We start from the raw sequence: 116,293 nt of genomic DNA on the forward strand, positions 1-116,293 counted from the left end.
ACTTCTTCCAGATTTGAAAAACATATAACATCTTATACATCTAACTACGCGAAACGTTGAGCTGAATAGAATGAGCTATAGTTCATTTATATAGCTCGAAAGGGTCAGTAGTTAGAGCATGAAAACCCAATATCCTATAATAAATTTGACATTCTGTATCTTAAGAACCATTGACCTCAGGGTCACCTACAAAATTTCTGTAGGTAGACAATTGCAATAGCTCTTAAATGCATTCATGATTTTGAATATATAACCCCCAAGACCCCGAATATAGAGGATCCATATTTGAGACATTTCGTTGTTTTACGCCTATTAGAAGAGAGAGATTTATATTTCCAGCTGAAGCGAGCGTTGCCACTGGAAGCAGTAACATTAAAATATGGCAGCGAGCTCCTATCTCTTAAGGCTAGTTTTAGACGGAAGCATTTATCATAGCATTTCTTGTAGCAAAAATCGTATCATTGATATCCTACCGTGTAAAGTAGCAAATGCTATAGCATTTCCTATGCCATGGTACATCCTATGGCATTTCTTGTTGATAGAACCTGCTCTATTTCGTAACATTTTCCCCAGCATTTCTGGTCCGATTGAAGCGCCATGGTGTGTTAAAAGGAAGCGAAATATTTTGTGCCAAATATCCATGCTCTTTGTTTTGTGTGGAAAATTGAATTGTAGTAAAGAAAAAAATAGTTGGAGTAGGGATGTTATTATTATGTTGATTGAAAAATATGAGGAACGTCCTTGTTTGAACAAAGTTAAAAGTCTTTTGTATCATAATAAGCATATGCGACAAAGGGCTTTAGAAGAAATAGCGACTGAAATCTCTGTTTTTAGTTTCGGAGCCATAATTGCGCTCTTCTCCAGTGATTTGTTTACAACGTCACGACAAGACGCTTACCAAAATGCTACCATGAAAAAGCACCATATACTTTTGATGTCATAGAATATTATACCGGTACGAAATTTTTGGCAGCACATCTGTACAAGAAATGCTACGATAAATTCTTCCGTCTAAAACTAGCCTAACATGGGGAAGTGGATTTATTACTGCATCGCTGCTATTCTCCCGTATTGTCCGCTTCCAGTTGCACCTTGCTCCGCAAATAGTATGCAGTCACGTAGTGTTGCCAACACAACGAGAAAAAGTGGCTAAAATCAATAGCTAATAATGGCCAGAAATGCCTTAAAAAAAAAAAAAAAACTTTAACGTTGAGACAAAGATAAATAAATTCTATAACAACATAAAATTAAAGCAAAACTGCTCTCACAGAGATAAATATCATCACCTGCTTCAAGTTCAGGCCAAGATTCTTTTATCTCTGTTGTTTGTACTGAACTCCTTTTGTTTCAACTATGTAGGTGCAAAACTGTGAGTGAAATTCCGTATAGAGAATAACTCTTTTACACGCGGCACAACCCAAATCTCACCATTAAAATTAAAGAAAGTGTTTTCATTTTCAACCTGTTCCTGAGCCTGTTTTTGACTTTACTCACCTGATAGAATACACGTTTCATTTCCGCATTCGAATTCTGAATAGACATTTGAACGAAACTAATTCTGAATAGAGATTCTCCCCTCCAGCATCTGTGTAGCGATTTACTTCTTGCAAAAACTCAATTGAAAACTTATTTCATGAAAATTATGTTCGCCACTGATTTTCAATTTTCTCGATATTGTCTTGAAATTTCAGAGTGAAAGCTGAAGTTAAATCAGTAGAAGACTGTTTCACCGGTTTCAAATCCTTATTGACACTGAAACGAGACATTTTCTAAAGGATGTATAAATTATCAGGAAGTCATTTTGAATTTCTTTAAAGAGGCTTTTACTAAAACTCACATGTCTTCCCTGAAACTTTTACTCAACGTCTACTGGTAACCTACAGGTTTTGAGCTCATTCTCTGCTGTGTAATCAAGATATGAAAAAGAATCAATATAACCATCAATGTTATATCTTATGGGGGCAATTCTAGCAGTGGCGTTTAGAATGTTACCACTTAGAGAACGCATCAAATTTCAGAAAATAGCAGTAACACAGCGAATATATCAAAAAGTGTCTAAACTCAGAAAATGGTTAGAAATGGCTAAAAGCAAAGAGCATATGGCTAGAAAAGCCACTAGTGGTTTTTTTTTTTTTTTTAATGTGGCTAGCCAGGTTCTCAAAGTGCCCAGATCTAGCCAGAAAGTGGCTGAATTGGCAACCCTAGTAGTCAGGTTTTGTAATAGTTACGAATTCCTCCGCTTGGCAGCACTTGACTCAATTGATACAGTGAATGAGATACAGAAGCTTGGAAGAAAGAAGTTATTCACAAAACACAAACTCGCAAAAAAAAAAAAAAAAAAACGAGTCTGGTGGTACAAATACGCGTCCCTATAACCTGGCAAAGTAATCCCTACGTTATTTTGGGAAATCCCTCGCACACATCTTGCGGAAGTTTGAAACATACATTTTTCAATCCAGCAGGTATGATTTCGAGTGTCATGTTCTAAACCGCGCTCTCTACGTTGTGTTGTTTTTGAATTACAGTCTTCCGAAGTTCATTTCCCACGCTTTCGGCACCTTATAGCGCCGAAACTATCCCTCACTGACCAAAGTTCCACAGGACTTTTTTTGCTGTCTTCAGTATCGGGAATCGGAATCCCGAAGTTTGTTCAAATAGTTTCTTATCCTCCTGTATACAGTTAGATAGGATTATACTCTTTAGGCTAAAGTAGATGGTGAAAGTGAATAATTGTAAATGATTGTAATGAAAGTGACTGATTATAAAAAGAATCTGTGCAATAAGAATGTGGGAGGGGACAGGAGAACCCTAAAAAACTGCGGACAGGATGTTGTCCACCACAAACTTAAGTGACCTGAGATTGAACCAGTGACTATTTTCATCAGAAAGGAGCGCTCTACCACTAAGCCACAGCACCCCGGATACTTTTTGAGCTATATTTTGACTCTTTCTCGTAAGACTCTTTGTCTCCTTAGCAGATTGAGCTAGGGATAAGGATTGACACCTCCCGTTTAATCGGAACTTTAATTTTATTTATGAGTGTCATTTATGCAAGACCTTATGCGCATAATAAACATTCGGCTAACGCCTTTTATATCTGAGCTAAACTACGCATGCTACGAGAGAGACTCTTGTTGAAGGAGCCTAACATTGCTATCTTCGTCCATGCCTACACTGTTTGGGGGTCCTTTAGCTACATTCACTGTTTGCTTAGATTTTCCAAGCGGATTCCTCATGGTAATACCATGGTTGATGAGGCCCTGTCGAGTTGGAAGAGCTTGAAATATCCTCGTGCTACACTCTTATGCTATTAACATTTCTCCACTCCTTGTCCAGTGCTAGTGTCGGTGTCAGTATCACTGGAATTACGTTGCCTACAACGAAAGAAGGGCAATTACAACCTCATTACGATCGGTTTAGTTAGTTGGGTGGAACCCGAACCACCAAAATGTGTTCAAATTTCAATGTTCTCTCATAGTGAAACGAACCCAGGACCCTATGCATCAAAGGTATGTAGTCGACATTAGAGCAAAAATAAGTATAGCATTGAACCCATGACAAAATTTCCTATCGAAGTGAGATTCATAATCTGTGGTGAGATTTAAAAATTGACTTAAATTCCAGATGATGAAGTTCAAGACAACAACCCTGTTTCTTAATGTCTATGAGCCTATTACAAATACAGGGTGGTGCAGGGAAATAGAGAGTTTTGAATCTAAGATTATCAAGACTGTAGCGTCAATATTTGTTCGGAATAGATGAGGCATCTTTGAGAAGGCTTTGTCATTTAGTAATAACAGAACATTGAAGTTGTGTGCAAGGTATGTTCACTTTAAAAGAATTTGACAGGAACCATGATACTCCATGGGCTCTGAGATTCCCTGAGCTTAGTGAGCACAGCGTTTTCCTGTAAGGGTATCTCAAAGACAAAGTGGGAGGCACATGTCCTGTAACCATCGCTGAACTGAGACGGAGGATTGAAGAAGAAGAAATCACTTGCATTCCTCGAAACATAATAATATACCGTGCCTGTGACACAGAAGATATTGGGAGTTAAAAATGAAATATTCCTCATAACTTAGAGAGATTTGTATCAATACAACTGTAAAATTTCATTATTCTACAATAAGTACAAGTAGGTCAGGAGAAATCTTTGATGCATGTTCCATATACTGTCAGATTTGATCAATTGCGTTTCCTTATTATTATTATTTTAAATTTATATATCGCCACACTTTCGGACTACTCTTTTTATATTTAAAGATAATTTCTGAAATTAAGTTTTTCTCCATTCCGAAAGTGAGACCTTGAAAATATTTCATTCTATGCAGTTAAGAGTACTGTGAATTCTAGATAAATATGTTGGAGGAGCTTTAAATATTTTGAATAAGTCAGTGTCTTCTTCTGATTGGTGTTTCTGAGTTGATTTTTAATACTCTGCTTCTTTCAAAAATCAGGAGTAGATATTGGCATATTTCCCTTGTTCAGGACACTTCTCAGGAAATTCTGATTTTATCTCCTAACTTCCAAATTACTATATACTTCTACTTCAATATAAGTTTGTCGCCTTTAATTCTTGTAATGTCCGTAACTCATGATGTGGTTACAACGTCTCTAGACACCTTGTGCACCTGAAAAGAAAACTACAAATTATTATTTATTGTTCGAAATAAATTTAGAAGGTTGGTGCAGGCAGATGTTGGTTTAAAGCCCCACAACCTCGTCAAGGTCTCCGCCGTCTGTGAGGACCTACTTTTGACTGGAGAGGGACGTAAGATCATATGCACTATACGATCTTACGCCGGAGAACCAGATTCTAGCAAATTCCTTGATATTTCACTTAGCAAACTCTTTGGGATTCCTTTAATGCCAAAAATTTTGCTGCTAGTGGATGATGATGAGATGAAGGGTGAGGGAATTCTAACAAATTCCTTGGTATCACGACGCAAACCCTTTGATATTCTTTCAACTCCAAAGATTTTGCTGGGATACTCTACCAGAGAATTTATTTAAAAAATAAAAAGAGAAGGACAGAGAAGGTGAAATAGAGGATGTTAATGTATGTGTAGAGAAATGGTGATGATGAAGAAATAAGGAAATTTTGAAGAAAGTGATCTATGTGAACAATTAAGAAAATGGAAAGAAATGAATGAAATGTTGCTATGGTTATAAAGGAATATTGTTATAACAATTCTCTTTTTATCTTAACGTTAAATATTCTTTCCTCATAATTGTCGATATATTTTTTTTTTCCATAATCGTCATCAATCAACTCTATGATTTAATTAAAACATATTTGGGAGTTTGAACAATTGTTGGTTCCTGGTGTTAGTAGAAAAACCGAAACAAACATCACTCAAACGGGCAATCAAGACTGCCTCCGAAGAAATATCTTCCGAGCTAAACGAAACGTTCTTATCTCTAATAAAGGTGATCTCTATATGTCACACCCGGCCTCACAGGAATACCTGAACAAAAATATTACGAAGAACTAAACCAACAGAAACATGACAAAATTACAAGATATATTACTTTATATATATATATATATATATATATATATATATATATATATATATATATATATATATATAGTAAACTAGCCTTTGGCTAGCTGGGAACTCCGCCCCCACACCCTCACCTTTGCTCGCCCTTGCACCTTTTAAAACCACAATTCTACTGAATTTCAAGTTTCTTTTCCTATTTCAACTATCTAAAAGATAAGATTCTGTATCCCAAGAAAACGCTTATTTAAATAACATTGGAATTTCTTCATCCTCCTTTAAATTCCTTAAAATTAAAAATATTCACTTTTGGAAATTTTCCTGTAGGTTAGCCCCGAAAGGCTACAATCATGATAAATTTCATCATTCTAATAATGACGGAAGTGTCTCAACATTTTGGGGTGTAGAAGACGTCCCGTATGAATAACAAGGAAAAGATTTTTCAGTTCCCTATAAAACCACTCTAAAGTTGAAAATTTTTATTGTTGCTGATTTACCTAGGTAATGCTAACGAAAACGTACAATCATACCGAATTTCAGGTTTTAATTCTAATTCCAAGTACCTAAAACATTAGATTATATGTCCTAAAAAAAGACCCATTTAAATAACATAGGAAATTCTTCACCCCTCTTTAGACCTCTTAAAAATTAAAAATATTCACTTTTGGCAATTTTCCTGTCGGTTAGTTCCACAAAGCTACAATCATGCCAAATTTCAACTTTCCACATTAACCGGAAGTACCTATTTATTTTATGTCAGTTCATGTAGTTTTATATATCTATATCTATATATCTATCTATCTATATCTATCTATCTATCTATCTATCTATCTATCTATCTATCTATCTATCTATCTATCTATATATATATATATATATATATATATATATATATATATATATATATATATATATATATATATTATATATATATATATATATATATATATATATATATATATATATATATATATATATATATATATATATATATATATATATATATGTATGTATGTTTAAAATGACGAAAATTAGTTTGGAACCCATATTTCGGGGGTCGCTAAGCTGATTAGTGATAGTGTCGATAGCATTTAGGCTCAAGTTCCGTTAAATAGAACTCGGTAGATCCTTTTGATAACCGTAAGCATGCTCTGTTCAACGACGGACTTAGAACAGGAAAGGGAGAAGAAAGCACACGTAAATGGCTCGACAACGAGGGAAACATGTGGACATATTTATCGCTTCTGTTGAGCTGGGTTCTCATCATCCTACTTCTATTAAAATCAGGAGCGTCATTTAGGGCTCCAGGGGGCAAGCAATTGCTCCTGAGCATGAAATTTATATACATTTTAATGTATATGATGACAACATACCAATGCAAAAATGTTTACTCTCAACTTCAGAGATACCTTTGAAAACCTAATTCTCCCGTGCGAAGAAAGCACGTTCATCTAGTTAAGAAATAGAAAGAAAATATACAAATTCGGGGGAAGATGGATACGCCCATACTAAAGAAATAGAGTTCCTGTTGATGCCGTTAATGTAGATATACAATAACAATAGCTATTGTTACCAAGCAATAACATGCTTTCATTAAATATTATGCACTTTTATCTAGAGGTGCAAAATTATAAGTAAATTATGTGCATTGTTGAATGTTTAATCACAGTATATAGTAACTTTTCTATTTTTCATTCTTGCTTATTTTTCTGTTAAGATTAAAAGATGACTAACCGAGAGGTGGACATAGCTTTTGTTAGCACAGGAAAATCAAATACAAGAGATCAGTTTATAAGTAAGTAACTTCCAGCACTTTTCTCAGTTTTTAAAGTTAAAGTAAGGCAGTTTAAGAATTCGAGAAATATTTGAAGAATGTGTTTCTTGAAATTTATTACGAAAAGCTGAAATTTAATAAGAACCCAACTTATCTCAGATTTTATTCATAATATAATTAATAAATATGACATATCTTATAAATCTTACTTACTCACTAGATAGAAAGCAAGTTTCTAAAACCGTTCTGTACAGGGTGGTCTGGAAGTGGGCGTACCCTCCTTTAGTTTCAACAGTATAGTGTTAATTATGGTAGATTGTCTGTACACAGTAACCTTGAAGTCTTAAGAGTCATAAACATTGGTATGATCACCATCCATGTCGTAACACAGTTGAATTCTGCATCAAGTTCTCGCAGATGTTTTGCGGAGAAACTCCGGAGTCACGAGGTGAAGGTGTGTTTCATACCTGCTCGTAACAGCCCGGTAGCCAGCCCAAAAATGTAGGGGAGGCCCGGCTGAAGTTAGGGGGGCGATCATACCATATTATAGTTCATTTGCAAGCCTACCGTGAAAATTTTATGGGGGCCAGCAAAACTTTAACGGGGCCTGGCCCCCCTAGACCCCCCTGGATACGGGCCTGGTTCGTAATTCCTGCATTGTGTGATATCGAGTGTTTCTTACTTGTTGCTTTATGAAACCCCAGAGCATTGTCTAGTGTCGCAGATCGGGACTTCTTGGAGGCCAGGCAAAGGGAGCTGGTGAAGATGCACAACCTCTTCCAATCCTGCGGCCAGAAAAGGCTCCGGAGTATCTCCGCAAAACATCTGCGAGAATTTGGCGCCGAATTCAGCTGTGTTCCGACATGAATGGTGACCATGCCGATGTTTATGACTCTTAAGACTTCAAGGTACAGACATTCTACCATAACTAGCACTATACTGTTGAAACTAAAGGGGGGTACGCCCACTTTCAGACCACCCTGCATATTTCGGTTTTCTGTCAGAGCAGATCATGACTATATAAATCAGTAAATTGTATCACATATCCTTTATTTGAAGAAACAAAATTATTCTAGAGTACACCTACGAACTTTAATGGTCAGATGATTGGGAATTAGAAATTGATAAAATAACGTTGAAAAATGCGTTCATTTAAAGTGAATGTTGACCAACCAACAAGTTTGCCGTCATTTATCCAATAGTAGGCTACTGGTAGGTATGGATGGGAATAGATAACTATAAAAATACATTGGTCTAACAATTTAAATCGTATGTTGGCCAACCAACAATTTGCTATTATTTATCCAAACAATATGCTAATGGTTGGCATAATTGGGAATAGGTAACTAGAAAAATGCATTGGCCCAACGTAGTTTATGTTGGCCAACCAACAATTTGCCATCATTTATCCAACAGTAGGCTAAGGGTAGACATAGTTGTGTTTTGTCTCTTAAAAAAAATAAAAGTTATGTTATGTGTGAAATGAAAGGAAGGGATGGTCTGTTAACAGATTTATTAGACAGATATTATACAAAGTCACATTCTGCCTTTTCGCTATTATAGGCACAGTTATAGAGACTACTTAATTATTTATATATATGTGCCATTAGCATTAGCAGATATCTTTTAAACAAACACATTAATAAATGGGAGCCAACTTGAGATTTGCATTCTCAAAACAAATGTACTATTCAATCATGATAATTACACAAATTATAAATCTAAATGCTCAGTAGTATAAGTGAAGCCTGTTGTTGGAAGACCTACCAACAATCTGGCATAGCAAATGTCATCATAACAAATAAGCAGTTAGGAGAGAAAGGACAACTTACTGGCCAGGAGAGTGTGCTGCCATTCTTGAAAGACTTCGAAGAACCTTGGTAGTCTAATCAACTCGAATCTTCAAATCTTCCAAATCATAACTTGTTGTTAAAAGTGAGTCCTTTTATATGATTGTGGCAGAACACTTTCCCTTTCACCAGAAGTTGTTTACAATGATTTGCCCGTCTGATGAAATATCTTGTTTTCTAAAGAGTGTTGCTATTGCCTTTATATTTTAAAAAAGTGTTAATTATACTCAAATATAATTATCAAATTTATATTAAACAATACAGTTGGGAATAAGTTCAAAAATATATTGGCCCAATATAGTTTTATGTGAATGTTAGCCAACCAACAATTTGTCATTTATCCAACAATAGACTTATTGATAGGCATGATTGGGAATAGGCAACTATGAAAATACACTGTCCCAACTTAAAGTGTATGTTGGCCAACAACAAATTTACCATCCTTTATCCAACAATTTTGTCCCGTCATTTCCAACTTCAATTTTAATAACTGGCAATGGTCAGCAAATCATTCAATTGCAATGGAGGACCAGCATTGGCAGTTGTCTATTCTACCATTTCCCACTGTTAGGAATATTCTCTCTATTGTAGGTAGGGACGTAGAATCCATTAAGGCTATAAAGCTAAGAATATTCAAATATTTATGCGGTAAACTTAAAATAATGCCCTAATCCTTAATACACTGTGTGTTAATCTTCCCTTTCCAAGCGAAATGACTTTCTTTAATATGAAATACATATTTGTTATGGTCTTTCTTGTTATATGGTTAGAGTATATTTCAAGAGAGAAAATAAATGTAAAATGCTGTAGCCCACTTTTAAAAGGACTCGATTATTTACTGTTGTCATATCCCTTAGTTAACTATTTTGAGTTTCTTTTCCAATTTACTTCTTATTTCAGAGACAGTCAAAGCCCATGCTTTCACACCAATTTCACACTAGGGATGCGCACGAGACAAGATTTGTGGCTGTCTCGTCTCGAAAATGTGTTGTAAAAGTGATGTCTCGATTCGAAAACTGTATATTTCTCTATTAGAAGAGCCCTGTCTCGACTCGAATTTTGTCAGGAAAATCCTGTCTCGACTCGTCTCGTGCGCATCCCTATTTCACACCATGTAGCTTACACTCCAATTTCAATCTTATAACAATCTTAGTGGCAAAGTCGACCTGGCTATATAGCTGCGACTATAACCATAAACACCCATAAGATAGAATACAGTAGAATAGACAGTCGACTCATAGCGTTTAGAAGTGAAAATGTGAGGTTTCGCACTATTTTTGTGGTTCGCCGCAGATGTACGAAAAAAAAATTCGCATTCGGTAACTTTCAAATTCTGACGGAAAAACAACAGAATAATAATTTTAAAAATGTTATTATGGATATTATGATCACAAATTAACTAACATTTCTTCCTTTTATGCCAATATCAAGATAGCTATTTCCGTCAAAGCATATCTATACTATTACATAATGTTAGGAGTAAAAGCGATTCACTCATTATTGCCCAAGTCATAGACTGTACTATACACAGAAATGTGAAATTTTAACAGAAAAACTACTGTCTCGAAAGCAAAGGATTTAAGATTTAGATTTCTGGGCTTTCGGCATCTAAGGCCATTTAGCCCTTCACGATTTGAGGGATGACGTCCCTCGGCGAGCACACAATCCGGGGAAAGGGAAGGAAGAAAGAATTGGGGAAGGAAGGAAGCGGCCTGGTATAAGTTAGGTACCACCCCGGCATTTGCCTGGTGTGAATGAGGAAAACCCAGGAAAACCTCATTCAGGGTGGCTGGCCTGAAAAAGCGTGTTACACTTTTTCGACCAAGTGACCCCACCGGGAATCAAACCCGGGACCGCTCGCACCGAAGTCGAGAGCGTTAGCTACTATGTATCCTAAAGAAGAAGTGTGGAGGTTTTGGCAAGAATTGATTCTCTCACTAATCCGTCAACTTGTAGGGAGACGACAATTAGTACATAAACTCCTTGAAAATCCCGTTTTATAATATCTAAGTTTTCGATTCTGTTCAGAGAATGACCAATGTAAGAATTAAATTACAGGTGTGGTGTCTTCCCGTTTGGCCTATTCCCGTTTCGCCTACAGACCTTCCAGCAACTTCTATCATTATCTTAATCTCATCTGTAAGACGGATATTCCCGTTTTGCCTTTCCCGTTTCGCCTACGCTCACTCGACGAGGAATATTTAGTGTTTGAGAAAATTTTTGGGTGTTTGAGGTGGGAATGTAATATAAAGATAGTGAAAATATTAATATATCGACTAAATGCAGTCATGTCATTTTCAATCAAGTTAAATCTAAGGAAATTAATCAGTCTAGGGAATAATAAATTAAACCAGAAAAGAAAATTCCAGAATTAACATTGCATAGTAATCCTTTTATTGTCTAAAATTCTCATACTAATTAATAAATGTTGTAGTAAGTTTTGCTTCTCTATAGCGTTTCTAAGTTTCTATGCTTAAACTTCCCAACTTAATTTTTTAAATTTATTTTTTAAGGTTACGATTAAGGTAAATTGAATGCGTTAGGCCCCATAATATTTTTTAAATGTGAATAAGCAAGGCTCAAATCCCGTCGTTGTCTACTATTGTCATATCCACTTAAAACGTTATTTCTTGACTGAAGACTTATCCCAGCCCATCAACCCTATAAAACTAATTCTTTCATTATGAGAAATTTGCTATAAAAATTAATAATTTGGCTAAAATTAGTTTAAAGAAGTTCAGATTTTTAAGTTTATTAGCTCCCATTCGAGGTATTCCATCCTTTACTCCAGAGCCGCGTTAAATATTATCAAAGCAAAACAGCTTCTATATCTCTTCATTCAGAGAAACTCGTGCTCAATTTATAAAAACAGGAAGAACGAGTGAAAGAACTGACTCCATTCATTTCACTTCTGCTACCTTTGGTTCGATAGTCGTCCACCACTCTGGACATGGATGAAGCATTCAAAATTGAATTTAATAGCCAGCATTTATGCTATCTTAAGCGGTCTCTCTGGGCCTCTATTTTATTCTACTTGCAATAGTACAAGTATCTCTGCATTGGGGCATAAAAACTACAGTTACTTCTACCCACCACTAAGGCTGGAAAATTGTTAAGAAATTTTCCTAGCAGGGCAGTTGGAGGGCATAATAGTTCATCTATCAGAATCAAGGGAGTAGTGCTCTCAACGGGTCGGGTCGGGTCGGGTTGAAGACCGACCCGACCCGACCCGTGACCCGACCCGACCCGACTGACCCGAACCGTGATCCAACCTGATTGACCTGACCCGACAACCCGATCCGAGCTGACCCGATTGACCCGACCCAAAAACCCAACCCGAAAACACAACCCGACCCGAGCTGACCCGATTGACCCGACCCGAAAACACAACCCGAATAACTCGACCCGATTGACCCGACCCGAGTTGACCCGACCCGACCCGAGCTGACCCGATCCGAGTCGGGTCGGGTCGGGTCACGGGTCGGGTCGGGTCATCCCGATCCGTTTGAGAGCACTAGTCACGAAACTGGGTGAACGCCAAAATGTACTCCCATTGGGAATTAAACCCGGACCACGTGTACCGAAGTCTTACACGTTAACCACTAGCTAGATCAAGCGGGGGATTTGTATATGCATCTTAATGAATATTTGGCACTTTCGAGGTTTGGTTATTTCTTTTTATAACTGATACCAATATCCGACGTGAGAGAATTTTTTTCTTTCTTTATTTCTATGTGACGAAATTTTTATTCAAGGTCAGTGTTCTCACCTGCTTGGACGGCAGGGGGTCTTCTCGGAAGGCAGTAGCAAGAGTCTCTTGGCGGAGACAAAAGGAAATCGTTTAACTTCAATGATAAGGCCTGTTTCACATTATCCGGCGATTTGCCGGATCCGTTTCCGGCTGTTTGCCGGATCCGGTTTCGGCCCCTTTCATATTATCCGGCGTTTTGCCGTAGATGAAAAATATGCGAGCAGGGTTGCTGTGCAACTGAAGAAACAAAACTCTCTGACTCTTGTCGTGTTGTGGTCAGAGATGGAGTGGGTCAGTGGGTCGGTGGGTCAGTGGGTCAAGTTTTCTGAGTGGGTCAGTGGTTCGTGGGTCAACAGCATATGACCCACTGTGACCCACCACTCACCGTGACCCACTGCGACCCACCACCCACCATGACCCACTGTGACCCACCACCCACCATGACCCACTGCGACCCACCACCCACAATGACCCACTGACCCACCACCCACCGTGACCCACTGCGACCCACCACCCACCATGACCCACTGCGACCCACCGACTCAGTATGATCTACCGACCCTCTCTGCTCACTGCATTGTTGACAGTATCTTCTGAAGACTGGTAAATTTGTCTCAGTTTTACTTTCAAGACCTTCATTTCCCTTTCTTTTCCACTTGTTTCTGTCTACCTACCTGAGGTGAGTATATCTAACCAAGTGAAAAAAGAACTTCAGGCACTTTTGGATATTAATATTTTTAATAGTAATAATAGCAATAGGAGTTATACTACAACTTGGCTTTCGAGACCTGTGGGTTTTTAGAGCTAACTACTGGAAAAAATATATTTTTAAATCACTGTAATATATAAATTATTTATTAAAAAATTGAATGTAACTATGTGTGCCTTATCATCACGGTCAAATTGCAAAGTCAAATGAAATTACTTTTGGTATATAGTTAGACCTTAATCCAAATTGGGATGTTATATTGCTTTTATTATAATGCATAATATCCTAAGGAGGTAGTGAGGATCCGAATTATTGCGAAAAAAAATGAGTATCTCGCAAACCGTTAAACTTACGGAGCTGAAATTCAGTGTATTAACTCTTTATTGAAAATAAACAGAATGTGTCCTAGCATTTTTTAAAATTCTCTTTTATGTGTGTGTGTGGGGAGGGGGGCACTTTCTATATATGGAAAATTGGTAGTGAGTTGGTTTGTAAAAATGATCGAAAACGATCGATGTTATTTAAGAAAAAAAAATCAGAAACAAAAAAATACAGTGCTTGGCTTCATATATCCATTGGTTTCTGCTATAATAGTTGTTGAAGCTTATGTTTATTATATGGAGCGCTCACAGCACAGGGCAATCAACCCATAAAGTTGTGAGAAAAATAGGCATAAAATTTGTACTGTAAGTTTAATTACACGGATATTTGAAGTTTGGATTGTACGCATAATTGTATGGAAAATTTTACACTTTTTTTCCCCCTTTACGTTGGTCTACTTACTTTGATTTGGAACTTTGAAATTTCATCCTTTTTTCCACTGAAAAGTATTGATAATTCAACAAGGAAATAATTATACTATGATAATTTAAATGATTTTCACCGTAATTTGGCACATGGCAAACATCAGTGTGGTAATTGAAGGGGGAGAAGAAGGGAAATTTCCACTCACCTCTGAACACTTTCCAGGAACCTCGTTCCCTTTCGCTTTCTAGACGGGGGAGGGAACTTGGTAATGGTATCAAACCTTTATGTGTAATTACAAAAATTAAATTTATAAACAAATAAGAAATCATCAGTTTATCAGGCTTTAATTGATAATTTATTCATAAGATTCCCTATCGAAGGCGTGGTAGATGAAGTTTCTGTTCTTCATGAGTTGACGTTGCCAACTGATATGGTCAATATGGAGAAGATGTTGTATGGTGATAGAGAGATGATACTTCTTGCTGAGTATTTCAAACCTGACCAAGAAAAATCGTTATCAGACTTAAGTCTAACAAGTAGATTGTCGATGAGAAGTTGCAGAAATCGGGTAGAAGTATTATCAATTTCCATGACAAGAGTGCGAACGGGGATTTCCCCTTATGAATTTACAGATGACTGATATTAGAAATAGATTAAGTGCTCAAACATTGTCTAACTTGTTGCTCATCAATGTTAATGGCCCACCGCTAGACAAGCTCAAAGTAGACGAGCTAGTTAGAATATTTCTTGGCTGAAGGATGGACATCATTCCACTGCGGATGATTTACCGCCAAAAAGTTACCAACAGGAAATAAATCCGATTTCAGATTTGTTTTAAGGTGGAAAATTATGAGTTACGGTAAACGTATACTTGTATTACTAATGGCTTATTTGTGATATTCAACTTTGTACCTACTTTTTAGTAAGTCTCTTCTTTGCTTTAGGTAAACTACTTTTGAAGAAATATTCATAATAATTGCAATTATGCATATTTGTAACTTAAATTTAACGTGGTGTTTTAGTGGTTACACAAATTACAATTATGAGCATACTTTATGGAGATGCTCTCACATAGGGTACCCGAGCACCTTTATACACTATGAACAACTGATTTTTCAAGTCTTTTGTGAGAAAAATACTGTGAACTGAGAAACCATAACATTTTCCATATTGTACAGGGGTATTTTCGTGCGAATAGAAGTTTCTTGTTGAATGCGTTTAAAAATTAACACTTGCAAGAATACTCTCTTAGTATAAGTATATTTTAGGCACACTAATTTCCCCCCACCTCGAACTGTTTCAATTTTCTCACTGACAAACACTTTACCATTTTATATCGTAAAGGTCAGATCCACCGTTATTGTAACAGAGTGTTGCTTGAGCGATTGACTAGAAATTCAAACTCCGATTAGTGACAATTTCACAGTCTTGTTTTATTACAAGTGTAAACTCTTTAGTCAGTTCAGAAGAGGCTGTGGATCGTGTTCAGAGTTGATGACGATGGATTTTGGTGAGTTAGAGTAGGTCAAAGTGGATGAGTGTGGTTCATGGTGGGTGGTGGGTCACGGTGGGTCACCGTGGGTGGTAGGTCAGAGTGGGTTACCGTGGGTTACCGTGGGTGGTGGGTCGCAGTGGGTCATGGTGGGTGGTGGGTCAGAGTGGGTCCCGGTGGTTTTCATTGACCCACGCCAACTCTGGTTGTGGTGGTTGTAATGGAAAGACACAAAATGTGTTTTCTGCTCGCCTTGTGAAGACAGGCAGAAAACAAAAACGTCAGAGACATATATGAGTTCACCCTTTTTTAGAGAAGCGGTATCTTGAAGAAGTTTTTCTATACTGTTTCCACAATTAAGGGAAGACGAAGGAAATTTCTTTAATTACTTTCGTATGGGCTACAGCCTATTTCAGTTTTTTTTTAACATTATTCACTTGTACCCAAGTATATATATGAGAATGGTGTTTTGCAATTTTCGGAGTAGAAAAGGAGGGAAAAATCTGTTGATTCAAGTTGTCAACCTCAACTATTGTAATTCATTAGTTTTGTTAGCGTAGTTGCAGTGGACAAATGCAAAATAATATGCATTTTATTCGCTTTGTTACCAGGCCCGTAGCCAGCCCAAAAATTTAGAGGGGGCCCGGTAGAAGTTAGAAGGGGCCCGACCCAATCATAGTATACTTATTCACCATATTATATTTCATTTGCAAGCCTACCGTGAAACTTTTAGGGGGCCAGCCAAAGTTTAGGGGGACCGGCCCCCCGTGGATACGGGCCTGTTTGTTACCGAAATAAGAGAACATGCCACATACAGAAAAGATGTGCACTTTTTATTAGAGAAGCGGTATTTTGGAAGATATTTTTTCTATACTGTTTCCACAATTGATAAACTTGGGCAAAATAGCGGCCCGGTTCTGGATATTTAAAATACCGTTCCGGTATTCAACTGTTGTGACTGAGAAAACCAGGCTAAACTCCTCTCGGGATAGTCAACCGTTGAGGTCTATCCGAGAATCTCAAGCCAACATTCAGCCACTGACCCCAAGACTGGTCTGTATGCATTATTATTATTATTATTATTATTATTATTATTATTATTATTATTATTATTATTATTATTATTATTATTATTATTATTATTACTAGCTGTTATGCCCGTTCTTCGCACGGGTCAGATAAAATATCAATGTAAACAAACTGAACAATGAGAGAAGAATTAAGAAACATTTCTAAAATTAGATACATTTTGTGTGAATATATATCCAACAACGTACGTGTTTTCATTGGGAAGGCCGATGGGGGCTGAATTTGAACGCAAACACTATCGGGAGTATCAATATACATCTGAGCGACCTCGATAAATATGAATTCGACACAAATATTGGTCATTTTCTACTACTTTTACATGTCCCGGTAAACGCCCCCTGAGACCCCTCTCTGGTTCGAATTGTGAAAAAATCAACTCTGGTCTTCAGCCGATACCGCAAAAACTATGAATGTGACACTAACATCTGTCATTTTCTACTACTTTTACATAGAAAGAAAAAACACCTCTATGATCCTCTGGTTCCTATTTTGAAAAAACAACGCCTCTGGCTCCCAGTCGACGGGGCTGTATTTGGAAGTCAACGCCTTGGGTGTATCACCATTCATCTCAGCGACAGCGAAAACTATTGATTTGACACTAATATCGGTCATTTTCGATTATTTTTACATGTCTCGCAATTCTCCACTCCGGTGACTCCCGGCCCGCATACAATGGTGGCTGAAAATGAAATGAAATCTTTAAGTTTTACGTCCCACGGTTATGCCGGTTAGGCTAAAGGAGACGGTGATGATGAGAGATGAGTGAAATGGTGGAATGAAGAAAGTGGGAGGAAACGGGAGAACCCCGAGAAAACCCACGAGCACGGTGTTTGTCCACCACAAAGTCCACACGGCGCGAGCTGGGATCGAACCAGGGACCCCAAGCACCGGAGGTGAACGCTCTACCACTGAGCCACCGCACCCCCCACAATGGTGGCTGAATTTGAAAATCATCGCTAATGAAAGTATCACCATTTATTTAAGGGATCGCGAAAACTGTGAATTTCACACTAATATCGGTCATTGTGGATTATTTTTACATGTCTCGGTGATCTCCTGGCCCAAGTTCCTTAGCTGATGGGGACTAAATGTGAAAGTAAACGCTATTTGAGTTTCACCATTAAGCTCAGTGACCCCGAAAGCTATGGATTTGACATTAATATCGGTCATTTTCGATTATTTTTACATGTCTCGAAATTCCTCCCCCTCCCCTCTGGTGACCCCCGGCCCGCATACAAATGGTGGCTGAAGTCATCGCTAATGGTAGTGTTACCATTGATCTCAGCGACCGCGAAAACTGTGGATTTGACACTAATATCGGTCATTTTCTACTACTTTTACATGTCCTGGTAAACCCTGAGACCTCCTGGCTCGAATTTTGAAAAAAAACCCGCATCGGCTTGATCTGGAGCCTGGACCAAGGTACCCGTGACCAAATTTTGGTAACTTTCGGTCCACTCGTATGGTCCCCAGGCCGCACAAAGACAGACACATAAACTCCTTATTTTATTTATATTAGATTATTATTATTATTATTATTATTATTATTATTATTATTATTATTATTATTATTATTATACTATTTCGGGTTTATTCTTTTGTTTTAAGCGTTCCTACTATTGACTCGGTCTCTTTAAAGCACTGCTCTAGTTCCTAAATTCAGAGGACTATTCAAGAAATTACAGCCAGATAATTATAAAATATATAAAGTACGGTATATTTATCAAATATCACATCATGAATTATCTCTTGCTTTGCGTAGCAAAATAGTACATAAATGTATAGCAAAAGACTGTATTGCTGAAATATTTGATAGCGTATATTTCAATTTTAGGTCACCACAAATTTATAGTGCTACCCGGACATCTCCCAACCTTCTATTACATAGAAAAATAATTTATATTGATTTCGACACTTCGGTAGTATTGGTCGTTTTCAATTAATTTTACATGTCATCTTTCCCCATATATTGTATGTACAGGTTTGGTTAATTATTCCAGATGTACTGGGCTAGAACATAACCACATACACGAACACACTCCACACACACACAAAACCACACGCTCCCATATTATAGCAGCCACTTTCTGCTCTTTCCTGGCAACACTTGCTTCCTCCCCCAACACCCATCCGGTAGTTTGCCGCGTATATGTGAAGAGCTTCATTGCTTGTAATGTCCCGCTTGGATATACATGGCGATTTGCCAGGCCGGATTCTAGCAGGGAGATCCGGCTGTTTTTGCTCGCCGGATAAATGTCCGGCGACCGCCGCACATATGTGTAGGGATGCGCACGAGACAAGATTTGTGGCTGTCTCGTCTCGAAAATGTGCTGTAAAAATGATGTCTCGATTCGAATTTTGTCAGGAAAATCCTGTCTCGACTCGTCTCGTGCGCATCCCTACATATGTGAAGAGCTTCATTGCTTGCAATGTCTTTCTACCTCGTCCGGCAATTCGCCGGATAATGTGAAAGGGACGTAAGGGTTGAGGAAACAGGAGAACACCTGTGATTTTTTCCAACCCTTCAACTTTCATTCCAAAATAGGTTCTTATGATTGCGGGACCCGTGCCACTTTGATTTTTCTTTCTCGGTAATTAAAACGTATTTTACAGTATATATAGTTGCACGTAAGAAGATACATAATATGAATTTTGTAATTTAAAATTTAAAAATACAGTATGATATTTAATTATAAAGTACTAATTTTATTTCATCACTTTCAGCCCAACAAATGAAATTCAAACAATTCGCTCCCTGGTCATCAATACTGCGTCTTATTCTTTGTCTTGCAGTCAAGTCTTGGTCCTGCATTTCGTAGTCGTGGTGGTCTTTCATGCTATACAAGAGCCAAGAATGCTCGCCTCACCGGTACAAATGAAGACCAAGTGTGATTTTGATTATGGTCTTTCATACTATACGGAAAGCAAGAAAATATGCTCATCGCTACTTGGTGATCACCAAAACAAGGCCAAGAGTAAGATTACTATGCAATTCGTCTTGCATATCCAATCTTTATCTTGTTCTTGTATCGATGTCCTTGGGCTTGGTGAAATAAAATGAAATATTCAGTTTAAGGTCCCTCAATTCTGCACCGAGGCTAAGGGATACGGTGACCATGAGAAATGAATGAAATGGTGGAATGAAGAAAGTGGGAGAAAACAGGAGAACCCCGAGAAAACCCACTACACGGCGTTTCTCCACCACAAAGCCTACTTAGCACAAGCTGGGATCGAACCATGGACACCATGCACCAGAGATGAATTCTCTACCACTGAGCCACCGCAGCCCTGCTTGGGCTTGGTCGTCCATATCCAATCTTTCTTTTGGCCTTGCTTAAACAACTTCTAGTTTTGTTCTAAATCCAGACTCCATATTGGCGTAGATATTAATATTACAGTCGATTGGTAAAATCAATCTTCCACATTTAAAAATTAAAGTACACGCAAGTACAAAAATAAGCATTTACCATAAAAACACTAGCTGCAAGTGTTCAAAATAGATTTATGGCTTCTATAAAATCAATTGAAAATTGCTATTTTTAATTAGGCAGCTAGTGAAAAACAGCAGCTTTCGACTCCAGCCGAGTTTAAGCTCAACCTACTCAGTTGACCAAAGTGAACTGACCCGACCCGACAACCCGACCCGAGTTAACCTAACCCGACCCGTTTGAGAGCACTACACGGGAGTATCGACCAGCCTTGTAAAGTTCAAGAAACGGATCTTGAATAGCTAGTACTTGCCTTTTAAAATTGTTCGGAGAAAAAAAAAAAAAAAAGAAAAGAAAAGAACGTATATCGGTTTTGAAATGGTGACCTTTAGAACTACTAGTGGCACGGCACGTACTTGGCTACAATCACGGTCAATTACAGCAAAACTGTTGCTGACGTTGAAAAATAAACTTATTTCAGGGCCGGCGCGAGGAGGGGTCGAGCCGTGCCACCTCCCAGGATGGCAAAATTTGAAACGAAAAAGAATACTATCAAAATATAATGCTTCATAATAGGCCCCCATAGAAAAATAAATTGAGAATGTAATTGAACTTACTTCACTCACATTTGAGAAAATGCTCACTCCGGAAATTCAGAGCATTCACCTTCATTTTCAATTATCAAACTATTAGCCACAGGTATTTCGTTCAATATTTCCCTTGCAGCGGCGTAAATAAGATTTTCAGCTAGGGTGAATAAGATTATCAAGATGTCTTTTATATCTGTTTCTAATCAGCAATGTTCTAACGCTCCACAGCCTCCACTCCAATTTATGCAAAAGGTACACTTCCACTTGAGACAGGCTTCTAGCATTTCCTTTCCAAGACTTTCCTTTGCTTACTCGTTATCTGGTATGACTTTTTATTCCACATAATTATCAAACGACTCCAAAACATTGATTTTCATGTGTTGGATGCAGTCGGGTTTCTTGAAAATACATCTGAGTATTTTGAGAGGAGCAGAAATGATGCAAAGTTTCAATCTTACTTAGTTGATGCGATGGAGTTGGCATCAGCATTAGATATGGATGATCCATGGATAGGTCACACAGTGCAAGCTCGAAGTCGAAAGAAGAGACAGTTTCAGTACGAGACAGAGGATAAAGCTATTGAAGGTCCACAAACAAGATACAAGATCGATTTTTGTTACAATGTTCTAGACGTTAACTTTAAGAGAAAGGTTTCAGCAACTTAAACATTACAGCGAGTATTCCAATTTTCTTTACGATATAAGTACTCTTAAAGATATGCCACCTGAACTTTTGTCTGAAGAATGTACTAAACTTGCCAACATTTTAACACACGAAAAACCGAAACATATTGACTCCAGTGATTTGAAAGACGAATTGAAAGTATTATCCGCTATAATTAAGCCTGAAAGTTCACCAAAAGAGACTTTAAAATTAAGGAACATGACTTTGCTCCCAATGTCAGTGTTGCACTTAGCATTTTGTTAACCTTACCACTAACAGTGGCAAGTGGAGAAAGATGATTTCGAAACTTTAAAAATTATCTACGTTCTTCCATGTCTGAAACCAGTGTTCCTTCCAGACATGTTTCTGGGGGGGAGGCACTGCCCCCCGGAGCTCTGAGAGTGCCTCCAGGAGGAGACCAAAATAATACGTCTATAATATAATAATAAATAGAATAGTACCAGTAGTGCCCCCCCCCCCCCCGGAACATTTTTTCTGAAAGAACACTGTCTGTAACAGGCTTGAGTGGCCTAGCGATGATATCAATAGAACACGAACTGGCTGAAACATTGAACTACGCGATAAAGGAATTTGTTTATATCAAAGCAAGAAAAGTTCCTTTCAATTAAGGTATGTTAAAATAAATCTCTATTGTGTTTAAGTACATTATAAGGCTTAGGCTAATCACATAGTTTTGCTGTAATATCTGATTCACTATATTATCTTCTGCTCCATACTCTATTGGAAACAACTTTTGATATAAAATAAGCTTAAACATTAAAATTCTTGGTCGTGATTAAAGTATATTTAAAAAATATATTTTTTCTGTATGCGCTGCTGTGTGTATCACATATATACAGAGAAATCGAGCGTACTGAATATTGTGTCGAGTATGTATGGAGTCGTTTAAATATTACGTAAGCATCTGAGAGAGGTAGTTCAATTTTTGTTCACTTTCCCATTTCATACATGTTTTTAAATGGGGCAGCTTACTTTTTCGTGGCACTTGAACGTCTTCTGTCAAAATAAGGTTTGCGGATTAAAGGGGCGGCATGTGAAAGTACCACCCAGGCCGCAAAACTGCTGGCGCCGGTCCTGACTTATTCATAAATCTTTGTAAAAAAAAAAAAAAAAAAAAAAACCTCAGACATTAAATATTCCTCGTCGAGTGAGTGTAGGCGAAACGGGAATAGGCCAAACAGGAATACCCGTTTGGCCTACATCTAAGATGAGATTGAGGAAATGATATATATTGCTGGAAGATCCGTAGACAAAACAGGAATAGGCCAAACGGGAATGAACCGCAGGTGTAATATTCTATTTATAAACTCTATAAACTCTAAATTGAATGATGGGAATGCGTTTTAAAATTTTCGAAAATTCCGCTCCTAAGGTGAGAAAGACAGTTTTATATAATATTCAATTTTATTTATTTATTTAGAAAAAGCCATGTGTGAGAATTCGTTTAAATTGGAGATGAAAAATTAGGTATATTAACCCTTAATTAAAAGTATAGAGATACGCAGCCATATTGTCTAAAAAGAGAAGAGGAGCAATATTTATATTAAAATTTTCGTTTCTTTTGATTCTCTATTTAAACTTTTCATTAAAAGAGTTTCATCGTTTTCAACACTTCCGCTTCTAAACGAAAGTTCCTGCAATAATCAGAATTCCGGCTTTGTATTCATAAAACTTTATTCTTCCCTGGGGAAGAACGGGCGCTTCTTCTTGTAATAGTATAATTTATTAAGCGTAATTCTGTAATAGTAATGTTTGTATTAGCAGTTGATATTTGTTGTTATGAGCAGGGGTAAAAGTGAGGGGAAATGCAGGCGGACAACGATCACCTACTTCCAAAAAATATCTATGGCGTCCCCCTACTTTCTAAAAAATTACAATGGGCAAAGATAGGCATGGCGGATGGCGTGAAGTCAAGGGTCCCCCTACCTTTTCAGATTCACGGAGGCTCAGTGGCAGAGCGTTCACCTCTGGTGCTTGGGGTCCCTGGTTCGATTTCTGCTCGAGCCAAGTTAACATTGTGGTGGACAAATACCGTGTACGTGGGTTTTCTCGGGGTTCTCCCGTTTCCTCCCACTTTCTTCATTCCACAATTTCATTCATTATTTGATCATCACCGTCTCCTTTAGCCTATTCGCTCTATCCATGGGACGTAAAACTCAAAGATTTCATTTCATTTCATTTTACCCCTGGTTATGAGTAATAGTGCAGTAAATGAAGATCAAATTTTAATCAAGAAAAGAACAAATTAGTAACAAGCTGAAAGTTGGTACACATGTTTGGGAATCATGTTCTAAACAACATACTAACAGTCCCCTGAAATCTCACGTGACCGCCGCCATATTGCAAAATAGCCACTGGAATTGTCAAATGAACAATACCCAGATAAAAATAGCAATATCTTCGCTGTGGTTGAACATAAATAAATAAAACTTAGTATCGTTTTATAGAACATAGATAACACATTATTTCTTATAGAGAAACAATTTTTCATAAAACGAATATTTTTAGAAATACTTAGCTCTAAATTCTAATATTCCGAAAACTTAGCGTCAAACTGATTTAAAATTTTATTGAACTTAGGAAGTAATTATTAACGACTTAAAATTTTACATAGATGTTCGTAAAGATTATTTAAATGATATACTAAAATCCCACAACTTCTTCATTCGCCATATTGGAAAATGTCCAAATGTCCGAAGTAATTGAAAGATAATATTTTGTTAAGTGAAATACAAAATCTCGACTTGGCTAAATATTTGAGAAACTGTAAATGCAGTCGATCTGGAATCAATTGGAATCAATGCTGGTGGGTATTGTTCATTTGACAATTCCAGTGCCCATTTTCCAATATGGCGGCGAAGGTCACGTGGGATTTCAGGGGACTTTTACTATGTTGTTTAGAACATGATTCCCAAACATGTGTACCAACTTTCGGCTTGTTACTAATTTGTTCCTTAGTTTTTGGTAATTTGACTGCACTATAAAGTGAATAATTTGGGTTTGTGTTTGAATGGTGATTAGTTAATAAAATCAGTTTGTTTATTTGAAGCAGTAATACTCAAGTATTGTTCTATTATTTCTTACGTTGTACAGTGAACTACAAAAGAACATATTGCATGCGTCACCATTTTCCAAGAAGGAGGCCTATTTCAGCCTTCTCACGTCGAAATTTCGCATTACGTTACTGATTGTAAGCTGTATTGCTAAGGTATTTATTTATTGTGAACAGTATGTTGTAATAGACAGTTTCTTCTAGGTTCACTAAGAATAATAAATTAAAACGGAGAATCATTATGTAAATAAGATGTAAAGATGGAAGGGATATATAAAAGATGTCAACAATCGCGTTCTTCAATGATAATGAAGTAAAGCAATTAGTATTTTAATAGTCGCTTATACCTGTTCTTCAAAGTATTATGTACCGTACTTCACAAATTACTATGCATTTCAGATGAGTTTCTTAGACCGGCTTACAGAGAACGTTATCCAAAGAAGTCAACCGCTTGTTACATATCAGACTGGAATGTCTATAGACCAGGAGTCAAAGTTCACGAATGGTGAGTATTAAAACAATTGTTATTGGCGTTTATGATATTAAAAATAACAATTATGTAAAAATCTTAATTTATATACAGACTCATCATATACAGGTGAGAGGATCCCGGGTTGTGTCCTGGCGGTACGCATGATTCAGATATCATGTTATGCTGTACATAGGCGCCGACTTGAAGGAAATATTGGAGGGACCCATACAATGAATAAATAAATCATCATTTTCAACTGTTTTCTATCAACTGCTTGATGAAGGCCCCCTTCTCTGCCCCAGATCTCGGTCCGCTACTCAGCTGTGAAATTCACAACCTAAGTCAAATTCACATAAAGGCATTAAAACAAATTCAAGTTCAAAACTTGAGAACTTCACTGTAACTTTGCACACCACATTCATCTTTACTTTTCATATCAGTGCTGACAGAGTGTTGGTTGAAGCTTTAGTGCTCTATTTTAAAACACTGTATTGAAAACGGCATTTTCTAACGAATAAGAAGGCTATTCCTAATATTGAATTATAGGCACGACGAAGTTTACGTCAGAAATTATTGCTTCTCTTTGCTAATTCTTCCTCGACTGGATTATATTGAGGGGTCGAGGACCCCACCTTTAAATATTGGAGAGGCGAAAAGTGTCCTCCCCCCCCCGTAAATCGGCGCCTATGATGATGTAGGTAAATGTCTCATTTAGTCTCGGTGGTAAATGTCTCATTTAGTCTCGAATCATTTAGTCATGGTGAATTCAACCTTAAATATGGTGTAAAATACCGTATGTTTTGTTGCTCCTTAAATTTCTATCCGGACAAACGTTCAACATACAAGTATTTTGCCTTCACACCTTCAGTAAGGATAAAATGTATTATGAATAAATTTGACAGTGAGTTAAAGTGAACTAGAAGTTATAATGAGTATGTGCCAACTCAAAAAGTATTGCAACTGTACATGTCTTTCGCGGTAATTATTTGGAACGAAATACATTTAAGGGTCTTTACTAAGCTTGCTCCCACTTTTAGCGAATAACGGAAAAATAATAGAATATCGAAAATTTAGAAAATAAAGCAGATGGTACCTGCAGAATTCTTGTAGAAATTTGGGTGTCTAAGAATTATGACGTTATAGGATGCACACCCAAATTTTGGGTCTATAAGAAAAGATTTGGAAACTATTATTAGTTTATTTAGAAACATTTTCTAGATACTACCTGACTCACTTTTTCTTATTTAATAGCATTTTCTAAATACTACATGGATTACTTTCTTATTGAATAACATTTTCTAGATACTACCTGGCTCACTTTCTTATTTAATAGCATTTTGTAGATACTACCTGGATCATTTTCTTATTTAATAGAATTTTGTAGATACTACCTGACTCGCTTTCTTATTTAATAGCATTTTCTAGATACTACCTGGCTTACTTTCTTATATAATAGCATTTTGTAGATACTACCTGGCTCACTTTCTTATTTAATAGCATTTTCTAGATACTACCTGGCTCAGTTTATACATATTCGATATTCTTAATTCTCTTTAAGTTATTCGCTACTTTTTTTTTTTTTTTTTTTTTTAAATACAGGCTAAGATAAAGGAATTTCTATAAAGTTATAAAATAATAGGTCTGTTCAAACCAAGTATACTTAAGTGAAATAAAAAATTATTTCTATATCTGACAATATGATGCATCATATTCGACAGTATTTAATTTGTTATGGAGAAGTCTTGAAGCTCGTCTTGAAGTTCATGAATGTTATCAACGATGTCTAAAAACAAATTAGTATCATAGTAGAGCACAAATGAAATATTGCACACTCTTATTTATGCACCTTGTCATAAGAAAAACAAAACAAAATGTCGCTACATTGTTTAATGTGAGTTAATAAAATGTTAATCGAATATGTATGTGAATATTTGCGTCTTTTCACATTTCTTCTTTTCATTTTCAAAGGAACTTTGATCAGGAATCTCGCCCAAGAGACAATGATCCCTTCAAATCAGAACCCAAAAATTACGCACTATCAACATATAACAGAATTGGAAGTACAGATCCAGATTTTCCCGCATTTCCAGAAACGCAGACTCGAGTAAGTGTTTCAAGAAATATTATTCAGTTATGCTTTTTTTTTTTTTAATTAACAAGTATTACAGAATTGTCCTTCACGTCCAAGATACCTATTTATCCCATTTCTTTAAATGGACCTAAAATTTGTACTGGATCGTTTAAAATGTTTCAATTTTCTTGTGTTGGATATTGAAGCTTCAGAGATTATCTAAATGAGATTGAATATCACTGAATATACTGGTAAATATAAATTGCTCCATAATAGTTTGAATATCACCCTCTAGTTTTGTATTATTGTTACTACATACGTACTTATGGATTTATGAAGTATATAGAAAACACTACTCCTAGCACACACAAACATAGTAATTGCTAACATTAATAGTTGAAGCGCTTAGAGGATTTTTGGTGTTATGTAACAAATTGAAAATTGGTAAAATCGACTGTCGCAACTTTGTCCTTCATCGTTTCTAAATTCTCCACTCAAACGAGGACTCACTAAATAATGTGTTAACGTAGCATGATTAACATATAACACGTGCATGAACCGCCAGAATGCAACGTTTCAAAAAATGTAACGTAACTCTTATCCTCTAAGCGCTTCAATTGTTAATGCTTTGGTAGTGTATGATTAACTTTATGATATGGCAATGATTAACTTTATGATTAACAATGATATGAATTTGCAAATCTATTAATGTAGCCAATATCAAAGCAGCTTTCAGAAGACCAATGGAACCCTGGCTTAGGTTTTGATTATATGTATGTTTGCCAGCCAAGTTTCCCTAGCAATTTTAGCGACACGTGCTTATAATAAGATTTCATATTGCGAGCAGATCATTATCCTCCAAAGTGAAAACTTCAAAAGTATTTCTCTTTCGAAGCAAATCAAGATCCTAATAAGTGGAGATTATCAACATAATACACATCCATATGAAACAAGGTATCCGCAAAAAATTAAGGTAGTTCGTATTCAACTTAGCAACTGGCGATCTTCCAGATATTGATGTAGCTTCTCAACTAACTTTCAGTGTCAATAATTACATATCCCTATTAGTTACACTTACAATAATAATTATAATAAAAGTAAAGTGTTACGTTTTTTGCTATCTGACTTAGAAAATGCATTCGATAAAATACATATATAGAAACTTATAATTTCCTCTAATCTACATACAATTGATTCGAATTCCATTACTAATAGAATTGTTATTCCATGTAATGGGTTCCTATTACCACAACCTGGCGCGTTCTCAATTTGCAGATCGAAGAGCAGAACATAGAGGTTAGATGCGAACATATTGGATAAGCAAGTCGCGGACAGACGACAAGATGTGATCCTTCAGCTTAGGAGTTTGGTGTGAGGTACTTCTAAAAAGAAAGAAAGAAAGAAAAAGGTACTTGTTTAGAAATATTCACAGAAGCTTCGGACCGGGACTGGTAACTTAGCACGACCTCAGCAAACAATAATGGATATGAGATTTGAACATGGAATATAAGAAGACTTTATAAGACAGGACATTAAAACCCGTACCAAATATATATGTATATGGAGATGGAGAATGAAATAAAAATCACCAACTAGGTACAAGGTTTTTAGTTCGGATTCGAATAGACTAATATCGGTAATTAAACATGTCGAATTTATTAATGATAGATTTATTTCATTAATTTTAGGATTGATTATGCGATATTATTATCCTAAATATACATGCCTCAATAGAAGATAAAGATGACGATATAAAGAGCATATTTTACGAAGAAGTAGAACGTATATTTGACCAACTTCCGCGATACCATATGAAAATTCTATTAGGGAATTTCAATGCGAAGGTAGGACGAAAGGATATTTTCAAACCGATTACAGGGAACGAAAGACTCGTGAACTTTGCAATTTTCCTACATGGCAACGTTCATAAATATACTTGCACCAGATGAAAAAGAAAAAAAATCAAATTGATCCCGGTTTAGTGGATACTAGCATAAATGATATTCGATCGTTTAGAGAAGCTGACCGTGAAACTGACTCCTACCTGGTATAGAGGTCTGCACAGGCCGGAATTTTTAATCTCGGGCTATGAATTTATAATGTGAAGCCCGACTCGAGTCCGAAATATATTTAAGCATTTAGGCCCGAGCTCGTGTGATAATCAAATAAGCCTGAATTACAGAAACTTAATGATTAACGCAAAAATTTATTTTTATTTAAAGCACTTAGCGGTTTAATTTTGCAGTTGTGCTTTAAAAGTTATCCAGAAAGAACGGTGATGTATTGCTTTACAGTACGCTTACAAAGTTAGGCCCGAGAAACATGGTTGTATACTTAAAAATTTACGGCCCGCGCCCGAAGTAATATATGCTTTGTAGACCCTAGTCTAGCCCGTGGGCCGGGTCGGGCTTAAGCCCGCGGGCTCGGCCCGAGCCCATGCAGACCTCTAACCTGGTAGCAGCTATTATACGAGAAAGATCATCGTTGAAAAAAGAAAATCTTGAGCATCTGAAAATGGAGAGATTTATAGGATCAGGCGAGAACAGTAGATTGAAGTGTCGAACAAATTTACCATTTTAGAAGGTTCGAAATACATTAGTGTTCAATTCTGTTAAAATGAACAAATAAATAAAAGAAGACAGCCAATCCCAGGGATTTTACGAGACACCGTGAGAACGAAAGTACGAAGCCAAACTGGCCCAAATAGTTAAATGGGCTGCAAGAATAATTAGAAACTTTTTACATCAACAGTGTTTAGCCAATGACATGTCATGACTGCACTTGATTCTGAATTTCTAAAACTCGTTAACCATTCCATTCCATTTTTTTTTTTTTTAAGTTTAATGTCCCACGATTATGTACTGAGGCTAAAGGAGACGGTGGTGATGAAATGAATGATAATGGCGGAATGACAAAGATGGGAGGAACGGACTCGCATCGCACTCCGAGAAAATTCATGCACATGGTGGTTGTCTAACACGAAGGCCACTTGGCGGGCGCTGGGTAGAACCAGAGACTCCATGTTCCAGAGATGAGCGCTCTACCAGTGACTAGTGAGACATGGTGGTCCCCGTAAGCCATGATCTAGTCGTAGTATTTTAGATGGATATAATTATAGACCTATGATTAATATGATCGAAATCATATTAAACTTTAGTTTTTGGAATGTTTGCTTGTTACGCTGAAACTTTGGATTAGGTCTCGTATTAAAAACACCAAAGTAAGGAAACAAAACCCTCACTAAACAGTGATTAAGTGGAAGTAGTGAGTAGTTGAAAAACAATTTGAAAATGGTTTATTTCCAAATAAATAAATACATTTATATTATTATTCTAATTAAAGGAAATGTTGGAGCAAATTTGGACTAAGAAGGATCCATTTCCATTTACCAAAAGACCCCTTGTTAACTTGCTTACATTTCACACCACCGATTCGCGCCTGTAAGTATTCGTTAGTTGCTCCTGAAATCTAGTACAGTTTTTCAGACACTTTTCTGTATGTCTAGTTAATTTTATAATTCCTCCTTATTTATTTATTTATTTATTAAGAAGAAACGTATGTAGTGCGAAAACCACTCTATGAAAGACTGTTTCTTAGTGCAAAGGATTTCTGATCGTAAAATATAATTACAGCCCACCTATTTAAGATATTTTATATACTACATATGAAGACGAGCGTCTCTGATGAGGGAAACAGAGAGATATTGAGCAGGAAATTAATTAGGTCAAGCTGAACGTTCTTACAAAAAAGAGTACGAATATTATGCATAACAGTGACATTAAAACGGGTAATTCTTACATCAATGCGAAGAAATCATACCATAGGCACCCAAATTGACGTTTGATGTGAGCCAATGACTTTCGATGTGCTATTGCCAAAGGCGCTCATTTCCCTGTAACTTTGGGGGGGAAGCATTCAGATTCATAAAAAATACTTATAAGCAGTGGCGTAGGGAAGAGGGGCAGAGAGGCCAGGCCCCCCCCAAAGAGGTCCGACAATGTACTTTGGTACTTTGACGTTTTTAATTTTTTTTTTATATATTTTTACGTTTATATATTTTTTGTTTGTAATGTTTCTATATGTTCCTATAACAGCACTTGTCCCCCCCCCCCCAAACACACATCCTGGCTACGCTACTGCTTATAAGAATGGATATAACAATAAAAATGCATATAAAAATATTTATTCATAAAAATATATGGAGCCGACATGAGCTTTGGGGAGCCCAGGCCTCCGTCCCCCCAGGATCGGCGCTCTTGGCTGTTTTAAACTTCCGGTGCAAATTTCCTTTCATTGGTCGAATATTGCGACATGTTGATAAGATTACCATCTCGCTAAGAACATACAACGTAACAGCCTAATTGGATTCCCATACTACAGCATTGGCAGCGTTGCTATAAAGAGGATTCGTGGATGTGACAGCAGTGCTCAAGGCCAAGCGTCGATTCGGATGCCGCACACAATAGCTGAGAATCGTAGTTCATTGAAACTTCTAAATTTGGTGGCTTATAGTTGTGATGATAGAGAATTGTAATGAATTGTATTAGTCGAGATAACGAATAGCAGCACCATGTGTACTCCATGTGAATGAGTTTGGTTGGAATAGCATGATATTTTCTCAATTTTAAAACCGAAAGTAGCAGTAGATTTCTACCACTTTCGGTTTTCAGAGAGGAAATGGAATATATTCATTGGACACTTAATCGAGAACATTAGGAGAGTGAAGATGATATATATTCTAAGAACGTTAAATCGATTCCAAAAAAAAAAAAAAAAAAAAAAAAAAAGAAAAGCTTTTCGCTATCTTTTATCTTTCTGCTCTATGTACACTCATGTCCAAAATGATTGTCGCATATCGATAACTGTCTTCTTGTAAGAATATAATTTGATAATGATTTTGCAGGATACTTTTAATACTGATACTGTGTGTATAATCGGGAAATGTATATTTGTGGTAAATTTCATAGGAAAGAATTATAAATACGAAAATTAGAATGAGTAAAACAAAATGTTGCTAAACGGACGAGAAAGTTTTATTGTTCTTATTTACTGCTCTTTTGACATGAAACTTTCCACATACATGTCTTTGTCGATTATACACCTATAAACATTGTAAGAAATACCGGGCGAATTCGTTATCAAATTATATTCCTACAACAACATATTTATAGACATGCGACAATAATTTTGGACATGAGTGTACATCAACATTGAAACCAGAAGTTACAGTGAATTCCTATCATTTTTGATTTTAGTACCTACAGAGGTATCATATGAAACGTATTCTTGGGACGCTTAATTGATTGCTGAAAACCACTTCTCCCTATCTATGACCGTGTTTGCTCTTAGTGATCAATATTAAAACCGGAAATAGTTTATTCCTACCACTCGGTTTGAATGTTACCGTCATCAAAATGAACTTGATTTCTAACTTTTTGTCCTTCTACATTCTGGCCAAAATTGATGGTAATTCACAATGTTGAATTCAGGCATGTTCAAGGGGGTACTGAGCCCCCTCTAGAATATATATGCGCCCCCCTTAGAATATCTACACACACGCACTGATTTTTGTTGTTGTTGTTGTTTCGGAAATAAGAAGTCTTTAAAAAAGCAAATACTTTTTTTTTTTTTAAAGAAAACTTTCTACTTTCTTTTGCCCAACCAAATTGTTCTAATTAACAATCCGCGTTTTCATATAAAGTCGAGGTTAAATAAAAACTTGGAAATTAGATACAAACGCTTTACAATATTACGTAGGTAAAAAGGCAATATGTTGGTTATTTGCAACCGAGAAGACAATAACAAGTCACAAGTTTTGTTGCGACAGATTCCTGCTGCCCTACTGCAATCTAGAACAGAGCGCCCCGTATTTTTTTTATTGTCCCCACCTTGTACAGCAAGGAACACTTCTGGATGGTACACTTTTGCCGTAAATTTCCATGTGGGTGCACCATCCAGAAGTGTCCCTTACTGTACAAAAGTCTGAATTCAACACTGGTAATCCATGAAGCAGTTCTTGAGATTTCTTGCCTCCTGAATGGAGGGACACACGAATAGACAGGGTAAGTATGCTGTAAGGAGTTTTGGTAAACCAAATTCCTTAAAACTTGGAGCGCATAAGCTCTTAAAAACAAATACCTCCAATTGATTCATAATTTTAACACAAATTTAGTTAGAGCCACAAGCACCACATACGCTTTTATTATCTCCTTCGATTTTAACATGCAAGAGACGCCCATGATTTTGGTAATAATATAATTAGATGTTTACCTGAAACTCGGTTTTACGTTTTAACATATTACACATTGTATAATTTAAGGCAATTTAATTTAATTTCTATCTAATTTTAGGCATCCTTGTCGTAATAAAAAGTTATGGAATGTGAAGATACCTGAACATCCACCAGGCTACAATGAAACATTTGGTATCTCAGAGGCAAGAGACAAATACAGGCCACCTTATCCTTTCTATAAGAGGGAGGTAAGTGCGCAACAGACAATTTTAATTTACGAACCAATTATTTTTGAGAAATCTTTACTTGGCTGATAACTATTGGCCAAGTTAAAGCTCATTATTTATCATGAATCAGTCCAAATAAATTTACAGGCTTTGTCTGGCAATGAAGTCTGTGATATTGAGCGAGCTCAATTATTGATTCTACTTTAATTTTATCGCATGAAGAGCAATACATTTTCATTTCTCAATATTTCCTGTTCAATAACAAAATAATGGAAAAATTGATTAATTTCCTAAATTTCAATGTAAGAGGAAATTATATGCTACCAAACTGTCCCCCTCTCCCATACACACACATCTAAAAGTAGCAAAATAAAATTAGATGATTGTAGTGGCTGACGGAAAGTTAAACAAGAATTTTACGGGAAAAAGTCAACAAAAGATTGCGATCTTGACCAATAATTCAGTTTTTGGATCAGAAGCCACAAAATTTTTGAACGACCCCTAAATCGAGTTTTCGTATTGTCTACGGAATAAGCACATCATACTGAGTTAACTGATAGTTTGGGTTCGGCTGCACTATTTGTAGTTCTCCAGATATACGGCCTACAAGAATTTTTTTTATTGAAATATACTGGATCTTTTGATCCAGAAAAAAGTCTGGAATCAACAAGTGTTCGCCTTAGATTATACAATAAGATATGGATAAACATGATCGTTCATAACCTACACTTGTAATATAACAGAGTAACACCCAACGTATCATAGTAGTTTTCAAACTTAACTACATGTTTATTTATTTTTACCTTGTTCCTTTATGAAAGAGGAAATTACTAGTCACCAAACGTAGCTGAGAGGAAACACGCTCAAAAATGGTTTATTCTTACAGATAATTTTTTTACATCAATATAGTCTTGTATAAGTACCTATATTACTACTTATATTATTATGCACTGTTGACAGCTAACATCGAACATTTGGCGTTTAACATGTTTGCTCAAACCAGCGACGTACGCAAGGAAGAAACGAGATTTAATCCCCCTTTGAGCAAGATATTATGTAATAATAAACATTTCACATACTAAGATCTGTATGCAACGAACTTGGGAGCTTGAATTCTTTTCTTGAACATCTTCGTACACTACTGGCTTAAACCAGGGTTCCCAACCGGTGTGTCGCAAAATTTTAGAACTTTAAAATCACGAAACATTCAATGATTAGTTAAAATACTGTAAATTTTGAAACAGACTATACTAATCAACGCCTTCTTCGGTAGCAACAATGTTCAGTACTTTTTAGTACTGAATCATTACTTTATAGAAACCTATAGGTTTACACTACTATTATAAATTGTAGGCTATTGTTAATAGAAATCAACCAAATGTGTCGGCATATAGTGGACGTACAGTAAAATGTGTCCTTAGTCAAAAAAGGTTGGTAACTACTGACTTGAACTATAGGAAAATACACAACAGTACGGTAAGCACCGGTATTGCGTTTTTTGCAGATTACATTATAATGTATAAATCTTCAACAATCTATTATTCTTCTACAGTAACTACACTTTTATTATTTCAGGTGGAAATTAAGGACCCTTCTTGGTTGAAACACCGTAGGTGCTATTCGGATTTGCCTCCTGAACCTCAGAAAATATCAACTATGTCTAAGTTCTGGGATGAACATCGTGAATGTGCTTGTTTGAAGGAAAAGAAGGGAAGATCCAAGTCTTACAATCCATGGATTGGAGATGACGAAGAATAAGTCTACTTTATCAGTGCCTTCAAGAAGTACTAACCATTAACACACTTACGGAAGTTAACAGAACTTGTTTCAATTCGTAGAGTCATTGTAAAGCAAAGTTAACAGAACTTGTTTCAATTCGTAGAGTCATTGTAAAGCAAGATATGTCATTGTTTAAACGCATACTTAAGGTTAAGCAGAAAAGTTAATAAAAGTTTTCAAGACATTTTCGAAAGAAATATGTCCACCTATCTCAAGTCAATGTGAAAATGTACGCTTCTTCTATAGATATTAATCACATTGTTCTGGATTAGGTGAAATGACGCTGACTCACGTTTACTTCTAATTAGTTAACCAAATCTGAGATTTCATTAAACCTGGAAAGCACAAACTACAAGGGCAAGAAGGTGAAAGTCTCTATAGTCGGACTAAAATTGTAGAATCTTGCAAGGTTAAAATGGAACTAGCAGATATGCACGATTTAATCATTAATTTGCAAAGTATTGGAGTACACTTTTCTTCCTGAGGGAAGCTGGTTGTTACATTACTGGAATACAACAAATTAAAGTTCTTGCTTAGAAGGCTGATGGTAGAACCTGGGAGTAGTTAGTTGTTGCTTGGTGATACATTATCTAAAACAGTGGTTTCCAACCTGAAGCATGAGAAGCAAGCAAGATGGTCACGAGCTCTGACAAATAAACTACTTTCGTAATATAAGTGAAACTGATCTTGTTCGTGAGTAAATCACGGAAAATCGGATGAACCTTTTTTTTATATACTAATCAACTACCTAGAACTGGGTTTTTTATCATGTGCTTTGATTAAAATGCATATCCTAAGAATGGGAGCGAGGGTCATGATATATGCAAAAAATTAACGAACCCGTCAAGTTAGGAAAATCAAATTCTGCATATAAACTCATCATTAAAAGTAAACTGACAACGACTGAACAGTTTGAAACAAATCTTGTAACATAGTTAGCACCTATCTCGAGCTTATTTTTTATCATGTAATTTTGCTTCGAACTCGCAGGGATTTAAGAAAAAAAGAAAAAAAAAGTATAGTATCTCACGAAGCTTTTAAGTTAGAACGATGAAACTCGATAAAATCTTCATTAAAAATACGCGGACATGCGCCTCAGCGTTTCCAGAATTCCGCTTTTAAGGGGGTTAAGGTATAATTTCTATAACTGTTTTCGCCACATTATTTATTTTCATGATAAACACGGGAAAAAGGCTGAACCAATTGAAACGAATTTTATAACAGTTAATACCCATCTTGATCTAGATTTTTTTTTATAATCATGTCATCTTAATTAAAAAATGTATCTTAACGGGGTAGAGCATAGTGGTACTAAAAAATGTATACCAAAGATACAATATCTTATTGATTTTCACATACACTTTCATTAAAATGCGTGTCCTAAGGTAAGGTGGGGGAGGAGAGGCTTCAAATACTTCCCATTAATTCCCTGCGAAGAATGTGCATTTCAGCTAGCCTAATATACACTATAAAAATGAAAATGATCTTGTGTGGTCGAATCCCGAGAAAATGAACAGTTTGGAATGAATTTTTGAATATAGTTACCAAGTATCTCGAACTGGGCTTTTATCACGTTATTTTGATTACAATACATATCCTAAGGGGTTAGTAGGGTCATAATTTAAGCGAAAAATTGATTATCTCATGAACCCATCAAGTGAAAGATGAAATTCCGTATATAATATTCTCATTAAAAATTAACGGACACGTGTCTCAGGTTTATAAAAATTCTGATTTGTAAGGAAGTATTATATATCTAGGTATATAGTCATTGTCAAGCCTGAGCATACTACTAATTTTTCAGAATTTTCAAAAAAACTATCTTTACAAAACCCAGTTTGCTGAACTTATGTAAAATAATCATTGCTCATATAAAAAAATTAAAACATCAATGGTTCTGTTTCCACTAAGATAAATGTATTATATTTGCGTTCAATGAAATGCCGACAATAACCCTTGATAAGAGCTTTACAAATTCCAGGCATTTGTTTGATTAACTGTTCCACTTTCAGGGATAAGTCCTGTACGTTTAGGATTTTAAGGATAAGTCTCAAACGATAACATCCAAAACAATACTGTAATTTCATTCGACCTACAAGAAATGCTTCTCTACTATAAAAAAACTAGTTTTGAATAATGAAGAGAGATTTAAAGTTCTTCCGAAAGTGTAACATTTTCCAAAAATGTAACTGATAATAGGTGTTAATAATGAAATTATAGCAGAATAAAAATTGGAGAAACTTGAATCTAGACAATGGTAACATTTCAAGATAAATTTGAGTATCTTTAAAAGTATTTAAGCAATCTACAAGCTATCCAAAATCATCATCATCAATTCTATAACTAATGCAATATGTTGCCAACTCGGTATGTACACTTTATTTTCAAATGACACTACGTCCATATTATTACTTATGTAAGATGACTGAGTAATGGTGAATAAAAATATACGTATATCTAATACATGGCTGTGCTGAAACTTCACGAATTACTTGAGAGTTTGATTGTTGCAGCTTTTAGCCATAGCTGTAAAACTCACGAATAATAATAATAATAATAGTTTCTGACGAAAGTGGTTCAAAAGAGGGCTAGTCTATTCTCAAATTAAAAACACTGACTTAACAGTGTTGTCTAGTGGCGTATGCAAGGAGGGGTGGATTTCGGGACTTTAACCTCCTTCCTTGAGCAAGATATTATGCAAAAAAAAAAAAAAAAAAAAAAAAAAAAAAAAAAAAAAAAAAAATGAAATGAAATGAAATCTTTAAGTTTTACGTCCCACGGTTATGCCGGTTAGGCTAAAGGAGACGGTGATTATGAGAGATGAGTGAAATGGTGGAATGAAGAAAGTGGGAGGAAACGGGAGAACCCCGAGAAAAACCACGAGCACGGTGTTTGCCCACCACAAAGTTCACTTGGCGGGGGCTGGGATCGAACCCGGGACCCCAAGCACCAGAGGTGAACGCTCTACCACTGAGCCACCGCGCCCCCATATTATGCAAAAAGACAACTATATTAAGATATGTACACAAACAGCTAAAATTATATGAACTTGGGAGCTTGAACACCTTCTTGATGAACTTATGCGTGCGCTATTGTTGTTGTCAGAATTATCTTATAATAATCTTGTAAAGAATATCAGAATTATCTTTCAATAATCTTGTAAAGAATATTATGCATGGAATAGTTTCCGAACTAAATACAACATATTTTCCAAATCAAAATATTTCATGCATACAAATCAACGATATTTCGCGAATTAAACTAAATCATCGGAGAATCGAACCTGGAAGCGAGGGTACAGTGAAAATCACTAATGTGAATCGTTTGCCAGATCTTGGCATGATCAAGTAGCTAGTGTACCGAGTTCTCGAGCAGCAAATTAGGGTTCAAATCTAACTCACTCACTGTTTTTATTTCTTCTTTTCGTTTGGTTTTGCCACTTGAGAAGAGTAACATTGGAAAGCAGTAGAAAACTTCGTACGCATGAGAGATATCGTCAAATACTAACGTCACACAAATAATGTTCAAGTAATAACGTTTGAATGTTGTTATGCAAGTAGAGGTCGAATGGATGTGTAAGTTTTGAACAAGGTTAAAAAAAAAAATCACAGTAAGAATAACGAATTAGTGTTCAAATGACATAGGTGAACAATATCCAGGTGTGAAACAGTGAAGGAATTCACTAATGTGAAGTCTAAATTCATACAAGTAAGTGACTGAAAAGCAGAAGAGAGAATGTAAGCTAAAGCAACAACTTTCTTTACTTCCTCATACGTTAATACACTTTATACGTAATTTCTTTAATGGACACGTAGTTGGTTCAAGATACATTTGATATTACATTAAAACCACATCTAATATATTTATGTCAGCAATGAAACTCAAGGGATTTCAATTTTGATGTACCTGTATATTGCAGTACTTCAGTAGATTTGTTCCCAAATGTTTTCATTCTATTGTTCAGGCTATGAATCTAGTTACAGGAGACAATTTAATACTCTCTCCTGAGACAGGAACGGGAGAAAGCATTCCGTAATTCAAATACTAATCAACGTTTACAGGGAACAATTTGTTAGGGATTTCAGGATATGCTGAAAAACATTTGGGTGGTATCCTAGCTGAGAAATCGGGGTGCAAACGTGCTCAATTTTTGTCATAAAAGCAACTCCAAATCTAAAGTAATATTAACCTTGAACTCACAAGCACTTAGTCTTAATTTATTCGTAGACGTTTCAATGACTGCTTATAATCACCATCAGAATGGTATAATTAAGGAATATTTACATTGTTTTTTTCGCTTAAAAATACTCAAAATGTCTACGAATAAATTAAAAAGACGGTGCTTAAGATGAATACTTCTTTAATAGATATGCATTTTCAGTTCGTGTACTGACTCCAAATTCGTTAAGACCGTTAAAGAAATCAAAATATGGATGGTAACTGTTCACGTTACGTTACCCAATTTGAAGAAAAATACTGGACGAGACAATCCTCTTCAACTGACGCTTTCAAGGATGGAGGTAATTGTCTATCTGGTAATCCTATGACAGTATTAAAAGTAACGGGGCATATTCCATGATCACTGGAAATAACTGAAGGAAAGCTACTGCAGACAGTTTAACAATTTTATGTTGTTTTCTTTATTTTGCAGTCTTTTATAATTCTAGTTTTGCTCCATTCTTCCTTAATTTCATTGCGTATTCTGTTCTTAAATAAGGAGTTCTACAACGATCTGAAGTATATGCTGAATTTTCACCGACATGGTGACGAAATTTTTATTTACGAAAAAGCTCTGGCGGAATTTCTTTACAATAGCTAAGCACAATTTTAAAACGAGAAAACCAAGTTACGTTAGTATCAATTGTGACTATATTTCTGTTGTTGCTTGTATTAGATGTTTATTTTCTGCATGATAGAAAAATCGAAAATTCTCAATCAACAAAAGCGTTATAAAAGAGAGCTGAATGAATTTTCACTACATATTTATTCTAAAAATACACGTAAATTAAGGTGTTTCGGTGGAAATATAGGACACTAACTATTATATATATATATATATATATATATATATATATAAATTCTTACCAGATGTAGAAACTTACTTATAAATATCAGTATTTCATTCGCATCAATGTGTGTTTCAGGTAAACCTGAACTAATCACTTAATGATTAATACAACCCTGAGATTTTTTCTTTCCTATTATTAAAAAAAATTAATAAATGAATAAGTTATTTTCATTCAGAAACGCGATTACCTCGAGCCATTATTTGACTCTTTTACTATAGAAGTTGTCATTAAAACATTTGTCTAAATATGCTCACTTTTAGGTATTGAACTTTTAAAATTACAGCTTAGTAATTTTAGAAATAATATATTTATGTAAGTTTAGATATCTTTTATTGTCTTTAAGTGAAATATTTTATTATTCTAACCATCAGCTTGATTTCAAGAATACTCATTTTCAAATCCACAAATTTTGTGTACATACGTATAAAAAATTTTGCATTTATCTTATACAAAATTTATAAATTATACATACAATATGAAGCATAAAAATTGCTTTTGTACAATATATACTGGGCTTTTATTTTTCACATAAACAATTACATTATTTAACAACCATACTTGTAGAAATTTTCCCCATTCACCGGGTATTTTTAGTAACTTACCAATTTTCCCCTCTGAGATTAAAACAGGCACATACATACGAGCGTCCGAAAGATGTTTACATGACTTTCAAAGAAATGCAGATTACTAACTCCCAATTCTACGTAATTTTGATAATTTTCTCAAAATGTTTACAATAGTTATTTGAACATAACCAAAATTAATATAAATAGTAACCTATCTCAACAAAATAATGTATATTTATATATATCACACTGTACAGTAGTGAAATTGCATTGATATTCCCAAGTATTCGTCAACACTTGGTACAGAATTTGAATAAATGTTCTATTCAACAAACTCCAGGAATGCTTCCTACATGAAAACTTTCTTCAGGGCGCCTATACACTGGCTATTTTTTGCTCATTTGACTAATGCAGTATCTTCCAGAGTAACTCAAGAACTATATTCCTCCCCACCGTGCAATGAACTTAATCCCCGCAAGCACTGTTGTATTTTAAGCACCAGACTTTTTGTAGGCTACCTGCCGGTCACACTTCTTTACCGTGACGGACGAATATTTCTGAGATCACGCCGTAGGGTGAAATTTCTTGGACGGATTTCGGGCGTGTTCTAACAACAAGTTACATGGTGTGAAAGGTTCTCCATAGTGCTGCTGAAATTCCATCATCTTGTCTACTAATTTACCAGCGCCGTAATTATCGACATATCTGAAGGGACCACCGGTAAATGGTGGGAAACCAAGGCCAAAAACTGCTCCGATGTCACCTTCAAGCTGAAAAAGTAAGAAGTTGCAATTTTTTAACATATTCTGAATTATAATGCATATTTGAAAATAAACTTTATTCGTGTAGGTTTTACCATTTCTCGTGATCACAATACACAAGGTATTTTCATCTCTGTGGTAATTAATTGCGCCCGCCTATTCTATGTTGTAAAACCCATTTTCCACCACCGATATGTTCAATATAATGCCCCTGGAGATGAACAATTGCACGATATCGGAACTTCCATCGAAGAAAGCTTCTATTCAGCACAGTCTGATCCAGTTTGGCCCAATCATCCTTGCATACTTTCCGAAGTCCCTCAAGTGTTATGGTTCGATGGTTTATGATGTTCCGATTTCGCGATTTAATAGGGATGTGTCTAAATAAGATAGCCTTGATACTTGTCTCCGGTTCTATACAAGCCATGTAGGACACCGTAGTTACAGGGGCCTGTTGGCGGTTGCCGCTCTATGTATAAGTAGCTTCCCCTTAGAACAGAAACTTGCTTCTATCACAAACCCTCTGGGAAACTTTCTTTTCATGTGCGAATACACTGTGCATGTTTCGCTCGACCGATAGGACGGTAGTAAACCCCACGCACCAGATTTGATCTGGTGAAGCAGATAATGCGTCATCCGGAATGATGACATAATGCCAATTATCACCCGTTAGATAGCCACTCACCGTTAGGTGATGTGCATTGATGTTAGTACACATCTTTCATTTAGGCGTCGTTTTCACGCCTAACAGTTGCTGGTGGCCATCGGATACGTCCTGCTATTTCACATTACGGTGGTGGATTATCTCTGGTCACACATTGCTGTACTTCTGCACTGACATCTCGAGTGAGTTGCACAGCTGATTGCTTCTGCTGTTTTTGACCGGGCGTTATATCCTTAGAGCAGCGTTTCCCAACCGGTGTGCCAAGAATGGGCCGCTGGTGTGCCGCGGGGAAATCGAAACAAAATTATTAATTCTATAGAAATCAAATTGCAAGACATAATGGAAAATGTATATTTGTATTTCACATTACTACGAACCTCTACTATAAATCTACAATTTTAAGTTTCATAGCGTGTTACTCTTGTGTACAATTTTAATGTTGAAAAAAGTATCTGGTATTGTTGTTACTATTGTTGCACCTTTATTGTTGCAGACTATTTCGTAACTTGAAATTTTAAAATATCATTCAATACTTTCGACAAAGCAAACATACATACAAATTACCTACATTTGTGCTTTAAAAGTAAGAGATTTGTTTGTCCGTTCGTTACTTAGTGATCTATCTTCTTAGTGAAAGGTTGGATACAGTTTTCGAAAAAGAAAGCGTAGTTTTGCAAACCTGAGTCGCTGAATTGTTTTCTATTTTTAAATTAGAATGAAAAGTAACCATAAGGATTAACCACGGGGAGAAAACCAGTGATCGAGCTTTCTTCTCTGTGAGAAATATCATTAATCACAGAAAAAAAATACCACGGTATTTTATATTTACAAATAATAATATCTATGAGTGTGCCGCGAGAGTTCAAGTTACACCCGTAGTGTGCCGCAAGTTGAAAAAGGTTGGGTAACGCTGTCTTAGAGGGTGGATACACATTACGATGGATTGCTGTATGTATCCCTTTATCGGACACTGTGAAATCTTTGCACTTACATACCTTATGAACATTATATTATATTATATTATATTATATATATATATATATAGTTTACGTCTGAAAATGCTACTATGTAATCCTCCCAAAACGGATGCATTTTTTTTTTAATTTCATTTTTTCCTACCTTGGAGGTAACTGTCTTTCACGTGTGCCGACCGTTTGTATTAACTTGTATGTCACATAACATTTCATAAATTACACTAGTTAACAAATTTAAACTTTTTGTTTGTTACATGAGAAAAATCACCTGATCTTAATGGAACTTTTTGCGCTGAATTCGAATATGCACTCGGTTTCTCTCCATCACGTACAGTTTTCCCGTAACAGAGGGATTTTCGGGAAATTCCCTAAAAAATTTTCCTTTTTCAGATATTTTATTCCCCTAGCTCCTGTCCTCTTACATATAGTAACATAGAAATTATACCTAAGTATACCTTGATTTATATTTAATAAACCCTAAAAGTTTCGTAAAAATCGCTTTGTTCTTTCTAGAGAAATAAATATATTTGTATGTATACTGTGTGCACTGTTTATTGCACCTGATAGTAATGCTTTCAGATCTCCTGAGTTGGGGTAAAAACGATTTGCTTTATTACTACAAACACAGACATAAAAATGAATATTTACAATAGTCAACAACACACTTGTATTGCTCTCTGTAAATTAGAAACGTGTATAAAAATAGAATGTACTTCCAACGTATATTTTTTTAAACGTACAGTATATGTATATCTTAATACATATATATACAATTCTCCAAGTTTTTTCGTTTTGTTCCATTATAATGGAAATAAAAAACCTTCTATACCACTTGCGCACTCAGTGAAGATTAAGGAATCCTATGACACCATGTCAACTTTGCTAAATCTTATAAATTACAAGGACCATTGTTGGCAAATATGTTGTGATCTCAAGGTAGTTGGTATTTTATTAGGACTGCAGTGCGGTTACACGAAGTACCAATGTTTTTTTATGTTTATGGGATAGCCGAGCTGATGACAAGCATTATGAAGTGAAGGAATGGGAACCTAGAGTGAATTACGTACCTGGAGAATGCAACGTCAAATACGCTCCTTTGGTAGATCCTAATAAGATATTACTACCGCCACTTCATATCAAGTTAGGACTTATGAAAAACTTTGTCAAAGCCATGGACACATGAAGGTTTCAAGTATTTGCGAGATAAGTTCCCTAACCTGAGTGATGCTAAGATTTCAGCGGGAGTGTTTATTGGTTCCCAAATTAGGAAATTAATGCTTGATGATAGTTTTGACAGCAAGTTAAACAGTGCTGAGCTAGCTGCCTGGACAGCATTTAAGCGTGTTGTGCGCAACTTTCTGGGCAATAACAAAGCTGAGAGTTACACAGAAATCGTACATGACATGATACAGAAATACAAAGAGTTGGGTTGTAGGATCTCTTTAAAAATCCACTTTTTGCACTCCCACCTCAGCTTCTTTCCTGCTAACCATAGGTGCTCTCAGCGACGAACAGGGGGAAAGATTCCACCAAGATATAATGGCAATGGAGAAAAGGTACCAGGGACGATGGGATCCTTCAATGATGGGGGACTATTGTTGGGGTCTTGTTAGAGAATGCAACATTTCTTACAAAAGAAGGAAGTAGTGTACGTTTTTGTAACCCAATGGAAGTTTCATATATTGTGATAGTTTTGATTGTCTTTTCATGACCTTTTGGTACATTTGTATTATTGTTTATTGTAAATTGTCACACTTGTAAATTATATTGTATTATATTTTATATATGTGTTTGTGGTAATAAAGCAAAACGTTTTACCTCAACTTAAGAGATCTGAAAGCATTGCTATAAGGTGCAATAAACAGTACACACAGTATACATACAAACATATTTATTTCTCTAGAAAGAATAAAGCGATTATTACGAAACTTGGAGGGTTTGTTAAATATGAATCAAAGTATACTTAGGTATAATTTCTATGTTAGTATATGCAAGGGGACAAGATCTTGGGGGTGTAAAATAAACGAAAAGGGAAATTTTTGAGGGATTTTCCCGAAAATCCCTCTGTTACGGGAAAATCGTACGTGATGGAGAAAAACCGAGTGCATATTCGAATTCAGCGCAAAAAGTTCCTTTAAGAACAGGTATTTCCTTTTATGTAACAAAACCTTTGTTAACTAGTGTTATTATAATATTTATCCACCATACTTAGAAATTTAATCAGTTCGCCTGGAAGTTACCAACAACTGAATTGAGGTAGAAAAGGATGATGAAAGCATATGGATGTGATACGGACTCTAGAAGAGAAAAGTGAGAATTGAAGGATTCAAAAGTGTGCTGCTACAGAAGGATGTTGAAAATTAAATGAGTAGATAAGGGTATTAAATGAAATAGTGTTAGAAATAGTACAAGAAGGAAGGATAATCCTAAGACTGTTCCGAAGAAATAGGATGACTGGAAACATTGTGAAACATGGAGAAATCACGCTATTAGTTATAAAGGAAATATAAGAAGGAAAACACCTCAAGGATGGTCGATATAAAATATAAGAAAAAAGTAATACGAAAAAAAGTATAGGGAACTAAAAAATCGGGTTTACCTCAGGGAAGAGTGGAAAATTGTGTCAAACCAATCGAAAGACTGCTAACCTAAGAAGAGAGTTACAAATATGGTTGTCTATCATTTCACAAAATTCTCGAATCAAAATTCTACTTTGAGTAATTCAGCGTTTACTTTTGTGCATATACAGTTATGGTCTGATTTGGCTACAAAATAAAGCGATAATGTTTTGTACATATTTGGCTGTACAAAGGAACGAGGGGTCAGTTTTCTTTGATTCGTTACCATTTAAGTAGATATATTACTTGCAGTAGTCAAATTTTACTTAATTCTTTGCTAACGTGCACTAAACGCTGCACCAGAAAGTACACTTGTGTATGTTTTATTCTGAGGCCTGATACGAACGTTATTAATATTCATCGTCGTTCGTGTGATACAATGAAAATATGAGCTGATTTGAAATATTTCTGAACTAACTGTTATATGCACTTCTATTCAATGAAAATACATTTGGCTTTGGTAATCTAATAACGTTAATTCCTGGGTGATTCCTTTTATACATATTTCTAAATCATTATTGGGGTTTTAATTTAATGTATCTTCTCTTTCATATACAATACAGAAATGAAACACATCTTAAGGTTTTTTTTTTTTTTTTTTTTTTTTTTTTTCCTATTTTGTAGGTAGTGTTCCGTAACTCCGCTGTAGAACTGCGCTAGTTGTAAAGGGCGACGGCTGTTGATTGTAAAGCCTTCTGTATCTTGGAATCTGCAATGTGTAACTCAGCAATTGGACTACAGCGTGCTTCTCGGCTGTAATATGGATGCGAATCCCTTTGGATAACGACATCCGAAGGTAGTACGGACAAGTTACGAATACAAGACGCCTGTGCAAGGGGAAAAGCACCAGAAGACCTCGTGCATCAGATAAGTAGAACAAGTCTGAGCAAGTTTCGTTCGGAGTTTCAGGAAATATGTAAGACGGACGAGTCCAGATCTAGCAATGCCACGACTATTTAGAGGGCGTTACGAAGGAGACTTCAACTGAGGCCGTACCGACTGCATCTGTTACAAGCCCTAAAGCCTGAAGATAATGTGACGCACGATAACTTCTGAAAAAAAGTGCTGATCATTGAAGATAATGATTTTTATAGTCGTTACGATCTTTAGTGATGAAACCTCATTTCATTTTAGTGAAACAGTAAATATGCATAATGTCCTATTTCAAGATCTGAATATACACAAATATTCTCCCTCCCTGAACTGCGAAATAGGATTGTTGTAGCAGTGGACCAGATATACTAGCTTCAGTGTGGGAAGAAACTGACTACAAACTAAATGTTTGCCATGTCACAACGGTATCCCACATCGAACACTTGTAACCTGCGACAAAAGTGTGTTTGAGTTACCGTTCCTTTAAGATATCTCATTCCTGCATTGTGTATATAATAGAAGATACATACACTTATATCATTAGAACATCCTGTATATAGCAGGAATTATCAAGGATTCGAAGAAGTGAACGTTGTTTGAATATTGGTCTCACTTATGAATATAGTGTAGGAAATTCAAATGGATTATTTAATACAAAACAATTTTGACAAGTGAAGTAATTTAAATACTGATTTAAGTTTTATAAGCTACAACAGAATCTACGTATTTTCAGGTTTAAATATAAATGCTGTAACAAACCATGCATGCACTAATGCTTTACTAAGTAGGCTCATGCATGAATCTATAGAACGGATTACGAATACTATAGAGCTACCTGAGTATTCTTGGTGGAAGACAAGCTTATAAAATTCACTCTTTCGATGACTCGTCAGTTTAAAATTACAGTAATACTTTACTTTAAGAAGGGAGCGAGTTCAGAAATTATTTATGTAAGCACGATAATGCGAATTTTGCGAGACTTACTGACTGACATATTTTATTGGAGAATGTTATATAACAAATTGTGCGAACGGGGAAAAGTTAATGGATTTTGTTTTAGATTTTTATTTCCAGAAAATTTCCAGGTACTCGAATTTAATGTAAAAATTAGGAAGCTCATATATGAACGTCACTCAGAATTTGGAAGTCATTTTCTAATTCTAATGATACAAATTTAAGACGATCCAAACGTTACGTAAGACAACGCATAGTCGAAAAGTCTAAAGATGATAGTTCAGTACAGACTGATAAACTGGGAACTCTAAATAGATACTTTACAAGCTCCAATCGTATCAGAAATCAGTTTAAAGATGTTATATTACATTGTCCAGGACAATATGGTATAAACATACCGAAATTACATTATTTGATATTTCTCATTTTAACATGGATACTTACGGGATTATGTAAAATTCCTTCTTGTAGGCACAAGATTGCTTCATTAATAAATCTGCTTGCCATTCGTAGCTGACGATCTTCAACAGACGTTGAGCCTTTGGGCTCCAATGAATACTTCTTTATAAGATCCACAGCTTCTTCATTCACTGGTCGGTCTTTCACGCCAGGCTCATATACGTATACACCCTTTCCAGATTTTCTACCTAAAATAGAACACTTCTACTGAAAACTGCAATCTATCATATAAGAGTTTTCTAAAACATAACGACTGTACATAATTAGTAAAGGAAAAGATATTCTCTTTATATATCTTTATGGACTTTATTGTTTTCATACTACTTTTCAATAAATCAAATAATAAAGTATTGAACTTACAACTGTTAAGCTTAAAAAAAAAAATCTTATCACAAAGTCCTGAATTAAAAAAATACATGACACATACTAAAGACAAGGACCATACAAGGACTGTACAATAAGTTTGACTTCCAACCCTCTAATTTTATTATTAATTGTTGTACGTGCACAAATGTACCCTCAAACAAAAGTATGATCCTTCTATTTTACAATTTTTTTTTTAGGTCACACCACTGACAACGATGCGGACGCAGAATTAGTGATGGACTACAAGAACATCCGGTTAAAACGGTGTGCTGTCATCGAATTCCTGACTGTGGAAGGTGTGACATCCATCAACATTCGTTGTATGAGTACTGTATATGGGAAAGCATGTGTGGACATTACCACAGCGGGTTTGGACTGTGCGCACAGAGAATCCAACCATATCGTGTCTATATGACAAGGATAGCAGTGAACGGTCAACGACTGCATTTACTGCAGAGAAAGTGGGACAGGTTGACGCACTGGTTCGCGGTTAAACAGAGGGTGATTGCAGACAATAATGACACATCACTCGGAACACTGAATCACATCATACGCGACGGGCTTGGGTTCAAGAAAGTGTGTTCAAGGTGGATTCCGCGTCAGCTTACAGTGGAAGTGAAAAAGCCCGTAAAAACCCGTATATGCACAATTTGTTCCCTTTCAACCACAAAGAAGATGCCTTTCTTAAGCGCCTTGTAACTGGGGCAAGTCCTAAGCTTATCACTTCGAGTCTCAGACTAAACTTCAGTCCATGGAGTAGATCAACCCTCTCCCTGTCCTAAACAGTTCAAAACGGAGCCATCAGAAGGGGAACTAATTGTCACGATCTTTTGAGACAGTGAATGTGTGGTGCTGGTTGGTTTTTGTTTTTTTAACGTGGCGCCACTATCAATTCCAAGCATTACATACAGACACTAACACTATGTGCACGTCTGCGTAGTTCGTCCTCACAAAAATACAATCCACCAACACAACACACAAGCTGAAAGACCACTGCCGCGTTACAGGAAATCCAATTTGGTGATGTTTAGCTGTACTCATCTTACAGCCCCCCTGAGACGTTTGGCTGTTCCTAACCTTTAAGGGGGGGCGCGGTGGCTCAGTGGTAGAGCGTTCACCTCTGGTGCTTGGAGTCCCGGGTTCGATCCCAGCCCCCGCCAAGTGAACTTTGTGGTGGACAAACACCGTGCTCGTGGGTTTTCTCGGGGTTCTCCCGTTTCCTCCCACTTTATTCATTCCACCATTTCACTCATCTCTCATTATCACCGTCTCCTTTAGCCTAACAGGCATAATCGTGGGACGTAAAACTCAAAGATTTCATTTCATTTCATTTTTCCTAACCTTTAAGGAACAAATCTAAAAGGACAGCGTTTCGAATCCAACATGGAGGCTATCAAGGCTCTTGGTGTCGTCAGCAACCGGTCTCATTCTTCACCAATGCCATGCAACAACTAGTGCACCGTTGGCGCACGTGCGTCGACGCTGGCAAGGACTATATTGAAAAGTGAAAGACTTCTTGAAAAGCAGAAGATTCAAGCTTTCGTTTGAGGGTAAAATTATTCGCGTACAACAATTAATAAAAAGTTAAGAGGGTTGGAGATTAAATTTACTGAACAATTTTAGTACTATATCATTCCCGCTCATGTGAAGTTATCGTGGAAAATATCCTTAGGTTTTCTCGTTGTTCTCTCCCAGTCTCCTTCTTCATAATGAGTTTTAAATCTAAGTCTAGCGTAAATTAACCCAGAAACCTCTAGTTTCTAATCTCCAAAAATCCCCACATACCCCCTCCCCCTACACACACATACACAGAAAAACAACTTTCTTTCACATCCGAAAACTGTAAATTCACACAAATCATTGATCTTCCTCCATTCAACGAGTTTACCCACAATTAACAACTAAGTAGCTTCCCAGTGCCGAAAAGGGATATACTCAATGAAAATAGTTAATCACTTCCCGTTTCCGCAATTAGTTCCCGTACAGTCACTTTATAATTACTTTGCAGCCAGAAAAAATTTACATCTTTCATGAAAATAATTATGGTCGAAAGCAGGTGCTTTCCTCCCATTCATGAAAACAATTTGTCCCTCTCCTATATTTGAATTTTCACTTAGACTTCCCTATAATTATCTCACAATCAAAACCTAGCTAAATCGCTCCCTCGTACTAGAAAAGCGGTAAGCAGAAAATTCTAAAACATCAGAAAATTCTATAACATCGGTAAACAGTTTTCAACGTAATTTTTTTTTTACAACACTGAGAAGTTCAAATAAGAGTTGCTTTCTTTGCTCTCTCTTTAGTGTGCAAATAACATTAATACTAAACTGTGTCCCGCAGCCCACGAAAGACCCAGCCCGTATAAAAAAGCAAACACAGTTGAACAGCGTATCGATTAACAATGCTATTATTTCTAACTTTCCTGGCTCACAATCCGCTACTTCTTTATTCAAGTAACTTCCATCTTGTCCCCAAAATACTAAATATCAAAAGATCTTGAGCCTTTATAAGGAGTCGAACGCGGGATCACAAATACAGAAGACAGCATGTTAGCCCATAAGGGACGAACGAGCTCAAGCCATGTTTATGCCCGACATAAACAATGATAACGATGAGTGAAATGATAATAAATTCGTACCGGGGAGTTTAGTTTAGTTAGCCAATATGGAACTCTCATTAGAAATAATTACATTTGCAAATTTAGTATATCAGCTAATAACATATTCAGTATCATGTCTAGATTCTGCAATCCAACTATCTTGGAGGCGAAATAATGTAACTCTGAAGGGGCTCTTATCTGTGAATTAATCCTGAATAATGGCCTGTGCGCAAGCTAATTGACTGGATCCAAATCTCTTCTGTTCGTAACCACAGGTATTCATCCTTCATAACCACGGTATTGAGTCAAGATAAAATTAATTACTAAATAACGTTAAATTAGGAGAATAATCGTTGTTTCTTTAATTTTAACAACACGCAGCCAATACACGAGAAAGAAGCACTATTAACTTACCAAGAAAGCCTTGGGTAACTAATTCCTTCAGAAGATTTGGATCACCTCCGCTGAATCGTTCGCCAAACGCGGTGCCCAAATCCTTCGCCACATGAGCGGCAACATCCAATCCGACTTCATCAGCCAAAGTTGCTCCGCCAACAGGAAAGCCAAAAGATTTAGTCAACTTATCAAGGTCCTTGGGACCCACTCCTTCCTATAAGAATATTTAGAGTTAATATACAAACTGAGTAGCATTTATCGCCGAACACTGTTCAAAATTAATGCATGGGAAAAATTACATTTACGAAAACTTATGACAATAGAATCATATGTCTAAAATCTTTTTTTCTTTATCTTTATTAATGCATGAAATGGGAACTTCATGACCTTCACATATGAAGTTTCAAGGTCTTTATCACAACATCGTTAATGTCCTGCATTAAAATAAATAAATAAATACAGTGCTTTGTAATATTTCAATTGTCTGCAATACAGAAGATTTTATTCCTGAACTCAGAATCTCTTAATTTTAAGACTGACTACAATAACGTACCTTACAAAGCAACATAAGAAACAAGTAACTGAACAGTTCATCTGAACTTATAAACTTGTATGAATTATTTCACTAGCTTGAACACAAATCATACCTCCATTTCCCCAGTGATTTACTTGAAGAAAACTTATCACCTTGAGTTTTCAACTTTACACTGTGGGTATATTTTTACTTTTAAAAAATAAATACAAATAATATAATTTTAACAATAAGGTAAAGCTCTTACTTGTAAAAATCCTTTAAAAAAATTCTTCTATAAATGATAAAAACCATCCGCTTAACACTGAAATTTGCATTGTTACACTTATAGGGAACAAAGCAAAACACGAGTGTGTTGCGTTTATAAACGCCATCATTTTCTTATTTAAGGATTTAATACACTAAAAACTCTATAATGAATAAAAACTGAGACCTCTTTCTGAGAATAGCATTGATATTTCATTACAAAGTTCTGATTGATGGAATTTAACGTATGTTTCCAGCGTCGAGTTTACGCAAGACCGAATCTACAATTTAAAGCAGAACTGAACCTATTTTGGTTTGTATGCGAGCAAGTATTTTACCAGGAATATCCGGGACCGTGCATCTTAGCCACTTGGGCGGAAAAGAAAAAAAAAAATAAATAAATAGATAAATAAATAAAATGTGTGTTTCTTTCCCTTAAATTCTGATTGTTTCCCTTATTTGTATCTTCGGGTACGACGAGAAAGCCATTCCACTAACTCTCAAAACAAACATTGCAGGGATAAAAACTATTTTTTTTTTTTTCCTACCGAGTTGACAAAGTCTTTCAAATATGTATATAAAAAGGAGGTGAGAGGCAGCTTCCTTTGCTGAAATATCCACTATTATTGGAGTTACTTCCAGAAACTGCCAATACATAGCTGATAAGCTCGTCCACCTCTAATTTGCATTTTCAATGCCATTATCTGGTATGTTTGAGTCCAATCTACTTACTTCCGTAGATCAGAATAATGTTTAACGATTGCGGATAATCAGGATAATATTAAACGTATCAACAGGACAAATTAAATAGACAAAACTATGAGCAGATGGATATATCGAACTTGGATAACTAATAAAAAATATATTTTTAGATATTACAGCATATTCGACTGGGTTGTCCCTGCATAAGAATAATTTTGGCCAAGTTCACTACCGATCTCAAAAGTGAATATGTTTGGCTAGGAATAAACTGAACAGTGTAATGGTTAGTGCACCGCCACAATAAGCTGGAGGTCCGATCTTCCATTCTGCAGCCTAGTCGCATCTTGCACTTTTAGACCTTGACTGTTATTTATACTTTAAAAAAAAAAAAAAAAAAAAAAAAAAAAAAAAAAAAAAAAAAAAAAAAAAAGTCTAAATAAAAAAAGAAGGAAGTAAAAGTACACTCTTATTTCTCTACGATTATTTAGACTATGCAACTTGTAAACATTTCTTTCACCTGCAGAAGACGGACTGCTTCAGCCAACATTGGAGCAAGGATACGTGTGGTGTAAAAGCCTGGTCCATCCTTTACAGTTATGACCACTTTTCCTTGCTTCAGGCCAACCTCTACTGCAGTTGCAGCTGTGTCCTGAGAAGTCTTATCCGTTGTAATAATTTCTAACAACTGCATTTTATCAACAGGAGAAAAGTAATGCATTCCAACAACCTAAACAAATAAAGAAAACAAAAGTCAAGAAAAGGCTTATTATGACAAAACTAATATTATCGTTGAAACATCTGAAGACATAAAATGGCTTCAACAGTAATTCCTATAGCATTACTAGTATTTTATTTTTGTACAATTACGAATTTAAACAATTATGGGAGATACACAGAGTGAAAAAGTGCATGAATGGACCGGGACTCGAACCTGGAATCTTCTGCGTACCGTGCCGATGCGTTAACCAGTACGTTACTCAGTCCGCTCCTAGAAAAGTTATACACACACTCATTCTTTAAGTCGGCATTCTTTCACTCAGACCATATGGCTTGTACCACAAACTACATGTTGTGCTTGGACAATCTAATGTCCTGAATGTTGTCATGCACTTTTTCACTCTTTGTGTAACATTGAATTAACACCTATAGAGAAGCTGGAATGTTAAAAATCGAAATCGGTTGTTTCCTCCATTAGTTAATTATGAAACCCTTTTATTTTCACAGTTTGTCCCTCTTAGCTAATATTTGAAAGTAAATTTTACTGTTTTACTGGCTTACTTTTGGGTTGTTATTTGATTGTGGAATTATTTTCTTCCCGAAGTAGCAAGAGTGAACCAGAATGAACACTTCCGGTATTTGTTGTTGTTTTGACTTCACTGAAGTCTTGAATGCTGGTAAAGGAACAATGGGCATTCGATCATCTACAAGGACGAATGTACGAGAGAATCTCTTGAGAATGATTTATACACTATAACGAAGGCAAAATTGGTTCTACTGTTTCAAACTCACATTGGCTCAATTCTTTATATTCCCCAATACTGACAAAGACACCATATGTTTGTTTATCCTGAGGTGATATAGCAGAGAAATAGTTGACAACTGATGTCCAGTGAGAAGAGATGCAGAAACTGTCACGCTACAACGTTTACACATGTTCGATACTGCACCCAGTTTTTGTACTTTCCCCACTGCATACAAATGTAAGGTTCCGTTTTGCTCAATGTTCATCATCTCCGCCAATCCACAGGTTTTGCAGGCATCAGCGTTTTACATGCTCCTCCTTTAAGCCTGGTGATTTTCCCGACCTTGGCGTCTGAGTAAAACAGAAAGGTCAAATTTGCTCTTAAAGCGTAGAAACCTATGTCGGGTGGCGATTCTACAAGATCTTCATTGGCATTCTGATGCTTGCTTTGGTTTTGGTAACACTCAAATCCTCGATCGAACTTTAGTCTCTTTAGAACTAATAGTTCACTTGTCTGCATTACAATATGGAAAATCAAAACATGTACAATACAATGAACACTGGTAGACTACTAATTAATAAATCGCGGTGCACATCTACCATGAAATCGAACGACACTAAAATCCTCTTTTTTTTCGTACTCAGTTCTTTAATTACCTATGTAATATATTATCCATATAATAATAATAATAATAATAATAATAATAATAATAATAATAATAATAATAATAATAATAATAATAATAATAATAATAATAAAACGACTGCTCTTCCATGATTTCGGAAAACGAACACCTTACTTTTTCGTGGTTCCCTATGTCGATTCCGGCCATTGATGGGCTAAACCAGTTTATTCTTATACGTTAGACTAACAAAAATTTAAAGTTATGTTGTCGGGTATTCTCTAAATCATGGCATGTCTCAGGTCATAACTCGGACAGAAACCGCACCCGTGCCAGCAATGCTTACATTATAGTCCTTTGTTTTTTCTTCCTAATTGATAAAATATTTGTGCTGAGTTGTAGATTACACAAACAAATCTTCCTCATTCTTTAGTAGTTTTAGAATCTGGGATTACTCTGTATGTTTGTGAATCTCTTCCCCGTACAGAAATGGATTCTTTTGTGTTCATGTCGGCATGGTCGTCTTCAAAACGTAAAAACAAGGGAAACTCGAGATCACACTGATTATACACTTGTCATACGGTCTTAGTCACTCTCACACTCATTTGTACTATCATTCATTCATCGGATTACATTCGACGCTCGCGATAACCAGTTTCCATCTTCGCAGAGATCAGCATAGTAACTATCATTGTAGAGATTTGTTCCTAAGTCTCTACCTTACATTCACTCACAAAGATCTTACAAATTGACTTACATGAATTAATCTTTTTCTTTTATATAATATCCATTAATTTATTTCTTTCAATTAACCGCCCACAAACTGTATACGCTGTACCATAAATTCGCGAAAGTCTCGACCACTATTAAGTTATGAGCTACCAGGGTTGGCTGGTTTAAACCAGCTATTAAAAAAAAAAACCGAAAAATGTTCGTAAAGGTGTAAGTGTTAGTAAAATCTTGATGAACACACATTTGTGGGTTATCACGTTTCACTCCCGCATATTATTCGTATTATATTCAGACCTAATTCCCCATTTATTACTCAAAGAGATTATACTACTATAGCAGTTTCTGCTTTTTAAAATATAAATTTATGAATGTTTCTTCTGTGATTTTTTTTTTTTTTTTTTTTGTTTATAGTTTATTATTATTGTTATGCAATTGCAATCAAATTTTAAATATTGTTTCCTTTTAATAATGTTGACTATTGATAAAATACATCGAAATACCGTACTTTTTTGGGGGGGAGGGGGTCATACAAACCCCACGAGAGGCATTTATTGAAATCAGAAGTATCGTTGGTAGTATTTATATATAAATGGGTCAGAGCCAAAGTGGACTCAAATAATTCGTATCATTATTCACTTTTCTTACTGACATGCAAATTACGTCGTTGTAGTTCTTTAACTTGTACTACTAAAGTCGTCGTGAACAAACTTGGACTATCACAGTATTTTGAAAATGTCCACATGTAATTCTTTATAGTGGTTTCAATTGTGCAACTGTTTATCTTCTTGTCCTTCTGAGACTCTTGACAATTATATTAACAAGTATGTAAAGATCAGTACAACGTATTTTTATCATGAGTCCTTTGTGAGTCGGCAGACGTATCGCATTTGTGGCCAATTAGTCCCGGTTTCGAGTTCAAATAGAGGAAAATTTATCTCAGATGTAAGGCGAGAAGCGGTTTGGATTCCGCTTTAAGGTTATGTAGCCCCTTCCAACATAACCCGGTTTTTACATAATAACGCCACGGCGAAACAAACTTATTTTTTCTGTTCATATGTGATATAAATGCATAGAGCAAATTATTTAAACCAAAAAAAAAAAAAGGTTTAAACAAAAAAAGTTGTTTTTTTTTTTTTTTTTTTTTTTTTTTGTTTTTGTTTTTTCAGTTAAAACCATGGTTTTTGCCAACCTTGTAAGCTACACAATTTTACTTTTAAAAAAATCAAAATTTTGGTTCTCTACTTTACGACAATGCAATCGGATGAAATTATATCTATGTCCCTGTGAGAAACGATACCTCCATACAAAAATTAGAATATTACATGCTCTAGAAATAACCAAGACATATTTCCGTAATATGGAAAGCATCTGTAAAAGCATGATATCAGAGGATGATCGTTTTCGGGACACAGTGCGAATATGTTACGATCTTCTATAAGAAAACATATACTCATATATAGCACAACGTAATATACTTACTTTATCCGGTCGTTTACTAGCAGCTGCTATTTTACCAATTGGCAAGGCACTCGTATTAGAAGCAAATACACAATGAGGAGGAATAACTGCTTCCACTTCTTTCAGAACATTATGTTTTAAAGCAAGATCTTCAAATACAGCCTCAATTACTATATCACATTGAGCAAAATTAGAATACGTAAGCGTAGGATCCAGATTGGCTAAAAACCGATCTCTCTCAAATCTGCAAAATACATCATAAGAGGAAAGCTTATTTCCATCCATTGTACAGAGAGGTACTTTATATGTATACTATTCATATTATTGGAAATTAGAATTTAAATTACTACATGATAACAGCTTCGTAATATATTTAAGAACAAATCAGGAATTCAAAGGATTTAAAGGAATGACTAATTCGACGTAAAAGTACAGTTTTGACATTGATACATTGATAAGAGAAAAGGTTTTACAATCAAATTAATTTCAGTTACAAAACAAGTGTTGATAGTTTCTCATGTCGTTTTTAATAGGAGGAAAAAATACTAACATTTAGCTAGATCAATTACTAGCTTAGTATTATACAATGAAGTGATCGTTACTTTCAAGTATTGTCAATTTCTGAAACTTTGTTCTAACTTAGTGTTGTAACGTCCCTTAACACTACGCATTTTGTTTTCCAAGATTCCTCTCCACATAATACTACCGGTACTTTGTTAATCAATAGAAAAGTATTTTTATAGATAGCGGGAACGCGATATCTTTGGTAAAACTAGACAAAACTATTCCACCCCTAAAATAAAGGAAAAATGTGACTACATTGTGTCCAAGCTCTAATTTTACTTTGCCGTTTTTGGCGGAAGGCTAAAAAGGAAGTTCATTCATCACTTCAACAACAGTATATTTATTTATAAATCATAATCACGAAGTGTATGGAACAATGTTTTAAACAAAATAAAAACCGATCCATAGATTCGAACTCTTAATAGTTGTTTTTGCTGGAGGGTTAGCGATTCTACTCTATGTGTACGCTAATCTGTTAGCTATCGCCCTGTGTCTGTTTTCGCTGAAGGAGACTAGAGCTGAAACACAGTTGGATCAAGTCTGTATCATCCCTCACACAAACTTTCCCAAGACCGCCGAGTGTGCATGACTACCAAGGCCCCAACGCTCTTTCAATAACGGGAACCCATAAAACTCAAGGAGATTTCACAGGAATGTCTGTAAAAGGGATTGCATAATATCTCAGTTTCATATGCCATCCACTCCATGTACATCACCACTGACTTTCTTCTATGATTGGACGCCCTACCCTTGTGAATGTAAACACGAGATATGGCGCTGCCATTTAGAAATGGAATACCATGGAAGAATAGAGACTCCAAAATGTTTTGCACTCTAGTAATGTGCTATATTGATTTAGCCTTTTTGTCCATTCTGCGTAGTGTTAAGTTTGACATGATGGAAGTAGCCACTAATAGTCACAAAGCTGGTAGAAAACGTACCCAGTCACAGGCACGTATGCAGGAATTTGTTTCGGAAGGGGTCTAAAGCTTTTGGCTGTGTCTAATTCAATATGAGGATAAATTAAAATCTGTAAAATCATCTCTAAAATCGAGAAAAGTCAGGATTTCGGGGGGAGAGGGGAGGGAAGAAAAGGTCCGAACTCACGTACGTCCTTGCCCAATCAGAACCGATCTCTCGAATCACGGGCACGACAGTAAATGGTACTCTTTTCATCACATTCTGACACAATTATGCCTCGTCCAGAGTCAACAGGAACTTCCATCAATCCCCTGTGCTATGAGATTGGATCCCTACAGCTTTCTTTCGACTGTAGGACAGAACATGACTAGAGTCTTCAGCTTCTTTACCAAATGTAAATCTTCCACAATTATGCGATTTATGGGCGTGGCGGAACGCTGTATTGTCATCGCTGTATTGTCAGACTGTGGGTTTTCACGTTGCACTACATCGGGGGTACACCCGGGCCTCCGATATCTCCTATGCCCAATATTGGAGGGGCTAGTAACAATAGGGATGCTAGTTTCATTGCGATTCAACACAGTGTCGATTCCTTCCTTTCAATCACGGAAACCTCTTGTAATACACCGTTATCTGACTACAAATATAGCCAATGTCAAAAGGGGACAAATCTAACCACCCCGAAAGGACATTAATTTTCAGAGCCAAATAGTCATTCATACATACAACAGCCGTAATCCCTGCAAGTTAACACAGCACTGCAGCGAAGTTTCTGCATAACTTTTTGGGCATGTTTACGTGTGCTGCTACCTAGCGATCGAATTCATTACCATAAACCAGAACCTACCTTCTGTAATGATTCTGTTGGTACGAAAAATATATTTTATTATAGACACAAGAAGTAAAATTTTACGCGATAAACTACACGTAATACAAAAAATTCAAACTTACGATGTGATTCTTTTTCTTTTCACTGCCGAATCCAATCCAGTCTGAATCTGATTTTGACCTCGGCCAATTCCTTTTACACTTGTATCCTTAAGGATAACCTTATAACCTTTATCTATAGATACCTGAGCAATACCAGCTCCCATTAGACCAGCACCAAGTACTCCAATAGTTCTGTAACAAAAAGAAAGTACATATATTCATTAATATTCTTTATGAAATTATGAACAGAAATAGGTAAATGAATATAAAATGTTGTGCAAGAATTTTGCATTTAAGAAATCTTTATTACCAAATATTTCGGAAAACACCTATACGTACTGCAGACAACAAATTGCGATTATTTTCGTCGTGATTACTATATTTTTGTACTTTGATTACTATGTCTAAAACAACCATAAAATGTTTGTACCAAGAGTATTTTATATAAAATTTTTCATGGCACCAACGAAACAGAAATAAGTATCTAAAGTATCCAATGATGTACTTCTGACAAATGGATTACATACTTTTTTCAAAAATCACAATTTCACAATTTTATTAATTGTTTAACTTTTAAGGGTTATTTAAAATAAATTGTATCTTATATATAAATTGATGTTTTCTACTGCACAATAGAACAGTGTTTTTCAATCTGATGTTAACGTAGCAATAAAAAGGAAAACTGCTTTTTAAGTATTTATTTGTCTATTTACGAGAGTGATTCAGAAAGTAATGCCTCCAAGTCCACTACTTGAAAAAATGTTCTGTAAATATTATGAACTGTTTATCATTAATGCACTGATGTTTAAGTTGTAGAATGTCACTTGTTTCATCTTCTCGTTCCAGAGTAATGGAGCAATCCATGGCATCCAGTGGTAACGTCCAGTTCAAACAGCGGACTGTCACTGAATTTCTGATTGCGGAAGGTTGTGCGCCCAGAAACACCCATCGCCAGCGACGAGTCGTGGATACATCTTTAGAAACAGGAAACGAAGCGTCAGACGATGGAATACCGCCACATCTCCTCTCCTCCGTTATATATATATATATATATATATATATATATATATATATATATATATATATATATATATATATATATATATATATATATATAAACTCACATTGTCCCATCTGCTGGCAAAGTGTTGTTGACATTGTGCCTCTTCCTGCCTATAGTCCGGATCTTGCGCCCTGCGAGTTTTGGCTCTTTCCCGCACTTAATGATCACCTTAAAGACCAATGCTACAGTCGTGACACGGAGGTGGAAGCAGGAATTCGGCAGTGGTGTCGCCAGCAGCCACCACAATTCTTCGCCAAAGCATGAAAAATCTTGTTTCTAGTTGGCGCAAGTGTGCTGCTCGTAATGGGAACTATGTTGAAAAATGATGCCACCATTTGTAGCTGACACTGCAAGCTTTCCACTGATATCTGTATCGGTGGTATCTGCCAAACACAAAGTTATCACCTTAGAGGCATTACTTTCTGAATCGCCCTCGTACTTAAATTGCTCTGCATGTTAAAACAATACATATTATAGAATTTATCACTCGACGTTATGTTTAACAAATAAATAAATAAATAAATAAATAAAAAAATATAAAATAAAATAAATAAATAAATCATTTCATGCTTGATGGTACGGAATCATTTTCTTTAGCGCCCGTACGGAATACACTGCTATGTATTGTATGTGATACAGTATGAGATAAAGACAACTTGTATGCTCGGGGCAAAGTGCAGAAGAATATGGCCTCCGTATAAGCGGTGAGAAGTAAAAACAAGATAATTTTAAGAAACCACGTCAATTACTGGCCTGGATTCAGAATTAACTGCAGACAGGTAAATTTAAGAAATTACTAAAGGAAGAGGAAGGAGAGATTTCCCAAAGGGCGAAACACTTGAAATGGAATCGAAACATACTTTAAAAAATCTAAAATGTTGTTATATAACACGTACTCATAATAATCTATGATGATAGTGAAAGCAGAGTAAAGCAGAATCCAAAGATGAAATTCCTAAGAAGTATTTCCAGAAAGACAAGAACATATCGAATAAGAAATTAAATCTTCAGGGAGACACTCAGCCAAGAATGCCCAACAAAGAGCAGAAAAATATAGGCTACGCTAAATACAAATGAAAGTATAATTACCTAAGGAGTTCCTACACAGGAAAATAGCTAGGTGAAGACCGAAAAATGGTTGAATGAAAGCAATCGTTGGATAGGCCTCGTACACGCAGATATTACAGAAAGCTGGAATCGGGAAGTTATGATAGGTAAAAAAAAAAAGTAGCGCTTCAAAAGCAAATTATGTAAAACCTTTACGTTTTTCAAACTGCTAACGCGATTTGGTTTAAAACAGAGAAGGCTGATCTTCACATAGTATTCAAAAGAGTAACTTACCGTCATTTAAAAATAATCGAGAAGTTTTAGGCATCATCTATCGTAAAAAGTGAGAGATTACAAATCGCTACTCGCTTGCCAATGGTATTCATTTTGAAACCTCAACTATTTGTTTAAAACATAGTGGCAGAATTCTAGTTGTATTTTACTATACCACCAGGTTCTAATGTGATTGGTCTTTGACTCTTGTCTTTGGTGTGTTCAGGGTCTCTAGCAAATTTCTCTCAGCAATTTCCTGACTTTTTCCCCACTTTCCCCGACCATTTCCATATTTTCCCCGATCTTTCCTAAGAAAAAAAATCGTACGTAAAGTTAAAAAAAGTTAAAATGTAATGAAAAAGTGAGCAAACTTTACAAGTTTCTCCTTATTCATGTATGAAATGAAGTAATCTAATCACGCAATTTCTTCATCTCTTCTTCTATTGTAGCAACTACTTCTGACAATTGATTTACAATTTTCTGTTTCTTTGCTTCAAGTTCATTTAAGTCTGTTGTGCTTTTCTTTTTTTCAGCGGCCCTGCAATCTTTCTTTGAAATCACTTTCCTGTGATGTTCTTCGACTTCCTTGAGACGCGCGTATGCATTTCTCATTGATCGTATCATCTGTTTTGGAATAAGCAGGACCTATACGCCACCAGCTACATTGACAGCATCATACAACACACGCTGCGCCACTAAAGAATCCTCAGACAAAATTTCTACTATTTCTTTGTTTACGAAAAAAAAAAAAAAAAACTTTCTAAAGCTGCATTACCATGTGAAAGAATTAGACAGATCTTTACTATCTTGCAGATATATATATCCTTTGGTGATGAGACATTCATCCAAAAGTCATCAAATCTGTGTTCACTTCTTTTGTAAGACTCCATTTTCTCTCACACATGTATCTGACCTACTAGAGCCTTGTATTCTCTGTTTGCCTTTTCTACATCGGACCCTGAGATAGAGACCTGCACGGGCCGAATTTTTCGGCCCGAGCCCAATCCAGCCCGAATGTACGCAGGCCCGGCCCAGCCCGGGCCCGAAAAGTTTTGGAGATTTTCGGCCCGAGCCCGATATGTTTTTTAAAATTCTTGGCCTAAGCCCGGCCCGGGCCCGATAAATTTTCGAAGTTTCATTTTGTAACATTTTTCACGGGCACACTTCTTCAACGTTTGCCTTTATTCTAATTATCGTTTAACGATAATTATTAAAGAATTGCAATTAATCGGCCCAAGCCCGGCCCGGCCCAAAGAAATAATAAGAGTCGGCCCGCCCAAGCCCGGCCCGTGCAGGTCTCTACCCTGAGACACAATTACTCTGCACTAAAATTTCGAACGTTGCTCTCATTTGTTCAACAGTTTCTTACTGTGAATGAGCAACGGCGAAGGGATAAGGAAACGTTAGTGCTTTTGTAAGGAAATACTTTAGCGGAGAACTCTGCTGCAGCTTGGAAATCAAATGCTGATAGCATTCATGAACTTGTTTACGAAAACACAGCGTCTCCTTTTCACTAACCTCTGTACATTTCCTCTGTGCTAATCTAGTTGCATACCCAAGTCCTCTTCCATTGATAGGTACTAAATTAAATATAGATATTTTCACATTTCCGCATAACATCAATCTCATTGATACTCTTCCTGTTCATCGTTTCTTTTTTAACGGTGCGTGACCTGAGTGACGCTGCCATGTAAAAATGGAGTCATGGGAGGGTCTGACAGATATTCGGTCAAGAAAAGCTCACAGTCCTCAGCAAGGGATTGAAAAAAACGCTAATTTTGCAAGAAGAACTTGTCGTCCAAACTTCCAGCTACTATTCTGAAACTGTTACAGTTGGGCTCTTTGTTCCCTCAACAGTCTCAACATACTTTCTCACATCTGGTAATATTTCTTGGCTTAGCTTTGCTACTTTAGCATTTTCTACCCACCGAATGTGGCAAAAATTTCAGAATACTTAGCACGTCTTGCTGGTACAATTCCGAACAACTTATACAAGGCTCTAACAAAAGAAATCAAATCCCATCCAGTTTTTTGTAAACCAGTCTTAAAACCACCGTGAACAACGTGAAGACCACACGAGCCAAGTTCAAGAAGCCGTGGAGCATCTGTACCAAGGTTAGCACAACGTTCCTCTTTAATTAGCCTTAAAAATGCCAAGTTTACGTTTGGCCCATCCATTGAAATTTGCAGAAGCTTAGATGGTTCAAGCGACTGCAATACATTTTGCAAACCATGTTGTAGGTCTGTATCTGCACTATGGTCCGTTAAAACAGAATTCAAATACCGTGTTTTGACTGTTGTTGCTGTCTTCCCAGAAGCGTACATTCACATCCATTTGAGTCCTTTTCGCAACAGGATTTAAATCTTCATCAAATCCAACGACATAATGTTCGCATTCTTGCAACGAGGACTTAAGTTCATGTTGAAAATATGGACACAATCCACACACGATGATATATATCACTTTGTCCTTGTGCAATTTCATCTCGCTAGCAATTGCACTGTCTGGAAACATCCTAGTAATAAGAAGAACACTATTTTCAGCACTTCGTAAAAAGTTGTGGTTCATCACCGCGTTTATAAATCACAAAATCTCTGTCTCTGTAACACTAGCCTTCAGTTTATATTTGTTCAGGGTCGAAGTACTAGTGGAAGAGCATGTTTCACTTGATGCGCATGGAAAAGGATCAGTGCCGATGCCAGGTATATCTACACGTGATGCTGATGCAGAACTTTCTTTAGGTTTTGTTGGGAAATGATACGTCGCTGCAAAAGTCTTCTGTCGAGTTGGTGCAAGGTTTTAATGCTTCTTGCTCTATGAATGACTAGCAAGAGCAGTACGTTCCATGGTGCCAAACGTTCGTAGTATTACACCACACACATTCTGCAGTTAATTTTGTCTTCCCTTCTTTTACCCAGTGAAATTCATCTTTCCACTTTTCTTTAAATTAGTTGACGGCATGGTTTATGTTAGAATTCGAAAATACAAAAGATAAATAATGGCAGCACTACACGACTATGTTCGATGATAGTTAAGACGTGTGCCTATGTAGGAAAAGTAAACACGTAGAATCAACGATTGAAAATTGAGTCACGTCCAAACTAACTTTACCATAAAGAAAAAATTAAATATCTTCTAAGAATATTAAGAACTTGAGCCAAGCAATGGTTACTAAAAGAATTTCTAAACTTTACGCCGGTTGAACATTTTCGTAAGAGACGCCAATTCTTACGAGACGCCGATTCTTAAATTTCTTGGTTTACCTTAGTATGTTCATGCAGAAAATGCCAACTCCGATACACGTCCGACGTCTTCAATTTCACTTTCAGTTATGGCTGTTGTTCCCGCTAACTTTGACGAGGTACACAAAATATTTCGAAGATTCTAAAATATTCTTCCTCAATTTTCATAAATTTTCATTCGCTCCCTCTCGCACAGGGGTTGTTTCCTCGCGATTTCATTTGCTACCGTTTGGAAATTTTCTAATCAACAGTTATCCGCCCAATTTTCTACAGTGTACTTTTATTCTTATTCTTTTTCTTTCTATCGAATCCTAAGATGATTATAGACAGATGTTATATTTTACGAATGAAATTATGTTTAATAGAACAAACTTACCAACCTCCTACATCATAGACACAACCATTTTTAACCAAACGTGTACTACAAACAAATGACTAACGAGTTGCGTTCTAAACAAAAGAATGGCGAAATGGGATTTTGTGAATGATCATATTGGAATTTTCAAATCTAAATGCTGTGACACAAAGTGTTCACCTCAAGCAAATAAGCACAATAATAGTCCAAAACGTAAATTCAAATTTCCCGACTTTTTTCGCAAAATCCCGATTTCCCGACCATTTTTTTAAATTTAAGATAAATTCCCGACTTTCCTGTTTTCCCGACTGCTTGACACCCTGTGTGTTGGAAAACTGCCATAGACTGGACCATTGATTTATATAATTACATATTACTGCATACCCTACTTATTTTTCAACCAGCTTTGGTAAACCGTCTTGAAAGCACCATTAAGAATATGTAACGATCATGTTCCGATTTCCAAGAGCAGTGGAACCATTACCATATTCTCTACTCAGAAAGATCTTCAAATCGCTCAGAAATTTCAAATTAACATGGAGGCCATCAAGAGAAACTTGTAGTAACTTAGAATTATCGAGACCCTTTTCCTTAAAAGTGCTTAAAATGCACTTAGCAAATCTTGGGCAGTAGAATGACCAACGAACACTGACATTAAATGTTGCGTCCACACCGTTTTTTCACTGTCACAGAAACGAACTACTGCGTAAATCATGAGGTAATGCTAGCTATATATACGGACCCAATCCAAAAGTAGTAACAATTTATTTTGCCTTTGAGTAACTGAATATTTTAACGCAATTTAACAATCAGGAAACACTGAAGGAAACAACTCGATGGCAACAGCTTAGCTTCTGGCACACGAATATGTAACCTTATTTGAGGTACAAATTACGTATTTCATCACTTGATCTTTATGTATTTGTTCAATACACCATTGTTTTCTGCTGGGCTAGTAGTATTGTCACTCTTTTCCGTAACAATAGGTTCTGATTAAGATGTGCCAGTCACCTGTTCCATAGAAGCAGAAAATTTGGTACTAGTAGCACATGAAGACTCTACAATACTGGAATTGGAACACTATGCATTAACAGCTTTTTAATGTTTTGTTTTTCTTTTCCTTCTTCTTTTCTCACGAGACTTCAACGAGCCAGTTATATTTGAAACGTTAAATTTAGTTTTACATAGTCTGCATCCTGCCTTAAATGAATCTTTAACCTTAATAGCCCATTTACCTAGGTCTTTCCATGATTCTAGAAATGTAGTTTTGCTTTTCCCAATTTTAAAATCTGAAAAGTCAAGTATTGGTATCTTGATCAATATATGTAAATCAAAATGAAAGAAAGGCTTTCTATACTACATGCGATGTACCTGTAACAATAAGCATGTTTCCAATTGAGACAAAGTATCGAAAGAAATTTCACCTGAAGACTTTCGAGATCTGTGGGAACTCTGTCACAGGAATGAGAAAAGAAATAAGAAATAAAAGAAGCCTGTAAGAAACAAGTGAAAGCAGTGACAGATTCAGCTCAAGTATCCCTGTGGTCGCCATCCACTTATTCAACACTTAAGCCTCTAAAGAAGGTGGATATATGTAGTAAAAATTGAAACTGAGAAAAATTCAGGTTTCTGATTAATTCCAAGTACAAAAGTAAATTCCAGATTTTGTAAGTCAGTAGACATACAGTACATTAGACATGGACCTATAGCTTAAGGCGGAATCCGAACAACCATAATGCATTTAATGGTTTTCCATTGGGAATCGAACTCAGGCACATGCACCACAGGCGCGCGCGCGCTAGCCACTTCCAGAGGAAGAGCTCTTTTCTTGTTGTATCACATTTTATTCCTCCACCTCAGGTAATTTTATAGCCCTTCCGACGTACTGTGGAGTTGGAGAAAAGATCCTGTAATATTCCTATGGAAAATGGGTTCAGATCGAATTCGATAAAATTAATATATGCTGTAGTTTTTGAAATCATCGAAAGTTCCAAGAGGAACTTTTTTTCTTTGCTTTGCTTCTTAACTGTCTGTCAAAATGCAGGCTTAAAACCTCAAAGTATTTTTTTAAAAGTTCACAGCAAAACAACTCAATTTTGGATCTGTGTCTATTGGAATTCAGAAAAACCCGTGTAACGTGGGTTCCTGTCACCACGGCATGGCGCGTCCTCAGGTTGCGGATCGAGGAGAAGGCCTCTAGATATAGAGGTTAGCTGCGAATATACTGAATAAGCAGTCGCGGACAGCCGACTAGGAGTGGTCCTCCAGCTTGGGAGTTTCGCTACGGCTAGCAACCTCATCCTGTATATATATATATATATATATATATATATATATATATATATATATATATATAAAACTTGTTCAGAAATATTCACAAAAGCCTCGGACAAGGACTGATAACTTGGCACGACCTCAGCAAAAGAAAATGGACATGAGATTTGGAACATGGAATATTAGGAGTCTTTATAGGGCAGGCGCGTTAAAATCTGTAACGAGTGAGTTAGAGAAATACAGGATGGACGTAGTAGGAGTTCAGAAAGTTAGGTGGGAAGGAAATGGATCTATGGATTCCGGAAATTTTACGTTCTTTTACGGGAAAGGAAATAAAAATCACCAGTTAGGAACAGGGTTTTTCGTTCATAAACGTATATTACCAGCAATTAAACGGGTTGAATTTGTTACTGACAGACTTTCTTTTATTACTCTTAAGGGACGGTGGTGTGATATTGTTTTAAATGTACATGCCCCAACTGAAGATAAGGATGACGATATAAAAGACCGACGGATATTTGACCAACTCCCGCGATACCATATGAAAATTCTATTAGGGGATTTCAATGCGAAGGTAGGACGAGAGGATATTTTCAAACCGATTATAGGGAACGAAAGTCTGCATAAGGAAAGTAATGACAACGGTGTTAGACTCGTGAACTTTGCAACATCCAAAAACCTAATCGTGAAGAGTACAAAATTCCCACATCGGGACGTTCATAAATACACTTGGACATCACCAGACAGGAAAACACATAATCAAATTGATCAAGTTTTAGTAGATAGAAGGCAATCTAGCATAATTGATGTCCGGTCGTTTAGAGGGGCTGATTGTAACACTGACCACTACCTGGTAGCAGCGATAATACGAGAGAGGTTATCGTTGAATAAAGGTAATATTCATTGTCCGGAAACGGAGAGATTCAATTTAAAGAAATTAGAAGAGAGTCAGGTAAGAGAGAAATACCAGATTGAAGTTTCGAATAGATTTACGGCTTTAGAAGATTCGGAGTGCACTAGTGTTGAGGATACCTGGATTGAAATTAGAGATAGCATTAAAATTTCAGCCAAAGAAAAATTGGGACACGCGGAAATACGTAGGAACAAACCATGGAATGCATAAAACTAGCAGAGAAGAGAAAACAGGCAAAATTACGCTGGCTACAAAATCCGAATGAAATGACTACACAAAATTTCGCAGATATCAGGCGGGAAACTTCCAAAACTTTTAGAACAAAGAAACGCGATTTTCTGAAAGCTAAAATTAAGGAACTTGAAGATAATAGTAGAAATAAAAACATCCGCAACATGTATAAGGGAATCAACGAATTTAATAAAGGCTATCAACCTCGTGCTTATATATTAAAGAAATCTGACGGAACAGTTCTCACTGACACGGATAGCATCTTAAATAGATGGAAAGATTTCTTTGACGATTTGCTTAACACGCAACCAAAAACGAGTGTGCGTGGAGAAAAGGAGATACACACCGCAGAACCTTATATACCAGAACCCAACCGAATAGAAGCAGAAATCGCTACAAAGAAATTAAAGAAACACAAATCTCCGGGTGTAGATGAAATTCCGGCTGAGTTAATTTTAGCTGGAGGCGAAAAATTGTGGAACAAGATACACAAACTCATTCTCCTTATCTGGAACAAGGAAGAATTGCCACAAGAGTGGAAAGAATCAATCATTGTTCCAATTCACAAGAAAGGCGACAAAACTGACTCTAATAATTATCGAGGCATTTCTCTTCTGTCAACATCCTATAAAATCCTTTCAAATATTCAATTAGCAAGACTGACCCCATACGCAGATGAAATTATTGGAGATTATCAGTGCGGATTTAGACGAAATCGATCAACTATCGACCAAATATTTACCATTCACCAAATACTCGAAAAAAAAAAAAAAAAAAAAAAAAAAAAAGTGGGAATACAATATCCCGGTACATCAACTATTAATTGATTTTAGAAAGGCGTACGACTCGGTTAGGAGAGAAACATTATACAACGTTCTTACAGAACTTGGAATACCGAGAAAGCTAATTAGATTAATTAACATATATATTATATTAAGAAAGTTTTATTGAAAATTTATTTTTATTGTTTACCTTTCGTTTTCTTTCTTTTTTTCTAGAGAAAGAGTTGCGAGTCTTTGCTCCTCCTTGAAGTTAGTTAATTGTATTCAGGGACTAGACATATTTGGGCCCTTCTGTGTCTCGCTCGCTGGCACGTCCTCGCGCCTCTCTTTTCATTCCTTTTTCGCACGGTAATATATACCATAAAGGCTCTGAACCCACCAGATTTTTTCTGAAAAGACGGACCTCCCACGACGAAATAATCCCTACAAATTTGTTGCTGAAGTTCGACTAAACAGAGCCAGTACAGAAATTCTGTTGGGACTCCAACTCTGTACATTCTCCGCAGAGGAGCCTTTGTTCAATTCCTATTTTAATATATCCAATTAATTGTTTTTATTCATTATTAGGAAGAGGATTAAGTGAAAACATCCTCTAGACTCTTTCTGCAAAGTTTATCTATTAATTTAGTAGAGGTTTGTAGAACATTTTGGTAGCATGATTAGTATTGTGAAGAACATTATGTGAACAATAATGTACTGTATGTGTATTGTTATTGAAATTCAGTATTTGTGGAACTCTTGATGCCTTTTGAAAATAATCAACAGCAGTTTACTTTCGCCCGTTTAAGAAAGAGGAAAAAAAATCAGTAAGAAATATTGATTATCATTATTGTATTATAAAATTAAGATGTAAGAATCAGAAATTTTTAAAGCATTTTAATATATATGTACGTAATAAGAGTTTTTAGTTACAAGGCTGCAGTGATACGCTATCGGGTACTATTTTATTGTTAATAATAATAATAATAATAATAATAATAATAATAATAATAATAATAATAATAATAATAATATTATTATTATTATTATTATTATATCATCCTAGCAGGTATCAAACTTTTTAATTATTATGAATGTGAATTCCTTTATTTTTAGAAATAAGACGCTGATTGAAAGTGACTATGTTTGTGACTCTTAATCTCCTGAGATCCGATCTCGATCAAATTTTCAACGTAGATGCGGTTCTGGCCTGGGAGTGTTTTTAGCTATTTACTTTGACAGTAGATCTTAGAGGAGGGGGGAAGGAGGAAGGGAAATACATGAAAATTAATAAAACTTAATAACTCTTCAACCATCCAACCGATCTCGATCAAACTTTCAACATAGATAAGGTTCGATCCTGAAATGTTTTCTTTACTTCACATTTACAGTGCAACGAAGGGGAAGGGGAGATATATGTGTCAAAAAAGTAAAAATAAAAGTAACTGTTTTTGTGACTTCATCACGCTTAAACCATCCGGCCGATTTTAGAAAAAAAAAAAATCAACATAGACAAGGTCAGGACCTGAGGTAATTTTTATCACATCACTTTAACGGTAGAGCTTAGAGGAGGAGGAGGGGAGAAATCTATAAAAATAAATAAAACTTAACTCTTGATCCACCCAACCGATCTCGATCAAACTTTCAACATAGATGACGTTCCGGCTTGGGATAATTTTTCTCATTTAACTTTGACGGTGCAACGTAGGGGAGGGGGAAATCTATATTTAAAAAAAACAGAAAAAGAAAAAATGAAAGTGACTGTCTATGTGACTTCACTCTTGAACCACCTGACCGATCTCGATAAAATTTTCAACATAGGTTCGGGCCTGGGATGGCATTTATCTATTCACTTTGACGATAGAACTTATAGGAGGAGGTAGAAGGGGGAGATATATAAAAATAAATTAAACTTAATAACTTTTGAACCACCGGACCAATCATTTTTTTATTAAATCTGAGATGAATTTTGTCATATCACTTTGACGATGTAACTTAAAGGAAGGGAAAGACATTTATCAATGATCGAAAATGACCGATATTAGTATCAAATCTATTATTTTTGAGGTCGCTGAGATGAACAGTGACACTTCTGCAGTGGCGGCGATTGGACTTAAAAAGGGGGGGAGACATGAATATTTGTATATCAACGTTAGTTTCCCTGGTTTCTAAGACTTTGACGAAAGGTTGTATAACTAATAGGATACTATCTTTTTCAGTTAAAATACCGTACTTTGTATTTAATATTTTATTAAGTAAATTGACAAGAGCAACGCAAGTAGGTACTAGGCCTTCGTACTCTAAAACAACGAAGATGTAAGAAAAGATTTGATTCCTTGTTCATAAACATCTTAAAATTCTGTCTGGAAAATTGTGTGATCAGATTATTTAATAACAAATTTGCAAAACAAGTAAATAGAAAGGATAATATTAACCATAGTAATGAATAATGAGGCTTGTTTTGCGTAAGTTATATTGAAACTGATGATTAATGAACAACTTATATTTTTAATTCCACACATGCTATTAGATGTATGTTATTACTTTTTGGAAGACAGTAAATACTGAAAGCATATGCTACGACATTTAAAGAAATACTGTTACATCTTCCCGAAACACATTCGTTGCCATTAGGTGCAATTTTCACTTTCTTGGAACACATCAAAACACAACAATGCTTAGAATTACTCCACACTCCAGTTATAGAAAATAATCCTAAAATTTATGTCGAATTATGTCGAATTCACTAAATTTAGTTGTATATACACTCGGACACCCCTAAACACGTCACTTCATTCGTATATTACACTACAAAACAATGGAAAAGTAGAAATTGTTTATTATTATTCCTTTTTAATCAATGTTTTTTACTATTAGAAAGAATAAAAAACATTTTAGGAACTGTCAATTTTTGTGAGACTCTTTTTTTTTTTCTGAAATGTTCTCTCAATTAGTTTCAAAGCGGCTGACTAACATATCGAGCCCTTGTAAGAAGAAACGAAAGTACACTGAAATTGTTGCTCTCCAATAGATTATTTTTGGACCATTTTCCGCTTCAATTAAAACACAATTTCTGTAGCTTTCTTAACTCCACGGAAAGACAACCAATACATACTTACGCAACGGCAAATATTATATGGCACCATTTTTTTCTGTGAACCAGTAATACGTACAAAAACTTTACATTTCCAAATGAAACTTTACATTTCATTATATATATATATATAAACTTTTTTTAAAAAATCTTCTCAACGATCTAATATTTTAACCTAAAACTTTATTTTAAATTTTTGAGGTCTGGATGAAGAAAATCTGTAGAGGTTAGATTCGTATTAATCATATTGCATTGTGTTCATATAACAATTTTAAAATAACACAGTAGTACTTACTTAACTTCCTTTCCAGGTTTTCCGAACCTATTCTTCTTGCATTCTGTTTGTCCATGGAACAAACCAATCAGGCCTCGAGATTGGGGTGTCATGGCTAATTCTCCGAATCCTCTACTTTCAGCATCATACCCAGCAACTGGTCCTTTATCTATACCCGTTCTAAATACTTCTAGAATCTACGAATAAATTACGCTGATTTTAATACATTAAAAACGAAAAGTTTTATTTTTAATACACCAGAAACATTTACGAGTCTCGATTCAGTAACTGCTGAATTGCGCTGGACAAAAACGTGAAATTCTGAAATATGTGTAAGTGCTCTTTGAGAATTATTTCAACAGCCTTTGATCCAGTCATTTTGTTTCAACACTTTGTCGACTTTAGAATTCCCTAATACATGTTCAGAAAAGATGCTCCCGCAGTCTCAACAAAATAGTCATTAAGCTCTAAGAGAAGTCGATGTCTGAATTGTTCCTGATTACGGAAGTATGGAGATGTTTAATATGGTCCATTTTAAGTCTATATTCAGCTTGTATTCCAATAATGACTGATCCAGTTTGAAGCGAAAAGATACAAAAAAGATGCAAACAACTAGGTTTCTTAAAATTGAGTGATGTGGGTATACACTTCACAATTTCAGTTTGATAACTCTCGTGTAATATATAAACTTTGTAACAATTAAATCATGATTATTACTACTAGATTACTATTTGTCCAATTTATGAAACGAAAGCAAATCATGACCCAATATACAAGACTCTCGTCTATCAACTCTTGTCCATCAAGCCAGAATTGACCTGTTTTTGGTTTGCGGAGTATGAGGCAAATACTGAACTTCAGCTGGCCAATCAGTTCACCAAACTGTAATATTACTGTAAACAAAGGATTATGTAGAATTGTAATTTCTAGTTTTATGATCCATGGTTATGCCCTTTACTCTAAAGGAGACTGATGATTAATGAAAGTGAATGATTATCAAAGAATCGGTGAAATGTGACAGTGGGAAAAACAGGAGAACTTTGAGAAAATCTACGGACACGATGCTGTTCACCATGGATCAAAGGAATAACAGTTGCACCTGAGGTGAGCTTCTACTAATGAACCATCCTTCCTACATCTTTATGTTGAAAACAACAATTTGAGAATAACCGAATTCAGGACTTATTTCACACAGGGCAGAATAAAAATGATACGAATGATCTTGATAGCGCATCATTTCTTAAAAAATTAATATTTGCATATAGGAGCATTACTTTTCATCATATTTTTTCGAAATATTTTATACTTATTTAACTTCATGGTGCACATAAGATACTGTATGCAAGAACACATTTTAATCTACAATTATTAATACTACCCTTTTTAATCTCGAATTTAGGAACACTAATAGTCTAGTCAAATTAGAGTAAAATATAACTTCTTTAAGGAAAAATTCCCCTGATAGTTGAAGTTTTGACGTTCTAAACAATATATCAAAAATCTTCATTGATTTTACCCCTGTTAAAAATTTTATAGTGGTAAAAGTTTTTTTTTTTTTTTTTTTTTTTTCAAGGATCAAATCAATGGGAACATCTAATATATTGTTTCGAATGACAATGTTCATGTGTACTTAAAATTTAACTGTCTGGGATTATTCTACAGTAAAATCCTAACTGACCGGGCTATAGGATCAGTATCAACAATTACAGACTATGAACATTTCTCATTAAATATTACGTTTGCATTTTCTCCAAGGTTTTTCTACACCTTTGATAAATTTGTAACTATAGTCAAAATTAAAGCTTTCGAAAGTAAATACTAATTTTGCTACTAATCGATACAATACATCTCTTACATCTATGTACAATTTTATTTCTTTGGATTTTATGAAGTTTAGCGTTTACCAGGGCTCATAGTGGTCTGGTCTCTTGTAAGTAGTTGAAAAGTGACCAAAAGCACACGAAAAAGTGACCAAAATCTCATCATGCCCCTTTTTTTCCTGTCAATTTCTTCATCACTTCTCTCTTTGTCGTTTTGTTTCATCTTTTCTACTTCTTTTTTGAGATTCCTCCTTTCTTAACTTTTCTAAGTATGCTTTGTAGTTACGGTAAGCAGACTTAGCAGATGTAAGAAGCTTCTGAGTACGTGGAACCAGTTCTGGCCTATTTCCGTATTTCTCCATCCCAGCTATTATATTTAACTTAGCACTGAGAGTTCTCAAAGCCATGAAATATTCAAATTCATCACCTACTCTTAAGAACATACAAGAAGCATAACAAGACGAACATGATGAACCACACAAATACATACATACATACAACGTTGAGCGGAGCGTTAACTATTACGAGAGAAAACTAAAAGACTATTATGATAAAAGAAAGAATAGACACAGAAGGGTTCTCAACCCCACTTTGAGAGCTTAAGCATGCACCAACCATCCACTGTGCTTTAGAAAGAATAAAAGCTGAAGTGAGAATAAAGCTGACTGTTTCACATGTGGTAGCAAGTACTGAAGCTTTCAGAAGAGTAACGAGTAACAAGTTACTGCCTTTTTCCATTTATTTTTATATTTTTCTTTAAAAAAACTGCCAATACAAAACATAAATCACACGAAAAATCACTTTACCTCCCAAAAAGTAACTTTTAGTGACAAATTTGAAAAAAAAAAAGTAACTTTTAGTTAAAAAAAAGTAACTCGCTATGAGCCCTGGTTTACACAAACCAATGAGCAAAAATTCCGCAGTCGAAAAAGAATTCGACAAGTCATTCCGGAAAACGAATGGTAACTATATTAAAATGAAATCAAAAATTCCACCAAAAGATTCAAAAGTGAATCAACAGATCTTAGATTATTCGTATTTTACAAATATATCAGTATTTACACTAAAAATATCAGCACTTTTCGAATAAATTATATCTTTATGTAAAAAAAAAATAAATAAAAAAAAATAAATCGTGTGCTCCTTTGATCACATGTTATTTAGAAACTGCAACTTTTTTGATGGTATCATGGAATGGTTAAAGAGGGTTCACGATCTTCATACATACCTTCAATGGCGCTGGATATAATCCTCCTGTCAATTTCATAACTTGGCCCTTGGCTTTATTAAATATTTGATTCTTGACGAAATCATACTTAAGAGCGAAGTCCATCACCTTATCCGGAAGAGACTTTGTTCTCTTTGGCTTCATTTCCCCCGACGCCATTTTCTTCGCTGTATCTACCGCTACTTCCTCTAAATATTCCATTGTTCTACAAGAACACAGCACAATTTTAACAAATCATTTTACATTTAAAGACAGCAAAGATAATGAAGTCAATGTGTGAAAATGAGCCATGAATCGAACCCGGCTCTTCAGGTTACCATATTCCTGCGTAAGTGTATGCTAAAATTACATTATTCAGTCCTTCTCCGAAGCAGCCAGATACCTTCAGTCTTGAGATCGGTGTTCAACTATTCTCTCTCACATTTATGGGGCGTTTACACTTAGTCGATTTGCGTTCGATTCAATTGAATTGACGTCACTTTCAACTTAATCGACCGTGTAAACGGGAATTCAACTTAATCGCCTGTTGATCGAAAGCGACTAATCGACTGGCAACTGAATTAAAAGACGTTCTATTTTCTGTGGTTGAAATATTTGAACACATCCATCAATCTGATTCGGCCTAGTTGCTTCGATTTAGTGGCAAATGCAGCGAGTCGATTTAGTCGTGCGACTAAATCGACTAAGTGTAAACGCCCCATTACAATCACTGAGTTGCGTTGTGCTTTCATTTATGGAGACTTTATTGTAAAATATACCTTGATTTTAGCAAACATCGTTCAAAATAAATTGTAATCTTTAGTTTGACACCCAATGTTTATGCTCTGTGGGTAAAGTAGGCAGAACAGTATAAATAATTTAATAATTGTAACAAAATTGATGGAATGAAAAGACCGAGAGGAAAAAGAATCCACGGATATCATTCTATCGACCATAAACTCATGAAGTTCTAATCTTGTTAAAATTACGTTTCTTCAAATTTCAAATACGCTTTTCATTTCGATTATCACTGATAAACAAAATAACAAAAACTAGTGTCAAGATTTGAGACATCATTTCCCTACCCCCCCCCCCCCTCCTTCCGCCACACACACACACACACACATATATATATATATACAGAAAGAATTATTGCTTCGTCTCATATCACAGAATGTAAATTAGGATATTTGCCGCTCGCAATGAGTAAACAGTCATTGTAAAAGTATTAAATCTAAAATTCTAATAAGAACGGAGATAAGGAATTTTGATATGAAGTGTGAGTTATTTAATATTAGAAACGCGTATTACTGACGCCACCGCCTACTACTACTACTACTGTAACATGACCGATGGATCACTAGCCTAAACAGAAAGGAAAGAGTAAGGAATACTGAATTTGTAATATATATTAGCACATCATCAAACTGTTTTTAGTATGCAGTGCTTATATCCTGTCATTTTCTTGATTTTCTATTAAGCAGCACACCTGAGAACTGTTGAATTCTTACATAAAGATAATATTTGACGTAGGGGAGAATAAATTCTTACACAATGAAGTAATACGTGATATTTAAATATATACGAATATTATGGTAGAAGTATGTATAATTGAACCTTATGGAAACATTTTAAGATTTACACCTACAGAACCGACAATATAAAAGAAGCCTATTCCCTTACTTTTGTTTATAATACATGCATCATTTAACTGCTGGAAGGAAGGAATCAAACAAATTAACATGAAAACGTAATAAACTATAAAATAAAGGGAGAAAAAATAATTGCATTAATGGTTAATTTGTAAATTAGTAACAACATAGAAATATTGAATGTAGATCTAACAATTATTTGAAGAAATAGTTCTTTTGAGATGAATTTGAATATTTGAATTGTTTAATTGATTCCGAAAGGTGTTGTTATGCTTTTGTTTCTAGTTTTGTTGTGGTTTATGTTTCTGGATCCAAGTCACCCCTGTTTACTGTTATAAATAAACCTAGCACGCTGGAGGGCAAGAATCGATTGGTGACTCGAGTTCGACCTTCCACGTTGTTTTCGAATTTCGATATTCTTTGTCACAACGTTCTTCACAGTCTTTACATACTAGTGCTTAGTTTAAATATTTACTGTTCCACAGAGTTGAAGAGATGATTAGTGAAGTCTAAATTGAAAATTTTAAATAACAGACTCTTTCTATACTGAACTTAACGCCTCTTATATACTTGACCTCACTAAAAATTTAATGATTTTGTATACTGAACTTTCAACGCCTCTCATATACTTAACCTCAGTAAAAATGTAATGATGTTTTATCGATCTTCATGCAAGAAATTTCATGAGGAACTTGAGTTATTTTGAATATTCAGTGTCTGGATATCTCACTGACTTATCTGTACCTTGTATTTCATTAAAGAAGTTACTGTTTAGCACACCTGAACCATACCAGTAAAATTTCTTTTAGATCATGTGCGACACCTACAGATGTGATGTTTTGAGGAACGCAGCTGAAAATGATGGAAGAAATCACTGAAAAAGTTCCGGTAATTAGTATCTTGAGGTATACACAGTGAGTCATCCTTTTAATATATAAAAGGAACATATGTGTGTCTGAGTGTGTGTCAGAACAGAACAGAGTTTTGAACAGAAAGGAGTCGCCTAGAGCCACCAAATTTTGTACCCAGAATTTCACCACATTTTATTGCACACAAAGTCAGTTTTTTGATTTTTGACTCGAGTGGAGATATGGAGAACGGGTTACACGTTTTTGAGGTTATATATATATATACAGGTATCAAAAGCACTTCAAGTTAGACAACTCGAAGTACTCTACGGTGTTACAGGTTGCATACTGTTCACTCCATGCGAAGAACGAGCAGTTCTGCTAGTTGTTACTTTAGTCATACGTCAGTTGTTAAGAAGTATTGCTAATTGCTACTAGTTGCTACTTTAATCATACATTAGTTTAGTTTCTTAAGTAATAATTAAGACTTCAAAGTTATTAAAATATAGGCCTTGAAGAGTGGAAAGTAAGCGCATTGCCATTAATGAATACTGCGTAGGACATGTGTACAGATGAATCACCACTTTCTTCATGTACAGATGAATCACCACTTTCTTCAACGACATTGAAAAAATTCCTAGTTTTAATTGTTTATTCAAAAGAATGATATTTAAAATAATAAGAAAACAGTTTTCAAGTACAGTTAGCATAAATGATTCATTCATTCTGAAAAGCCTATATTTTCAAAGTATTACATGAAAGATATATGAAAGAACAACCAAGTCCATCATCTTTCCGCAGCACGAGGTTAGTACCTGTCGAAAATGGAGGGAAAGCAAGAAAAAAGATGTCGCGTATCGTCTGAACGTGTCTTGTCTCACAAAAGGGGCATATATTGGTAAACATTTGTAGCGGGTGTATAAACTTGATGAGTTTGTGGTTCTTTCCATATATATCTTTCATGTTTGTACGTGTAATATTTTTGAAAATATAGCCTTTTCAAAACGAATGAATAATTTATACTAACCCTGTATACCAAATTGTATGCTAATGCTTACGAAAAAAGCATATTTTTACATGCATTTACATCAATCAAAATGAAACAAATGCATTTAACATTGTTTCAAAGGAAACTTAACCATTAAATAATTAATTTACTAATCAAATAACTCGTGCTCTACTGGCTTTTTAATATGACAAATTGCTTCGTTTATATTCACAACAAATTATTATAATTAGACGGTTATTAGTATTACTAAAAAAAAAAAAAAAAAAAAAAAAAAAAAAAAAAAAAAAAAAAAAACCTATTACAGATTCCTTTTTAAATCAAATTCAAAGATGGAAGTTTGCATTTCAAAAACTCAGCGGCAGACATTATTTTACAATTAGTATTTATTCCGACTTCTAGAATTATGAATAACTACTGGTAGATTAAAACAACGGTTCAAGATTTCAAACTACTACACTACGAACTACTCTAACAGGATGGTTTCTCGTTTAATTACACCACACAAGAAATAACTAACTAAATCTGATCACAATCAGAAGATGTGCAAATGTTTTGAATATTTATCTTCTTATGGCATATTTCTGCTGACAAATACAAATACAACTGCCTGTAACCCAGCAATTCGATGACAAAAGTAAAGCAAGATTCACATTTTTATATGTTTCTAATCTGAGGATCACCAATTGCATGATCCTTTGTCTAATCTATTACTATCTTTTCTTATTATGACGGGAACAGATAGTCTCAGGCCTCAGTGCTGACGTCCCCACCAACTTACAACCAATCACATTTTATCTTTTAAGAACAGAACATAATTCAGTGTTTCCTAATTCAAAGAGCGCGGGCCAATTGCCACAACACTGAGTTCTATGCTAGCAATTAAACTACGAGGTTGATAAACCATTACAAGAAATCAAATTCGGGACTACGGACACAAACCTGAAGTTCAACAAGATGAATCAATATGAAGAAGTTTGTACATCTGCCTCCTGACAGAAATCGCATGCTTTTTTAAACTTTTCTTCAAAAAACTATTTCTAAGGCTATGTTCTTTGTCAAACACACACTTTTTAATTCATTTGCCCATCACATATTTACTACATATTTTTTCTGATTACCATTTCACAGAATAGACATTTTAGTGAAAAGTATTAAATGAACATACAAGAACTTCTGAATCAATGAAATCTTTCTTATATAGAATTTTCATGGCTCTCATGTGTGGCCGCCGCACACCGTTCCTCAAAAATACATACCCCTACTAGGAAGAGAGTAGACCGTCAAAAAGGAAAAAAATCTATAGTTCTGAAAATAAATGGTACATAATAACCCAACAAACAGCCTTGCCTTCAGATCAATTACTTGCAGTTGAAATAAACTGCAATATAAAACGAAAATCCAATAGTCACGGAAGAGTGCAAGGATGGGGGTTGAGAGTGAATGAAGAGAGTACGTAAAAATAGGAAGGGGAAAGAACTAATAAATTACCAGATTCTTTCCAGCAGCGTATAATCAATTACATGCTCATAAACGCATAATTATTTACTTAAACTAACTAAACTAATATCCTTATTCTAAGTTGGACCAATTATTCAATAAATAAAAGAAATACTTCCCATTTGGTAACTTTTTATCCTCTTAAGTAAGGATGATGCAGTTAAATACGGAAGTTATAACGATAGTAAAGTTATGCTGACTCTTCGAATTATAAAGTTACCATCCTTCCAATTTTCCCCATATGTAATGATAATACTTACAATCAATTACAAACAAACTGTGTGTGACATAATTAAGAAACAAGTTATTCAACATTGTTATGATTCAGTATAATAACGTAGAGTAGAATGTTCCAGTCCAAATAGTAATAAATGATTTACTAGAACAGTCTTGGCAAATTCCAATTTACCGTTGATTATTAATTTGAAATATAGAACGAAATGATTTATATAATACTTGAAAAAATGAAATGAAATTTTTGAGTTTTACGTCCCACGTTTATGCCGGTTAGGCTAAAGGAGACGGCGATGAGAGATGAATGAAATGGTGGAATGAAGAAAGTGGGAGGAAACGGGAGATTCCCGAGAAAACCCACGCACACGGCACACGGTGTTTGTCCACCACAAAGTTCACTTGGCGGGAGCAGGGTTTGAACCCGAGACCCCAAGCACCAGAGGTGAACGCTCTACCACTGAGCCACCGCAGCCCCTATATAATACTTGAATGAGCATAAATATTGTCGCGCTGATGTATTAGAACACAATTATATGATGTACTAATTGCACTGAGTCAAATGTTTTGTAAATAACTTTACTTGTTAAAGCGCGGATAGCTATATACTACGGAGACCAAAGCTTTAAATCACAGAATTGCAGAAGCAATATTAACCTGTACTTGGTAAGAACAAATCCACAATATGAGTAAGTGCGGCACAGTCTACGAGAAGCTTTTCAGAAAACGGACGCAACAGCTTTATCTCCATTTTGCCTCTGAGTTCTGAGCAAAGACAAAGGATTGAGTTACGAAAAACAGAGACAAAGGATTTGTTCTCAAATTAATTGCCAGGTATGGTATTACCAACTTAATTTTATTAGAAATCTGCATTTGAGGGAATTTTAAATAAGTAGTACATTTTCCATTAATATCGTATTTATGTTCGCATGAATTTTATTTGGTGTACTTCAGGAAACAGTAGAGGACATTTAGTATTGAATTGTTATATGAAACAAAATGTAAGTTTTACGTCCCACGGTTATGTCAGCTACGCTAAAGTAGACGGCGATGATGAGAAATGAGTGAAATGATGGAATGAAAAAAGTGGAAGGAAACGGGAGAATCCCGAGAAAACCTACTCATGAATTGTTATAGTAGAAACTAGTTTTGAAATTGTAATTGTCGAAAAGAAACAAGGTTTATATGTTTACCCCATTTACGGATGGGGATCCAGATGTTGAGGGTGCGGATTGATGTTGCAGATGCGAGTTTTTATATCCACGCAGATCTGTATCCATAATAATGAACTGCCATATGCATCGTGTAAGCAATGACGAAATACATGTTAATAAATATTAATTCAAAAGTTAACCTAACTCAGTAGTAACTTTACGAGACTGACACTGCAGACATTTATGTTTACCTAGACATTGAATGTAGAAACAGAACGAGACAGAATGTGTAAATAACTGGCGCAGTTGAATTTTTCTGGAATTATGTTTCACGAATATTTGACCACAGAGAAAAATAAGTAGAGAGATTTCACAGCTTTATGTTAATGAATTACGGTAAGCGTGGATCACATATTTATTATTTAATGAGCAATGGAAAACCGAAGTATACGTGCGCTCAGTGAAAGTAACAATCTACTCCATAATATCGGATGAACTAAGAATTGCCTCTTTAATTACATGTGACCATACTGTACACTTGAACTAGGTAAAATACTAACAAAGTACGCATTTTGACAGGCATTTTAAAAACAAATAAGTTATTAGCTTCCTAATATACTTTTCTAATTCTGCTCACGGAGCTAAGCGCAGTAATACACATAAAAATTGCAACAAATTGAATACACGTAAGTATTACTCATTTACTGTTTAAAATCCACTGAACCAAAATTAGATTCACTATTGTAACTATTGTAACTATTGTATCCTTGTATTGAAAGTAGTTTGTAAAACAGGTTCATTTTAATTATAAAAATATATACGTAACTCTCGGAAGAAAGAAAAAAATAAAGCAGTTCAGCGTCTCCTCCTTTATGAGCACTTTGATGATAAAGTAGTTTTACATTTCGATGATTCCTAATTAACGTCCTGTAATTGGATTCTAAAACATCAACCTCCTACATGTCCACTAGTTCCGACGCTATCATGAATACAACTTGATCGCGTGACTATCACTAAGCCACCAAAAACTACGAAGTTCCAGATTGGTCGGTTTTAAACTACTCAGTTGCTCCGAAGTATACACGCACGTTATTGTTTGGCTAGCTTAGAAAGCAGTGGGCCTTGTGCGCAGCGCAACACCATATCCCACCCATGGAGCAGTCACCTCTAACGCAAAGAAACTACCAAACGGAAGCAATACGTTTGTGTCTAATCATTCGCAACTCCTATTGTGAATGAGAAGGACAACAAATTGAGATTTTATGATTGACAAAAAGGTCACGTCACACACCTTCTTAACAACCTTAGTGAAACTAAGTAACATTTATCTGATTCTTTATGCAAGAAATTTCAAGACGAGTTATTTTGAGCATTCAGGTATTTGAATGGTGCATTATTTGTTACAGATTACCCCACTGACATTTCTAATTTTTATTTCATTAAGGTGATTACTGTTTAGCATACCTGGAGCATACCAGTAAAATTTCTTCGAGTTCATGACCGACACTTAAAAGATAATAGCTATGTTATAACTGTGTTCCAACTGTACTGTGCTCTTAAATCTCCCGTATTTTATCTTATTGCTTATTGTATGACAGACTCATACAATGATGCAAATGTTGATAAAATCAGAAACGGTGTAAACCATATAAATATACCCGGAAAAAGTCAAACTGTAGATAGCACAATAATGCTGAGTGAAACCAGGAATTGGCGAAATTTGGTCGATCTCATTTTATATCTTTATTAACTTCAATTCAGAACAGGACAAAGAACCATCCTGTAGTTCGAAAAACAACTAATATATTTACAAATAATTCAACTCTAAACTGCATTACTTTAAATGTGTATAGAAATATTTTACCTTCCCGCTTCAAGTAAAATACGTAAACACTCAAGTAACGTCTTTCCTTCTTTTGCTGCAATCTCAGGATTTCTGAAATTTGGAAGCATTAGACATGTAGATTCATCAACATTACCATTTTCTACAAAAGCATATACGAGCTTCAAATCGGAAAATATCTTTAAAATTTATCTACAGATAAGTTATGCAAAACGTAATAATTGAAACATGAGAACTGTCGAACAAGCTGAAATATAATAAATCTCCAGTATCGAACCAGATGACTTTTCTGCTAATCCAGTACATATGTCGATGGCAGACATTTTAGTAATATATATCGAGTACCTAGACGATGGTAATATCAAAAATTTGAATTATTAATGAAAGTCGCCCTTCGAACACTCACAAACTCATTTTTCAGGAACGCTATACAAAGTACTGCTGAAAAAGTTACATCATGCTGCTTGTGTTCTCTTGAAAGTTCAAAAACATTTTTAAAAATGTTTTAGAAACACCAATTCAGTTATTCGATTGGACTGAACAATTCTCAGTAGTATCTCTCTCTCCAGTATAATCTCATTATCTAACTATGTTCTCAAAGACTATTTGTGCAAGCTTTTGACGCAATAAACTAGTTGACAGAGAAGCAGCATTAATAACAACAGGATGAAATTAGTGTACACCATTGCAGAGGGAACTTAGTTGTTCTAGACTGACAAAATGACTAAACTGAGTGTGAACGCTGTCAGCTAAAATTCGACGTTTAATATACAAAGGGTACTAGGAAAGTTTTGCCCGCCACATTGAATACACTCTCCATCCTTCGAAACCAATCGTTAAACCAGATCTGACAAGTTTCACTACGGAGTAAGGCACATTCGTTGTCCCAAGCCCTCAGAAGATCCTCATCACTGGAAAACCACATTCCTCTTTGCTTCATTTTCACATATGGGAACCGCGCAAAGTCGCAGCGAGCAAGGTCTGGACTGTAAGGTTAAGTGCTCAAAAGTTTAAGTCCTGTAGTGGTCAAATATTCGATGCAAGCTTTCGTCGGTGAGCTGGAGCATTGTCATGATGGAGGAACTAGGTGTCATTCCTGAATATCGTAATAGGCTTTTCATAGATTCGATGACTTTAGGCAGGCATTGTTCAGTGTACTACTTAGCTGTAACTGTCTTTTGTGTGTCCAAAACGACACGCTCCACAATTCCATTCGATTTCAAAAATACACCTAACATTTTCTTCTTTACTGATCGGGATTTTCTGACAACTACAGGTGTATTATCATCAAAGACCCAAACTTTGTTCTGAGTCTTGGTGGGCACATCATAATAGTACAATCAAGTCTTGTTACCTGTTATGATGATGTTCACATATCGGGATTGTTCCTTATCAAACATTTGCAGCATCTTATGGCACCATGTCACACGTCGTGTCATTTGCTCTTCAGTCAGACTATGCGGCACCCAGAGACGACAAAGTTTCTTCACGTGCAACTCAGCCCATCTACTTGCCGCAGCGGTTACCGTGCAAATATGGACATGTTTCAGCATGCACCAAGAAGCAGACTACTGCGACACATGGTTGTGTCGTATTGCAAAACTTTCCTAGTACCTTTGTAATTTTTTGAACAATCTAACAACTAGAAGAACAAAAGTAAATATCTTTTCAATTTACTGAACGTGAACGTCCTACTCGCAATTCATTCTCAGTAGCTTCAGATGACATCACGCAATAGCTATCAGTCACAGAAGTAACGATTTTGATAATGCATGTCATGTGTTTTCAAACTGCGGCTCGCGTACCTTAAAAACAACATTTTTATTTCTCCCTTTCTATTTTCTATTCTTTCACCAGTTTTTGTAATCACTGCAACTTCGTCACAGATGCAGAGCTTAACAGGTACTGAAAACATTAATAAATATTGATGTCCTAATCTGATTGGTTGCAATAGTTTAGTGTCCTTTTCAGTACTAAGACTATATAAGACGTGGACCTACAGCATAATATAAGATCCGAACACGAGCTTCCGTCGGGAATCGAACCTGGTTCTCTCGCGTCAAAGTTCTATTCTGATATCTATAATAGTGTTTATAGTGATTTATAATATTAACCTCTTTCTTTTCTGAATGTGTACTTTGAAAATTAAGCTCAATAAGAGATAATTTATTATCGAAATCTCTGAAAATTTTAAATTTAAATTAGAAAGATATTTCAAAAACTTGGCTTCTTCGTTTCATTTATTACCATTATCTTACTCTGGTCTCCATTGCATGCCTGAACACATTCGACTGAAGCTTTTTCTATAGCCAACACGAATAAAAATATGTCTGTATGACAAAACAAAACATACTCAGTAGAATGTGAGAACATACCAAGGATTCCAGAACAAAATGCCCGATCGATTGACTAATTAAAGTACATTCTCAGCACTGAGGATATATGATACATAATACTGCTGATTTCGATTGCGGTGGGAACGCTAACTTTAGATACAAACTCAATCTGCAATTCGGATTCATCTTTAAGGGATAGACTCCATCTCATATAGCCTCGGTGCTGAAAAGCGATGTCAAACTTCAAGCACGAATTGAGGCATACTTTTTTTTCGAATCCTCTGATGTGTGTGTTACATTTTGTCATATTAACGAATTCCCTTCATTGGCTACAGTATGTCATCGGTTTGTCCTGGCATTACAAAAAAGACGAGACTACAGTGATAAACAAGAATTAAAAACAAATTAGAACGTTTGAAATACCTTTCCTTCTCAAAACTAGAAAATCTAAATTTTGAGAATGGACACAAGAACTATCGATAATACATGGTTCCCTTTCATTGGGTATCGTATCCAAAATACACATTCCTGAGAGAATTTAAAAATAAGATGTTATTGAAGTACACTGTTATAGATGTAAGATCAGAACACGGAGGATTTTTAACATTTTTAGTAGATGTTTCCTCCGTATACTTTTAATAGTATTACACTGTATATTTTGCGCTTATTTCTCTCTCCACTTACGTACCCTTCCAGTACATAAAATGTTCTCCAAAAGACAACGAAAATTTGTCAAAGAGAAGATTGGAACACTAGCATAGTATGCTGGTTTTACGTACGTTCGTAAACCCTCTTCCGCGTATACAATTTCTCGAGTCTAGAACTTTTTTTTTCCTAATCACCGTACTTTTCTTCCTTAGTATATGCTACCCTAGCCAGCTAAACCTAAGCAATCTGATTACTACAAAAATGTATTTACTGATTCCACACACTTTGAACTAATCGTGTCTTCTGAAAAAAATAATAATAATAATAATAATAATAAAGATGGATTAGGAAAATATAACAAAGGGTTGGAAAAACAAAATTTGTACCCAATATATTAAATCTTCACGAAGTTCGAAGTAAAAAAAAAAAAAAAAAAAAAATCAAATGGGAAACAACCATACACAACTCTTCCTTAACCATATAGGAAGAGAAGAAGGGGACAAAATAAAAACATTATTAAAAAACAGAAAATACAAGTACGAAGCGTCTAGCGGGCACCACAGTGGGAAAAAAAATGAAATGAAATCTTTCAGTTTAACCTCTTATGATTATGGTCTTCAGGCTAAGGGAGACAGATGATTAAGGCAAGTGAATGATGGAAGAATTGGTGAAGTGAAATGTGGAACGAAACGGGAGTATCCTATAAAAACCCACGGACACGATGTTGTCCTCCACAAACTTACTTGGCCGGCAATCGAATTCACGTTGTAGTGTAGGTGAGGTTAGAAGATTAGTTGATTTTGATTTTGGCGCCCCGTTTTGCACCGAGACTATGTGAGACGTAAAGATCCAAACCACATCATCTCCATTGGGAATTGAATTCCAAAGGCGCGTACACTAACCATATAACCACAACAGAGTTCTATGAAGTTAGTGGAGGAACATAAAACTAATGGAACAGATGCACCAATAACAGTACAGGACAGTGAAACTGTAGAGCAAACTCTAAATGAAGATAGTGAAAAAGTGAATTTTAAAATGAAAGTATTATATATATATATATATATATATATATATTAATATATATATATATATATATATATATATATTAATGAAAATTAATAAAAATTAATAAAAATAAATATGAAAATATTACAAAATTATCAGAATCATTATATATTTTGGGTTACATTTTGTGGTGTGATCTTCGAAGGAAATACATTTGAATTGTATTACTGTACACAAACGGTCCATCGTAGTGGCAACAGCAATGGGAGAACTACAAGGAGTCTAGGAAGAGACTCCTACTTGAGAACTCCTATTATCAGTAGTTATCATGTACTTACATGTGAAATGTAGCACTGGTCGATAAATACTTTGTGCTACTGAACATCACGGAACTAATTTTAAGGAATACCATAATGTCTAAAGTATCAACCCTCGAATAATATAATGTTTTGTTGAAAACTATTTTCATTTTGTATAATGAAGTGAAGACAACGATCATTTCAAATTTTACATTTGAGTTTATTATCGTCAAGATGTTCTCCATTTTTCAAAGTTTGTCCAACACGAATGGCCCTCTCACTGCTCCCTCCCTTAAAAAATAGTGGTTACGCTACTGGGCAATGGATAATACTTGAAAGATACTTTAAAGGTTGGAAGTTTCTATATAAATTGGTGTGTATAGTACTGTACAGATAATGATTCCATTTGGCGCCTACCTGAACGTTTCATAGTTACTTTTCTGTTTTTTATTCTTATTTATTTTGGGGTTTGTATTTAATGAAATTTCAGGGTTTAGGTTTCCACTATTTTCGTAAGTAATGCATTTTATATTGCCGTTTACAAAATTGAGAACATATGGTTAATTCCTTAACGAACGCCGGACGAAACAGGTCATAGTTTTCAAAACACTATACAGACTCAGTAAGTACACTTATCTGCAGCTACTAACGTGAATTCCGAGCGCTTAATAATTTATAGCTAAGCAAACTAATTATACTGGTCAACTTCACACCAGTTTAGAGTACTACTATATGGGCGCTCAAGTTGTAAACAAAAACCAAAGAACCAGTACCGACGAGCAACTTCTGCAATGCCAAGAATGTTCTTCATGTCATATAAATCATCCTTACATACTGAAGGAATCTGCGAGAGTGAGCTATTCGTTTGGACCATACAGACTTGATTTTCGGAACTAACTTCAAATTCATCTGGCTCTATTACGTCATTCAGGCTGAAAATAGCGCACACACATATCTAGAGGTTACGAGGTAAGAATACGAAAAAATTCAAATACTTCCATCACATACTTTAAAGAATTAATATTTTCGGAAAGAATTAAAATTATCAATATATTCGAAAGATAAATACGTTGCTCTTGCCTACCCTAATATGTATTGTTCAAACAATCGGGTTAAATGTCTGATTAGAGCAAGGTGGGTCCTCTTGGAGTTTATTGATAAGACTGCTCTTCAAGCTCCTTACACTTTAATCAAATTAACATTGGTTTCCTTATATTGAAAGAATAGTGCTGATTACAGATTTTTTCGATTCAAGGGGTTCTCGAGATTTCCGGAGCATTTCTCGATCTTTTAATATAGTGTACATTCTTCCTGTCTTTGGTTGCCTTGAAAATATTTCGGTCTTTTACTTAAGGGCTCATTAAGAATCATTACATTTACTTATGAACATAGAAACCATAATACTTGGCTTCGCGAATGGACCTCCCACCTTTCTAATCCACAATTTCCAGCTAGGAACAGCTGCATTTGGCTATTAGTGACTTTTTTTTTTTAATTCCATATATTGTGAAAAACCTTCGCTAGTGCAGATCAAGACACGTTAACTATCAAGTTTTGAACAAACTTAAATAAATAAAAAGTAAATATGTGAACATCATTAAAACTAAATATTTACATTAAGTATAAAGTGTCTTGCTTTTAACTTATTGCTCACCTTTTCTCAGCATCAGTTACTCCAGGACCCAAAGAATCTACAAGCTGATCAACTAAGCCCATCTTTTTAGCTCTGTCAGGCTTAATAGTCTTCCCTGTCAATGCCATGTCCAACGCATTGGGCAAAGATATTAACCTGGGCAATCGCTGGGTACCTCCAGCTCCTGGTAGTAATCCCAGCATTACTTCCGGTAGTCCTAGACCAGTCTTTTTATCCTTAACGGCGATTCGGTAATGACACGCCAATGCCACCTACATCAAGAGAACAATGATTATTTCACTTTAATATACAATGATCAATAGTGAAGCAAGAATCTATTTTTTAATCACATGCACCTGTTCAGTTTCGTAAAAGCTAAGGTGGTAACAGATGTGGGTAAGGTTTGAAAATAAAGGTTAAACAGGAATCAAAATTGCCATGGATTTTTTTTTTTTTTTTTTTTTTTCACCAAAAATTTTCTTCAATTAATAAGTGTGTTTTGTTTTCTCCAAACTGAGTAAGAATATAAAAATACATACTGAGTGTTCTGCAACTGACACTCATGAACCATGTAAAACTATTCTACAGGTCAAAATAGAATGAAAATGTGATATATGGGTATATTCTCGGAGGCTTGCTCAAGGCGCTAGGATCGACCAAAAATTAAACAATATGCCAACGTCGTAGTTAAACTTTGAACCATTAGCAGCATCACTTTACGAATCCATCAGACAATTACAGAAAAGTTTTGAAATCATTCTAATGATGATGTTTATTGATCCGAAAAAAGAATGAGGTGAGCTCTAGCGAAAGCTTTCCTTATCCCCACGTATTAACATCAGTACAAGTTTATGTCATGCTCCAAGAAAAGCAATTTGTATACATGTATTTGTTTGCCATTTTGCTGGCAAATTACTATGTATTTCTATTCATATAGAGAACTTGAACTGATGCGAATAAACGGAATTACTGGCAATATCTACGGTTTTAGTTGCCATCTGAAAAGAAGTGATGTAACTGATACAATTTTGTTACCCAGCTAAAAAATTGTTACAAAGGAACATTTTATATATTTATTTAAAGGAGAAAGGAGCTAATGCAGCATAAAGATATTTTCGAGGGAAGCACACATGTACTTTATATTCTAACGTACATAGAGAATATTAAATGTTTAACTGTGATGTTAATTCGGCTGTGGTCATATAGGTGGAATTTCCAGGCTATTTGACCATGTTTAAAATATTTTAATGGTTAAGGAGGAGGGCGTGGTCTCTTGGGCACGACCCTGGCAAAACTGTACGAACATTATGAAGAACGACACAAATATTTGTGCTTTCATTAAAATAAATAAATAAATAAATAAATAAATAAATAAAAGAAAGGGTAAAGAAAGTAAGAAAGAAAAAAATATTTTTCTCCCAATCTCACCTTTTTTTAAAAAAAAATTTAAAGAAGAATGAATTGCTTTCTTTCATCTAAAGAAATAAAGAAAAAAGAAATATATTTTCTTCGAAAGTGGGAACAAATAGGAGAATCCTGAGAAAATCTGGTGACTTCTCTTTCCTCGAGAAAAAGAAGGAGAAATAAAGATAGAACACTAAATATAGCTTTAGTAATAGAAATGAGTCAGGGATAACAATAATGAAAACATCATTTGGAGCTGAATAGTGGTCATTAATTCTAAGAACATTTCAATATTCCGGTAAAAGTTATAGTTTTCATGTAATTTTAATTTAATTTTCTAAAAACTTACCATCATTTCTGAAAAATGGTAAATCTTGGGGAAATCTGAAACTGTTTGTTGGGAAGTTTTTTTGTTTATTCAGATCGATCTGTTAATTTTCTTCCTAAAATTAATTATTTTTGAATGGAATAAAGGTGCATCTTCCTCCAGCATTTTCCTAAGATGACTGCCTGAATATGTATTGGAGCGGTAAGAACTTTTAATGTTGATGAAGGCAATTACAAGAATCGTATATTTAAAAAAAAAATCTAATTATGTACACGATCGATGTAATTATGTAATCAATTTACATAATTTAAGTGATAGGTAATTTAGTCCCATGTTATCATACTTTCACTCCAGTCAGCTGTAATGATCAAGCGCCAGCAGTCACATGTTATGAGTAAAAACAGTCCAATGTCAGTTCTAGTAGGAGAAAGTGTTATTTTATTTATTTTGTTCGGTGTACTTAAGTTGATATTATATTAGTGCTAAACCTTCCTTGCTACAATAAAGTGATACACATAGGGTCTACAGATTGTTCAAACTATCAGATGGGGTTCCTACATTAATAATTATACCTATCTCTGAACATTCGTACACATACTTTACGTAACAAACAGTTAGAAATACATGATTAAATTGCAAATCTAAGTACTTTTTTTAAAATTAACTATCAAACTTCTTGTTATTACTATAATAGATACCACTTACTTGCTGCAGGATCTAATTCGCTTATCCTACAAAATTGATTACTCACTTTTTTTGTTTGCAAACATATAAAGATTGATTCGAACCATCGTTCGTTAATGTAACACATACTCTTGTTAACTTAGCTTGCTTTTCCAATACAAGTCTGAAGTGTTAGATTGTTGAATTCAAAAGACAATTTTAAGTAAACGTACTTATCAATATTTAACTGTTACGATTACATCAAATATTTTACTCGACGAAAAATACAGTAACAAAGTGTTCCGTGCATGCAGCATATATGTTACAATCGTGCAGTAAATATTTAAAAACTTAGTAATTTTCTATTGATTGGTTTGAATAGAAAAAATAAAATGAAATCTTTCAGTTTAGATTTGAACAGAGACTGACGATATGTTCGGGTCAAGTACTCTAAATTAGCAATGCAATGTACTCAATTTTAACTTGGCTTCAAAAAAGTTAAGTTGAAGGACACCAAAATATTAGCAACTATGCTTTCACACCAATTATTTTTCCTTGGGCAATTTCCCCTCCCCCTCCAACCTTTCTACCCAATATTGTAGTTAATCATCAGGAAAATAACATTCTAAAAAAACAAAAAAACAAAAAAAAAAAAAAATCGTAAAATACTGTAGCTACGCAGACTCACTTCTGGCCTACAGAAGGATTAGATCTACAGCCACCTTAAAATTAGATTCACTCCGGAATTTGAAAGCAACAACAAATTTTCTACATATAACAATTAGCTAATAGAACAAAATCCATACAAAGATTTACAGGCAACAGAACGCAAAAAACGGTGCATTCCACAAAAATAAAAGTCATATGTTTGAATAAATTTCTTCCTCAGGATTGACTAAATCATACCATAAAACCAGGATATTGACAGCCAACTTGACAGTCTATAAAATTGATCTCCAAAATAATCACAATGAACACTCGTTCTAGCATTTACAAAAATGGACTAGGAATAATAATGAATACTCAAAATAATAAATAGGAAACAAATCACAAGAAAGAAGAAAAGTGGGTTGTCTTCTCACTTTAGCATGAACTTTCTACATAATGCACACAAAAATATTGTTTTAGTGGTCTTCCAATCATCAAACAGTGCGGAATTTTAACTTGTGACTAATGTTAGTATAGGTCTGTCATAGTAATTGCCAAAATATTCAATGGGAACTGCCTATTTCCCTCAGCGGATATTTCTTAAAACATAACCAGTAAATTTATTACATCACATGGTATTCATAGTTAGACGTATATTAAGATTAGTCCAGGTTAATGTTTGTAATCATGCGTAAGTTTAGTTGATTAGTAGGTATTTACGAGGTTGTATGTATTTGTGACCTAACCTACATCGGCATGAAAAGAACATCGACACTAGAACAAAGAACATATTAGAGACTAAGAGCAACGATCACGACATTTAACATAAAACTTTCAGAAACACAAGTACAAGAATACTCTTTCATTATGACTAAGAACTCTCCTTGAAAACTGTATAAACACATCATAAACAATGGGAAATCATATTACAGTAAACCAGAAATTTCATACTTTTTTTTTATTTTTTTGTTTTTTTAAGCTTTTGGATTAACGTCTCATGGTTAGGACCTTTAGGAGATCAATGAAAGTGAATAAGTATGAAATAATTAGTGGAATGAGAATGTGGGATCAAACAGAAGATCCCCTATAGACACGATATGTCATCACATACACAGTCTGATATTGAAGCAGAGATCCCAAGCAAAAGAGGTGAAAGCTCTACCACTGAGCCTTCCATCTCATATCTTCTATTTCATCAAAGTTTACACGGTATTCACGTTTGTAAACGTCACAAAACACTCATCTACTTCAATATTAATGGGTACGGAAAAAATGTTTCAAAAAAGAATATGGCGGCCATCATACATTCATAGTAAAGTATTACGTGTAAAGTTTATCGATTCTCGGAAGAGGATAGCCATACAAATTACTTAATTTTGAGTATGTGCTGAAATTAACCTTTTTCACGTTCACACAAGAGGAGTGACATGTATATACGTGCAGTTCAAGAACTAATCCAGAGAAAAGACCTGCTGGAAATAGCAAACAGTGAAGTCTTGGAAATGTTGTGGTAATATATAACTCCACAACGTACCAAAAAAGGTAATAAAATTTTCCTCTTTCACATAAATTAGTACGTTAAAATGAAAACGTAAGAAAAAAGTTCGTAGAACATTGGAAAAGTCATTACGACTATACAAACCTCCAAACCTCCGCCTAAACAGGAGCCCATAATAGCTGCGATTATCGGTTTCCTACTTTGTTCCAGTCTTGATATTATCTCTTGGCCTTCTCGGGAGATTTTTGTAACCTCGTCGACAGTCTTGCAGCTTTCCAGCATTTTGATGTCTGCCCCAGCAATGAAACATCCTGGCTTTCCCGAGATCAACACTGCGGCATGGACCCTTGGATTCGTTTCTATTTCATGCAGGACCTCCTGCATTTCATGCATAACTTCATGGTTTAAGGAATTCACCTACAATTGTAGAGGAATGATTTTGAGCTTTATAAAAAATAAACAATAACAACAAGGCAATTTATATTTATAAATCATACTATATTTTGTGTCATACAAAACTCTTTTAAACAATTAACAAGGGCTTAACTTTACGGAAGTGGCTTGAGCCTAACTTGGTAGTCTGTATAACTTATTTAGTAAATTTAAAAAATTAAGTAATTTTGGATTTGTTTCACAGGCAAAAATATCATTTTACTAAGGTTTACTTTTCAGGCATCCTACACTATTCAATACAGACACTAACACATTAATATGATGTGATTTCGATATTTATTTACAGTATACATACTTTTGGGCATTCCGGCATCTATAACCTTAAGCCCGTCACGTATGAGGGATATCGTCCCTCGGAGAACACATTATCCGGGCGAAGGGGGGAGGGAAGGAAGCGGTCTGCGACCTGTACGGTAGGTACCATCCCGGCATTCGCCTGGTATGAACGAGGAAAATTCACATTAAAAAAAAAGTCACCCAGGATGACTGGTCTAAAGATGCTGTTACTCAGTTTCGAGCGAGTGTCTCTACCGGGAACCGAACCCGGGACCACTCGCACCACAGGCTTAGCGACTACGCTACGCGAGGCCATGATGTTTTCGAAATGTAGTCTTGAATTATAATTCAATGAGTGTATAGTAGTAAATTTTACTTCTATACACTCAAAATTCATACACATTTCACATGAACCTATTTTCTACATGCTTTAAATATGTAACAAACATAATAACCAACAGCTTTTAATTATTGTCTTCAAACTTTTACTGGACACACATTTTAAATTAATCACTCAAACTATCAATTAATAAAATCTGCACATGAAGTAAGAGCCCTTTGTACTAATCTCGTTGCTTCAATAAACAAAGCTCTGTACCGTTAAATGGCGTTGTAGGTCAGGAAGTGGCTATTAGTAACGATATTACTGTGTGCTGTTTGCGCATGGTGAAGTAAGTTGACTAACGAGGAAGGTCCATAAACCGTGAGAGTTGAATTTTGATGAAAATTTGTGACAAGATTCAGTTCAAGTTGCTAAGTAACGTAGTAATAGTCACTCGATGCGCAAATGCTCCGTTGAGCTGCTACACCGACGCCATCTTGAAATCCAGTAGGCAATGTCCAAAAATACCCTTTTGGCGCAAACATGAAAAAGCTTTTGATAGATCTGACTTCAGTATTGTAATCCAAGGTAGACCATCTATATGTGGGAGTACTTCCAGTACATGATCGCCATCTTGAAAGGCGCCATATTGTATCGCCGTCAAATATGATAAATAGCAAGGGGGTCATGTGGGGTATCAATTAGCACTGGAATTTACTCCTGAATCCATTTCCGTAACCAAAGTTTACATATCTGTTTTCACTTCAGAGTTAAGAGGTCTCTTACCCACAGGAATTTATAAAAACTGTGCGAGTTAGACTTGTGTTATGAAACACGTTCGTGCGAGCACTTGCAGGATTTTAACTAATGCAGTAGTTAATGCAGTATAATAGCTACTATAGCAATCAAATCTTGAGACTAGTAAGAGAAATCGTTAATTAAATTGAAATGTCTGTAGTGAAAAATAGAATAGCAGCATGCTTCAAGTTATACCTATTTCAAAGTGCACTATATATATGAGTGTGTGTGTGTTGCGATTATGCATAGCATTTATATTCTGTAATATAAGTTAGTTTCGACGGCACATATGACTTTACAAGAATATGTCTTGAAGTTATTAGAAAACTAATAGAAAAATAAAAAAAAATATTAGAAAAATAATATAAACTGGTGCACATAAGCAAATATTAACCTACTAACCTTTTGCTATTCAGTTGTGATGATGGATATCCAAAACGAAGTGATTAGCACACAGCATCATGGATCAGTGCAAACACTTAACAAATGTACTTTCGTCACAATCTTCATGACCACAGACACTATTTTTTACTAGTCTCCAGAACATTTGTAAATGAATGAACTATTGCTCCTGTTACGTACCCACATTTCTGCCATGCATATGCAAGCATGTCCTTTAGGACTGGCGTACAAAATTGACGATACACTACAGAATGCATTTTCTTTATGGAGATTCTTACATATACCTTGTAGACCGAACAAGTGAACACCTGCTAGAATTAGTTATTTATCACAGTTTTGATATGAAAACTAGTCTTGCCCTTATTATAAGCAAGTATTTTATCGTTAAAGGTGGGAAGATGCAGATATTTAATTATTTAATATTCTAGGAAAAGCAAGAAAGAGGCTTGTTTTATGGATTGCAACTTGGTATTGAATCTTGTAATATTTATTGCCATCTATTTTTAGCAGGTATGTATGTATTCTCTTATCACTAATAGCAGAACAGACACAAGAAAAGTGAATTCTGAGTTTCCAGGTGTATCTGCTTCTAAGAATTGGCTGTGAACTGATAATTTAAATCCACTTCATTGTTCAATGGGGCAGCAATAAATCGATTGTATTTAGACAAACTGGCAATAAATACATTAAAGTTTTTTACCTTCGTAATATACACGGTAAATTATAGGTTGTCAATTACGAGTGTTGGAAAAGAATGCAATATTCTGCAACAATTATGGTCTTTGCATAAGATGTCAAGATTAGAGAAGAAAACTTAAGACACTATAATGGACCAGGTAAAATTGCCTAAAATAAATTTTTGGTTTGATAAAGTTTAACATTAAACACGTATGCCTGCTACGCTAAAGGAGACGTGGATATACTGATTATAGTGGAATCCGAACCATTTTGGTCGTTCAAATAATATGCACCAGTTCATATCATTTTTCTAATATATTTCCGAACAATCACTTTGGTATTCTCTGCTCGTCAGCACTATTAGGCATGTGTTTCATCGACCAGCAGTCTATTCCATCGCACTTTGAAATAGGTATAAATTGTAGCATGCTGCTATTCCATTTTTCACTACAGACATTTCAATTTAATTAACGATTTCTCTTACTAGTCTCAAGATTTGATTGCTATAGTAGCTATTATACTGCATTAACTACTGCATTAGTTAAAATCCTGCAAGTGCTCGCACGAACGTGTTTCATAACACAAGTCTAACTCGCACAGTTTTTATATATTCCTGTGGGTAAGAGACCTCTTAACTCTGAAGTGAAAACAGATATGTAAACTTTGGTTACGGAAATGGATTCAGGAGTAAATTCCAGTGTTAATTGATACCCCACATGACCCCCTTGCTATTTATCATATTTGACGGCGATTCAATATGGCGCCTTTCAAGATGGCGATCATGTACTGGAAGTACTCCCACATATAGATGGTCTACCTTGGATTACAATACTGAAGTCAGATCTATCAAAAGCTTTTTCATGTTTGCGCCAAAAGGGTATTTTTGGACATTGCCTACTGGATTTCAAGATGGCGTCGGTGTAGCAGCTCAACGAAGCATTTGCGCATCGAGTGACTATTACTACATTACTTAGCAACTTGAACTGAATCTTGTCACAAATTTTCATCAAAATTCAACTCTCACGGTTTATGGACCTTCCTCGTAAGTACGACCCTGCAATGGATTCGTCCAAACATGTCAGGAGAGCAGTTATTCAATTTTTGGCGGCACAAGATATTAATGGAACCGAAATCTACTGTCGGAATTGGAAGTGTCACACTCACGCTGTACATTGTTCACAATGTACTGATTTTAGTAAGGGTTGTTACACAAAACATACCAGTACCTAGTCAAGCCACTTAACGATTACAGTGGACAATCTTATGAGCGAGACTCGTCGATTTACCACACGAGATATTGCCCAAGCATTCACTGTCTGTAAGCAAGGGAGCTAGTAGTAACAATTTTCGTGCCGAAGTCTGGTTCCGCAGCCAGCCACGATCATTTTTCGACATGAAGAACGATTCAAATACACAATATGTACCCAATAGCTACACTTAGCAAATAACCTGGAGAAACTTCCTTGCTTCGGTTCCTTTTGTTATTGCCACGGATCTGGTACACGACAATCATTTGGACAACTCTTACATCAATATTTACGTATGCACTTAATTCGTACTAACCTTTGCATTTGGTGAATCCAATTTTATCACAGCTACATTGTCACTAAGCTCAACATTCACGTGGGACCTGTTTAATACGGCAGCTAACGACAAGAAACGTGACTGTGGAAATGCTGAAATGAAAGACAAAAGTTTTAAATGTAGAAAATTCATGTATTCTTAAAGCTAAAATCAATTAACACACCAAAATTTCTGTTTGTGTTTCACTGCTTCAATCCCTTCTGTTATTTACGTGTTCATCAGTTTATTATGTGATTGTGTAGAAAGAAATCGGTCCACTTTCGGGTTGTACTTGAAATTTATCATAAACATGTCGCAAATTCCATGAGGGCAAGTCATACATATTATCAACACCTATTTCATAAAACGTGTGCATTTACAGGTGCTTTTTGCAAGTCGTCAATTACAAATAAGAAAGAAAATAATAATAAATTATACATATAGGTATAATTGTAATTTGCAGTTCCAATTTAATAATACCAGGGCTCATAGTGGTCTGTTATCTTGTAAATAGTTGAAAAGTGACCAAAAGCACACGAAAAAGTGACCAAAATCTCATTACACCCTTTTTTTTTCCTTTGTCAATTTCTCCATCGCCTCTCTTTGTTGTTTTGTTGCATCTTCTCTTCTTTACTTCCTCCTTTCTTAGGTTTTCTAGGTATGCTTTGTAGTTACGGTAAGTGCACTTAGCACATGTAAGAATCTTCTGAGTAAGTAGAACCAGTTTTGGCCTATTACCGAATTTCTTCACCTCAGATATCATATTTAACTTTGCATTGAGAGTTCCCAAAGCCATGAAATATTCAAATTTCCATCACCTATTCTTAAGAACATACAAGAAGCATAACACAAGACGACCATGATGAAACACACAAACACACACGCGCGCGCAAAAAGAGCGGAGCGTTAACTATTACGAGAGAAAACTAAAAGACGATTAGGATAGAAGAAAAAATAGACACAGAAGGGTTCTCAACCCCACGTTGAGAACTTAAGCATCCACCAACCATCCACTGTGCTTTAGAAAGAATAAAAGGTGAAGTGAGAATAAAGCTGATTGTTTCACATGTGGCAGGAAGTACTAAAGCTTTCAGAAGAGTAGTGAGTAACAAGTTTCTGCCAATTTCCCATTTATTTTTATATTTTTCTTAGAAAACTTCCAATGCAAAACATAAATTACACGAAAAAGTCACTTTACCTCCCAAAAAAGTAACTTCTAGTGACAAATTTGGAAAAAGTAACTTTTAGTGACCAACTTGAAAAAAAGTAACTTTTAGTTTTTTTTAAAAAAAAAAGTGACTCGCTATGAGCCCTGTAATACATATAATAGTAACACCAAATGTTTAACTTGGAAGGACGACGATTATGATAATGAAATAGCAGTGGTGAGAAGTACAAGAGCTTTGTACAGAACGCCTTTACAAATACCACCCCTAACAGCACACAAACGGGAAGTGTGTGAGGTTTTGTTGCCAGTGTTTAAGTCAGTGGATTTTACTTTTTATCAAGAAAGAAATGTAAATATTATATTACTCACGTTTGAATTTAGTAATTATTATTAAGTATTCACAGTAAGAAAAATTCTTTATACAAAATGAATATTACTTTAGCAGAATTCATTAGCATTTAGCAAGAAAATTAATTTCTTATGTTTTTTACTCTTTATTAATGCTTTTAAAAAAAATGTTCAGGAAGAGGGTCGGCTTATAATCGAACAATACTGTACATCATCAGATATATCAGATATTTACTAGCCTACATCAACTAAATATTTATATGATTTCAGACACCTTACAATCAAGAAACCAGAATTTTAATAAATTCCTCTGTATAATAATAATAATAATAATAATAATAATAATAATAATAATAATAATAATAATAATAATAATAATAATATCGGACAACACGAAGTATGGATTCAACATAAAACAAACTAAAACCACCTGAACTTAACATAACGCACTAACCAAACTATACGCGAGCACGAAAAACCAACTGAGGAATCTACTGAAGACCACCGAAATGTTGTCAACAAACGTGCGAATGAAGTTTGGAATAAACAATGCAAAACAATGCAGGTTAATCAAGGAAAACAAATAATCAACAAATATAAATTAGCCACAGAAGAGAAGACTGAAGCCATGAAACAGAAAGAAGTACTCGTATACAAGTATTTAGATTTCAACCAATCCAGAAAAGAACAGAACACAAGAAGATAAAAGAAAGAACAACACAAAATTACGAACAGAGATATGAAGATATATATATATGCAGAACAAACCTTCGACAGTAAGAACACAAGTAAAACTATTCATACATTTATTTGAAGTACCGGTTCTAACGTACTAATTTGAAGTAATAAAATGAACAGAGAACGAACTAGCAGATCTCGAAAGGAAAAACACCATATTGATAGAAAACAAAATACTAAAGAAAGAGTGTTATTATCTAAAAAACGAACGAAAACTAGGACTGATCAACATCCGAAATCTATATTACACACAAATATTAAGAGATTATTTCTCAGGAAAACAAGGAAATTCAAAATTACAAAGAATTAGTACCAGCAGACTACGAATATACACCACTTCACCTAAGCCAGACAGATGAATCGAAAGTAATTTCAAAATTACAAACAACAGAGGACATAGGAAAGCAATGGAAAGGAAAACCATTACATGGGCAATTCCCGGGACAAGTCAACCAGGAACATGTAAACAGGGATGTGGCATATCAACGGATGAAAATAGAAGATTACCAAGAAATAGAATACAAGACCAGGTAATAAAATACTACAGAAAAAACACACCTTGAAAAACATCGCAATACAAGATGACAAATGCAAAAGATGTCAAAAATATCCAGAAACAATACAACATACAACTGGATGCACAATGATAGCACAAACTGAATACAATAAAAGACCTGATAGTGGCAAAAATCATACATGAAGAATTAGCAATGAAACAGAAAATTATACCAGAAGTACCGTATTACAAATAACAGGAAACCATACTAGAAAAACCCAAACTTTCCTCGGATAGAACAATACTAACCGATAAAGAAGTACATCATAAAATAGTCCGGACATCACAGTAATAAGCAAAGAGAAAGTTGGGGTACATCTAGTAGACAAAATAATACCAAATACAACAAACCTGCAGAAAGCACATAGAGAAATATAAACAACTAGCTTAAAACATAAGAGGATAATGGAAGATCAAAATTTTAAAATAACAGCAGTAGTAATATCAGATACTGGAATGGTCCACAAGACATCGAGAAATGTGTCTGAAACAACTGGAATTAAAGAAAAAATTAAAGAAAATACAGAAGAACGTAATATTGGACACATGAAAATTGTAAGAAACTTGAGGCAAACCTCAGAACAAAGGGAGAAAGATAGGAAAAGTCGCGTGCTCAGATGAGAAGTGGAGAAAATAAATACATTAATAATAATAACAATAATAATAATAATAATAATAATAATAATAATAATAATAATAATAATAATAATAATAGCGGTCGTCAGGTCTTTCTTCCTTTAGATCCTCTAGCAGGTCGAAAAGTGAACTCTTTATTATATTATTATTATTATTATTATTATTATTATTATTATTATTATTATTATTATTATTATTATTATTTATTTATTTATTTATTTACTTTCTTTCTTTGCTTGACTTTACTCTATTGGCTTGTACGAGTATGGATATTTTTTCTTTTTGATCTTGCAATGTACTTTAACTCTGTTTAAACAAATGGCACCTGCATCAGATAATTGTCCCAAATGTAAACAGCCAATTTGAAAAAAAAAAAAACTGTAAAATGCATCATACGTTTAAGGTCATCTTTCATGTCTAGAACAGTTAAGTAAAACTGTATATGTTTCTCAAATTAGTGACTATAAATGCGATACTTCCATAAACGACGAAAATAAAGGACTTCGATACTTTGGGAGCTGTTAGTAATCCAATCCGTCTGATAGCCAAAATAATGAACAGAGAAGTGTTATTCAATCAAGTTGTGGTTGTAACCAATTTTCTATTGATTCGGTGCTTCTTTCAAAACTTACAGAAGACTGCTTGAATAGATTTGGTTGTATATTGCTAAGAGAACTTCAAAATAAGAGTACTGAATCTTGGTTTCAGATGATTTCAAGAAATAAGAAACCAATTTCTAAACATGTGGTTCACAGATCGCGAAATTCAAGCTCAAAGAACACCTGCTGTTGACAATTCTTGAATTAGCTTCAAAATCGAGGAGAAACGCCTTATTTGTAACTAGGTTTAGTCCATCAGTTACGACTGACGTGGTTGAAAATATTGTTAAACAACAAAACGTTATGAATGTTGTGTACCAAATTGAAAACCAAATATAACTCTTACTCATCGTTTCATGTTGAGTAAATGAAGCTTTACACAATCCTACAGTGTAGCCTCGTATTATTCATATAATTTACCCATCATACTTTTACTTTGAATGCAAGATTGTTTGATAAACTAGGTCAGGAGAGAAGGCTGTTTTTACCTATCTACATAACTTAACCTATCCTGTGTTTTTAGTTCGTTTCCAGTTGATGGAACCCACTGAACTCAGATAATTCCAAACAGTGTTAGGCCAGATTGTCCTAGAGGTCAAAGGAACAGTGTTTAAAATGAAGGAATACTCAGTCGGAGTAGAGAGAGTACTGACTTCCGTATCTCCGCAGATCTCCAAGAAATTAAAGCGAAGTTTGTTAAGGCGAAGTATAGGGCAACTAAGCGAAACTTATCTCCTTGCCCTTTCCATCAATAATTGGTGAAGGTGTGTAATTTGTTATCTTGACGAGAACTGTATTAAGTTCTTGATTGCTACTAATCTAAATCCCATAATTTAATATAGAGGAATTGAAGTTGTAAATAAAGCATTAACTCTCAGCCTAAAAGACCTCACTTTTTCTTTACTATTCTGAAGATATCTGAAGATGAAACCCCTAGAGATTAAAGAACGAAGCCGGAAGGATTATTAGTTATCATATATGTAGATAGGCTAGCAGATCTGCATATTGAAAAAGCTTATATTGGAAGATTAATTATTTATATAAGAAAACAAAAAATTATTAAATCTTTCATATATATATATATATATATATATATATATACAGCAGACGATACGAGTTTATTTCAAAGTCATGCTACAGATTTTCCTTCGCTTCAGAGCTCCGTACGTTAGTATGCTAATAGCCACATGCGTTTCTTGTTTCTCACATGGCTGCAAATTACATTATAATGCTACGATGTTCACAGGATTTTTCCACGCCTTCGTCCCGGTCATTGCTTCAGAAAAAAAAATATTGTTTATTCACAAGTGTATTACACAATGGACTAGGAAAAAGTCAAGAACAAGAAATACTTTTTCTCTTTAGCACTCCGGTAGTTTAGTTGCTAGCGCGCGCCTTCGATTTCCGCCGAGAGAGCCTTGAAATCTAAACGAATAACGGTGTTCATATTTAATCTTAAATAGTCGGCCCACGTTTCATATAGCCTTGGTGCTGAAAAGGAACGCTAAACTTAAACAATTTTTCTCGTATATTGACTGAGGTAGAAGCTGACATGCCTATAGAGGAATTGGTGTAATATGTTATTTCCTCCTTTACCATGTATAACGTTGTATTAAAAAATTCTGGTGTGCTCACACTCCACTAAATAACTAAATTATTCATATTACTTTCATATTCCTATTATTCATATTACTTTCGAAATAAATTCATTACTCACATTTCATATTCCTTCATATTACTTTCGAAATAAATTCATTATTTAAATCAAGTACGATGACATTTGAACAACACATGGCTGTATACCTACTGTTGGGGCACTATATATATATAAAATTGAAAGTGACTATGTTTGTGACTATCAATCTCTTGAACGATCTCTTTATCAAATTTTTGTTGTAGATGCAGTTCTGACCGGGGAGTGTTTTTAGCTATTCCCCTTGACGGTAAAACTTCGGGGAGGGGGAGGAAGGAAATTATAAAAAAAAATAAATAAATAAAACCTAATAATTCTTGAACCGGACGACCGATCTCAAACTTTCAACATAGATAAGGTTCGGGCCTGGTATGTTTTTTATTATTTCACCTTGACGGAGCAACGTAGGGGAGGAGGAGAGAGATACACAAATCAATATAGAAATAAAAGTGATCTAGTTCGTGAGTTAATAACTCGAACTAACCGATCAATCTGAATAAAATCTTCGACATAGATGAGGTTCGAATCTGGCAAGTTTTCTGTCATTTCACCTTGACGGTAGATCTTAGGGGAGGGGGGAAAATATATGAAAATGAATAAAGCTTAACTCCTGAACCACCCGACCGATCTCGATCAAACTTTCAACATAGATGAGGTTCGGACCTGGGATGGTTTTTATGATATCACTTTTACGGTAGAACTTAGGGTAGGGGGAGGGGAGGGGAGATATCTATAAAAATAAATAAAACTCACCCAACCCATCTGGATCAAATTTTCAACATAGATGAGGTTCAGGCTTGGAAAGTTCTTTTTTTTTTTCTTTTTTAGATTTTCACTTTAATGGTAGAACCTAGGGGAGGGGGAAATTTATATATAAAACTACTCTTGAACCACCCAACCTCATCTTGATCAAATTTTCAACATAGATGACGTTTGGGCCTAGGACAATTTTTGTCATTTAACTTTGACAGTGCAACGTACGGAAGCGGGGAGGATTATGTAAAAAATAAAAATTAGTTTTTTAATACATTTTCACTTTGACGGTAGTACTTAGGGGAGGGTCGAACTTAGGAATAATATATATAAAACTTGAGTCTTGAACCATCAGACTGATCTTTATCAAATTTACAACCTAGATGAAGTTTAAACCTGAGATGGTTTTTGCCATATCATTTTGACGGTGTAACTTAAAGGTAGGAGAGAGGAGAGACGTTTAAAAAATGATCGACACTGGCCGATATTAGTATCGAATCCATAGTTTTCGCGATCGCTAAGATGAACAATGACACTTCTGATGCCGTTTAAATCCAAATACAGCCGCTCAACTTTGGGGGAAGGGAGGAGTAGATATAAAATGATCGAAATGACCAACATCGATACTGATCAGTGTCGAATTCATAGTTTTCGGGGTTGCTGAGACGAACAAAGACACTTCGGATATCATGCACTGCAACATGGGGAGAGGAAGAGGATATATAAAAATCATCGAAAATGAAAGATATCAAGGAGCGCTTTAGTAATAGTAAAAAGTGACTGATTAACGGAACACATTACTATTTATTTTTTATTTAAAACAGCGAAGCGGGTAATTGATGCTTATATATACTAGCACCACTTCTAAACGTAACATTCGATATAACCGCTTGATGGATTTGTAAAGCAACGTTAATGGTTCAAAATTAATCTGCACCGTTGCCACATAGTGAAATTTTGAGTCCACATAGCGGCTGGCGGATAAAGGAGGCCCCGGAGGGTATACCATCATATAGCATTTTCGCTTTATTTTGTCCTGAAAAATAGTGCGCTGTTATTCGTGGGCATCATTCTTAGAACATCCGATAGATAGATAGATTTGACTGATTGATTGATATTGTAATTAGTATAATGTGAGAAATTGAAGACCAAAATGACAATTTCTGCTGCTCGAGATGGGATTTTATTACGTTTCAGGTTGGCATCACTGTTCCATAGCCTAGCGGCACGTTGATAGTATCGTGGATCACCAATAAAATTTCATCGATAAAAAAATAGAAACATTTTTACTGACATGGGTAACATAAATGAAAGTTAAAGAGTTTTGAAAAAGAAAAATGAATAGATTCTATCTTTAAACTTTTAGTTTAACAAAAGCAATGAGTGTGTACGAGATAACCAACCTGTCTTACAGAATGAGCGTTGCTATTTTAAAACTTTGGTTTATTCATCACGAGCCTACTTCCTATTTTCATCCCTTATGGCTGAACGCAGTAAAATACATTAAATTAATTAAAGTTCTAAAGCTGAAAGCGCTGTATTTAGAGTTCAAAAATGTCAGAAGCATATGGAACTGTAAAACAATGAATTATTTCTGTTTCAGTATCCTGCCAGTGGCAAGACAATATTGCTTATAGAGTTGGCCAAAATCATGGTTTTTATTGGGAAAAAAAAAAAAAAATTGGTTTAAACCCTTTTTTGTTTGTTTGTTTAAGTAATTCGTTCTATGTATTTATATCACATATGACAGAAATAAGTTTTTGTTTCGCCTTGGTGTTATTATGCAACGACTGGGTTATGCTGGAAGGGGTCAAGTAAGCTTAAAGCGGAATCAAAACTGCTTCTCGGCTTACATTCGAGAAAAATTGTCCTCCATTTGAACTCGAAACCGTGACTAATTGGTCACAAATGTGATACGTCTTCCGACTCATTCACGAAGGACTCCTGATAAAAATACGTTGTACTGATCTTTACATACTTGTTAATATAATTGTCACGAGTCATTTCAGAAGGACAAAAAGATAAACAGTTGCAGAGTGAAGCCACTAAACAGAATTACATATGGGCAATTTCAAAACACTGCAGAATACAGAAGAAATAGTTTAGTCCAAGTTATTTCACTACGACATTTATTAGTCCAAGTTAAAGAAATATGACGACTTAATTTGCATATCAGTAAGAAAAGTGATTAAACATACGAATTATTTGAGTCCACTTTGGCTCTGATCCATTTATACATAAATAGATACCAAAGATACTTCTGATTTCAATAAATGCCTCTCGTGGGGTTTGTATGAGCACCCTCCCCCCACACACGAAAGTACGGCATTTCGATGTATTTTATCAATAGTAAACATTATTAAAACGAAACAATATTTAGAATTTTTTATTGCAATTGCGTAACAATAATGAACTATAAAAAAACTAGAAAAGAAACATTCACAAACTTCTTTAAAAAAAAAAAAAAAAAGTTGTTTTTATAGTACAATCTCTTTTAGTAATGAATAGGGAATTAAGTCTAACACTTGTAAATATAACAGGAATATTATACGGGAGTGAAACGTGATAACCCACAAATGTGTGCTCATCATGATTTTACGAACACTTACACTTTTATGAACATTTTTCGTTTTTTGGTTTAAACCAGTTAGTTTATATATGTATACACAAAACAGCTGGTTTAAACCAAGGTTTAAATCATGGTTTAAACCAGGGTTGGCAAAAACCATGGCTTTTATTTATTTTTATTTTTATTTTTATTTTATTTTTTTTTTTATTTATTTTTTTATTATTATTATTATTATTATTATTATTATTATTATTATTATTTGTTTAAACCAGGTTTTTATGGTTTAAATAATTTGCTCTATATATTCATATCATATATGGACAGAAATAAGTTTGTTTCGCCTTGATGTTATTATGCAACAACGGGTTATGCTGGAAGGGGTCACATAAGCTTAAAGCGGAATAAAAACCGCTTCTCGAGTTACATCCGAGAGAAATTGTCCTGCACTTGAACTCGGAACCAGGACTAATTGGCCTCAAATGCGATACGTTTGCCGACACACTCACGAAGAAATCTTGATAAAAAAAAAAAAAAAAAAAAAAAAAAACGTTGTACTGATCTTTACATGCCTCTTAATATAACTGTCAAGAGTCATTTGAGAAGAACAAAAAGATAAACAGTTGCACAAGTGAAACCATTATACAGAGTTACATATGGACAATTTCAAAGTACTACGGAGTACAGAAGAACTAATTTAGTTCAAGTTAGTTAACAACGACTTTTATTGGTCCAAATTAAAGAAATACAACGACTTAATCTGCATATCAATAAGAAAAGTGAATAAAGATACGAATTATTTGAATCCACTTTGGCTCAGACTCATTTATACATAAATAGATACCAAAGATACTTATTTCACTAAATGCCTCTCGTGGGGTCTGTATGACCCCCCCCCCCACACACACACACAAAGTACGGCATTTTCGATGTATTTTATTAACAGTAAACATTGAAACGAAACAATATTTAGAATTTTTCTTCGATTGCAATTACATAACAATAATAACTACAAAAAATCACAAAATGAACATTTATAAACTTATAAAAAAAAAAAAGTTGCTTTTGTAGTATAATCTTTTTGAGTAATGAATGGGGAATTTAGGTCTGAATATAATACAAATAATATACGGGAATGAAACGTGATAACCCACAAATGTGTGTTCATCAAGATTTTGCAAACACTTACACTTTTACGAACATTTTTTTGTTTTTTTGGTTTAAACCAGCCAACCCTGGTGTAAACCACCTTGGTTTACACCAGCCAACCCTGATCGCTTGGTTTCATCAATACACCATTCCCTGCTGCTGTACTGCTTGATTCCAACCAAGGAAATTTCCGAAACAAGCTGATAATGAAATAAATGTATTGTTATACGCAAAGATGAATATAGAACTATAGTCCGCCCAGCATAACCAGCGGATGGCGTCATCCAATGAGTTCGCGACGCGCTGTTGCCAAACCTTCCGTGAGAAAGCCAGCTTTTACCGGGCTAATGTAGTATGTAGCAAAAGTACTTGTTTCACTAAGAACATCTAGTATATGATAATACAAAAATATGACATTAATAACACCACCATAGTATGTGTCTTATCAATAATACTATTTTCAGTTACAAATGTGGTATGAACAATATATATTTCGTTTTGTTCGGAAGTTCACGAGACAAGCAAATGTATGCATGTGCTTTTGATTAGTTTCCGTGGGTACGCTGCTTATAATTACATTAAGATTCATGCAAAAATAGAACTAAGGAGTCCTCAAACCGAAGGTCAATGTGGTACAATTTTATTTATTTTTATATTTCTTTTTATCCCGAAACAAAGCAAATCTCGCACAAGGAAACAAGTTATGCACTAATTAATGAAATCTAAATATTTCATGAATAAGGAGTACATATGGCTGATTAATAGAGCACTCATCTATAATGCTAAATGTCAATTCAAACTGCTCTAAACTTGTGTGGTATATTCGTGAATTTTCTGGAGCTTTCTCCATTTCCTCCCATTACCTTAGTTACGCAATCCTGCTATCATGAATTTGTTTTAACTAGGCCAGGTGATTGAGGACATCCAAATAAGTAAAAATGTTCGTGTAAATATGAGTCCGATGCCGCTTCGTTTCCGAGATACAGAGTGTTCAAATGTCGAGTCCCACCAATGGCTCACTACGGGAAAGTAAATGGAAATGTTCAATATTACAGGAATAATACAATCAAGTGGAATTATGCCTGTGCAAACATAGATATTTAAACTAATCTACATTTCAGGTTATTGGGTTATCAGTGTTGCTAACCTGGTACAAAAATTTATGTTTTCAAATACCACTCGACGTCCACACGTTAGCATACGACTGCTGCTATCAAAACATTCCTAAACATGGGGCAGATTCCGGTTCGTTTTTAAAAGACAAGGCCATTTGAAAACATAACGCTTTGTACGCGGTTGGAAACACTGACAACCCAATAACCTCAAATATTGATTAGTTTCACTCTACATTATAGTGCAAATATTTTGCAAGGCACAACTCCACTTGATTGTGTTATTCCTGTAATATTGAATTTACTTTCACTTTTCGATAGTGAATGGAAATATTCCCATTGGAGGGACTTGACATTTTAACATCCTGTCAGAAATGAAGGATGAAGAAATGAATCAGCATCGGACCCATGTTTATAGGAACATTTTTACTTATTTGGATGTCAGCAATTACACCCAGTATATCAGCTCTACCTACAGGCTATAACATCTTTCAGTGGTTATGCCGGCTAGAAAGACGATGATGATGAGAAATGAATGTAATGATGGAATGAATGAAGTAGGAAACCAGAAAACCCCGACAAAACCCACGCACACGGTGTTTGTCCACCACAAAGCCCACTTAGCGAGAGCTGAGACCGAACCATGGACTTTACACATCAGCGTTCTACCACTAAGCCACCGCTGCTAGGGTCAAGAATATAATTTAATTTCGTGAAATAAATAAAACTTTGTTTACATATGTATGAGAGTATTTTTCCGTTGCGATCACAGCATCAAGTAGATCATCCTCACTTTCAGATTCAACAGATGCACTTTAAAATTTTAAAAAGGGAACACTTGAATTATCATTTCCTGAGTTTGTTCCATGCCGCTTCGTTTGTTCAATTCTCCTCACAATAAACATTCCTACAGTTAATACACTGCAAATTTTAAAATGCTATACTGCATCGATTTGTGTTCCGCACACGCACGTAACAAATACAGAAGCAAAAGCTAATGGCACTGCAACGGGGAGGTTTACAACATAATGAAAATTATGTACAATATATCATTTAGTGCTTATTCATCAAATCTTGTATAAGCACTTTTTCCAAGAAATTTATATATGAAATTGATCATGCATGTATTCTGAACAGTACGTTACCAACTCCGCCTACAGTTTCGACCAAACAATAACCAAGACCATAGGATGAAAAAGAAAACAAACGTTAGTTTTGATGTCAGAATTTTTGTTAGTCTCTATCACCTTGTTCGTTAGCAGAAAGGGATTTTTCCCTTTTCTGCAGGGAAATAACTCTTTGGAAGTTAAAAACCACCACCAGATTAATAGTGTTGCCAATCAACATATAGTTTTATTTTCTCAGATAGCACAAGGTTATTACACATTTGAAGTTTACATGTTAAACGAACACCTGCAATGTTACATTTATTATTTCATGTTGCAAATTAAGGACTCTACATTATCACAACATTCAAATTTTGGTGGTCTCTACAGCTGTAATAACGAGAGACAGACTAAGTAATGCACATTCAAAACACTTCAGTGCCTAATAGTATGATCTCGAACAAACACGAAGTAAGTTACACGAGATTTCAAAAGCCTTTATTTCGAAAAATTGCTTAAATTAGTATCTCACTCAATTACATAGATGGTTTTCACTAGATGTGAAGATTAGAATACCGTTTACAGCAATTTGGTACTCAAACCGTTTTGGAAATACGATCAAAATTAATAAAATTTGCAACAACACCTCTTAAAATTATATAATTCAGAGAACTTGTAGCAATTACCCACCAGAAAGTATTGTTCTAATGTTGTAGTGGTAAAGTAAATCAATAATAATTTTAAAAAGTTTCCACAAATACGCCATTTTAAGCAATATATCAAATTCTATATATTTTTTTCTATAGCTCCCGAATAGTTTGAGGTATCGAATTATTGTAAACGTCATTATGATCTTTATGTTTATTGAAAACCATCTACATAACTGGATATCATACTTATCTAAACACTTTTTCGAATATAAAGATTTTTTCAGAAAAGTCAAATTTTCAATTCCTTGTAACTCTGTTCGTACTTGTTCGAAATACGTCATGTGATGACTGTACTATTGGACAATTAGGTACTTAGGATGTGTATTACCCTGTCAGTCTCACTTGCATTAATTACTGTTCTAGAACCCTCCAAAATGTGGGTCTTTCGATGTTTGTTGTACTGTAGCGTCCTTAGAGGATGGTTGTAGAACACAGGTCCCCAAGACCCATATCCACGGGGTTTAGGGGGCCGGAACCCCTAAATTTATATTGGCCCCCTAAATTCTACATCCTTCGTACATTTTTGGGCTGGCTACAGGGCTGGTTCCTTCATGTAAGTTAGTAGCTAGGCTGGTTTCTTTCTGTACCGAAGTTTAATATTTAGTTCACACAGTATTGTCGAGCGTGCGTTAGCGAGTGAAGGCGGGTTAGAGCCCGGCAGTGCACGTTGTTTTCTGTTCTTATTACAGCTAATTGCGAAGGAGGACCTGTGTTCTAGAACCTTGCCCGTCCTTAGTTTACACCACCACACGAGAAGTAAGGTATTGTAAGTTTTTGTTTTATATGTAAATCTGGGTAATTGTTTAGTATTGGGGAGAAAAAAGTAGCAGAAAACCAAGATGATTTACAAGAGAAATGAGTTGATAGTAGAGTTCAAATAGTTAAAAAAGTATCGTACACAATATTTTGAAGACAGTAAGGGACTTGTACAAACCGAAAAGTAAGTGGAAGTGATTGCCCATTTTATGTTGAGAACAGAACCCAACCAACCCTGCGGGGCTTCTAATCCGTTCCTACTACTACTAGTACTACTAGTACTTATACTATGGATCATAATTTATGAAACAATGAAACGACCGAATCGGAATAGAATATCGCACAAAAAAAAGAAAAAATAAAAATCTAGCCCCCCAAAGCTAAACAATAGCCTAAATTTGAAATATGTAATAACCTAACGTAGTGCTACTTGGATAAATACAACTTTATGCTGGGCTGGCAACACTCTTAACCTTGTATTATCAGAGTATACTAAACAATATCCCCTTGTCGATATTTGAACGGTACAAAATTTCAGCTTCTTTTCTTAACAAGTTTAAAAGTTACAAGAACATATCAAGATGAATGATCCACTCTGTATATAAAAATGAGTGAAATGTTTGTCCTCCAGCTCCTTTGATGGATCGATTCTTATGATTTTTAGTGCCTGACTTAATTCTTGCCTAGTTTAATGTTTACACATACTACTCATTAAAATGCATTTCCGAGGGAAATGCACAAGGCAGTTCAAAATATATGCGAAAAATTTAGTAACTTTTGATCTTGTTTAACTTAGATGATGAAATTTGGTATATAAACTTTTCACTTGAAGTGGACCTGTCGCTTAGAGCTTTTGTTTTAAGGTAGGGCAAAGGGGTTTATTTCTTCTATGGATATAAAAATGAACGGAACTATGTTTATGCTAAACCGTTGCACCGATTTTTTTTGGGGGGGTGAGTAGGTGGTGGGGTATCTGAGTGGACAATGGCTTCACGTAAGGTGTTTGGTACATTTTGGCAATGGATGTCATAGTTTTCGGTGTCGCTGAGAACAATAATAATACTCCCGAAGAAGTTCAGTCCCCTCGATATTGGGTGGGGTGGTAAGGGAGTGAGGTGCAAAAATAAACGAAAACAACCCGTGTTAATAACTAATCCATGAGATGAACAGTGTGCACGCGGCACTAAGAAACAAAGAATTCCTCTAATTTTTCACCCCCCCCCAATCTCTAAACAATAACCTAAATTTTTAGCTGAGAATTAAATATCGTAGTTGAAAATTATGGATAATTTGGATTAGGTTAGTTTAGAAACTGGATTTCACTTCACTTAAAATATGTTAGTTTATCTGTGGCTGTTTTTTGATCCACATTTTGGAGAACTTATGAATTACGATTTTTAAAGAATTGATTTATCTAAACTGGTTACCAGAGTAGTTTGGGAAGCAGTTCCCAAAGATGTTTAAATTCTCCAGAAGAGTCTAGGAGTGACTTCTGGAAGAGAGTAACAAGTTGTCTGTGAACTTTGGTACAGAAAGGAACTAATCTACCTACTAACCTATATGGGGGGACCTGTTCTAGAAACTTCCCGGAACGGACGACTAACTTTGGAACCTAACCTATACTAACAACTTCTTTTTATGAAAAAAGCAAGGTATATATGTTATGTTCTCGGGCCAACATTCACAATCTGAACCAAGAATATGCCGATCCTTATTACGCGACCTCTTACCGATACTTTCAATGAATCAAGTTCCAGTGTATATAAATAAGAATATCTGCTATTATTCGTTCGTTACACTCTCACTTTCAACAATGAGCCTCAGAATGCTTTTCACTGATTTGTGACTAGTTCAGTAAACTCAAGCAGTAGCAATATCTGAAAATAAATGTTTTCAGTGTGTTCCAATGACTTCATAACTTGTTTTCAGTGTGTTCCAATGCATTTATTTTATTTATTTAAGATGTTTAGATTTGCTTACAAGTAAGAATTAAACAGAATTCATAATTTTCAGGATTCTTTTATCAGTGAGAGTTTAACAGACAATTAATCTTCAGAAGTGGTGTATCATTATAGTTGTCTTCTTTCTTAGTGGATGTATATACAAATATGCAGTAATAAAATATTTTCCTACAGATCATAACATCATAATTGAATAAATAATACTGTCACGCCCCTTGCAGAGCATAGGCTGGAACTTGACCATGTCTACGGCCCCGGGTATCGGATCCGCACAGTCATCGTTACGTGACAAACACTGATCGACATACAGAAAATTAATGCTAACACAACAAAACTCAAAATCTGTGTGCTTATTAAGATAATCACACTAACATCTCTGCGTACCTGAAATATGAGCTATTTTGCACCCCGTTGCATGCCTAAGTGACCCTAGCAACCTGAAGGCAGACATCTTGTGGCAGTAGCTCACGGGGTTGGCGTAGAAGGAGGCCAAACGCAACAAGTTTTCGTGTTTACGAAATTTCTGCTTCTCTTCCGAGATTTGATTCAGAATGTTAGTTCTTCTTCTCAGACAATATCTATGATCACCGACTCGTGGGTAAGCAAAAATAACATGTCTCTTTTAGGATCAACGATCCGGAATTGCGGAGCACAGCAAAACACAAAACCTGCAAGAGAAATTATCTTCTATGCAGATTATACCATCTAAAACGCAAATTACTCTATGTTAGCAAATAAGGTACAAATTCTGCAGCTACTCTTTTGTTACTGCTATC

At 35.3% G+C, this 116,293-nt stretch overlaps 2 protein-coding genes across 4 annotated transcripts; one reads left to right on the forward strand and one right to left on the reverse strand.

Annotated features, from left to right (window-relative positions):
* The first annotated feature begins 7,113 nt into the window (after positions 1–7,113).
* On the forward strand, positions 7,114–35,909 carry LOC145679686 (uncharacterized). 2 transcript variants are annotated; one of them, XR_014130500.1, is made up of 7 exons: positions 7,114–7,299; positions 25,070–25,175; positions 27,111–27,246; positions 30,556–30,653; positions 33,564–33,693; positions 35,248–35,527; positions 35,572–35,909. XR_014130500.1 is itself a non-coding variant. In XM_081750261.1 (6 exons), exons 1-6 carry the CDS (start codon positions 7,230–7,232, stop codon positions 35,428–35,430), a joined length of 723 nt encoding a protein of 240 aa, XP_081606387.1. In that variant the 5' UTR covers positions 7,114–7,229; the 3' UTR covers positions 35,431–35,909. The 2 variants fall into 2 exon arrangements, 1 of the variants encoding a protein (XP_081606387.1); XM_081750261.1 differs by having other exon boundaries at positions 35,248–35,909.
* A 4,918-nt stretch (positions 35,910–40,827) lies between these two features.
* Mtpalpha (monolysocardiolipin acyltransferase Mtpalpha) lies at positions 40,828–116,059 on the reverse strand. 2 transcript variants are annotated; one of them, XM_081741709.1, is made up of 13 exons: positions 115,902–116,059; positions 99,667–99,779; positions 95,319–95,591; positions 90,655–90,905; positions 84,731–84,802; positions 76,497–76,701; positions 73,470–73,645; positions 59,942–60,112; positions 57,527–57,749; positions 53,748–53,957; positions 51,769–51,964; positions 48,375–48,577; positions 40,828–41,856 (listed from the first exon to the last, which is right to left on the reverse strand). In XM_081741709.1, exons 1-13 carry the CDS (start codon positions 115,966–115,968, stop codon positions 41,650–41,652), a joined length of 2,367 nt encoding a protein of 788 aa, XP_081597835.1. In that variant the 5' UTR covers positions 115,969–116,059; the 3' UTR covers positions 40,828–41,649. The 2 variants fall into 2 exon arrangements, with proteins under 2 accessions (XP_081597835.1, XP_081597840.1); XM_081741714.1 differs by lacking the exon at positions 84,731–84,802.
* Between the last annotated feature and the right edge of the window lie 234 nt (positions 116,060–116,293).

This window comes from Thermobia domestica, chromosome 2, assembly GCF_964235325.1.
Source record: "Thermobia domestica chromosome 2, izTheDome1.hap1.1, whole genome shotgun sequence".
NCBI classification, from domain to species: Eukaryota; Metazoa; Arthropoda; class Insecta; order Zygentoma; family Lepismatidae; genus Thermobia; species Thermobia domestica.

Excerpts from the sequence above, each read along its gene's own strand:
- LOC145679686 (XM_081750261.1), top strand. The coding sequence starts at position 7,230 with ATGACTAACCGAGAGGTGGACATAGCTTTTGTTAGCACAGGAAAATCA. Across the intron at positions 7,300-25,069 it reads TACAAGAGATCAGTTTATAA|ATGAGTTTCTTAGACCGGCT; the intron begins GTAAGTAACTTC and ends TATGCATTTCAG. Across the intron at positions 30,654-33,563 it reads CACACCACCGATTCGCGCCT|GCATCCTTGTCGTAATAAAA; the intron begins GTAAGTATTCGT and ends ATCTAATTTTAG.
- Mtpalpha (XM_081741709.1), bottom strand. The coding sequence starts at position 115,968 with ATGTCTGCCTTCAGGTTGCTAGGGTCACTTAGGCATGCAACGGGGTGC. Across the intron at positions 90,906-95,318 it reads GTTTAGGCGGAGGTTTGGAG|GTGGCATTGGCGTGTCATTA; the intron begins GTTTGTATAGTC and ends CTCTTGATGTAG. Across the intron at positions 60,113-73,469 it reads AAACCTGGAAAGGAAGTTAA|AACTATTGGAGTACTTGGTG; the intron begins GTAAGTACTACT and ends TTTTTGTTACAG.